This window comes from Gigantopelta aegis, chromosome 4 (genome assembly GCF_016097555.1).
Source record: "Gigantopelta aegis isolate Gae_Host chromosome 4, Gae_host_genome, whole genome shotgun sequence".
In the NCBI taxonomy this organism is placed as follows: Eukaryota; Metazoa; Mollusca; class Gastropoda; order Neomphalida; family Peltospiridae; genus Gigantopelta; species Gigantopelta aegis.
Window position 1 is genome coordinate 84,698,239 of NC_054702.1, and position 116,052 is coordinate 84,814,290.

General features: G+C 36.0%; 4 protein-coding genes across 15 annotated transcripts in view; 1 reads left to right on the forward strand and 3 right to left on the reverse strand.

The window, feature by feature from the left end:
- Window positions 1-466: 466 nt before the first annotated feature.
- Window positions 467-19,474, reverse strand: LOC121372326. Its single transcript, XM_041498622.1, has 5 exons — window positions 19,345-19,474; window positions 7,338-7,513; window positions 2,656-2,793; window positions 1,676-1,748; window positions 467-964 (listed from the first exon to the last, which is right to left on the reverse strand). The coding sequence occupies exons 1-5, from the start codon at window positions 19,444-19,446 to the stop codon at window positions 731-733; spliced, it is 723 nt and encodes a 240-aa protein (XP_041354556.1). The 5' UTR covers window positions 19,447-19,474; the 3' UTR covers window positions 467-730.
- Window positions 19,475-22,965: 3,491 nt separating this feature from the next.
- On the forward strand, window positions 22,966-57,492 carry LOC121371269. Of its 2 annotated transcripts, XM_041497028.1 has the most exons (8): window positions 22,966-23,097; window positions 23,895-24,064; window positions 25,995-26,135; window positions 27,086-27,158; window positions 52,876-53,087; window positions 53,890-54,045; window positions 55,500-55,578; window positions 55,780-57,492. In XM_041497028.1, the coding sequence occupies exons 1-8, from the start codon at window positions 22,996-22,998 to the stop codon at window positions 55,903-55,905; spliced, it is 1,059 nt and encodes a 352-aa protein (XP_041352962.1). In that variant the 5' UTR covers window positions 22,966-22,995; the 3' UTR covers window positions 55,906-57,492. The 2 variants fall into 2 exon arrangements, with proteins under 2 accessions (XP_041352962.1, XP_041352963.1); XM_041497029.1 differs by lacking the exons at window positions 22,966-23,097; window positions 23,895-24,064; window positions 25,995-26,135; window positions 27,086-27,158 and adding an exon at window positions 30,574-31,598.
- LOC121370036 (cartilage acidic protein 1-like) lies at window positions 56,712-73,446 on the reverse strand. Its single transcript, XM_041495133.1, has 12 exons — window positions 73,349-73,446; window positions 72,538-72,738; window positions 67,560-67,663; window positions 66,990-67,128; window positions 64,828-64,952; window positions 63,933-64,049; window positions 62,995-63,150; window positions 61,810-61,943; window positions 60,251-60,491; window positions 58,877-59,326; window positions 57,634-57,671; window positions 56,712-56,756 (listed from the first exon to the last, which is right to left on the reverse strand). Exons 1-12 carry the CDS (start codon window positions 73,444-73,446, stop codon window positions 56,712-56,714), a joined length of 1,848 nt encoding a protein of 615 aa, XP_041351067.1.
- An 8,999-nt stretch (window positions 73,447-82,445) lies between these two features.
- Window positions 82,446-116,052, reverse strand: part of LOC121371270 (pleckstrin homology domain-containing family D member 1-like) — a 75,612-nt gene continuing 42,005 nt past the window's right edge. Inside the window, exons 3-17 of one of the 11 annotated variants that reach the window (XM_041497035.1) lie at window positions 113,673-113,762; window positions 110,723-110,799; window positions 109,998-110,089; window positions 107,496-107,548; window positions 105,036-105,130; window positions 102,096-102,189; window positions 101,046-101,206; window positions 100,478-100,568; window positions 98,238-98,279; window positions 97,798-97,948; window positions 94,454-94,591; window positions 92,823-92,921; window positions 90,058-90,067; window positions 86,078-86,095; window positions 82,543-82,629 (exon numbers count right to left, since the gene is read on the reverse strand). In XM_041497035.1, the coding sequence (XP_041352969.1) occupies window positions 92,836-92,921; window positions 94,454-94,591; window positions 97,798-97,948; window positions 98,238-98,279; window positions 100,478-100,568; window positions 101,046-101,206; window positions 102,096-102,189; window positions 105,036-105,130; window positions 107,496-107,548; window positions 109,998-110,089; window positions 110,723-110,799; window positions 113,673-113,762 (1,170 nt within the window). In that variant the 3' untranslated portion in view covers window positions 82,543-82,629; window positions 86,078-86,095; window positions 90,058-90,067; window positions 92,823-92,835. Of the gene's footprint in view, window positions 82,630-86,077; window positions 86,096-87,361; window positions 87,393-90,057; window positions 90,068-92,822; window positions 92,922-94,453; window positions 94,592-97,797; window positions 97,949-98,237; window positions 98,280-100,477; window positions 100,569-101,045; window positions 101,207-102,095; window positions 102,190-105,035; window positions 105,131-107,495; window positions 107,549-109,997; window positions 110,090-110,722; window positions 110,800-113,672; window positions 113,763-116,052 lie in introns of all 11 variants that reach the window. The other 10 variants (XM_041497038.1, XM_041497040.1, XM_041497036.1 and 7 more) reach the window with 10 other exon arrangements.

Below are 116,052 nucleotides of genomic sequence, written 5' to 3' on the forward strand. Positions count from 1 at the left end.
CGTATGGATGTATGGATGTATATTTACCTCAGATATATGCATGTGTATTTAAAGTTAGGGGCCATCCATAATTTTCAACATTTTTCACGAGCGTACAAACCGTACGCGGGGGCGGGGGGGGGGGGGGTGTTAAGGGGGCCAGCGTACACTTTTTTTGAAAATTAAAAATGTCGATCAACATTTTTCATTTGGGGATGTACACTTTTAGGGGAGGGAGGGGGGTGGTCAAAAGTGTACGGTTTGTACAATCGTGAAAATGTTGAAAATTATGGACGGCCCCTTAAAATATATTATCTTAAGCCCCCTTGCTACTTTAGAGGAGAGGTGCCAGCAACACAGAAGGACACTCTCTCTCTCTCTCTCTCTCTCTCTCTCTCTCTCTCTCTCTCTCTCTCTCTCTCTCTCTCTCTCTCTCTATATATATATATATATATATATATATATATATATATATATATATATATTACACACATACATACACACACACACACACACACACACACACACACACACACACACACACACACACACACACACACATACACACACACATATGTATACATATACATAAACATAATTACTCTAGTAGTGATTTATATTTGGTCTCAAATCTCAAATACAAGTGTTCCTTTATTTCTTTCCCTCGGTATAGTATAAAGAGCAGCAATGTTAAGAAGAGTTCTGCAAACCACCTCAAAACGAGGACCCGAGGACGAATCGCCCCCGTTCACTAAACCCGTCCTTGAATCGGTACTTGCATTGGTACTTGCATTGGTACTTGCATCGGTACTTGCATCGGCATTTGCATCGGTACTTGCATCGGCATTTGCATCGGTACTTGCATCGGCATTTGCAACGGTACGTGAAGCGGCCCCTTTGGTTCAGGTGTCTTTGCACAAAGCACTACGATTGCGCCAAGCAAAAGCTGAGCCATCCACAGTATTAGAGAAGCCCATGAAGCTAGCTAGAGACAAAGAAACAGTATGTTAAAACATCATTGAAGAATACGACAGCCCCAAGCCCATTTCACCCGCTAGTGTCTGAAGGCAACAGTGGTCAAATCTAAGTGTATTTTCTTCTGGATTTCTCTTAAAAGAAGCCATGACCTTATGCCAAAAAATAGATTACTTGTACTGATCCCCACAACAGAAATTAAATATTATGTAGACAGACGCAAACGCCAAGTAAACTAAAAGCAGTTACTGTCTACCTCAAATGATGGTTCTCTTTTTCTCCATCAACTGCTGTCAGTTATGTTATATAAACAATAGGGTGAAAACACACCACCACAACACAAACAAAACTAAACCTAAAGTATTATTGAGCTCATCCCCCCCCCCCCCCCCCCCCTCACCCGCCATAGAATATTACTACTGAGTTTGTGAGATTTTGCATACATCTTCACGTGACTATTGTCATTCGCATTCACGTTAATTTTATATGCAAGTGTTTTCAATGTTCACTTAAATGTTTGTCAATGTCATGTCAACGAGTGCGCCAAAAACAAGTGAAAACAGTTTTTATTTGCTTTAGAATCTCCACCATCACTTCATAAATATGATTTCTGACTGGCTTAAATTACTTATTGAATTTTACATTACTGTGCATCACGATAAGAAAGTTAAAATAGAAATATGGATTTGTGTTATTTGACGAATTAAGCACAATTACAAACCATGGCTATGTTGACATGATGGAAGAACTCATAATTTTCTCCAAAACGGTCCTTAACAGTAGCAGTTTCACATCTGAAATAATGAATTGGATAATTAGCAATTGTTTATGGAGTACCTCTGTTATCGTTTTTTATAGACAAAATCTTATAAAGTGTGAGTGTGTGTGTGTGAGAGAGAGAGAGAGAGAGAGAGAGAGAGAGAGAGAGAGAGAGAGAGAGAGAGAGAGAGAGAGAGAGAGAGAGAGAGAGAGAGAGAGAGAGAGAGAGAGAGAGAGAGAGAGAGAGAGAGAGAGAGAGAGAGAGAGAGAGAGAGAGAGAGATTTTCTTCACTTTGATGGTTGTTAGCTAAGGAATTGTAGGTTTCATTTACTAATGTATCATCCAACGGTTAGAGCCAACGCTATAATATTTGTTTCAACACCACACGCTCCGACGCACCACCACACACCCCCATAACAGAAATGTTTGGATCATTTTTATATGAAAGATATGGACTTAAGCAATGAACAAAACACACACACACACACACACACACACACACACACACACACACACACACACACACACACACACACAGAGAGAGAGAGAGAACGAAAACTAGCTCAATCGGTTAAGTGCTCACTTGAGGTGCTTGTGTCACAGGATCGAGTCACTTCGGTGGATCCATTCAACTGACTGTTTTTTCCTCTCGTTCCAACCAGTGCACCACAACTGGTGAAAGGCCGTGGTATGTGCTTTCCTGTCTGTGGGAAAGTGCATATAAAAGATCCCTTACTGCATTAGGACAATGTAGCGGGTTTCCGCTGATGACTACGAGTCAGAATTACCAACTGTTTGACATCCAATAGCAGATGATTAATTAATCAATGTGCTCTAGTGGTGTCGTTAAACAAAACAAACTTTTAACAATTGTAAATACTTGCATATCAAAATTTAACACATTCCCTATACCGTACTGTTGTTTAAATACAATCACTTACTTCTTCGGATCCCCTCCCAGTCTTCCACATGTCTCGAGAAACCCATGCGACATGAGACCAGCACATCCTGTTAAGAATGTAAAGGAGAGTCCGTCCATCAGGACATTGAGACGGAAACAGGAGCCAGACGCATTTTTCCTATAAACAAGATAGATACAAAAAGAAAGGGAAATAATGTTTGTTAGACACGATCACATCTCAGCATATCCCAAACTATGTCTGTTTGGCAGTGCACTTTATTCATTTCGCTGTTTTAAAATATATATATTGAATTTGTCAAATGTTTCAACTTCGAGAAAAATATACAAAATATATAGTAAATACGTCATTTGAAACCATATAAGTCTTTGAGATAACTGTGTTTTTTTATGTCAAAGTTCGAGATAAACATACACACGCTTATATGTTCGGGACCCACTTCTTGTTTCGAGATAGCGTGAGAGTTCATTGTGTATGTAAACAGGAGTCAAGACCTTATACACACACACACACGTACACACACGTATGCACACACGCACGCACGCACACAACTCTACTACATTATATATATATATATATATATATATATATATATATATATATATATATATATATATATATATATATATATATATATAAAGATGGGGTAATCGTAATCAGTAATCGTAATCGATTGTAATCTACAATTATCTATGAAACAATTTCAGGTAATTTGTATAAAATAATTGACTTAACTGAAATTTTCAAGTACTAAATTTGTACTAGTAGCAGTAGCAGTAGTAGTAGTAGCAGCAGCAGCAGCAGCAGCAGCAGCAGTAATAGTAATAGTAGTGGTTATTGTTGGTGGTGGTGGTAGTAGTAGTAGTAGTAGTAGTAGCAGTAGTAGTAATAATAGTGGTTATTTTTGTTGGTGGTGGTAGTAGTAGCAGCAGCAGTAGTAGTAGTAATAGTAGTAGTAACTGGTAACAATTGTGCAAGTGGTATACTGCCCACATTCATAACAGTTAAACTGAGGCGGTGTCCTGGCATGAGGGTGGTTGATTTTTTGCACACCCTAAACTAGTATACACACGAGCCTTTCGATGTTGTTGTATTTTTCACAGAATATATTCTAACAGCAGAGGAAAGCGATCGCGCAAGGGGCTTTCTTCTTTCCTGAGAGGGAAATAAAACTACGTAAGGTAATATTGCATCTGGCGACAGACCACAATTGTTAAAATTTACGCTATATGTTTCTATAGAACATAGTGGTTATATCACTTTTATTAATATCAGTAGGTCCATGGACGTTTTTTAATGCACCTTTGTTTGTCTAGAAACACCCTGTCATGAAAGGGACAACCATTGTTCTTTTCCCCAGGATATTGATTTAAATAAACACATCCACTAAATCTGGACGGAGTACACCCATTTTGCACCAGAAGTACTACATTCGAATAGGCTGGACAGGCATGTGTGCAGGAATCTTTTAGCAGGGTCTAGAGTGTGGCGAGCTACATTTATGGGGGAGGGGCAGACGAGTCATGCTCCCCCAAATAATTTTTAAAACAACAACAACCCCGAAACCCTCCGCTTGCACACGTGCCTGCTGGATTTATCAGAAAGAAGTCTTCAGTATTAACAAGTTACACATGTTTTGCAAACTACCTGCTCTCCCCTATCAACATAAGTCTAATAATTGCCACTATAAAGCTGTTTGTCACGGAATAATCATAAACAGCAGATTGCTTGTGCGGATATATTTCCGGATTTTGGCCAACCAAATTTGAAGATGACTGTGGGCATCTGTTGTTGATTTTGTTTTGAAAGGATAAATTTTGTTTTATTCAAAAACACTGAAGCATATTGGTGCCAAGCATTTGTATTTTTTACCAAGCGAACGCGATTGCAAACATGAACCTTTTTTCACACAGATTTGCATCACCTTTCGTTGCAAGAATGAAGTGAAAAGTACTTTGAATGTGCTCTAGTGGTGTCGTTAAACAAAACAAACAAACTTTAACTGAGCAGGAATACCTACTCAAGAGTGATAGGAGTACCTACTCATGAGGAGTAGGAATATCTACTCATGGGGCCTATAACAAATGTTTGTTGGACGAAGGAGTACCTACTATTATGTTGCAGTAGTACCTACTCAGAGCAGATGTTTATAGTTTATTACCTTTAAGCCTTCCGGCTCATAGGCATACATTTTATATACAAATCAATAACATTTGACAAGTGGTGCATAATTGGAGGGTGGAAAATTAAATATGTTGAAAACGTAAACATAATGCATTTTAAAGATATTTACCAATATTACATAATTCTTTTCTGTTTTGAACAGACAATACTTGCACAAGTTTAAACATAGATGGTTTACGCCAGTAGTATTTCTTAATATGAAGAATACGACCGCATTCTTCACACACGTGTGTAAAAATTGAGGTCCAACAAAGCATCCTTACAAGTATTTGTACGTGCAAGTTGTTACGCGAACACACTTGTTGGATGTACCCACAGAAATGATCCGAGTACTAAACTTTTATACTCTAAACAATTTAACATTTGAAAGAATTCATGCATTCCGCATACAGTTCATAGTGATTAGTTTTATTGTATAAGATTATCCAACTATAAGATTTGCATTAACGCGTGCTTATATGGATACAGTTGACCCGTCATCTGAGGAAGAGGATGATTTTAATGTATTTGAAGTGCATGCCCAACCAGTCTGTGATATATCAGTAACCGACATTTCTAACAATGTCGATAGAGACACTGCTGAAATTGGATATTTTACCCAAGATGTTCAAGACGACGATCTTGATCCACTTGTGGTAAATTTGGAAACTTCAGATGGTGACGACCAGACGTCAAAGCAATCAGAGGAATTGTCTGGCACAGGAGTTGAACAAGCAGAGGATGATGAGGATGGGTTGAGGTAACAGGAGTCAGGAAGTTCCACAACTTCTAATGACGATAACGGTATTAGGGAAGTACCAGTATCACGACCCAGACGTTCTTCTCTGCAGACACAGAGACCTACCTGGATGATTTCGGGAGAATATGTGATGAATTGAGCAGTAGCTGATCAGGATCAGTTTCATAGGTCTAAGGTAATTCAGCATTTAGCTTTCCAGAGTGTTTTTGAACATAATACTGTTTTTCAGGTAATTTTGTCTGTTATAGATGGTAGTCATATGTAACAAACGAGGACGTCGTTTTCTGTGGAGGGAGGAGTATGTGGCGAGCTTGTATTTGTTGTATATTGAGGTTATGGCAGGTTTAGGTTTTAATATAGTTAATTTAATATAGTTTGATAAAGTCTAGGTTTTAATGTATTTATAGGAATTGATTTTAGGTAAGTCTAACTTGCATAAAGCACAGACCGTGCATGAGCAAAGTTCACTGGCACATGAACTCTTTCTTTTGTCTGAGCATGAGCTTTTCCCTTTTCTTTCTGCCTTAAGTCAGTTGCTATGTTCAGTTGACGTGCTGACGTCAGATGTGCTGGTTATGTTTTTGCTTTTAACTTTATTATTTTTATCAGTAGACATTGAAACCCGAGTTTTCATCTGGTTAATGTTAAACTCAGATCCCATATATTTGGTGAGTTACTTGCAGTTATATATATATATATTTATTTATTTATTTATTACACACCAGTGTAAGATATTGCTCATGTCATACCAATCACTCGATATCTAACCAGTGTAATATTGATGTGACGTGAGCGTGACGTAGCTCACTTGCTGACCCAATTCATAGACAAATAACGTGTAGTAGGTCTCGACATCTGCTGACTTCTGCGTTGCGGATTGTTTGCAATTGGTTTGTAATAAATAAAATACTAAACTAGCTTGCCTGTCATACTATTTTTATGAAACTCGTGAACAGTGTTGGTATCTGACTCGCTTTCGCTTGTCTGATACCAAAACTGTTCACTAATTTCATAAAAATGGTATGACAGGCAAGCTCGTTTAGTATTCTCTATATATTAATTTCATTACACTTAGACAATACTAAATGTAAATGTAAGATATAACAATCACTTAGGTAAAACTATTATATGTATGTAAGTGCGGGGTGGTGTGTGTGTGTGTGTGGGGGGGGGGGGGGTGGTGTTTAAAGTATTCACATAAGTTGTATTTATTACGTACACTATGTGCAGTTCAGATATTGTCACATGTGTAAGTGTACATTATGATACATTGTCATAATAAATGACTGGATATTAATAATATGGATGATGTTAAACACGACGTAATGGTTATGAACAATATGTATGCACATGTGTAATATCTCGTGTTGGTCGGATATATGTTTATGTATTTTATTTTCATTATTTCAGGGTTTTTAATTATTATTTCGGACATGACCCGAACCTGGAATAAATATGAGTTTTAAACCCTGAATAGCTTTTGTGTTTTTTTGAACTCTCAAAACCTATGCTGCTACGTGTGTGTGTGTGTGTGTGTGTGTGTGTGTGTGTGTGTGTGTGTGTGTGTGTGTTTTATTTATTTTATTGTTGGGCTCTTTTGTGGGTTTTTTTTTGGGGGGGGGGGGTTGGTTGTTGGGTGGGGTTTTTTGGTTGTTTTTTTGTTTTTTTTTGTTGTTGTTTTTTTTGGGGGGGGGGTTTGGGGGGGGGGGCGTTGTTGATGATGTTGTTGATGTTGTTTTTAATTTCCCAGACATACTAATACTCAAAATAATTTACTCACGTAATATTTCGGTTTCCACAAAGCGAAACACATCCGCTGATCATAAACACCACACTGATAATCATGCCAAAGAAGATAGAACTTGCCACTACGAAGTAACAGTACATTTGTTCGCCATAGTGGATGGTTTTCCCTGGCTTGGAGCAAAACAGCATACATTCACCACCGGTCATATACTGTATAAATAAATAAATAAATAAATAGGGCACCATATGGCCATTCCAATTATTAGTATATTTCGTAACGCTCGAGGAGGTGGGTGGGTTTAGATCCAAACGTTATGTAACGTTACGGGGGGGGGGGGGGGGGGGGGGTGACTGGGTGCACTGAGCAGTGTTACGTAACACACTTTGTTTTTGAATTACTAAAATATTTTGTGGTGGTTTTTTTTTTATACATATATAAATGCTCTGTCACGGCGACAATGTTTAACGTAGATAGTTATAGCTAGACGTATACACACACTAAGGGTTATAAATCAAGTTGAAATGCGTATCTGCGCTTTCCCAAATCGCAAGACAGTATTACACCCATCACATGACTTCTTTATGAATGGGAAGAAGGGCTGTCTACATGCGTTACGTAATGTTTTTGGGGGTGTCTGGTTAAGCAGATCACTTACCCTAATATCAAAGGTAAGTATTTTCTCTGGCATAAAATACATTCGAGTTATTACAAACATCGGAACAATCAGAAATAAATGTACATTGGATTTGCTAAGATTGATAACTTATACATAATGTTATAAGTGATGTGTAATTTGACGGTAAAAAAACACTCCCCAGAAACCCCGCCCCCCCCCCCCGAAAAATACCCCACCCCACCCCACCCCCCCACATACACCCCCCAAAAAGAAAGACAACAACCCCTCCCCCCCCCCCCCCCCAAAAAAAACAACCCCAAAAAACTAACTGTAATACTCCAACTCACGCATTTACATTGTAATCGGCTATTTGGGTATTAAACTTAAGGTATTATGAATAATTTTGATTATGAAACAACAAGTACCTTCTACGTTCTGGTACTTTGTTTTCCCCACGTACTCATATAAAACGTTACGAGACACCGACTCAATGATTTAGATCTAAACACTCAACAATAGACCAAATAGTCAGACTTCAAAATAGTATCAACGACGCCTTTCGCAAATCTAATAAAGTATTAGCAATATTCATAGACATCGAAAAAGCATTTGATATGGTATGGCGACAAGGCCTACTCAATAAACTACAAACAAATGGAATTAAAGGCAATATGTTTAACTTCATCAATAATTTTATTCATAATAGATCAATTTCAGTCAGAGTAAACGGTCACTACTCAGATAAAACCGAAATAATTAATGGAATACCACAAGGCTCGGTCCTATCACCAACCTTATTTAACATATTTATTAATGACATAACTAAAGCACTTAATGCTAAAGGTAAAATTAAATCAACCACTCCATTAAACACAGCACTGTTTGCCGATGACTGCGCCATCTGGCGCACAGGCAGAGTAACCAAGAATCTATTTAATTTAATGCAAGACGTTATGAACAAATTAAATAAGTGGGCCCTGGACTGGGGCATTAAATTATCTGAAACTAAAACAGTTTGTATGCTATTTAATAAAGTCAACTCGCCAGATAACCTTCAAATAACCTCAAACAATAAGCCAATCCCAAGAGTTAGCAAATTCAAATTCCTAGGAGTCACCTTCGACTCAAAACTAACCTTTAGTGATCATATTAATGATATCGTCAGACAAGTTAAAAATACTCTAAACTTACTAAGAGCAATCTCAGGCACCAGCTGGGGAGCGCAAACAGAGGCAATGCTTATGGTTTACAAAGCATGTATACTCTCCAGGATAGACTATGGAGCCCAAGCCTACAGTTGCACCTCCCCAAAGCTACTGCAAAAACTAGATATCATCCAAAACCAAGCTCTTAGAACAATAGCTAAAGTCCCAGCTAATACTAGTGGCCAAAGCCTAGAAGGTGAATTTAACATTATGCCACTTAAATACCGCCGTAATCTTCAACATCTCAACTACCATCTTAAAATCCATTCGCTTAAATTAGATCACCCAGTTCAGGAACTTACCCCCCATAATAGCAAAACCAGGGCTAGAATTTAAAACTAATAAAAAAAACTTAATGACTCATTTGCCACTAGGGCTAGTAAACTTGAAATAGAGGTAGGAATTGATAACACACCTGTGGCTCTATACCAACTCAACCAGCCAATTGAATGCCACACTCCATACCTAATCAAAAAAGCTACTGATCAAACCCCCTTTCCACCATTTAAGAAAGTCCTGTTTGAAGCTGCAGCTAATGAAAACTACCCTGAGCATATCTATATCTATACGGATGGCTAAAAAAATCCAGATAACGGTAGGGTTGGCTTCGCAATAGTTGAAGAAAAAATATCCAAACACTCTAAACTAGTTAAATATGCCAGGCTGTCAGATAATCTATCAGTCTATACAGCAGAACTGACAGCCATCTATGAAGCGCTAATCTGGATTAAAAATAAACAATACCCTAAAAGCGTTATCTCTTCAGATAGTCTTAGCTCCATCCAATCACTTCAAACTAATAAATCTACCAGGCCAGATATCCTCGCAGCTATCCATAATAAACTTCAAGAAATAAACCAGCTTAATCTAACAATAGTATTCGAATGGGTCCCAGCCCATGTAGGTATAATTGGCAATGAAATAGCTGACTATGGAGCCAAAACTGCACTTTCAATCACTAGTACAATTACAGCACTACCTTTAGGAATATCAGAACTAATGTCAAAAGCAAGAAAACACTACATTAATCAATGGCAGGCAAACTGGGACCTATCAACCAATACATGGCACTATAACATCAAGCCACTGGTCAACTCTATCCGACCTAAACACCCCCAACACTTATGTGGATAAACTAATCACTAAACTACGCATAGGTAAATCTTCACAGCTCAACAGCTGCTCTTTCACCAAACTAAATCCTGACTGCGAATGTGGCACCCGGGAGGATATGAAACACTACCTCCTGGATTGCACGCTACACAACAGCCAGAGAAAACTAATGATAGAATCAATAACCGAAGCCAACCAAAATAAAACAATTACTCCTAATTTTTTACTTAACCCTGATAAATTCCTCAAACTCAAAATCTTCAAAGCAGTATACCAATTCGTCCTGTCCACCAAACCAAAATTATAAAAGCCACGTGCCACTCACCGTGCCAGCGTTCGATCGGCGCGAACCACCAACTCGACCGATCGCAGGCAGGATGGGAAGCCGTAGAGCACCCACTGGGCTCCTGGCAAGTCATTTAGTCAAAAGCTAAAAAATTAGAAAAAGATCGCAACCACCCGCCTGTACGTCTCCTGGAGGGAAGAGCGACCTTCTACACTCAACCGACACGCACTCCAATCTGGGAGACCAACGGATGGAAGGTGGCGATCTATAACTAAAATAAGTAATTAGTATACTACTTAACTCGTGACACCTGTGACTCCCTGGAAGGAACATCCACCCTACGCACTCGAACAGACTAGGTATTCCAACCCGGGGAGAGAACGGTGATACGACAAAAGTACAACCATATGCCTAAACTAGTTAGCTGAAATAAATGCAGCTATAAATTAACAATTGCTCAAAACCTCCCGCCTGTACATCTCTTGGATGGAAGAGCGACCTTAAGCACTCGACCAACAAGCACTCCAACCAGAGAGATCAACGACGGGACGGTAGCGAGTGATTAATAACTACTAGATATGACAATACTTAAATCGTGACACCTGTGACCCCTTGGCGGAACATCCACCCTTCGCACTCGACCAGACTATGTATTCCAATCCGAGGGGAGAACGGTGAAACGACACAAGTAAAAGCATATACTTAAACTAGATAGCTGGCATAAAATAAAATTATTAATCAACAATTATTCAAAACCACCCGCCTGTACAACTCCGGGAGGGAAGAGCGACCTTAAGCACACGACCGACAAGCACTCCAACCCCGGGGTTCAACGGCGGGACGGTAGCGAATAATTAATAACCATTGTTAACCTTACTGTAAATATTTATTCAGGTTCTGAAACTCGTGTGTATACCACTCCCAAATGTTTTTGTGGCCCTTAAAACAAATAAGATAGGATACCACTAATTACGACTTTCTCTTGCAGCATTCTCACTGGTCCAATCCAGCCAATCGCGAACAAGGAACCTCACATGTAAATAAACTGCACAATTGTGTTTTGCACTCGCACCATGTCTTTATTACTGATGCATGAAACCATGATTGACTAAGGTAAGTCAACTAGGGCAACTGAGGAAATAGCAAGCAGGAAAAACAAGATTGACTTAAAAGACTAACCAAGTAAGCCTACTAAATTATTCTACATTACTAACAGTTACCAACATATAGATACCGTTCATTTCGTCTCAATCATTTCATTTCTTTATAAAATAATTATTCAGGGGGCGGGAATTAAAAAATTCTTAATTACTTAGCTGTCAACTATACAACTGCTACTAGATACTTTAACCCTATTTTTCTTTCTTTTTCTTTCTTTCTTTCATTGGTAATAAAGTTAAGTATGTCAAGCATTAGGCTTTTTAAACCAATACCTACACTATAAGGGTTCCACCCTTCAAATTAGATAGCCAGATTAGTCTAACTCCCCCTCCGTCATTGTGTTCAATACTATACAAAGACGGAGGGGGATGGGTGGTCATGATGACCGTTGAATTCACTAGAGTAGGGACGTAAGACAATAAGTACAACCTTAACACCAGACTAGGATTTACATACAGACTACACGCTCACTGCAACAGTACACAGGATGCATTGACTAATGATAACAATGCATCCGCCCCCCATTTAATGGCCCAGCACGTGCTCTAATAAGGAACCGGACAAAAGAATACCGTTCCGAGTACACAATTGCAATGCACCCGGGGGAAGCTGAACAAAAGAATATCGGCCTCCCCCACCCAAACCCCCAATACTTGCTGCTGGTAATAACTTGGTACTTGGTGATGCCTCGACCAGAAGCGGTCCGGCCCTTTATAAGGGTCCGATGGGCAACCTAGGGAGACACCACAGCATCGTAAAGGTCTAAAATTAACGAGCTACTCTCGATTCACTAATATCAAAACCTACATTAGCTCGGCCATTTACCTTTCGACCGACCGTTCAAAATTGCGCCAAAATTTCCTCAACAAAATTGCGCACCACTTTCTCTTTGGCATTAACGGCTCCATTCAAATTCCATAGCACCACCCCCACCCCCACCCGCCTGCTACCGATTCAGTCGGGCTGCTGGTGCTCCCTTGCACCTGCCAATGCAGACGGTCCCTCCCCCCCCCCCCCCCCACCTTTCCTGTCATGGACGACAGGCGTGCGCTACAACAGCTTGCTCTGAATGTGCACGTAAAACCCTATGACATGACATGACTCAATGATTCGGCCTTCATTGGACGATTGACGTAGCTACATATTTAATTGTTAATTGTTAGGGCGGAATGTAGCACCAGTGGTAAAGCGCTCGCCTGATTCGCGATCGTTCTGAGATGGATCCTCGACGGTGGGTCCATTGTACTAATTCTCGATCCAGCTGGTGCACCACGACTGGTATGTAAAAGGCCGTTGTGTGTGCTATTCTGTCTGTAGGATGATGCATATAAAAGATCCCTTGCTACTAAAGTCGACGACAGTCACTTCGTACACAATAAATAAAACATATCCAACGGAAATATTTTGATATGATATATTTGACAAAATGTACTTTTTATTTATTTAATCTTTTAAAACTTAAAATTAATATTTTGTCCAGAATTATGAAAAATAAAAAATACCGACTTGTAAACAGCGTTATCGGCTTGTTATACAAATTTGACAGGGGTCAAGGTTAGTAGACCATTTTTATTTTAATGTGGCGAAGCATTGTAATAATATAGCTAATTTTTAATTTGAATGACGTCAATATTCCAATGGCGTTACTTTGCATCTCCTTACAATACAGTACTGTATAATGGTACAACATACCTAAATGAAAAAGGGACAGGTGTACTGACAGTCGTCTTGTCTAAGGCATTGCATCTACGGTACAATGGCAGAAACCAAAGACAGGAACCAGAAAAAGGTAGCCATTTTGTACAGCCAATTGTGATGCAGAGATTCCCAAAGAGTCCAGCTACAGATGCAAGAAACTCGCAGAGTCGGCCTATCAGACCCCAGCAATAAATTCTCACCTGGTCGCTGTTACAGTAAACTCTCGGCAGGCTTCTCCAAGCAGTTCGCCTCAGACTCGGTAACCCCAGCTTCCTCCTAGTGTACAATATCACAACCCCTTCCAACCACATGTTGACGTCTCCCGGCTTCAGACATTAAACATTTCTTTACCCTCTGCAAGCTGCTAACAACCATGGAGTGGATTTCAACAACAGCCCACACTGTATTATCCTGTTAGTGGTAGTGCATTCGGTTTATCTACTTTCCAGTATCCTTGGACCTACAGTCCACCGCTGCCTTCAGGTGGTATCCAGCCCCTTCGAGCAGCTTACTAAGGATCATGTTTTGTACTATGAATTCAGGTTCTCATCTTTACAAATGACCACAACTTATTCCAACATTTGTTACAGTATCCAAATTAACGTTGGATTCAGTATGTGCAACCTGCATGTACACTATATAAACAGTACATTCGTGTATTCTATGAGATAAGAGATTTATGTGTGTGCATTGTGTGAGTATTTAGAAACTAAAAAGAAATACCTCAAACTAAAACATTGGTGTTTTACAACATAAGCGATGCTTGCAAAAGCCATAATACTCATGCAGATACAATTGGATCAGCATGTATAGAAATATTAATGTGTTTAACAGTTATGTATGCTGAAAATGTCATAGTAACAGCCTACATAGGCTCTACGTTTCTTACCATATTGTTGCAGATGTGTTTATTTAAATTTTATTAATGGTTCTGTCGTGCTATCTTGGAACATACAAGGACTTGGTTCCAAGGTTATTGGCGGAGCAGCAACATTCAATGACTTTGAACGTAAAGTTAACCGTTATGATTTTGTGTGCTTAACTCAAACATGGACCACCAAAGAGGACACTAAGAACTAAGAATACCGGTAGGCTGTTGTCAGGCTATAACTCTACCCATGCCTCTAGGGGAGACAATCTAGATAAAGGTGGCGTTGCTGTGTTCTATAAGGACTACTTTGAACCTTTCATATCCCCTGTGAAATAATATACTGGTGATATTCTATGGTGTGTATTGAAAAAAAAGTGCAGGTAAGCTTGATCAAGATCTGTACTTCTGTACAGTGTACATTCCCCCAGAAAACTCTCCTGTCTTGGCAAATAGAAATATTGACTATTTTAAAATGCTAGAGGATGATGTTAATAATTTTTCACAGATAGGTTTAGTTCTCTTGTGTGGTGATTTTAATGCCCGTACAAGTGTCATGGAAGATACTCTTGAAACTCAGCATATGTCAAACAATTCCCCCTACCTAGTTTTAACTCTAATTTGAAGTTAACAAACGAAACAATTTAGATAGAAAAACAAACACCCTTGGTCGATGTTTAATTGATTTATGCATATAGTAAATGGTAGATTAATAGGGGATATCTTTGAAAACTGTACTTGTTATACCTACAGTGGGTGCAGTACCGTTGATTATTCACTGGTTTCAGTCTGTCTGCTAAATACCATACACTCCTTTTCTGTCCATCCACTTACTTACATGTCAGATCATTGTACTCTGATACTTAAAATTAACACCAGATGTATTAAAACCAATCATTTCCCATCTAAAACATTATCATATACTAAAAAGAAAGCATATGAATATGTCTGGGATGAAAATTCTGCATCAAGACCTTAAACTAAAAGCTTTGCAGTTTCTTATGAAATCTTATTCATATGAGGCATGTGGCGATTTCACAAATTTACTTTCAGAAGCTGCTCACCGCAGTCTACGTAAAGTGTGTATTGCGAAAAAGAAAAGAAAACGTAAATGGTTCGACCAGGACTGTACATTTCTTCGGAGAAACTTGAACATACTCAGTTCACAAATTAAATAAAAATACTCCTAAAGTAGATATAATTATCAGATTTAACACTATGAATAAACAATACAAGAACTTCTTAAATTTAAAGAAAAGACATTTAATTTTAAAAAATATATATATATATCAAACAAGCTAGAACAGCTTGGCAATGAAAATCCAAGAGAATATTGAAAACTGATTAAATCTCTGACCTCTGATGTTCAAGACTCCTCTGATAATATTGATATTAAAAGCTGGGAAGAACACTTTAGATAACTCAACTGCAAAGGTCCATCAACTGTCCACCAACAAGAATGAATTAATAGGTCTATTAATCAAAGACTTTGATTTCACTACTGTCTCTACCCTTAATAATGCAATCTCTATAAATAAAATCAGAAATGGAATTTAAAAGCTTAAAGTTAACAAATCAAATGGCACCGACCTTGTACTAAATGAAATGATAAAATGTTCATCATGGTACTTAATAGACCACTTTCATAAACTCTTTAACATTATCCCTGGGTCTGGATATTTCCCAGAATCATGGCAAGATTCATACCTCATACCAACATACAAAAAAGGGGACAAAAACCTGCCTGCCAACGATCGTGGAATTGCTTTGATTAGCTATCTAGGTAAAACATTTTTGTCGATAATAAATAACAGGATTTCCTGTTACTTAGAGACCAACTGCCTGTTAAATAATGCTCCACGTGGCTTCCGAGCCGATAACAGAACATCGTATAATATTTTCATTCTCAAAACCCTTATCAATAAATACAGATCAACTAAACGCAAACTCTTTGTCAGTTTCGTGGATTTTAACAGCTTTTAGTTCAATCTGGCGAAATGGTTTACTCTATAAATTAATTATGATACGTGTTACTGGTTGCTCATTGAAGATAATTCAAACCATGTATCGTAACATTCAATATATTGTATATATATTTTTTTTTTTTTAAACTACTGATGGATTGTCCTCTAAGATACCTTCGAATATAGGAGTCGAACAGGAGTGTGTTATGAGCCCATTGCTATTTAATATTTATGTTAATGATCTAGGTGACTATCTCGAGTAAGAAGAAATTCATTCATTTGAATTAGAGGATACAAAGATCCCACATTTACTCTTTGCGGATGACCTTCTGTTATTTTCTACAACTGAAGCTGGTCTTCAACAGAGTCTTAATAAGCTTGGAACCTATTGCAGCACTTGGGATCTCTCATTAAATCCAAATAAGACAAAAGTTATGGTTTTTGGTAACTCTGCACAAAAGTGTGTAAATTACAATTTTATCTATAACTCCACTCCACTACAAACTGTGTTATGTTACTGCTATCTTGGCATTACCTTATACTGGAACTTTCACAACGGCTATAAAAGATCTACAGCCAAAATCACTTCGAGCCTTGTTTAAAATACGCTGTAAACTAACTTCAGCAGAACAAGTGCCTACTGCCACTATGCTTAAAATGTCCAATGTCGTATGCAAACCAATATGTACATGTGCCTCTGAAATCTAGGGATCAGGCATAATTAACACACGCTAAAGATCTTTTTTTATAACTGGGAAAACCACAAATGTAATCATACTGTAATTAAAAAAATGCTGAATCTATTTTAGAGGTGCCTAGAAGATGCAGTAATATAGGATCCCTTAGTGAACTGGGTTTATTTCCATTATCATATGATGTAATATTATTAATGTTAAAGTATTACAGCAGACTCGGGTTAGCTACAAAGGACCGTCTTATTCACAAAGCCTTGATTGAGGAGATTAAGCTAAAGTCTTCAAATTGTATAAACCATATTTGCTCAAGTCTTGATATACCATTCGATAATGTGATTAACAAATGTTTATTCAGATAGATATAATTTCTGCAAAATTGAAACGCTAGTTCAATGATATGTTACATATAAATTCTTTACCCATTAAGTTAACCCAACAACAGGAAAAAGTAACAAATTAAGGACATATGTTATCTTCAAGCATGAGGTTAGTTGCTCAACCTACCTCAACATAAAAAAGACCACATGAAAGCTCTCATTACACTCAGGTTAAGTTGTCATCCACTGGAAATTGAAAGGGGGCGTTACCACAAAACAAAAAACAAAAAAAACCCGCCTGAGTAAAGATTTTGTCCTTTCTGCCCCAATAAAATTGAGGACGAATTCCACTTTTTGTTAAAATGTACAGCACATGCTACAAATAGGGAAAAACTGCTAACTGATGTTGTTAAAAAAATATATGAACTTAAAGTTTAACCTTTTGAATGAAAATTAACAACTAAAAAATAATATTGGGCCCACCAATAGATCCTTTAACGAGCAAATACAACTAAAAATAATATTGGGCCCACCAATAGATCCTTTAACGAGCAAATACAACTAAAAATAATATTGGGCCCACCAATAGATCCTTTAACGAGCAAATACAACTAAAAATAATATTGGGCCCACCAATAGATCCTTTAACGAGCAAATACAACTAAAAATAATATTGGGCCCACCAATCGATCCTTTAACGAGCAAATACGTTTATGAAAATCTGAAAACTCGATCTAGACTGTCTCAGTAAGTTAACTACATGCATGTAAATAATTTTATGGACCTAATAGTTGTTAACCATACATGTTAAACTATGCAATGTACATATATGTAATTGTTATTGTTTTGTACCTGCTCCTTGTGAGCGTTTTGCACAATAAAACTGAATTGACGTTTCCTTTTTAAGAATGTTGGAAAAATTCCAATTCAAAATTGCTACTGAAATTTGTTTTCTTTTTAATGCGTTTGAACAAAATCTTATGATTAAAAAATTGTACGTTTACGAAATATGGATTTCAAGTGAAATTACGGCAAGATATGTTATATTTATTGTGAACGAAGCCAAAACAAGGGTGCGATAAGTGACTATCGTCGACTTTAACTTAAGGCTTAAGTAATGGGAAAATGTAGCGGGTTTCCTCTCTAAAACTGTAGGCCCGTTCAAAATGCTTGACATTCAACAGCCGATGATTAATAAATCAAAGTGCTCTAGTGGTGTCGGTTTTTAAACGGGCAAATTGTAAACATTGATTTATTTGTGTCAGTTACAAATACTTCCGGTCAACAAATATTATCTAAATGTTTTACTTCTTTTGTTCATATGTATAATTTTTAAATTTGCATTGAAAAAAATTAATCTCAAGTGAAATTATTGTAAGTTTATTAATATTCACTCTATACGAAGGCAAAACGTTAAGGTCGACGAGTCACTTTTCGCACCCTTATTTTGGCTTCGTACACAATAGGCCTAAATATAGCATATCTTACCGTAATTTCATTTGAAACCAATATTTCGTAAAAGGTACAATTTTTTAATCACAAGATTTCTTCAAAAATATTCAGGTGCATTAGTAATCTTCAAACAAAACATTTTCAGTAGCAATTTTGTATTGGAATTTTTCCAGCATTTTTAAATCGGAAACGTCATGCACCCAGTTTATGGTTATTGTAAGGAGATGCAAAGTGACGTCATTGGAATACTGACGTCATTCAAATTAAAAAATTAGCTATATTATTACATTGCTTCGCCACATTAAAATAAAAACTGGTCTACTAACCTTGACCCCTGTCAAAATTCTATAACAAGCAGACAACGCTGTTTACAGGTCGGTGTGTTTTATTTTTCATAATTCTGCACAAAATATTAAGTTTAAGTTTTAAAAGATAAAAGAAATAAAAAGTACCTTGTGTCAAATATATCATATAAAAAAATTACTGTTAGATATGTTTTATTTATTGTGTACGAAGCCAAAACAAGGATCCAAAAAGTTACTGTCGTCGACCTTAGGCTTAGTGTCACAGTGACAATGTACTGTTGCGAACATAAGATGATTGCTGAATGTATTCCGTATTGCTCTCAGCTCACTTACGTTAAAAAGGAAACACGCAACACTTACCATACTGATTGACATCGGGACAAACATTGCAAAACTTAAAGCACAAGTACATAAATAAATCATTATGCGAAGTGACTGGATAATTGCCACTGCTATACACATGATGATTTAAGTTGGTTGGCGATTGTTACTAGTTAATCTTTATCTTTCTTCGGAGCACCGCAATAATTCATTATACGTGTGCGTTTAAAAAAAAAAAGTCAAACTATTTACATTTGAATTGATATATTAACCTATTACTGTACTTAAACATGCCGTTATTTTTATTAGCGTTATTTATTGCCGTCAAATAAAGAACGAACTGAAGTATGTTATACTAAAAACACTGACACATGTTCGGGGGGTAAATTCAAATAATTGGGTTTATTCAACATAAATAGAGCTATGGAACTTACATAATAGATTTATGGAAGATGGCTGTATATGTATGCCAATATTGTATAGATATGATTATATTCCTATTGCAACACAATAATATTATGCTTATAATTTAGGGCCAGATTCAGGGTTGTGTATAATAGGGTCTTAACAGCCTTTTAAAAACAACATATGTATCGGAATTGTTGTTGTTGTTGTTGTTGGTGGTGGTGGTGGTGGTGGTGGTGGTGGTGTGTGTCTGTGTGTCTGTGTGTGTGTGTGTGTGTGTGTGTGTGTTTTTTTTATTGTTTTTTAGGGGTTTGTTTTGTTTCCGAATATTTCTTACAGTATGCTATCAGCATAAGGCGCTACATGTATATACTGATACACAATGAAAACGCAAAACAGATAGTTTTCAATATTTTGTTGTGATTAAATTAATGAAAAATATATTTATTGGACTTAAAATAACAATTTGTGAGAGGAAGCCATTGATTGATACTTTTGTCTGGGTTTTAATCCTGGTTTTCTTCTCGTTACACATACAATAGCAGAAACACACAAAATGGTGTGAAATGCATTCACTACATGCGCAATCATGCTGCATGCAATGCACGTGAAATGCCAGTATGTGGACACATAAAAGTCACGTAACGGTGTTATATTCCTCGTCACATTAAGAATGCCACGACTCGGAGAAGAACAAAGGGAGCGAGCGTTGGGCATGGTTCAAGGGGGGACTTCGCAAAGTCAAGTTGCTAGGACCTTCAGAGTCCATCCGTCAGCTATTGGACGACTTGTTGAACGTCATCAACAGACCGGGAGTGTCCGTGATCGACCTTGACCTGGTCAACGTCCCGTTACTACCCCACGCCAAGATCGGCAGATTCGACGACACCACCTCCATGACCGGTTCAGAACTGTGACGATGACAGCAAGCAACACGATAGGACGACATGGAAGGCCTATCCATCCGATGACGGTCATCCGTCGACACAGAACGGCTGGACTCAGATGCAGACGCCCGTACAATGGTAACATCATGACAACGCGACATCGTCCTGCGAGACTACAGTTTGCTCTCCAGAATGGTAATCATTATCAGCCTTTTACCGGAGCATTGTTTTCTCAGATGAGTCCCGTTTCTCTGTCTCCTTTGCCGATGGAAGAGCACGTGTGTACAGGAGACTCCATGAACGGTATGCTGACGGATGTGCGAGGGAACGTGATCGTGATCACTTGTGCAACACTGATGTTGGTGATGAGTTTCACTATATTTTTAAATGTACGTCTTTATCTACTGATCGAAATGTGTATATACCTAGTTACTATACCAATAGAGCAAGTGCAATTACTAAAAAATCACTTTTGTGTAAACTATGTAAATATTTGCAAATTGTCATTGAGAGGGTCAGTCTTCCAGGTTAATATTACTTAAATAGTATGTCCATTACCACTACAGAAAACACTTTGTAACTTAATTTGTTTATATTTTCTCCATACTGCACTCGGTGCAGTTTATGAGAATAAAATTCTTGTCTTGTCTTGGCGGCGGTTGTCTGATGGTATGGAGGGCAATCAATTGTGATTTCAGGAGTGATCTCATCATTGTCCACGATGCCCTTACAGCCCAGCGTTATGTTGACGTTATTCTAAGACCAGTTCTCCAGCCACTTTTGCGCCGTCACCGAAGACCAGGAGGCCCCCTTCTGTTTCAACAAGACAGTGCCCGTCCACATATTGCAAGAATTACCCAGGCATTCCTGCAACAAGCCGGTATCACCGTTATAAACTGACCCGCCGTTTCACCGGATTTGAACCCAATTGAACACATGTGGGATGAGTTAGGACGTCGTGTACGTCACCGCCAGCCACCATCGCGTAACGTCGCTGAGCTTGCTCAGGCGTTGCAGGAGGAGTGGAGGAACATTCCTGTTTGCTTATTTGAGATGTTTGTGCCAATCCTTTCCCCGTCGTCTTCACGCATGCTCACGGGCCAATGGTGGACACACCAGATACTGACCTTGATATGGGAGGGGGGGGGGGGGGGGGGGGGGTGAACTTTTCGATTACGAATGCAACTCGATTACTGATGATAACTTGCCATGTTTCCATGTGGATGTATCTCATGAATACCAGTCATTAATGTCATATTACATTATCCATCAATTCATTAATAGTTTGTCGTTATTTGCGTTTTTATTGTGTTGTTTTTGCGTTTTCATTGTGTTTCAGTATATATAGATATAGATATATCAGATTACATATATTGCCACCCTCGCCCGCCGCCCCAGGGCCTCACCCCTCCCCCCCCCCAAAAAAAAAAAAAAAACAAAACAAACAACAAAAGACGAGAAAGTTTATTAATATATTTTACAATTACAGTGATCAATAAGTATTTTACAATTTGATGCAGATCGATACTGGGTATTTACAGGCCCATAGGAAAGATATTTGAAGTGAGAGTGCACAGTCTCCACTGGTGGGGACACAAGTTTACCTGATTTTTATCTTTATTTATACAGAGTATGATTTAGTGTGGTGTTCCGAAGAAAGATTGCGAAAAATCAACTAAAACCATCATAGTAGTGTGTAACCCGAGCACTCTGTCTTTCGAGAGCTGGACGGACATTTCGAGCAATTATAACTGCTAAAATGGTCAGTCTTCCAATGAAATAAATATATAAAGACGCTCCGCCCTTCAAATACCCAGGATTCGCCAGTGATCCTTATCTAAATATTAATTCATAGTATAAGTAAAAATTACAGATCTCCATATAAAAAATAAATAAATACATAAATAAATATCTATTAAAAAACACCCCCAGAAAAGCAATGAATCGATCGATCAATCAAATGACCATACAGGTACCAGACACTGGCGTAGCCAGGAGTAATATAGGGGGGAGCCACCCACTATTGGGTGGGGGGGGGGGGCATTCCATAATATGTATGTGTGTGTGTGTGTATTTGTATCTGTTTGATTTTTATAAAATTTAATAGTTTAAAAAAAGTTTGATTGGGGGCATTGCCCCCGTGCTGACCCCCCTCCCCTCCCCTCCCCTCCCCACTCTCTACGCCACTAGTACTAGAAACTTTATATATTTCTTTACTAAAATCACTGGTTTTCCTTGAATCACTGTTTGCACTTTGACCAGCTCATTAAAGCGTAATTGTGTACTGGTTACTAGTTGTGTATAGTACGCCCTGGTTCCTGCTCTTAACCTAAATTCGCGCCGACATGTAGCATCATCATCGGTTTACTGTGTGCACGTCCATCCGCTTGTCGCTAGCATGCCTCTCCCGGAGAGACTCGTCTGGTTTATTCGCATAATTTTATACATAGCCATTTTTGTAACAAGCTTCATCATATTCATTCCTTTAGCTATAAGCATGGTAAGTAAACATTAGTTATGGCATCAGTGTTTTTGTGTCTGTTTAAGTTAATGATTTGAAATACTAACTAATGGTTTTGCTTTAGTTGGAGTCAGATCATTTAAGAGCCAAATTGTGCCTCTGATGTTAATCATTGTGTATGTTCATACACGTTGTTTTCATTAAAGGTGTGTTTAGAGGCGTGGCACAGAGTTAAATCATTAAAACGGTTTTGAATTAGGCCTAATGGACCTCTCAGCGCACCGGTTATATAACTGCCTTAATGTTACCAGGTATATTTTTTTAATGCATTGTGACTCCGTTATTCAAATCTCCTTATTATGTGATGTTTGATGTAGATTGGTTATTTTCAGTTGCTGGTTAACTTCAAAGGTATATAAGCATTGTAGTAGTAAATGTTGGTTGATAAAACGTTGAAAGAAAAGAAGATCATTTAATGTCAAGCAAGAGAGAGAGAGAGAGAGAGAGAGAGAGAGAGAGAGAGAGAGAGAGAGAGAGAGAGAGAGAGAGAGAGAGAGAGAGAGAGAGAGAGAGAGAGAGAGAGAGAGACACACACACACACACACACACCACATAGCGTTCTACCAACTGAACTAATAGGGACATTCCCGATTGCTACTGAGGGAGAGAAACACTTTACAAATTCACATTTTAAAGATTTACCCATTTATGTGTTCGAGATCAATTTAATAAACAATGTTCTAAGATGTAGGCTAACTGAACTGCTATTTTGGTAAGGGAGGCTGAGACGTAATTAATGTCAATTTAGTTTAATTTTTTTTTAAATTAAATTTTAGAACCAACACTCGGGCAGCTGCGTGCTTTACGCAAGAAAAGGCAGCACATACGGAAGAAAGTCAACTTGCAACTATTGCATTGCAAACGCCGTGCTGTTCAGCCTCATTTATCCAGTCGTCTTCATAGTAACAGGCGGACTACGGGCAGTCTTTAAGAAACACAACCCCCTGTAAGTTCTTTAACTTGCCCTTTTAGAATGTAAACTGAACAAGTCAGTATGCTGTTACATAAACAAGTCCCACACACAAAGACAATGCGAAAGGCGCTGATACTAATTTCTAAGCAGTGTAAAATATGTTTGTGTTATTACAGTGCTTTTTCTTCTTCTGTTTTTTTTTTGGCGTTAACATACACATTATAATTAATTCAGTGGCGTTAACCCCCCACCCTACACATTATAATTAATTCAGTGGCGTAGCGATGGAAGAGAACGGGGGTCATGCCCCCCACCCCCCAAATCAAACTGTAATTAAAACTGTATTAAATGTTATAGAATCATGCATACATATATGCATGCATACATACATACATACATACATACGTGGATGTCTCAATAGCTCAGAGCGCATCGTGGTTAGTCTTGCAATTTGCGGGCGATTCGGTGCCACAGGTTCGAGTCCCAGCAACGGCATGGGACAATTTGTGAGGCCAGAATGGATTTAATTATCCCCTGCGCCAGTGCGTTAATATCTATGTATGTAATAGTCAACCTCGACATACATACAATATATAGATATTCATACATCAATACATACTAGCCAGTGCCAGGTCTGTCCACTGTTTCATGCACGTAAGCGGGATCGACCGCGTAGACTGTAGGCCCCATGCATATGGTTGAGTTAAAGAACTTCCTTTAAAATGGAAGCTTCGATAGCTCAGAGCGTATCGTGGTTAGTCTTGCAATTTGCGCGCGAATCGGTGCCACAGGTTCGAGTCCCAGCAACGGCATGGGACAATTTGTGAGGCCAGAAAGGATTTAATTATCCCCTGCGCCAGTGCGTTAATATCTATGTATATAATAGTCAACCTCGACATACATACAATATATAGATATTCATACATCAATACATACATACATGGTGTGGGTTTGTTCTCCCCAATATAAAATCCTGTCTACGCCAGTGAATTAATTACAATGTTTTGATTAAATCAACAATTTTGGCAAATCTATTGTGTTTTTGGCTCAAAATGCATCTTATTCAAAACAGAAAAGATGTTACCTAGATTCGGAGGCTTTAAATAATTATCGTATTTATTAACCTGAAATATTAATGTTAATATCAAACTATTAGACCGAACATACGTTTTGACCACAGACATCCTAGTAAAGAACGTTCAGGTCTGTTTATCAACACGCCAAAACATATTCCAGTTTGCACATACATCACGCAGTTGCCCCGTACACGTGCGTGGGGTGTCATTCTCGATTTTGACAATTTCCAGGAAGGTCCATTAATCACTGTAGAACATTATTTCTGTCAATCTTTTTCATTCTGTTGGTCATACAGTTGTTATTGTTTTGTTTTTAGTAATTTTTATTGTTTGAATTTGCGATTTACTGATAAAAAAACGTCAACTTTAAAATTTCATTTCTGACCCCAATCGTCCTTCAAGATCTTTGGTGGTCATAAAACCTACTGTAATACTGAACTACCGGTTGTAATGTTTGCCCAATTAATTCACTTTTATCATATAACCATTCCCCACAGCTAATATACCTTACAATTTTGGCAGTTGTTAATTCTTATTAGAGTTCCCTTACATTTTTTGAAGAGTATACACATTAACTAATAAATAGTGGTGTGAACTGAACAAGTAACGTAACTCTTGAATGTTCGTGTGTCATTAATTTTAGCACGAATTATCTTTTCTTTTTATTCAGTTTGGGCCGAATTTACGAAGTCCACATTTCTACACGCGGATATTTAAGTATTGTAAATACATGTACTTACACACGTGTAAGTGAAAAACATGGCTACTTTTAACTTCGATATAGTCCAAAACCGGTAGGTCACAGAGTCTTATGCCCCTTTATACTTATATACTTGCTAGTAGCTAAGGAGCCTGGCGTACTTCATTTTTAATATTCCTCGTTCTAGAAGCAATTTGAAGAGCAATATCTTCCTTGTGAACGTTGGCGTTGACGGCGTCCTCTGTCTGCTGGCTCTCGTCAGCAGCTGTGTTATCAGCGTGGGTCTCAACATCATCTGTCACAGCATCACGGATGTGCTGGGCTCGACGTACGTATCTTTTACTTATTAATAAGTAATGTCTCCCCCCCCCCCACCTCCACCCCCCCCCCCCCCTCTCTCTCTCTCTCTCTCTCTCTCTCTCTCTCTCTCTCTCTCTCTCTGTCGCTCTTTCTCTCTCGCTCTCTCTGTCTCTCGCTCTCTCTGTGTCACTCTGTGTGTGTCTCTCCATCTCTCTCTCTTTCTCTCTCTCTCTCTCTCTCTCTCTCTCGCTCTCTCTCTCTCTCTCTGTCTCTCGCTCTCTGTGTCTCTCTCCGTCTCTCTCTGTGTCTCTTTCTCTCTCGCTCTCTCTCTCTCTCTCTCTCTCTCTCTCTCTCTCTCTCTCTCTCTCTCTGTCTTCTGCCACAGCATCACGGATGTGCTGGGCTCATTGTACGTATCTTTTTCTTATTGATTAATAAGTAATCTGTGTGTGTGTATGTGTGTATGTATGTGTGTGTATGTGTGTGTGTATGTGTGTGTCTGTGTGTGTGTGTGTCTGTGTGTGTATGTCTGTGTGTATGTGTGTGTATATATGTGTATGTGTGTATGTGTGTGTGTCTGTGTGTGTATATGCGCGCGCGCGTGCGTGCGTGTATATGCGCGCGTGCGTGCGTGTATATGCGCGCGTGCGTGTGTGTATGTATGTGCGTGCGTGCGTGCGCGTGCGTGCGTGCGTGCGTGTGTGTGTGTGTGTGTGTGTGTGAAGATGTGTGAGAGGTAAGGATTGATGGGATAATGATATGTGTGTGGGTAGATATATACATGTAGATGATTGGGTAATGGATGGATGAACAGATAGGTGGACGAGTAGGTGATAGATGGATGGATATATGGATGGATGAGTGGATGGATAGATCTATCCAGTGTAAAGTTTGTCGCAAATGTATATATCCAAGGTGTACTCTTTCAAATTAAATGTTCCACACAGCAGAGATGATAAAGCTGACGGTTAATTACAGGTGCGACCAGGTGGCAATTGTGACACCTGCAAAAGAAAGAATATTTTTCTATGACGTCCTGTTGACAGCAGAGGTAAGAATCTCTCTGTTACTCTGATTTTGTTTTAAATTATTATAACATAGGCGCTATGCAATATGCATTGGTTACAAAACTTGGGTAGTGTCTATTATTCTGTGAAGGCTTGATTATTTTTTGTTATTATTGTGTATCAAAATAATGGCTCGGTGCCTTATTTGAACGTATGAAGGGTGTTGTTTATGAGACAGTATTGCTTACATCTCTTAGAATTTTTAAGGAGAAAATGTATATCGTAGCATTTTTTTCCTACAAGCATATGCCATAACAGTTCATTTCTTCATAATGTTTATTGTTGTAGTTGTTAATATTATATTTTATTATTAGATTACGTATAGCTTTAAACATGGTTTTCCATTTGCATTGGTCATTTCTGTTTTTCTTCACGTGTGTCAGTGTTTCTGCCAGAAAGAAATTTTTGGGTATGGCTCTATGGAATTGAATGCAACCGCAGCCGACAGGGGTATGGGAACCTTCCCCCAGAAAGAAAATGGTTTAGATTTAGGGTTAGGGTTAAGAAAATTATACAGTAATAATAAGAGTCATTAATTTTATCAAAAGGTTTACTTTAAAAGAAATCTGTAAAACATTTGGGTATGAGGTCATACCCGTTTTACCCTCTGGCAGCAACCGTGTGTGTCTATATATTTACTTTTTCTCTCTCTCTCTCTTCAGATTGCGGCATGGTTATGTTTTCTGTTTTGGCTGGTTCAGTTTGCTGTTGGTGTGTTGACTATTTATCAAACAAGACCCAACATTATCAAGGATATTGACATTCGGTCGTATTTCTCGAGTTGTGCCTGCGGTGTGTGACCATGCGGTATGTGATATGGTGTCTAACACCAGAAAGACTTACACGTAACCATGTACCTGTGACTGTTCATATCTACATGCACCTCAATGGTCTCGATACGCAGTAACCATGTACCTGTGACTGTTCATATCTACATGTACCTTACCGGTCTCGATACGCGGAAACAATCTACCTCAATGGTCTCGATACGCAGTAACCATGTACCTGTGACTGTTCATATCTACATGTACCTTACCGGTCTCGATACGCGGAAACAATCTAGCATTGAAACCATGCTAAAATTGTGTTTTGTTTAAAGAGATAAACAGCACGTTGGGTAATTAATCATCGGCTGTTGGATGTAAAACATTTGATAATTTGTACATGTCTTCAAAGGAAAGAAAGAAAGAAAGAAATGTTTTATTTAACGCTGTACTCAACACATTTTATTTACGGTTATATGGCGTCAGACATATGGTTAAGGACCACACCGATTTTGAGAGGAAACCCGCTGTCGCCACTACATGGGCTACTCTGGCTACTCTTTCCGATTAGCAGCAAGGGATCTTGTACAGGCAGAATAGCACAAACCATGACCTTTGTTGAACCAGTTATGGATCACTGGTCGGTGCAAGTTTACACATACCCATTGAGCCTTGCGGAGCACTCACTCAGGGTTTGGAGTCAGTATCTGGATTAAAAATTCCATGCCTCGACTGGGATCCGAACCCAGTACCTATTAGCCTGTAGACCGATGGCCTAACCACGACACCACCGAGGTCGGTGTGTCTTCAGAGGAAACGCGCTAGTATTATATGTACTTTCCCACAGATAACACAGCACATACCACAGCCCTTTAAGGGGCAATCGTTTAACAAAAAACTAAAGTAAATAAAATATTTTTAAAATAACAACAGAAAAGCAAAGGTCCGCCGAGGGATTTGATCCAAGCGTGTGAAGAATTGGGCCAGCGTTCTACTTACTTAAGCTAAATCAAGCCTCCATCATGCCAAAGAAAGATAGAAAGAAATCTTTTATTGAGCATCACATTTTATTATATGGTTTTCGACATGTGGTTTAGAATAAATAAACAGAGAAAAAACCCGCTGTCGCCACTCCATGGGCTATTACTTTTTTATTAGCAGTAACGTATATTGTATATGCACTAGACAGAATAGTATACACATGGTCTTTGTTATACCAGTTGGGACAGTGGCTGGAACGAGAAATAGCCCAATGAATCGACCCTAGACCGACTGTGCATCAAGCGACCGATTTACCAGTGAGCTACGTCCCACCAGACTCACCAAGCATATAATACACTTTTGAACAGCCTTGACTAGCTATATAATTAACATCAAATTGCCATGGTAACACACTGCTGAATAATTATATTTAGAGGTGTTCCAATGATCGATTGTACTAGTAGTCACAAATTGATCGGTTTGGCTCTAATGATGTAATGATGGTTATGAAATCTGTAACTGAGTGTGGTGGCAAAAGTTACTGGTCAGAAGTTTAGTTTCGACATCCAATATTTGTGAACTATTATTATGTTCGTTTTGTGGCAATTTTTTCTTCCAAATATTACATAACAAAAATACACTAAATAAAAGTGAATTTCATGTAATCTATTGAAAATGAAGGGACAGGACGAAGCCCAGTAGTAAAGTGCTCGCTTGATGCGCGGTCGGTTTGGGATCGATCCCCGTCGGTTGGCCCATTGGGCTATTTCTCGTTCCAGCCAGTGCGCCACGACTGGGATATCAAAGACCGTGGCATGTGCTATCCTGTCTGTGGGATGGTGCATATAAAAGATCCCTTGCTGCATTAGCAAAAATATAGCGGGTTTTCTCTGATGACTACTTATCAGAATTACCAAATGTTTGACATCCAATAGCCGATGATTAATTAATCAATGTGCTCCAGTGGTGTCATTAAACAAAACAAACTTCCACTTATATTGAAAATAATGACCAGTGTTTGTATAAATAAAGTGTAACTTAATATTACCAATCAGAGCTGCAGCTGCTTTTTACTCCATAAATAATCCGCCTCAAACTTTGACTCAAAAGTTCCTACTTTGACATTGTACAACCTTTAAATCCGAATAACCGGAATTGCATTTAACTGATTCGAGTGTATGGAAAAACATAGGAAATCCTTTAAATTTAAATAGCCATAATTTGAACATTTTGGATGTTGAACAACATACTAAATCTGTTGGAAATAAAACAAACACTGCATTTATTAAAGGCAGACTTGGCGAAATTCTGTCTCGCTGAATACTAGTAGTTTAAAGTCCTTCCGATGTTCTTATATATATACTATTATATTCTAGCCGTGTTATTTCATAACCGTTGTTTAAAGGTTTAATCGAATCAATTTTCTGTTTCGTTTAGCTGTAGGCCTGGACGTAGCCCAGTGGGGAAAACTATCGCTTGATGCGCGGTTGGTCTAGGATCGATCCCCGTCGGTGGGCCTATTGGGCTATTTCTCGTTCCAGCCAGTGCGCCACGACTGGTATATCAAAGGCCGTGGCATGTGCTATCATGTCTGTGTGATGGTGCATATAAAAGATCCCTTGCTACTAATGAAAAAATGTAGGGGGTTTCATCTCTATGGCTGTGTCAAAATGACCGTATGTTTGACATCTAATAGCCGTTGATTAATAAATCAATGTGTTGTAGTGGTGTCGTTAAACAAAACAAACAAACAAAGCCTATGTCTTTTCCATAAATTATACACGCAGGCACGGCGGAAGAAAGTAGACATTGTCTGACTGAGTTTCTAGGGGGTTCGGAAGATTTACTACCAATATTTTTTATTCAGAATTATTGGGGGGGGGGGCTAGATCACCATAGCCACCCCACCCCCCCTGCTCCGCCGTGCCTGACACGTACTAGTATTTTACCAAGATATATTGTATGCAAGTAACCTATGACCATAATTATAAACATAGGGTGTAGCGATACAAATTTAATTCATATATTCATACAAAGTCTTAAAAAGTTGGGCTTTTTTAAAGTACTGGCGCCATATAACCGTAAATAGAATGTGTTGAGTGCGTCGTTAAATAATACATTTCCTTCCTTCCTTTTTAAAGTATTTTAAATAGCTGATCAGTTAATACATTGCTATTTAAATTGCCACAGCATTAAACTTTCGCAGTACAGCATACTCCTTACACATACACACACACACATGTAAAATGGGACACTTCATTCTTTTTTAACTTTATCACTGTGGTTTCATCAAGATTTAACAGGACACTTTGTTATAAAAGAAAAAGAAAGAAAAGCCTCTTACGAGTGGAAAGACGCTTCAGCTTCTTAAAGGTATGTTTAACAGCACTCGTGTCTGGTGTTGACACACTTTGCCTGCACAAGGACCGGGACACGCTGAATATTCGATTAACAGACGGCCAACTCGGTCCGCCGCTGTCCCTTTCATTCAGTCAGACGTCACCTTACGTCTGCGCAGGTAGCAGACGACACGGTCGCGAGTGAGTGGGGCTGGTGAATCTGGCAGAAATGTCGAACATTCTGCAGTATGTTAAACAGTTTTACCTGCAAAGAGTGGTTCTATATGGATTAATAGCACTTTCGAGTTTCTTCGTTATCGGACCCTTAGGGGAAGTATTGGTAAGTACTTGCTGTTGGACTAAATTCCCATGGTATGCGGCTTGAATGCAAACTGGTTTATCTATTAGATGATGATGTTCTGTTGCCGTAGCAACTCAATGGGGACTTTGTTGGCTTAGGGTGGATCCATTTTATCTACATTATCTACATACTAACACACACACACACACACACACACACACACACACACCCCGCTGAAGCAAATGGTCCGCTTTCAGAACTAAAACATACGGGTTTATACATATGGAGTTTCTGGTGGTGCAAAAACAAAATAGAAAAGGTCCACTTGGTTCATATTCGAACACACACACACACACACACACACACACACACACACACACACAGGTCCAGCTCATGCTACACCCCTGTCTTATGCAATCTGGAACATTTTAAAAACAAAATTTGCCATTTTATAAGTCGACCTTTTTTTTTTGGGGGGGGGGGGGGGGGGGGGGGTCACAGCGGCCGTGAACTCATTAAGTCACAATGTTCTTTTGTTTGACACAGAAAAGGAAAACATATAATGAATAAAAAGTTTTCAAAATGTATATTGATACCTCCCATAGTGAAACCGGTCTCGCATATTCTTTGGTTTCCATATGTTTTAAATAATAAAAAGTACCTATACACATACGATACTTTTGATATCAAACCACCAGCTCATATATCTTGCATAAAATAAACACAACACAGCGACGTCGGTTTTTTTTTTTATCAACAATTTATCGTCGTATTAGAAAACTTCTCAGCGTGATGTATTTTTTTTAAATGATTTATTTTGTATTAAAACAACAATAAAAAAGAGAAGTTTTTAAAACCTGCCTACAGTAGATAAAATTATAAACATTTTTTTTAAAAGCAAGAAGAATGAGAATTGTTTTTCTTTTTCCAGCTCAAATTCAAAAGCCTACTTTACGAAGTTTATACGTTGCGCCTTGTTGTCGGGGGGGGGGGGGGGGGGGGGGGGGGCTAATCAATCCTATTAGCGAAGTAACGGGATGTAGTTCAGTGAGTATTATTTCCCATTCCAAATGTAATACAAGTTAACAAGTTCATCAAAAAACACGTTTTATAATAAACGTAAGCACTGTCTAATAGATTTTAACGTTAGGTTAGAATTGGAAACTATTATTTAAAAAAAAAATTCAACTCCACAATGCATTCACTTATTCATTTCATGTAGGCCTACTCTTTAAAGTATTTGACTGTTTTCAAATGTTGAAAAATTTCGAGATTCCATCTGGGTTACTGTTTTGTTAATCGCTTTAATGGATTATGCTGCTGTATTAAGCGCCGTGAATAGCTTTACTTTAATCTGCTACGACATACGACACGACACATGGTTATAAAGACGAATTCCACACGCTAGGTATCTTTATGTTGTTGCTGTTGTTGTTCTCAACTTTATCTATACAAGAGGGATTTGCATCTTCGATTTTAATATTATTGTACATCATCACCTGACAACGTGCATAAAATGACACTTGTATTAAATTCAATTGTATCCCCAATCATCAAATCACAGCAGAGTATCTGTATTGAGAAATTAAACATCTTTAAAAGCTAATTTTTTCTGTTCCCGTAGATAGCTGCTTACAATTTGACTATTAGCAATACAAATACGTAGCAGTACACAGCATTAGTAAATTACAGTATTGTAAAAATCACAGTTTCCATCTGAAGTTATATATAAACTGATTGTCATCAGGTAAAACATTGATTTAGCATTCATTCCATAATTCTACTTGCAAAAATCTGTTTTATAATCTTGAATACAGATTATGTCTTTGGGGCAGTGTGCCACATGTTAAAAATCCATTCATTACTTCAGTTCGTTTGTATATATCTAGATCTGTGAAGTCATCTTGTCCTCGAGGCCATGTGCTACCTGTAAAAACCGAACTGTAATATAGAAAACGCCGAGCGCTCTCGGAAACACTTGATTCATTATCACCCACGCTTCATATACATGTATGTAATTCGAGTTGCAACTGTCAGATGACTACATGACTGCTTTGACAGATTGACTGTCGCATAGACTTTAAAAAAATATATATATATCCCGTTTACAAATCAGAATGGATTTTTTGACTAAGATTTTGCATACCAGTTTATGCATTTAAACACACACACACACAGTGTGTATATATATATATATACTCTATATATGCGATCCCAGCAGGTGATATATGAGCATTACGCTAAAGTGTTCACCGTGTAACGATATCTAACACTAGCATTGTACGTATTTATTCTGTAATGGCTTTTACCATATAAGTGCTTTTACACAGCTAGACGTCTACAGCTGCACAGTACAGCTACTAGTTATTACGGGTTATAAACGTGCTGAATACTGTATTGTGACCTTATCGTGTCATCGTTCGCAGTTTGTCGATCCCATACATGTAAACAAGTCAAGTGTTGGCCAATACATCATCCATGCATAGGTGTGAGTTGGCGTGTTTTGCATGAGAATAATTACATCATAAACTACATTCACAGATCGGGTTAAACCGTTCCATGGTGCTACATAATAAAAGTAAAAATGATACAGATGTGAACTCGTGGTATAGATAGCTCGGATAAGCGTCATCTGTAAATTGAATGATTCATTCTAGTCAAGCTTATGTTTGTGGAGTGTTCTGATCTGGGGTTTTGTCCACTGCGGGAAGAAAGATGGCGGTGTGTTCTGATTTATCCATTTGATAGGCATCGATCTTCACGATTCGGTCATGATGATTTGGATTTCCTTCTTGTTTTTTGACCAAATTTCCGTTATCCTTAGATGTCTTTAAATAACCATCATTCAGTCAGTCAGTCAATCAGTATGTCAGTCTGTCTGTCAGTAAGTCAGTCGGTCCACTTAATTCATCCATTCATACATCATTGTATACACCAGCTCCTTCCTTCCATTCATTCGTTCATTTGCGAATATGTACAATTTATTATTACTGTTTTGTTTCTTTCTTTCTTTGCTTAATAGTTTTTTTTAATGTTGTGTTTGTGTGTGCGTGGGTAGGTGGGTGTGTGGGGTGATTGAGAGTTTTTTCTTCGTAATTTTTTTTATGGAGCTTTGTTTAATGTTGATTATTTAACTACGACAACAACAAACGTGTTTGTCTGATCAGACGCTGATCAGCACATTAAGACTGTTTAATCGTGTTTATTTGCAATGCACTGTACAGAGATAACAGTGATTAATGCACGCCTATATTTATATTGGCAAAGAACTCTTTATATTAGGTTCACAGGGTATGTTACATAAATCTGTCTGAATTTACAAGGAGAACAAACACGAGGGTCACATCCAGTCTGCATGTACAAAAAAGTACAAGTGCAGGGCCGCATCTAGACTAATGGGGCTGGGGGAGGGAGGGTAGCAGAGCAAAAAGAGTCTTCTCCAACAAGACGATACTGACACTTGAACAAAAAGGGGATTTGTTTTTCGGGGTTGGGGTTTGGCAGTTGTTGCTCCTAGGGGCGGGATCTAGTTCAGTCGTAGAATCGAACTACCACAGTGGACCCATTTCCTTCCCAACCAGTGTCCCATGATTGTCATAAAAATCCGTGGTATGAGCTGTCCTGTCTATGTAAAACTGCATATAAAAGATCCCTTGCTGCTAATGGAAAATAATGTAGCGGGTTATCAAATGTTTGACATCCAATAGTCGATTATTCATAAACCAATGTACTCTAGTGGTGTCGATAAACAAACAAACTTTAACTTTGTTTCCCCATGCCTCGCTAGGTTCGGCCCTTGGTTTTTAATCTATTTTAAAGCGCCAACTGCTGGTTGCACACTGGACTTATTGTCGCAAGGGAAAGTATACATTTATCCTAAAAAAAATCAATGTGCTCTAGTGGCGTCGTTAAATAAAACAAACTTTACTCTTTTTTTTACATTTATCCTATAATAGCTTATCCAGTGTATTCAAAGTATGTGACATTTTTCAGGTCACATAATTTCAGAATTTGATAACTTTACAAATTAGATGTAAATTAATCGAGGTCACAGAACTACATATATTGACATTTAAGCAAACGTACGACGGTGATACTCCAGAATTAACGTATGCATGCATTCATAGTCATCAAACAAAAACGTTTCAGCAACAACTTTACACTGAAAGCTGTCTGTAGTTCAAAAAAGAAAAAAAAACACCCGTTCAGCACTAGTTTATTTTTATGCAAGGTTTTCCAAAATGACTTCATTCAAGTTTGAAGTTATTTTAATTAAAAAAGACACCAGGTCATATATTCTTACGTCATTTGAATATCTAGTAATGGCGGACTGGAATTAAAGTTACATGTACAGTTTACAAAAACACGTTGTTCTAAGCTTGAGTGTATATGATAAAGAGATTATTACCCTCGTGTGTTTCGGTATCGTCAATATCATATATTAGAAATAAAAAATTTGATTCCAAATATATGACGATACCGAAAAACACCCTCCCCCCCCCCCCTCTCTCTCTCTCTCTCTCTCTCTCTCTCTCTCTCTCTCTCTCTCTCTCTCTCTCTCTCTCTCTCTCTCTCTCTCTCTCTATATATATATATATAGACACACACACACATTGTGAATTTTCCATAAACTGACGACGGTTAAATGAGTCAGACTTATAGATAACGGGATTGGTGGTTAAGCCATCGGTATATGCTGTCTTGTCTGTGAGGTGGTGCATATAAAAGATCCCTCGCTACGAATCGAAAAATACCGGCCTCGGTGGTGTCGTGGTTAAGCCATCGGACATAAGGCTGGTAAGTACAGGGTTCGCAGCCCGGTATAGGCTCCCACCTAGAACGAGTTTTAACGACTCAGTGGGTAGGTGTAAGACCACTACACTCTCTTCTTTCTCACTAACCACTAACCCACTGTACTGAACAGACAGCCCAGATAGCTGAGGTGTGTGCCCAGGACAGCGTGCTTGAATCTTAATTGGATATAAGCGCGAAAATAAGTTGAAATAATAACAATACACCTAATAATAAAAGATCTCTCGCTACTAATGAAACATGTAGTGGGTTTTCTCTCTAAAACTAGTGGCGTAGTTAAAGAAACTTTTATCTTTAACTGTTCACTGACTTAACCCTCTAGGACCCAAGCCCTGTCATACTGGGTGAAAAAAAAAAACTTTTTTGACCTGTTACATATATAAGATCATATTATACAAAACCAAACAAATATTCAAGATTTGACTTTTATTACGTCATTTCCGGTCATGGGTCATCGGTGACCCTCTGGGTTAGAAGTTCATTTCCATTCTTGGTTACAATAGTATTGGTGTCCATTGAAATAAAGTCAAATTGTTTACAGTTGAAGTTTATTTTGTGTGATAAGATCTGTAGCAATCATTCCTCTCAGTGAAATGCTTCTTTCGGTTGTGACGGTCCATTGCAAATATCCTAACTGAGAAAAAAGGAATAACATTAATGAAGAAGAAGAGTTTGTTTTGTTTAACGACACCACAAAAGCACATTGATTAATTAATCATCGACTATTGGATGTCAAACATATGGCAATTCTGTCTCGTAGTCACCACAGGAAATCCGCTACAGACAGGATGTCACATACCACGGCCTTTGATATACCAGTCGTGGCGCACTGGCTGGAACGAGAAATAGGCCAACTGACGGGAATCGATCCCAAACCGGTCGCGCATGAATTCAGTCATTTAAATGCTACCAAAGGATAGGTAGAGATATTGAATCACTGTAAAACAGTGATGATACCAGGTGTTCGCGAAAGCTGAGCATATCCTGCCCCACCGGCGGTACCCGTCATGAGCACAGAATTTGACCCCCTTACACTATTTTGTAACATTTACTTGTTATTGATGTTCAAAATTATAAAATTTGAATAAATATGAATGGAATACCAAACAAATCTACATTTAAGACATTGCCATGTATTGTCGGTATATGGTGGGAAAATTGTACCTATTAGCCCAAAGGGTCACTCATGACTCCACCACATATCGAAACCCTAAATATCCTGAAATCTCATTGCATCCAGACAAAATACGTTTTTACATATTCTCTGAAGTGTACTGGTTTACTATATTTATACGAAATGTAATATACTAACGTTATTGTGAAGCACAGATAACTTTTCAACCAATGTTTTTTCTATCTTCTAAAAATCGTGGGCAGCACCATTTCTCACTGACCAATAATATTCAACTGATTCTCTGTAGACGTTGCGCTAATGAGTCGCCGGCGACCCTCTGGGATTGCAGGGAAGGTTTTTGTTTTGTTTTTGTAAAATGTTGTAATTATTAATTAATGGTTAATTAATCTGGGTCGCCAGTGACCCTGTGGGTCCTAGAGGGTTAATTAAATATATATATATAGTCTGTGTCAAAAGGGAACCGTTGAATTGGCTTATAACTGCAGAATGAATAACGTTAAAACTTATATTTAAAAAAACCCGCCTTATTATTAATGCATACCAAAACGGACAAAACGGCAGCTATGTTTAAAACAAAGTAAATATTGCCTTGTTAATAAGATCATTAAGTCTCACATCCTCGACTTAGTTTTGTCCTTGCCATTTATTTAATAGGAATGTAAAACGTCGAGCTTTGTTGTTATTGTCTGTTTGTTTTTGTTTGTGTGCTATCCAGTCTGTGGGATGGTGCATATAAAAGATCCCTTGCTGCAAATGAAAAAAATGTAGCAGGTTTCCTCTCTGAGACTTTGTCAAAATGACCAAATGTTTGACATCCAATAACCGATAATTAATAAATTAATGTGCTTTAGTGGTGTCGTTAAACAAAGCAAACTTTAACTTTTTAACTTTGTTTTGTTTTATTTTGTTTTGTCTTCTTTTTTGTCTTTTTGTCTTTTTTTTTTTTTTACCGGCCTCGGTGGCGACGTGGTAGGCCATCGGTCTACAGGCTGGTAGGTACTGGGTTCAGATCCCAGTCGAGGCATGGGATTTTTAATCCAGATACCGACTTCAAACCCTGAGCGAGTGCTCCGCAAGGCTCATTGAGTAGGTGTAAACCACTTGCACCGACCAGTGATCCATAACTGGTTCAACAAAGGCCATGGTTTGTGCTATCCTGCCTGTGGGAAGCGCAAATAAAAGATCCCTTGCTGCTAATCGGAAGAGTAGCCCATGTAGTGGCGACAGCGGGTTTCCTCTCAAAATCTGTGGTCCTTAACCATATGTCTGACGCGATATAACCGTAAATAAAATGTGTTGAGTGCGTCGTTAAATAAAACATTTCTTTCTTCTTTTTTTTCTCTTTTTTTCTTTTTTTTGTTGTTGTCTGGTTTTTGTTTTATTGTAATGAAGTTTAAAATGTTATCGTTGTGTATGTTTTATAATCCCGCTACAGCCCACGACCACATTCCCGCGTCCTGTCGCGGCTTCAGTTCGTGTGTGGCTGTGCTAGGTCATGCGGAACTGGAGAGCATCTACTTTATATGCTTTTTATAGCATGATATCAACCTGCTCATCAACGGAGACGCCTCGGGCTGTCCTCTTTATGAACGGGAAGCCGCGGCCAGGACACTGCCCGTGTTGCCAAAAGGGTTACGGAGGGAATTTTCAATATCATTGTCCAAGTCCTTGCGTAAACCCACAACAAGGCGATACTTCAAAGATATTGTCCATCTCCATGGTAACAATCGACATGTTTTTGGCAGATCATCCAACAGAAGTCTTTGTAGTCATCGTGTGCTGTGGTTTATAAGTTTATTTAAAGGTGCTATCTCATTTGAATAATGGGGGTATCCCGCCAAAATAATTTGTTCACCTTTGCTTTGATATATATATAAATATTATACCTTCAGCCATTTGCCAGTCTTTAGAAGATGACCGATATAACTAGTTCAGTTGAGATGAACATTATCGAAACGTCATACTCTAGGCGGATGTAAACGACAGGTTTGCTGTTTTGTGCTACTCACCCGTCTCTGATAATCATGTCTAGCTGGCGACAGTCAACTTGCCAGTGCCAACACAGGGACCTATAGTTATACTGAACGCAGGGTGTGTGTGTATGGGGAGGGGAGATACAGTATATTGAAAAGAGGTCCAATATTCGAAAAAGGGCATATTTGAGTTTGTCGAAGGAAAATGAACGGAGCCCCCCTCCCCAACCCCCACCCCCCCCCCCCAAAAGAAGAAGAGAGCGATACATGTGCTGTGTGTGTGTGTGGGGGGGGGGGGGGGGGATGCTCATCCGAAATATTTTGAAATGAAGATATCAATGCTCAGAGAGGTGTTTTCATTATAATTTATTTGTGTTTTGCTACTGTTCTGTTAAAATATTTTATGTGAATACATTTATCAAATTAAAAGGGTACTTCAAACCGGAGAGGAACACGGCTCTGTGTGTAAACACGCTGTGTAAGCACATTTACAATTGCGACATTCCAGAGTTATTTACCGGTATGCAAAGATTATGATTGTTGTCGATTAATCTGTAGTTATTTATTACAAATATATGAAAAAGTAGCTAAATATGGCAGTGTAACTTTGAGATGGCATCTTTACAACTTTTGCTAATAAAATAAATTAATAGATTAATAAAAATTAATACAGTATAGTTGTTTCTCCCGGTTTCAGTTGGGTGGTGGTGGTGGTGGTATTGTTTGCCGTTAAGGTTCGCTGTTGTAGGTGTTGTGTATATATATTTTAAAAACAAATGATATGGCGCGAGGAGCCAACATTCTTCAAGAGAAGAAGTCTTTCTTTGGAATATAGCTCAGTGGTAAAGCGCTCTCCTGAGGTGCGGTGAGCTGTAGGATCGATTTCTGTCTGGTATCGTTTTGTTATTTCCGTTCAGACCAATGTCACGCGACTGTATAAATAGGTCGTGTATAAAAGATCCTTACTGGCCTCGGCGGTGTCGTGGTTACCCCATCGGACATAAGGCTGGTAGGTACACGGTTCGCAGCTCGGTACCGGCTCCCACCCAGAACGAGTTTTAACGACTCAATGGTTAGGTGTAAAATCACTACACCCTATTCTCTCTCATTAACCACTAACCACTAACAATGATCCCTCTGCCCTGGACAGACAGCCCAGATAGCTGAGATGTGTGCCCGGGACAGCGTGCTTGAACCTTATAAGCACGAAAATACGTTGAAATGAAATGAAATATCCTTATTGATTCTATTCGGTGATGCCTGTTTTGTCTTATCTTATGATCTTGTAATTTAAAGGGACAGACCCTAGTTTTTAAACACTAAGGCATATTTTTCACTTGGATCCTAGTTTTTAAACACTAAGGCATATTTTTCACTTGGATCCTAGTTTTTAAACACTAAGGCATATTTTTCACTTGAATCCTAGTTTTTAAACACTAAGGCATATTTTTCACTTGGATCCTAGTTTCAACCCGTAAAAATGGACACTAAGTTTGTTTAATTTACAAACCTGTAACAAACGTGGATACAACAGAGTGAAACAAGAGTCTGTGACGTTGAAATACCCTTAAAAATAGACTACAACGCGACTCCAAAACTGTTACTTCTCAGAAGCACGTGCAGTTTTTAAAATATGAAAAATGCAGTTTGATGTGTTAAAAACACATCGGTTGTACCGAAATTGATAATCTAAGCAATACAATATAAGTAATCCTTGATTTCAGTGATCATAAACGGATCTCACAGTGTTCTGCAGTTAAGAGTAAGATGGACTGTCCATAAGGCATAAGACTGTGTCATAATACATACATATACTTTTGTCATAATACATACATATACTTGTGTCATAATACATATACGTGTTAGCCTGTACCACTTTTGATCCATTTACCTTGTATAAATATCTCCAGGATGGTGCAGTTCTCGAGGACACGGGAAGAAAACTTGATTTTTGTTGTTTTTTGTTTTTGGCGACGTAAGTCACAACTGTTTGTCGAAAGTAAACTCTTCTAATCCCCAGTAATCTTTTCCCCCCGTAAATCTGTGGAATCATTGTGCATCTAGGAGCAAACGTCAACCACAACAACAAACATGTAGGCAAGAGACAGCTCGCTTTATCGGCAACTGTGTGTAAGCAAGACGTTTTCGGCGAGGAAAACTTGGGTTATTTGTCTAGGACCCATTATTTGTATTCCGTTTTTTTAATGTCCACGCCTCTTACTCGGGACACCTGTAGCCCCAAACTTACCCTATATAATTATCTTCACATATAATCGAGGTAAGGCTCGAGGATACTCGAAATAATGGACGCTCTGCTCTGCCCCTTAATCACATTACAAGTTACCTTCATTTCAACTTATTTTCGTGCTTACATCTAATTAAGGTTCAAGCAGCCGATACCGGGCTTCGAACCTTGTACCTACCAGCCTGTAGTTCGATGGCTTAACCACTGCGCCACCGAGGTCGGTTTCAGGTTACCGAGTGACCTGTTATCAGTTTTCAGAACATGTACTTTCAACTAACCTTACTGTAGCGAGTCAAGTTTGTGTGAAATTAATACCATTTAATTTTTAACAATATAACTGAGATATTACAGTACACATTACACATTAAAGTGAACGATGGACATGAATCTTGGACTGGAATAATAATCCTATTTCCATTAAAATTTCAATCTGCATGTAAGAAGATATAATTGTTTATAATATAATATAACATAAACATATTGTACAGCATTAGCATATATATTGCAAAGTAATACGTGATTCTGGCGGATATGTTTTAAATACTGATCATGTAAAATTCAAAGATCAAAGAAATTGAAAATGTTATTGACCAACATTCTATCATATCCCAACCCCCTTTATCAGCATTCTGATCTCCCTTTATGGGCAACAGTCAACAAAGCTGGGACCGTGACAGAAGATTCCAAAATAACAATAACATACATGTAATTGCTGCTCTAACTTCGCTGTAATTGCAGCGAGTAAACGCGAACAAGACAGACAAAAATGCTACATATTCTGTATTAAAGTCACGCCGCTTCTTTGGGACATATTTCCCTGCCGACATCAGACAACAATGAGCCATTGATGCCATATACGTCATCGACGTTGCAAAACTAAAACGGGATTATTATGAGGCCAATAGAAACACAGGTAATTGAAATTCCACAGCATCACATGTATGTGGAATCTTAAACAATTGGCGGTGTTGTATTTGTAATAATGCTTATGAGAAGTTCAAATAATACATGCTTAAAATGCTATAAAATGCATGTGAAGTGGCAGCCTTTAATTCTGAATCATACAAACGTGTCTAACGTATGCAAGCCTTCTGTGTAATGTCCTTTAAATGTGTGGATTCTGCTCTCCTTCGGTAAAGGGTTATCACATGTAGCGAATATTTCAGTCTGATTGTTCCTCTCTAATTCAAAGTTAATTGTTTAAAATGGAGATCCGGTTTTCAGGCGCTGTTTACAGACAGTGTTGTGAGTCAAACAGAACGTCAGTTCGTAATGAGGCCAGTGTCCGAAACACCAACGTGGACATGTACACTACTCCGCAACAGTATACGTGAGCTACACAGAGGTCAGTGAAGTCCAACGTGGACATACACTACTTCACAACAGTATACATAAGCTACACAGACCTGTGAAGACCAACGTGGACATACACCACTTCACAACAGTATACATGAGCTACACAGTGAAGACCAACGTGGACATACACTACTTCACAACAGTATACGTGAGCTACACAGACCCGTGAAGACTAACGTGGACATACACTACTTCACAACAGTATACATGAGCTACACAGACCCGTGAAGACTAGCGTGGGCATACACTACTTCACAACAGTATACATAAGCTACACAGTCGTCATGGAAGTCCGACGTGGACATAACTACCCCGCAACAACATGCATGAGCTACACAGTGAAGTCCAACGTGGACATACACTACTTCACAACAGTATATAATAGCTACACAGACCCGTAAAGACCAACGTGGATATACACTACTTCACAACAGTATACATGAGCCACACAGACCCGTGAAGACTAGCGTGGACATACACTACTTCACAAGATTATACATGAGTTATACAGACCCGTAAAGACCAACGTGGACATACACTACTTCACAACAGTATACATGAGCTACACAGACCACAGTGAAGTTCAACGTAGACATACACTACCCCGCAACTGTATAAATGGGCTATACAGACCCGTGAAGACCAACGTGGACATACACTACTTCAAAACAGTATACATGAGCTACACAGACCCGTGAAGACCAACGTGGACATACACTACTTCACAACAGTATACATGAGCTACACAGACCACAATGAAGTCCAACGTAGACATACACTACCACGCAACATTATACATGACCCTGGCGTAGGAAGCGGGAGAGGGGGGCAATGACATGTGCCCCCACTTTGTAGCAGCAACGATGGTTTTTATATAGTTATACATGTATATATATATATATATATATATATATATATATATATATATATATATATATATATATATATATATATGTGTGTGTGTGTGTGTGTGTGTGTGTGTGTGAGCCCCCCCCCCCCACCCACACACACACACACACACACACACTTTTTGGCACCTTCCTATGCCTGTGCTTGACCTACACAGAAAACAATGAATTCCAACATGGACATACTAGTACACTACCTCGCAACAGTATATATGTGCTAGTACACTACCTCGCAACAGTATATATGAGCTAGTACACTACCTCGCAACAGTATATATGAGCTAGTACACTACCTCGCAACAATATATATGAGCTAGTACACTACCTCGCAACAGTATATATGAGCTAGTACACTACCTCGCAACAATATATATGAGCTAGTACACTACCTCGCAACAGTATATATATGAGCTACACGACGCTTCAAGTGAAGTGATCATTCATTCAGTCAGTCTCACAGTGTCTTGATCACTTAGAATGATCATGTTTGATATTCTACTCACACTGATTATCAACTTTACTGGATGCCACTAAACACGTGACGTTGTCTCTCTAGTTAAAGGTAGCTGTTATGGACGTCCATTTCCTCAGTGTGGTACGGAATGTCCAAGAGAACATGAAATCGATGTCAGCCTTGACTAAACGTCAGTGGCCGTTATTCTGGTACATTACCTAATATTTACTCAAACTTGTCAAACATGGCTTGGCTGCATCGCGATTATTTGCTTATAATTGCCAGCAATGTTTTAAGCGGCCGCTGCAAAAAAAAACCCCCCCAAAACCCAACAACAAACAAACGAAAAGAAAGAAAGAAAAAAAATCAACAACAAGAAACATAAAGATTAGAAACACAAACACAATATCAAAATACTCCCAAAGGACCAACATTTTGGAAAGCACGGAAAAATAAAAAAATAATTAGACTCTAATCATTTTAAAAATCCATTTGCAACAAAATAAAATAAAAAAGAACGCAATGCACACGCAATGCACACACACACACACACACACTCTCTCTCTCTCTCTCTCTCTCTCTCTCTCTCTCTCTCTCTCATACACACACACACACCCGCACACACGCACACGTGCACATATACTAAAACGAGGAACAAGCACAGACGTAAATTTGGAGATTGGCAATTAATTAACTAATGTTATACCTTTTATATTAAACAAAAATAATGAGTTAACATATTAAAACCTGGGGCAGACCGGAGACCCACTTTAATGTGACAGTGTTTACCAATAAACAGACGCGGGAATTACCTGCTGCCCTTGTGTTAAGTAGGACGCCACATTGATTCACCGATGTGAGCTGCTTCTGGATTTGAAAGAACATCAACAGATTTGTCGATATTTAACTCAAACATTTCTCTGTTGTTCTAAAGAGGGTGTTATTTCAGAATAACAACACTCTGGCAGGCCTAAACGTTCCAGTTTACCCTCGAAATAGCACCGAATTCCAAGGTCACACCCAGCATGTCGTCGTGGCCGGTAGAACAGGCGTCGGTGTGAGAAATACGAAATTGTTATGTTCTTTATGACAGTTTCAAAACCCCTAAAACAATTTCAAATATCCCCAGATCAGTCGTTAAACTATTTGCAGTTAAAAAGAAAAATTACTGGTGTGTTTGTATGTGTGTGTTACATACGTGTAAGGCATAAACAGGCTTAGTGGCTCATTATGTTTAAATCGATTGTAGTATAATAGTGTTCTCTGCTGGTATAAGAAGTCAGTTAAATTTTAAACTAAATAATTAAATGTAAAAAAAGAAATAATTCAGATGAAATATTTTATTGCTGTAATAAGCCAAAACATATTATTACTTGTTTTTACATAAATTCTAATAGTTTGTTCTATATTGGCACTCAACATGTACATTTTATTAACAAATTATTAATTATTCATTACCATCCTTATTTATAATTTCATCGTTTACATTCTTCTCGTACATGATATATTTTCGTACGAAATTTTTTATGAAGGTTCGAAAAAGGCATGATTTAAATTCTAAATCGGCCACTGATAACAAATTACATTTCATTTCTCCAGTAGGGCATTGGCCTATTTCTCGTTCCAGCTAGTGCACCGGGACTGGTATAGCAAAGGTGGTGGTGAGTGCTATCCTCTCTGTGGGGAAAAATGTAGCGGATTTCCTCTCTAAAACTGTATGTCAGACTTACCAAATGTTTGACATCGAATAGCCGATGATTAATAAATCAATGTGCTCTAGTGGTGTGGATAAACAGACTTTGTTCTCCAGTAGGCCTGTATGTTGTCAGCGTCACGGGATTTACGATCTAGAGTAGAATGGGGGGGGGGGGGGGGTCATTGGTTATGATAATCCTGTGCCATGGAATTAATTCATCGCACACAGGCCTTTACGGGGGGGGGGGGGGGGGCACGTTCTAGTGGGACACGATCTTTAGTGGAGGGGCACAAGCCAGATTTTTTATCTTTATTTATTGGGTGGGTGGGGGTGTCCATAATTTACTTTTAATGTGGTGCATAATGCAAAACGCTGTATCTAACTGGAATGCAAGGGAGCAGTTGCTTCCCCAGATAAATAGGAAAAGTTTTTTGTTTTGTATAGATGATTATACACTAGCAAACCCTGCAATTAAGAAAATGTCTACTTAAAATAAACATGCCGTGGAAAAAGAATCGAAAACAGTCCACAGCCAAAAAAAAAAAAAAAAAGGGGCGTAGAGAATTAAAAACTCCACGGCAATCTCTGAGGCATTGCCGATTGCTGTGGACAATTGTAGGGGTTGCATTTGGAAATTAATATCATATGTAAACTTGTTTTTACTATTCCATACAAGGAATTATGTACAATTTAGACAAAAAGTTTTGTTTAACGACATCACTAGAGCAAATTGATTTATTAATCATCGGATATTGGATGTGAAACATTTGGTAATTGTGACTTACAGTCTTAGAGGGGAAACCCGCTACATTTTTCAGTTAGTGGCAAGAATTTTTTTTTAATATGCACCATCCCACAGACAGGATAACACATACCACGGCCTTTGATATACCAATCGTGGTGCACTGGCTGGAACGAGAATTAACATGCAGTGTGCATTCTATATGTCACGGTCTTTGGTCACGTAGTGCGCCGTGGTGATCTAAGTGTTAAAAGTTGGTCCTGCTGTGTTTATTATCGGTCAGATTCCCTCTGCCTCACTCTAACTCTAATTTAACGTGGTAAACATAGCTAAACAACACATCATCGACAATATTTGAAACAAATTAGCGTACGGGTTCATTTAAATCGCGAACGTTTGTGCTAATCTGTAAAAGTGTTTTCGGAACGTGTCCACCGAACAATGTATCCTGTTTACCCGTGACCGCCAACCGCTGAACACACAAACTGCCCCAAGAACTCAAGTGTACACTTTCCGTGTGATTGTTGTGAAAAAGGTTTAAGCTTGATTGTTAAATAATATAAGATACAGTAATTTGTCAATGATGTAATATATAACATGTTCGTATTTATGTTCAAAGGGGCAGCATTAAGTTAGCTTAGTCGGTAGAGCGCTCACCGGCCTCGGTGGCGCAGTGGTTAGCCATCGGATTACAGGCTGGTAGGTATAGGGTTCGCGAGTTCTTAAGGGCTCTGTGGGTAGGTGTAAGGCCACTACACCCTCTTCTCTCTCACTAACCACTAACCAACTAACAACTAACCCACTGTCCTGGACAGACAGCCCAGATAGCTGATGTGTGTGCCCAGGACAGCGTGCTTGAACCTTAATTGGGTATAAGCACGAAAATAAGTTGAAATGAAATGAAAGGTAGAGCGCTCGCCTGAAGTGCTCTTGTCGTACGATCGAACTTCCTCGACGGACCCATTGGGGTTTTCCAGTCCCGCCTACTGCTCCACAACTGGTATATCAAAGGCCGTGGTATGTGCTGTCCTTTGTGTGAGAAAGTGCATATAAAAGATCCCTTGCTGCTAATGGAAAACGTAGTGGTTGTCCTCTGAAGACTGTCAGAATTGATCAAATGTTTGACATCCAGTAGCCAGTGGTTAATAAATCAATATGCTCTAGTGGTTCAAGTACGCTGTCTTGGGCATGTAATTCAGCCTAGGAAAGATGTTAATGAAAACTCGCCGACACCAATTGGCTAATACATTTTTTATTGCATATTATTTTTTTAGCTGCAAGGGATATTTTATAGGCATTTTTCTTGTACTCATTGGTGTATCCTAGGTTATGGTAGAGCACGGTGACATAACACGGTGACTCATGTTGTATTTGCTGATGAACTTTATCATTAAAAAGCCTTGCCTAACAACGGATAAAAGTAGTATTGGGACTGTCCGGAAATAATGAGAGGAGAAAAAAAGAAACGCACTGAAATTATGTTTTAATATTTTTATAAAGTCACTCCCCACCCCATCCCTTTTTGTGAAAGAAAAATCTCGTCTTTTATTTTGTTCTTGCGAACACATCTAGAACAGTTGATTGTGATTATCCATATTAAATATTTTGAGTAAAGTGATTGTGAGTCGGACATCCATGGTGTTTTAGATCACAGCTAATGGCCGTTTATTAACTTTGATGCATTAAACGATTAGTATACAATAGCTGGTATTCCTTATTTTGTGTATTTTCTTTTAAATAACACTTTATTAGCAAAAATATAATGACATAATTATGACATTTTTAAAAATGTGATCGTGACTCGGACATATTCGCTTTTAAATCGGATAGAGTGTATGAAAATAGCTTTATGTATTGACATCAGAAATGACTTGCATTCAAAACATTCAGATATTTGTTTAAAACTGAAATAATTAAATTTCGTGCCTTTTTGATGAAGTAATATATTAGGAATTTATTTTAATTAATATGTAAAGAAAATTAATAGTGAATAGGAATTAAATGTAGTATTAATAGCAAAACACTTTGGATTTAAATAGCTGAATAGGCCCAGTTCCACGAAGCTATCTTAGAGCAAGGCCAGGTCAGGTCATAGGTTTTAACGTGCACATTCAGAACAAGCTGTTGTAGCAAACGCCTATCATGAGCGCAGGACTGCGTTCAACCAGACGGAGCAGAAAAACGTCCGCTAGACCGGTTTAGGCGCCTCACGTTAAACCAAATGGCCACGTCGGGAACCATTCAAATAGATCGCGAACGTTAGCGAAACGTTTGCTGTCTGAACTAAGGGTAGGTGTCGACTTTCGCCGGCTCCTCAGTCCAGGATAGGAAAGGGTTTGGGGGTGGATTGGACAGGGCGTCGCCCTCACTGACATGTGCAAGGGAGCACATTTAGCCCGACCAGGGCCATATTCCCGAAGATATCAGTCGTTAGATCACAGCGACGTCGTAAAATGGCGCGAACGACAATATACCGACAGGGTGGCCGACAGTTAGCCAAAAGTGTTGTTTTACTATAATTATGGTGTCTTTTGAAGTATGTCGTAAATAAAGGAAAACACCGTGTCGTTATTTTGTTTACTACGTATGCAATAATCATTTGTGTAGTGTAGTTAATTTGAATTTGATATTTTATGTAGCCAGTTAGCAGGGTTGACCAAACACACGAAAATGGTGCAAAACGATAACCAAAATTTAATTCCCAGGAACTGAAAGCGTTGCGGATGCTATTAGTGTTTATCAGGACACTGTGTTATTAAATCAGTGAACAATCAGTAGCTAGATGGAGCTGTCTCACTTCAACTGAACGTCTCTAAAGATTACCCAATCAAATATTGTTTTTGTACTAGTAAACTAATAAATTATTTGTTTGTAGTTGGGGGGTTTTATGGTTGGTGGTACTTTCTGTTAAAGTCCCTTTGTAAGTTTTCCAAAGCAAAATGCAAGTTCCTAAATATGGAATTGGCTAACAAATATGTGGAATGTAATTGTAATATTTCACACTCGTTACATTCAGTGAAAATTGTTGGCCCATCGATCAAATATTGTTAAAGTAGAAGAAGATCAAAATTGTAAGTTAAAGAATGCGTCGCCAAAAACTAAGTGAAATTGTATCTACCGTTGTTTACGGCACAGAGAATGAACTAAAGGTCAAAATACGAGAGAAAAGGGGGAAAATCATGTTGGAATAAATAAGAAAATCAATTACCTCGTGGAAAAAAAACACCGTTTAATGGCAGTCTACGAGCAAGACGGAGGACACATTGACCACCTTTTTAAGTAAACAAAAGTAGATACAGTTTCTGTTAGCTTTTGGCATCGCATATTATTACTTACAATTTTGAATCTGTTGCTGTTTTAACAATACTTTACATATGGGCTTACTATTTTCACCGAATGTCGCAAATATCCATGCAGTAATGGATGTGATATATCAAAGTTTCAGTCCCTATACTTTTTTTTTAGACAATTCCATATTCAGTATGGTTATCGTTTGGGCAGACACGTATTTGGGTATTTGGCGCCCCTAGACAACTAATAATTTTGCGCACACTCCTCGTGGGCGTCCGCAGATGGGGAGATATAATATTAAAATATATAGACATGGTTAGGCATATACTTGTATGGCGAAAGTAAGTGAACATTTGGGGAGGGGGCTGACTGATAGAGGACGCTAAGAACTCGATTTTCCACGGGATTCAGTAACATGCTTCGCCGCATGCCATGCTTGATTACGACAGACGTGCATTAGACGACACTGTTAACAGAAGGGTTGGACCCGTTGTTAATATTACTACTCAAAAGAATTTAAGGGTCAGACGATATTTTCGACATTATTTTCCGAATGTCAGTTATATTAGCTAGACCATAATGTCACGCATGGTATTGTTCCATTTTGACGAAAGTGGGTCTAAGCAACCCATAAATGAATTAAAATCCACTGTCATTGACACTGTCGACTAGTTCTAATGGCGAAAACATGCTTACATTTACCAGTAAATTAGGGTGAAAGCGAAAGGTCTGCTAAGTGCTCATAACTTGCTTTTTCACAAAGCGCTTCATTTGCACGCATTGCATGTGTATTCCATGTTCCCAATGCTGAATTTCCGTATAATTGGAGCTTGCGTTCGTGTACGGTGCACACTCCAAATTCGACAATGGTACGACGTCAACTGACTATCGAAGATCGAGGAAGGGCTATTGCTTGGCTTCAGGATGGCAATACGCAAAGAAATGTTGCTCTGAGACTTGGTGTCAGTCAGAGTGTCGTTGGCCGACTGTGGCAACGGTACCAAGCAACGAATTCTGTTCGAAATCGTCCACGTTCGGGAAGACCCCGAAGCACTACAAATAGAGAGGACCGCTACATCACCAATGTGGCTCTACGTCAACGCACAACCACTGCACGCCGATTACGTGACAATCTGCGGACTGCGACTGGAACTCGAGTGTCTGATCAAACCATACGCAATCGTCTGAGAGCCAATAATCTACGCTGCCGTCGCCAGGCTGTTCGACCACCACTCCTACCACGTCACAGAACGGCCAGACGTCACTGGTGCACACTTCATCTGCGGTGGCAACGTGTTCAGTGGGGTCGAGTGATGTTCACTGATGAGTCCAGGTTTAGTCTCCAGTTCAACGACGGTCGGGTTCGTGTCTACAGACGTCCTGGGGAGCGCTTCGCTGACGTTAACGTTAGACAACGTCACCGGTTCGGTGGTGGCAGCGTCATGGTGTGGGGCGGCATCTCTATCCACCACAGGACCCCCCTCTATGTGGTGGATGGCAATATGAATGGAATCCGCTATCTGAATGAGATTATTCGGCCGTTGGTTCTCCCAGGCCTTCAGCAGATTGGCGGCGGGGCAGTTCTGCAGGATGACAATGCCAGACCCCACCGCGCCAGGGTGGTAACGGACTTTCTCAGACAACAAGGTATCGCCAGGATGGATTGGCCAGCATATTCGCCTGACTTGGCCCCAATAGAGCACGCCTGGGACGAATTAGGCAGGAGAGTTCGGGATAACCATGCCCCTCCGGTCAACCTTCATGATCTGGGTCAACTTCTTATGGCAGAGTGGCAGGCCATTCCCCAAGAGTTCGTCAGACGTCTGATCAACAGCATGAGGCAACGATGTGTCGAGTGTATTCGCGCCAGGGGTGGATTCACACACTATTAAACGAATGTTCTAATGTGTAAAATCCATGTTTGACAACCTTCAACTTTGACAGCATGTCATGTGACTTTCTTGTATACAGTGACGTTTATTTGTGTTTTTTTGTAAATATGGAACAATAAATTAAATTTTTGGTGTAGTTTACATCATCAATCTAATACACTCTGAAACTTATTTGGTTATACATTTTTGACCCTTAAATTCTTTTGAGTAGTATATATATATAACAATATCGACATTCATTCATCTTTGAGAACATGGAACATTTATCAACGACATGTTAACGATGTTGTTTCACGTAACGATGGCTTCGGAACAGCCCCAAGGTCGGTAGCGGGCGAGGGTTGGTTTTGGTGCTATTATATTTGCAAATGTCCCGTAGGATTAAGTCAAAATAGAAAAAGCTGCTTAATTTCGTGAAGGTAATTTTGACGCATAATTTGGAATGGTTCATGAAAATTGAAAATGGAGCTTATGGTTGATTTGACTTAGTTGATCGAGAGGTAACTCCTTGATAGGGCAAAGATCGCCTTAAGTTCATATCAGGTAGTCATGCACTCAAGGCTATCTTAAGCGTAGTGCTAATATCGCTTCGTGGAACAGGGCTCTGGAACTTATTGGCATTGTACACATGAACACCAGATTCATGGGGAGAAATTCGTTTGAGGATGTTTTTCTCTTTTTTTCTTTTCTTCATTCATTCCGTTTTCTTTGCTTCTGTTTATTTATTTATTTTATTTTATTTTATTTACTTATGCGAGTGCTATGTGAGGAAGTTGTTCTCAAGTGAACTTTGAGTCATGTTTTATTTCCAGGTTAATTTTGGTGACAAGTGTATTCTGTACGCTGACGTGGAGTTTATCAAGAACAGTTCATACACAGCGACATATTTCCTCGTCAAGTTTCCACCTGATTCATCGGTGTGTCACTACAACCTCGTCATAGCCATCGTGTTTTCCCTTGTCTACGCCGGGGTCGCCATCGCACTATACATTTACCTCTACTTCAAAGCAAGGGACAGTGAATCGTGAGTTCAAGTCAGGTTTAAAATACTAAGTATATAGAGCGTACGATTTATCTTATAGTTAACAGTTAACACTATGGTTTTTATAGTTCTGTTTTGCCATTTTATTAATTTATAAGTATTTAAAGTCTGTAAAAGAATATATAAACTTCACAGGGTTGCACCTAGCCGGGGATGGGGTGAGGTAGAGGCAAGGTACAAGGACCATCTCAACAAAAGACATAAAACAGTGTCATTTATATCCCGTTGGGTAACACCCTAAATTACAGTGCAATGATTCATACTCCCAAATGCTTGTGTTTATTCTAACTCTAATCCTGACACTTTTTCTGCACGTGTTCAGCGAACTATTTGACTGGTCCCCGATGTGGTCGTATGGTTTAACGCGAAGCGCATAAACCAGTATAGCAAACGTTTTTGTGATCGGTCTGGCTGAACTCTACCCTTGATACCAGTATTCGAACTGGACCCAGTTTTTCGGCTGCATTGAAACTAAAACAATAAATAAATAAAAAGCTCAGAACAACTTAGCACTTGCAAATTATGTACTGAGGACAGACTCGTGTGAAATACATTTTGCAGGGGGTGGGGTGGGGGTGGTTTAGATTAGCAAGCCAAGTTTAAGGGTGGTTGAGTCATATTCACCCAGAAAACACATTTTTAAAAATTGGTTTATTTGATGTCATATCCCATCCTCTGCACACGCGCCTCCAGGCCAGCAGGCCAGCATGAATCATAACTGGATATAAGTAGGAAAGTAGCCATATATTTCACACAGTTCAGATTGTGTTTGTGTTGTTTTCAGACTCGACATAGCTAACATCTACTTCGTGATCCACTGCGTGCTCGACGTGGCCGTCGCGGTTCTCGTGCTGGTGGCCGCCTGCACCATCAGCAGGGGCTTCTCGTACGTGTGTGACCAGTTCATGAACGGCGTCAACCACGGCATCAACATGCACAGGTACCATCGGCGTTATTGCTGCTTAATTCATTGACACCCCCACCACCACCACCACCACCACCACCACCTAACACACCTAAAGACCACCCCGCTATAAAGATCAATAATTTATAGACAGAAATATTTCCGTATTATATTATTGTAAAAATATTTCGGTATCCCGCTGTTACGAATTACGGCCAGTATTTAAAGTCCGATCCAATGGTCGTTTTCAGTACATTTTGACCCCACAAATGCGACCACAGCATTGAAGTGTCATGTCATACAAACAACAAACAACAAACAACAAATAAAGTGGTAAAATCTTATCTTGTTGTCCACGCCATGGTGTTAAAGTTAATTACATGACATATAATATGTGTTCAATGGCGGATCCAGAAAATCCATTTGGGGGTGGGTGGGCAGTGACATGAGGTGGAATGTCAAGGGAACTTTGGGGGAGTTTTGGAGGGGGATCGTAAACTAATTAAAATTAATATATAATAAAATTAGAACTATTGCAAAATTTAGGTCGGGGCCCCCTAGATCCGCTTCTGGTGTTTCTCAAACAAGTAATTAAATAGTCCTATGCTTATTTAGCTGGAAGGGGGCGGGACGTAGCCCAGTTGTCCAGGATCGATACCCGTCAGTGGGTCCATTGGACTATTTCTCGTTCCAGCCAGTGCTCCACAACTGGTTTAACAAAGGCCGTGGTATGTGCTATCCTGTCTGTGGGATTGTGCATATAAAAGATCCCTTGCTGCTAATCGAAAAGAGTAGCCCATGAAGTGGCGACAGCGGGTTTCCTCTCTCAATATCTGTGTGGTCCTTAACCATATGTCTGACGCCATATAACCGTAAATAAAATGTGTTGAGTGCGTCGTTAAATAAAACATTTCTTTCTTTCTATTTAGCTGGAAAGACATTATATCTAAGTTTTCGTCTTATAGTTAATATAAAAGCCATCAAATTAAAATTATTTTATAGTTTATGTTAATAAAAGTCATAAAATTAAAACTGTCTTATAATAGATGTTTAAAAAAGTCATGACATATCTTATGTTAATAAATGAGTCATAGTTTATAGTTTACGTTAATAAAAAAACAAAATCATTGTCACTATCAAAAGTGTACAAAAAGACAGAATTCAGTGCATATTTGTGACAGAGCTGTAGTAAGTTGCACTCATGAATATATCAATCAAAATCATGATATTCGCAAAATGTTAGTCTCTTGTACCATCTTAACAAAAATAGTTACTATCGTTTTTACGGCGATTGGTAAGAATGGTCTACTGCGGATTCCTGGGTTTCTGACTGAGGACGGGTATATATCATATCATGAATGTCCGCAGGAATTTGTCCTAGGTGGGGGCATGACATGTTCACAAATATTTACGTATAGGTCTGCAAGTAAATAAACACTATACTTGTTTGATTTAAAACCACTTGTGTTTTTATAATTTCTATTTTTCAGCTGTTCGGATGCTCAACGATTTGAAAACTGGTTTAATATTGATGCCAGCAATTTTCACCTGTGCCTTTCAATTGCAGTGGTAAGATTTTAATGTGAACAATCAATAACAAGTTAGCATTTTTATTTGATCTGTAGACATTTCAATGTTGTAATAACCAGAAGCATGAATAAAAATAAGTATTTTAGACTGTATACACCAATCCGAACTCATTATTTTCAAAATAAAATTATAGGAATTACAGTATATAAAATATTTATGATTTTCACAAATTATTTTCAGGTTGGAAGCTGGCTGTGTTTTTTATTTTGGTTGATGCAAGCAGTGTTTGGAGGCTGGAAACTGTGGAGACTGAATATGTTACCAACGATTCCTGAAAAACTGAAAATATGCTGCAGGGACACGTGATGCATTCCAACAGACGTGATGTGTATATAAAAGACAAACCATGTACAATATATATATATTAATATTTATTACACATAATTAGGGTGTTTCATACCCAGAGTGAAACAACTCAGTACAGCGTCCCAGAACCAGAGCTGCAGTTATTATTTATTTTTCCATTGGAATGGGGTGGGACGTAGAGAGGCTCGATGGAATAACAACTAACAGAGCAGTTTGTCTCTGGTTATTAAGTCCTTTTTAGTTCAGTTAGGTTACCTGAAGTCAGGTGGAGATGTTTACCATTACCCACTGTCTACACAATACAAATCACTAATTTAATTATGATTCCATTTTCAGTATCAAGAATACCTGGGAATTTCAGTTCTCCCATGACGTCAATGAGGATTAATTCTAAAATACCCATGCCCCACACCAGTCATTTTAATTGACCATCTGTCATGTTATTGACAGATACAATGTGGTTTCAGTGCTGGTACGAATGACCAGCCCCCCCCCCCCCCCCAATAATTTTGGCTTTGTTTTTCATCTCGACTGAATGTAAAAGTTGTAGCGAGACTTAACGGATCGAGATTAACGGCGAGAGTTAGGGCAAATAATCATGCCCCCGGACCCCCCAAATATCTCGTGCCTTCGACGCTCGTTCATTTGTCCACTCCCCACCCCAATAATGTCCACCATTCTACGGGCCTGGTTTGTAGAAGCTTTGATAAAACTAATGAATGGATCCTATGCAATATGGGTCTTCTAAGCTAGTCTTGGGAGCGGCAAGCCTTCTACGGGCGGTGCAGGATGGATGAAACATCATGTTACGGGATCTCCTTGGGGAATGGCCGTCCTCCTAAGGACAGCACCTGATAATGGATCATCGAATCAATCACGATATTGCGTAATATCCTTTCGACTCTGCCATGTGCAGAGATACTATTTTGATAATGGAATATGGTTTTGTCGTTCAGATTTAGTCCAAACCTGTCTTATATATTGATTCCCTCAAGTAATAACCCCGGGGAAGGTATTACTTCAGTTTGACTGCACCTGTGATCTTTAAATGAAATGACATATGACTGATTTGCTAGTCTCAGTATCGACTTTCCGTGTCTTGATGGAGATCCATTTCGGTAGGAGCAGTTATGTACATTGGCTACTTCACTTCTGTGTGTACTCAAATTAAACAACAATAAATGAGATTTTCATTTGGAACTGCCAGTTCTGTTTACGTATACATCTACTGAAATCCCACATTTAATGTAAAGGTAACTATAACAGTCTACTAAACATTCAAAATTGTGCCCTAAATAGAAAACAAAAGATGTATATTGTATGAATTATACTTCTCAGACATTTCACATGCTAATAGTTTTTGTTATGATAAACATAGATACATGATGATGTAATCTTATAGACTTGATAAATATAGACATGGTGGATTTCACTTAATGTTTAATTTGTCATGTATCTATAATCCTAGTCGTAAAAAAAAGTGCTTTAAATTAGTATATACGTGTATTTAGATATATTTATGTACTTAAAGTTGTGTCCAATATAGTTCTTTTATAATGTAATTGTTAATAAAAGAATTTTTTAGTATTGACTGGTGTTGGTTATTCTGCTGCAATATGTTTATATATCCATGTATTCAGTTAGATCCTGGTAGTTAATGTGTACGTTACTTCAGGGAATACTAACTACCTTATAGATCTGTCTTATTTTAATCCTTGCTCTAAATACCTTCAATTCTCTAGACTTGGAACGTGGGGACAGACACCCTTCAGAAGAAAACAAGAACATGCCAATACAACATACAAGTTATAATCATGATAAGAAAGCGTATGGAAATAAATGTTCACAGAATGTCGACTCTGAGATATTCCTCACGACCATTCATGGTTAATATAGGCATAGCTCTGTATATCCATTATTGTTTGCGTGGAGGTCAAACGAAAGTTCGTGAAGTTAACACCAAGGCAATTAGTTTCAGTGCAGATTTGGAAGCTGTCGAAAAAAATGAGAAGAACATTTGAAAAGGAAACGTTACAGAAAACAGTGTTTAATTATAGCGTTTTTCAGATTAACCGAACACAACATCAGTACAATAAATAAGCACACATTTACTTAAAACACCCAACAGTTGAATGTACAATGTTTTATAGGTGAAACTATTTTAAAATGTGCTTACTGAACATAATATTCAGAAGAATTAATGTCATTTCGGTTTATTATCTTTGCTAACATCTGTAAACCTGTGTAGGGCGTGGCTTAAGGGAATAGCGTGTGAAGCTGTTTTAACGTGTTTAATTAACATATTCAGACGAATTAGCATTTGGCCCGTTCATTATTTCTGATAGCATCTGAAAGACTGTTTAGGGCATGGTTTAAAGGGATATCGCGTGTGTTGTCTATCGTGGTGTAAATACGTACAGACGGAAAGACAGCAGGCTAACAGCCAGAATAAATACTTGTGTTACGATTGGGCCAACTGTCAATAACAATGCTGTTTGCCCCTACCTGGCAGAATGAACAAACTCGCTCGGACATGGCTATACAACACTTTTTCAGTATTTTATTTTTAAACATTCTATGTAGGTTTCTACAATCAGACATTAAAACACATTACCGAAGGATTTTATCTCTGTCATTCCACTCAGTTCATCAGTTATGGTAAAACACCATTGCACGATTACCATGGCATGGCACTGTTTGAATAATATCTATTGCTTTATACCAACATGATATTCATTTATACCATTTACTTGTCATCACTGGTATTATACACTATACTATTCAGTCTATAGAAAGGTACATGTATACTGGTATAAAAAAAATATGCCTTGCTGCTCACTGAAATTGTCTCTGTGCCAACACTGGATTCAGACTCCATGTGTAACATGTATCATGTTTAACACCTTAGAGCCACTAATCAAACAATTAGCCGAGTTGTTATATTAAAACAGACGTGTCGTTATGTTCTTACCTGGATTCGTACCACTCGTGGCATATGTCGTCGTCTGCAGTGAGGGAAGACTTGGTTTCTGTCTTAACAAACTGGTCACATGACCATAATATGCTACTTTTAAAGTCACGTTTATGTTGTACGAAGATAACGACTTTCGTATTAGATGTCCATCTGGCCACAGAAGGGTCATCTCAATGGGGTTTGACCGTCCCAAACCGAAATGAGCTACCGGCTCAATATTTGAACTAGGATCAATTATCCTAAGAAGAATTTGATTGGTTTTTAGAACCAGCTTTACACTGGCACCACGGGCAGGAGCGCCACCTCGGGTTAGAGGCATCACTCGCAACCAGTTATTTCCTTTTCCTTCAGTCACGTGATATATTGACAAGGACTGAGTATTGTCATCTTCGTTAGTTATGTATAATTCCAGTAAACCATCACCATCCAAGTCTGCAACTGATGCTCCTGAAACGAGCAACAGTAAACAGAAGTCAATCCAGTTAATATTAAGTCGGTGATCCAGAAAATCTTAGTTTTTTTCCCCCAACTCTTTCCGTGACAAGCTGCTTTTCTGGAGAGAATGTTTGTATTATTTACTTGTAAAGTCATTGAACATAACATATAAATATAAAATAGATACACAATTAAAACAAATATATATTAAATATGAAATTTAACATAACAGAGACAAAGCTAATTCATCCGTATATTTACTTTTGTTTGACACCTAATTACCGAAGTATATATTTCATGTTGGGGTGTCGATAAACATTCATAAATAATTTATTCAGGGCTTAATTTCACAAAACAAATTTGTAAGCCTAGTTTTGCACGTAAGCGTAAATCTACGACTAAACCACAATTCTTATTACTATTATACTACACCTAATATAGTTTAAAGTGCACATATTTTATTTTACTTTGTCCTTAAAATGCTGCATCTTCCATAATGATGTAATGTTCTGCATGAAATAGATGTCAAACACACGTAAACGTATGCCTGGTATAATTGTTAGTTGCAGACGTAAATAAACAATGTTTGGTGAAATTGGCCCCTAGTTCTGTGGATAATGGGTATATATATATTATAATACTTTTAAAACATAATAATAATATTAATAACGATGCAACCTGTCGTTTTTAAATAAGATTGGTTTCTATTTTTAGTCGATAGCATACATATATATATGTGTGTGTTTGTGTGTGTGCGCGCGCCGTTACACTTTCTAACTCTACATAATACTATAGTACTGTATACAGGTATCATCTTATTTTAAATAATTATTTGATCATTAAAACAATATCTGGATGGTCCAAGAACTAAACTGGTTGTTAATGTGAATTCCCCTCCCAACCTCCAGGCGCTCTGTCACTACTGATGGTTATTACCTGTTATATGTTGTCCTGAAGTCTTGGCATCGCCAATACTAACATTTGTCATCACAACACCATCGTCAGTCATCTGGACTTGATACAACGCGTTCTCTGACCTTACAGAAACACCAGTATCAAAGGGAGACCGGTAAAACGCGTTCACGAGAAGTATTTCTAATATCCCGTCGTTGTCAAAGTCGACTGCCAGCACGCTTCTTGCTGAAGAAATCTCTTCAAAATGCTTTGAAGCTTTATTCTGCAATGACAGCCCCATAACAATTTGATATAAAATAACTGAATGAATAAGTAGGACATTATTGAACGTCACATGTTAGATTCATACTGACACCTATAGTTTTCCTAAAGGCTGGTTCGCATAAAGCCTGTAACACACCACAGAGCAGATAGATATTATGTTCAACTTTCCCGATTTGTTATTGACCATCTACGACTGCGTTCCCATAAAATGTATCGTATACGAGCATATAGTAGCACATTAGCGGAATGTTTAAAATAAATTAGATTACTACTACAGTTCATTTTAAAGCATTAAAGCGGACTACAAAGCATATTTATAAAATTCATAATTCATTAAACTTTTTTTTTATTAACCCATTTGACTACAGTAAGCTGTAATGAAACTATTCCACTTATGCTCGAGGTTGACATATATGATATACACACACAATATAAATGTTTTATGCTATAGTTTGTAAAACAAAATATGAGAAATTGTCCACTATTTTGTTTTCATGTATGTACTTAACGTAACATACTAGGTCGCTTTTTATTGCAGGAACATAAATCACTTGGAAATGATAAGTTCTATATTTCACTTTTCTAAGTAGATAAACATATAATATCAGATTTAAGCTTATAAACTTAAGTAAGTAAACAAGTCATTCATTCTACAGGTCACTTTTTGAGTGGTTCCAAGCAGAGATTGGCAATGTCAACAATCACATATATATCACAAGTAGTATAAAGTATATACATGCAGCTAGTTTTAATATAATATTATATTACACGTTTGAGTTTAACTGTTTTCATCTATACACTACGGCAACCCGACTGGTGACTCTGTGTTTATTTGTTTTAATATTCGTATGTAAAAAAACAAAAAAAACATTAAAATTAAAAAAAAACCCCACAAAATACACAAATCCTCAAAAAACAAACCAGAACCCTAAACCAAACCAAAACCAAAAATCAAATAAGAAAAACCAACAAAAACAATCCTCAAAAAGCCCTCACCCCAAAAATAAATAAACTAATATAAACGCAGTCATACTTAAATGAACAGACAAATAGCTTGCAAAGTCAGTCTATAAAATTATTCCCCCACAAAATCCTTTGTTGCACATCCAGTGCTAAGATGCCATTAATAATTCATTCATTCATTCATTCATTCATTCATTCATTCATGCATTCTCTAATTAAAAAAGGAAACACAACTAAAATCAATGTTTAGATTTAAAATCCAATCCAGGAACTTCAACATTTTATAAATAAACAGAGAAATTAACCTAATTCTGTTTTGTATTAAATCATATCTAACGTGCCTCAAACTGTACACTGGTCCCATTCACATGTTGCAGATACAATCTGTGTCTGCTCATCATGTTCACGCTGATGATGTCCACCAAGCCGTCGTAGTTCATGTCGGCAAGAGTAGCAGCTCTTCCATTTTCCTGGTCGCCCATTATTCCTTCAAAACAAGTAGCCTGTATTTTGTACATTGCTATAATCACCATAGAAATTCGTAGGAAAGATAAACTATATATATATTATAATATAAACATCGCAGCACATTCTTTATTTTACATGATAACTACGACACACTCTTTAATGTGTGTGTCACACTGAACAACAGTTAACGTTTGTTTTGTATAACGATACCACTAGAGCACATTGATTAATTAATCATAGGCTATTGTATGTCAAACAATTGGTAATTCTGACTCGTAATCATCAGAGGAAACCGCTACAGTTTTCGTAATGCAGCAAGGGATCTTTTATATGCACTTTCCTACAGACAGGAAAGCACATACCAGTTGTGGTGCACTGGTTGGAACGAGAGAAAAAAAAAAATCAGTTGAATGGATCCACCGAGGTAGTTCGATCCTGCGACGCAAGTATCTCAAGCGAGCACCCAACCGACTGAGTTAAATCCCGCCTACCTGAAAAACAGACGGTAACGAAAAGAATCAGAGACAGAGGCAAAGATACAGCTTGTTTTGTTTAACGACACCACTAGAGCACATTGATTTATTAATCATCGGCTATTGGATGTCAAACATTTGGTAATTTTGATATAGTCTTAGAGAGGAAACCAGCTACATTTTCCCATTAATACTAAAGGATTTTTTATATGCACCAAACCACAGAGAGGAAAGCACATACCACGGCCTTTGATACACAGAGTCGTGGTACACTGGCTGGAACGTGAAATAACCCAATGGGCCCACAGACGGGGATCGATCCCAAACTGATCGCGCATAAAGCAAACGCTTTACCACTAAATGCATCCCGCCCCCAGACAGACAGAGGCAGAAAACAGAAAAAGACAGAGAAAGATATGGGGATATGGACGACAGGGAGGGGGTATTGAATCCAATTCAACAAAAAGCATTGTGTTGCACTTTTCAACAGAGAAAACATAATATGTATTAGTTGTAGGGGTATCACAATGTATTCACTACGATCTATTGCATCTCGGCCTAATTACAAATCTCAGTACGGAAGCACAGTTCGAATACCTGTGTCCAGTGCAATATCGTGGAATGCTCTCACGAGGTTGTTCTTCAAAAGCTGGTTTTTAGTATGATGACCAGCATCATCTCGAAAGCCAGCCATGAATATGTCAGACCTTCCTTCTTCCCCAATAATAGGTCCAATCGCTATGCTTCTTGAAGCTTAAAATATACGAATATATAAAAATGTAATGTTGTCAGTTCGATGTATATTTTTGAATATGAATACATATAAAAATAATATCACCAGTTCCATATATTTTTGTGCATATGAATACACATAACGATAATATCATCATTCTATGCATGTTTGTGAATATGAATACACATACAGATAATATTATCATTTCCATGTATCTTTGTACATATGAATATACGTGTATATAAAAATGGTGTTGTCGGTTCCATGTATCTTTGTACATATGAATATACGTGTATATAAAAATGGTGTTGTCAGTTCCATGTATCTTTGTGAATATGAATATACGTGTATATAAAAATGGTGTGGTCAGTTCCATGTATATTTAAGATAAATGAATTGATTCGAGTGTGATAATTCCCAAGCTGTTACATATAATCCTCAAGACTGGTCATATTTAAGTGTGGGCGGTAATGCACGATTAGTTTTAATGAAACTAACATTTGGTGAATTGTGAATACGACTTGTAAATTATAATGTATTTTTATCCTCAACCCATTCGGTTGCTTAGATGCAACACCATCAATGTATAATGGATCATTTGTGTCACTGTACCCGGCCTATGCAAATAAAGTTCAGTGCAATTCTAGCTCTCGTGGATGCCATCGTCACTCTGAAGCAAAAATATGCCCTTCATCACCTGAATAATATAATATGCATGTTTGTTTTGTGGATAAGATAATTTTTGTCTCACCTTTTTTAATCGTCTGGTTTGCTATCTAAGATGATGTGTTTGTTATCTCACCTAGCGTGTTCGCCAAATTGGCTTCCCGAGTGGCATCTTCCAGAACGATTCGACTTGAACTGTTATCGGCAACTTGTACTCTTTTCACTTGTATCAGCGCTAAACTTGCAGCTTTGTCTAATAAAAACAAACAGTTAACAGATTAATGAGGTTGTATAATAAACACTGTGTATGTATTCAGCCATGATGGTTAAAATGACAGATCCTAATTTTTAAACACTATGGCATATATTTCACGATTAGAGCCCTTTTTGATAACTGAAATCATACATTAAATTTTATAGTTTAGATTACTCAGTTCCGTCTGAGAAGTAACGGTTATGGAATCGAGTTCTAGTGTCTTTTTAAGGGTATTTCGCCGTTTCAACGTCATATCACAGTTTTACTTCGTTTAACTTTATTCAAATGTGTTACAAACTTAGTGTACATTTTCTCTAGTTGAAACTAGGGTCTGTGACTTTAATTCCAGAGCTGTACCCAGCCTAAAATTACTAAGGTAGGGTGTAGAAGAAAAAAAGGTAACAAGGACATTGTAATATAGGGTCTTGTCCAGCTAAACAAAGAGGATATTTTTAACACAAAAGAACACTCATTTATATTTTGTTAGGGTTTTGATTTTCTTCTATTAAGCAAATGCTTCCACGATTTTTGCTTCGCATTGTGTGATTAATTATCTGACTTTTAAAATATCATTAAATATATAATAATCAATTAAACCAATTAATGAAAAACCAGATCTGATGGGTCAATTGAATATAACTGATAGTAATACCATATGTTTTAATGAAACCTTGATCAAATATTTGTTTACATACATGCATTCTAATAATATAAATAAACATTCAGTTACTATTTAAAATACATTCAGTCGGTATTAATCCACCAACGATCTTACCACGAATGTCTGAAATCAAAACTCCATATCTGCCGTTTCCAGCCCTGTCCAGACAACCAACCGCGTGACCATCATATCGGACAGACAAGTTGCTGTTGATGTCATCATTAAACAAGTCATCGAACCTGCAGCAAGGTAGCAATGTTATGGTCGTTCAAATGTCCACACAGTATAAGCATACTCTGGAGTTGATGTAAGAAAGTACGTATACATATGTTATTGTAGTCAATGAGTCCAAGGACATGTCCTAAGTATTAAAATAATATATACTCAAAAGAATTTAAGTGTCAAAAATTTATAACCAAATAAGTTTCAGAGTGTATTAGATTGATGATGTAAACTAGACCAAAAATTTAATTTATTGTTCCATATTTAAAAAACACAACTAATAAACGTCACTGTATACAAGAAAGTCACATGACATGCTGTCAAAGTTGAAGGTTGTCAAACATGGATTTTACACATTAGAACATTCGTTTAATAGTGTGTGAATCCACTCCTGGCGCCAATACACTCGACACATAGTTGCCTCATGCTGTTGATCAGACGTCTGAAGAACTTTTGGGGAATGGCCTACCACTCTGCCATAAGAAGTTGACCCAGATCATGAAGGTTGGCCGGAGGGGCATGGTTATCCCGAACTCTCCTGCCTAATTCGTCCCAGGCGTGCTCTATTGGGGCCAAGTCAGGCGAATATGCTGGCCAATCCATCCTGGCGATACCTTGTTGTCTGAGAAAGTCTGGCATTGTCATCCTGCAGAACTGCCCCGCCGCCAATCTGCTGAAGGCCTGGGAGAACCAACGGCCGGATAATCTCATTCAGATAGCGGATTCCATTCAGATTGCCATCCACCACATAGAGGGGGGTCCTGTGGTGGATAGAGATGCCGCCCCACACCATGACGCTGCCACCACCGAACCGGTGACGTTGTCTAACGTTAACGTCAGCGAAGCGCTCCCCAGGACGTCTGTAGACACGAACCCGACCGTCGTTGAAATGGAGACTAAACCTGGACTCATCAGTGAACATCACTCGACCCCACTGAACACGTTGCCACAGCAGATGAAGCGTGCACCAGTGACGTCTGGCCGTTCTGTGACGTGGTAGGAGTGGTGATCGAACAGCCTGGCGACGGCAGCGTAGATTATTGGCTCTCAGACGATTGCGTATGGTTTGATCAGACACTCGAGTTCCAGTCGCAGTCCGCAGATTGTCACGTAATCGGCGTGCAGTGGTTGTGCGTTGACGTAGAGCCATATTGGTGATGTAGCGGTCCTCTCTATTTGTAGTGCTTCGGGGTCTTCCCGAACGTGGACGATTTCGAACAGAATTCGTTGCTTGGTACCGTTGCCACAGTCGGCCAACGACACTCTGACTGACACCAAGTCTCAGAGCAACATTTCTTTGCGTATTGCCATCCTGAAGCCAAGCAATAGCCCTTCCTCGATCTTCGACAGTCAGTTGAAGTCGTACCATTGTCGAATTTGGAGTGTGCACCGTACACGAACGCAACCTCCAATTATACGGAAATTCAGCATTGGGAACATGGAATACACGTGCAAAGCGTGCAAATGAAGCGCTTTGTGAAAAAGCAAGTTATGGGCACTTAGCTTTCGCCCTAATTTACGTGCAAATGTAAGCATGTTTTCGCCATTAGAACTAGTCGACAGTGTCAATGACAGTGGATTTTAATTCATGTATGGGTTGCTTAGACCCACTTTCGTCAAAATGGAACAATACCATGCGTGACATTATGGTCTAGCTAATATAACTGACATTCAGAAAATAATGTCGAAAATATCGTCTGACCCTTAAATTCTTTTGAGTAGTATATATATATATCTTGATGGTATTCTCCAAGGGTCAGTTTTAGGACAATATATTCTCCCTCTCTGTCTTGCCTGATGGATTGGTGCAGAAAGGCAACCAGCGATATATATATATATATATATATATATATATATATATATATATATATATATATATACACACACTGTACATGTATATATAATGATAGTAATATAACAAACAAAAACTTGATAAAGAAATGTAAAACCCCTACTCCCCCAAAGGCTTGTCATATTTAATTTATTAAATCCTAAATAATCATCTTCAAAAACATGTCAAATATTACCTATTGTTATTTTATTTTCAGACATACCTGTTAAACTGCTTTTGCCAATGTAACAACCGATCTTTATAGACCTTGTGGTTGAAGTTTCTTTTGTTGTTGGTTAGCAGATATATTTCCTCATTCCCGTCACCATCTATGTCACACGCACACACGCCAATAGTACTGCCTTCGAACAATAACAAACAAAAGGGTGTGTATAACAGGCCCGTAGCCAGGATTTTGAGGGGGAAGGGTTCGTTTAGACTTATGGTGAGGCACAAAGTGATACGAGGGCGCGAAGCGCCCGAGTTGCTTAAAGGGATCCGGGGGTATATTAAAAAAAAAATCAACGGTAGGGAAGAAGATAAAGAAGAGAAAACAAGAAAAGGAAGAAAACAATCAGTTCGTTATGCATAAATTTGATTTTAAATGTTTAGGGTACAGTTAGCATTAAAACAATAATAATAAATAAATAACATATTCTGATTAATAAAAATATTCATTAGTATTAAATTTTACTTAAATGTATACATTGAATTATTATTGAGATGTAATTAATATATTATTTCAAAACTTTGTCTCTTGAACATGTATTTTGTTTGTAATGTTATAACGTACCATGTTCATCTCTTATACTTGCCAGAGAAGGATTTGACAGAGTTACATCAGTATAGATATGTCGTCTGAAGTCATAATTAAGAACCATGTTTGAACCTCTGGAGCTGAAATTAATTGAAAATGTTTGATTAAATACATATATACATTTAAAGTGAATCTTTCTTCTCTTTTTTAATTTTAATTTTTATTATTTATTTGTACATTGCACTGTACTAGATACACAAAATAGATTAAAAGCAAACTTATGTAATTTCGATTCTTTCGTTCAAGCACGCTGTCCTGGGCACACACCTCAGCTATCTGGGTTGTCTGTCCAGAACAGTCGGTTAGTTGTTAGTGGTTTGTGGTTAGTGAGATAGAAGAGGGTGTAGTGGTCTTACACCTACCCATTGAGTCTTTAAAACTCGCTCTGGGTGGGAGCCAGTACCGGGATGCGAACACTGTACCTACCAGTCTTATGTTCAATGGCTTAACCACGACACCACCGAGGCCGGTAATTTCTATTTATCAGCTGGAATCTGAAGAAATGGAGATAACTGTGTACAGGTGGATGGAGTAACAAAGTCCATTTCAAGATTCATTTGAAACGCCCATTACAAAGTAGTTATATAGATTATTCATGTGTTAAATCTACCTTTCAAAATACACACTCTCCGTTAAAATGTTGTAGTACTATACACATAAAATAATATTTCAAACTAGCGGACAGATTGAAGGTTGTACATCACATGATCTGTCCTTCTCTATGCTCCTTCATAAGCGTGCGATGCAAGGGGCAGGGGGCAACTGCCCCCCACCCCCCACCCCCCACCCCCAATGCATGAGCAAATCCTCAAATTCGGGCAAAAACGACAGAGACATTCGGTTAAAATTGCCCTTTTATCATGGTAGTCCATGGGCCAGATACCGAAACCCTCTCCCCCCCCCCCCCCCCCCCCCCCCCCCACCCCGGGATTTTTGGAGACAAGTATTTTTAGATACCACATTATATATGAATTTAATATCTGCTTGTCTGCAGCAAAAATGTTTTGTGGATTAAAAAAATATCGCCATTTGAATGGGGTACCGTTGCACATTTTGTGTCCCAAAAACACTATATTGAAAAATTAAATATAGTGATAAAGTTGTCATCCATATACATTTTTAACAGATATAAGGCCAAAATTAATGATATTCATCCTATACTAGATGTTAATAGTAACAAACCAAATAACAATGCAATATGTGATATGAATAATGATATACTCATCGGCAAAAGTTAAGCAATGCCTGAAATGCATTATTTTCTATATTTACACATATTTTGGGCTGCTTGAACCTTTTACTATTAAAAATTGCACTGTATTTAATATATTGAGGCAGCATTATTCAAATATGGTTCAGTATATCTGCCTATACTATACTCAACAAAATTAATTAAGGTCCAATAGATATTTTAGCATTTTCCTTTATATATGAGGGAAAATACAACTTCTTCCGTTGAAAGTTGTCAGCATTTCGGCATGCTCTTAAACTTAATGACTTAAATAACAATTTTGAGGGAACACGATGACAAATATCATTCTGAACAAATGTGTAACAAATACTAGCCTAATGCTCATTTCAATATTTTTCATAAGTATGTGAAATACCTGGTGTTTTTTGCATGTATAACCAGTAAAAGTTTACTGAAACAATGTATAGAAGCCATATATATGACCAAAACATGCTAAAATAATATGACAGTAACAAAGAATTATATTATAATATAAGAAAGTTTACTAGCCCTGAATTAATTTTGTTGAGTATACATGTATGTGCATCAATATTATGAATATGTCCCTCTTTACTAAACACCAGTGTTAAAAATTTAAAGCATCAGTTTTGTGTACCTACCATAATTTCTTTTGCATTACATGTACAAGTCATCTATCTCACAGAAGTTCATCTTATACTAGTCTGTGTTTGTAATATTTTTAGATTTGCCTTTATATTTACATTGTGCTTAACTTATGCTCAGGTGTATATAATTAGTTTCTACATCAAATATTGTCTAGGAAAGTTTTTACTTCCTTTCATATTTCTTTGCATTTTCATGCAATTAAAATATGTCTGTCATGTTCACAATTTCTGGTATTCTCCTTCTCCAGACTGCTCTGGTTCATCCATCAGTATGCCCATCAGCGCTCCTAGTATGATATCACTATTTCATCTCTAGTGTTCCTTCTAAAATTTCTCAGCCATATGACAATTTGGTTGGGGAATAGCCTGGACTGCCTGGCATGACTGATACCAAATGACAACTTGGCAATTTGTTCTCTTTATGTGCATTCTCAGAGCATTCTCAGTGAATACATACATGTAGAGTGGAGAAGGCTGATTTATACTCTACTGTAGTTCAATATTATCATCCTTGGTTTGGCAACACACATTTCCAGATATTTCTCAAGTCATGATGTTTTTGTATGTTATTTGCACCTGCACTCCCATAGAGAAGGTATATGAAATGATCTGCTTCTTAAATATATGAATATTAATTTTTGCTGAACTTCCATGAGCTAACAACATTTCAAGGAAGTCTTGGTGTTGCTTGAGAATATTCAAAACCTCCAGTTTTCCATTCTGCATAAAAACACTGTTGGTATCATAGCCAGTAATGGCAAGCACAGTTGGAATTGCTAGTTGGTGTCTTCCCTGCATCCTTAATGATGTTGTGCACATCTATAAGATGCCTCTTGTTGCCAAGTTGAGTTTATAAAAAAAATTGTATCTTGGATGGTGAACTGACAGCAATGTACAGACATTGAAGTATAATCTTTGTTTCTGCATCTTCTTGTGTACTTTACAACACCCCCAGACATGGTTTGCGTTTGAAACATGTACTTTGTCTCACAAATAGAACCCTCTTCCCAAGAAGCTGAGGGCAGAGTTTTCTTTGTTTTCATTTAAAAGGTCTTCCAGTCTCTTAAGACCTTTGTAGGGATTCCTTAGATCAAGTGTGGCTTGGAAGAACCCCTTTCACATGAGAAATTTAGTGCCAAACCACGAATGCTGTTATTATGCTACTGTGGATTAGTTGCAAACCTTCCGTCCAATAGATATTCCCTGAAAATATTCTGTACCAATAGAGCAAATTGGAAGAGAGCACATTGCCATGGTCTCATATGGTATTAGTCATATCACAAAGTCCAGGGTATTCCTCAACCACACAGAAATGGCTGAGAAATGTCCAAAGAAATACTGAAGCTGTGATCTAATAATGCAAGAGCTGTTGACATATTGAGGAGGAACAAGAGCAAAGGCCCAGAGGAAAAATAAGAAATTACAGATATTGTGAACATAATAGACATTATATTTGAGTCAGATGATAAGACTGAAATAGGAAAGAAAGTCAAGTGCTAGATATGCCTGATGACTATAGCTGATGTCAATTATATAAACCTAAGCATAAATTAAGCACAATTTAAATACAAATATGTTTTTAAAAATAGTACAAGCTTCTGTGAGATAGATGAATTGTAAATGTTTTAACATACATGCCGAGGAAAAGTACTTATAATTGGCTGGTACTAAGAACAGAGGGACATCTTCATAAATTTGTGAACATAGTATATAAACTCCGTATACGTAACTATATTTGAATAATGAAGCCTCAATATGTTATAGAAAAAAGCCAGGTCAATTTGTTTTTTTAATAATAAAAGCTTCAGGCAATCCTAAGTATGTGTATACAAAGAAATTAATACATTTCTGGCATTGCTTACTAGTAACTTATTTTGAGAAGTATATAATTATTCATACCTCATATTATATTGTTTTTAATTGTTATTAACATCTACTTTATAGAATAAAAGGAAGGATGTAGAAATAGAAAATTGTAAACTTCACATATATCATATTTGGGTCACATAAAATGATTGAGAATTGGGAATGAAAGTTAGATTTTTATAGTGCTAGATATTTGCCTGATGACAATATTCTATGTAGATGTCAATTATATACACCAAAACATAAGTCAAGCATAATATAAATAGAACTGCAATTCTAAAATATTACAAAAAGCAACAAAAAAAACCTAGCTATTGTAAGATGAACTGTTGTGAGATAGATAAATTGTATATGTTATGCAGACTTGCCTAGAATGGTATGTAAATTCACTTTTTATGTTTGTAAGACTTGTGTGTAATATAAAAATATTCAAAATATCCATGTAAATGGTTTAGACAGCATGTACTGCACCATATTTAAGTAATACTGCCTTCAGATATTAAATACAATACAATAATAAAAGGATCAGAATGATTTAGGTACGGTATGTGTATATACACGTACATAGAGAATTACGTATATCGAAAACTGTGTAACTTTTGCTGGTATTACCCCCGATACTATATCCATATCATATATATTGCATTGCTTTGTGGTTTGTTGTTATGAACATGTAATTTAGCATGAATAACATTCATAATTCATATAGTGGGCCCACGGTCTATGGATTTCTATCATTCTACCCGCAAAATTAGTTGTAGTAATTCATGTAAAAATGCGTAGTGATTCGTTGTCAACCCTATATAGCTGTTCAGCAGTAATGCTAATATGAAAAAAATCTGTTATCCATATTCGGGCATTATCGTTTAATTCGGGCAAAAAACCAGCCTACCCTCTTACAAAAATGGGAGCCTGTACGCCTATATGTGCTTCTTTGTAAAAATTATTTTTCAAAATCTGTTATTTGAGTTGGTATGGGTTTAAAACTTAATAATATGTTTTTATATGAATTTTAACTTTATTCATTATAGAGTTATATGCCAATTAATTCACGCAAACGGATTATATAGTTCATACGATAGGACGACCAGAAACACATTTAATATACAGCCACTGGTTTTTAATTGAGAAAAATGTATTGAATATACAAGTTTAGTCATTAAAACGTCTCATTTAGTCGACAACATCGTAACATTGGCAACAAACTCAGAACAGTCCTTTGAACGGTTACCTAACTAGTATCATCTCCATATTGCCGTCACCGTCGACGTCGCACACCGCAACATCTTTAATTGGCTGACTGATGCTGATACCGAGCTTTTCTCGTGTCCTCGATGTGAACATCGCGAGACACAGCGACGTCATCGTCAAAAGTGTGTACACTCCGTAGATCACTTTGAAGTCTGGACTCTGGACACCACAGCACTTCATCCTGAAGCCAATTACAGAATCACTACTGTCAGACAGCACTAGTATTAATACCACATACCTGCAAAAGCAAAGGAAGATGACAACGATGAATGGGGGGGGGGGGGGGGGGGGAAGGGGCTATATTAATTGGGGTGAGCTGCATATTAATTGGATTTTCAAACAGGTGAGCAATGCATTAAATATATATCTTCTTTTATAACAACTTCAGAGTTGGAAGACCAGTGTCTCTTTATCCCCCTAGTACTGTGGAGAAAATCCTCAAATTCCGGCAAAAATGATAGAAATATTCGGGCAAAATGTGCTAACCTGAGACCTTTTTACCATGTATTTCCATCATTCTACCCACAAAAGTAGTTGTAATACAAACATGTACATGTAAACATGCGTAGTGATTCGTCTGCAACCCTATATACAATTGATTTAATATAAAATTTGATTTGGTTAATGTCTCGTGATACCTTTATTTTTAAAATGCTGACTGCAGTGATGTTCTTGGTTTTTTTTGACGAGTCCCGATATCATGATGGAATCGAAGGCGTCGTGGTGAACGTTGGCAAACTGCGTAAAGTGGACAGATGCGGGGGTAGTATAGCCATCTCACATAAACTGACCTGGTTTGAATGCACAGTTTGAAGATTCGGACAAAAAGCCAACGCCCAACATGCAACCCAGGCTCAGCCACCGGCTTTCCTCTACCTTCCTTGGCCATCGATATCACCGGATTGGGAACCAATTACGCCGAGTTGGACCGACGCCTCCGCCGACAACCATCTGGCATAAGTTACACCATGCTCGTCAATGGGCACCAGGCAGTTCTACCCCCTTTCCTTGACCTTGGTGGTGTGTCCTAACTAATGGACGAGTAAACAATCCTGCACTGGTTTGAATTTATGTTTGTGGTTTTGGTTTCTTTTGGTAATAATAAAAATTAGATGTCTCTATAAAAAAAAGTTCATATGAAATCTGTTAAAGAACAAAATTGCAAAAAGCAGCCTGCCCCCTCCCACCTCTACTACAGCTAATGTAATTTTTGATAATGACGTAAACTGACTAGCATTATTAGATTTCCTGTTTGAATTGTTTGTTTTGTTTGGTAATAATAACAAAATTGCAAATGCTAATGTAATTTTTGATATTCATTAATTTCAACTTATTTTCGTGCTTATATCCAATTAAAGTTCAAGCACGCTGTCCTGGGCACACACCTCAATTATCTGGGCTGTCTGTCTAGGATAGTGGGTTAGTGGTTAGTGAGAGAGAAGAGGGTGTAGTGGTCTTACACCCAACGAGTTGTTAAAATTTGCTTTGGGTGAAAGCCAGTACCGGGCTGCAAAACCTGTACCTACCAGCCTCATGTCCGATGGCTTAACCACGACACCACCGACGCCGGTAACTTTTCATAAAGAAACCCCTCTCCCACATTACGTAACGTATCCTGAGGGCGGCAGTTCTCCTTTTGTAGGTGGATTAGTAAAGATATGCATCGTCCCGGAGAGCGACAGTTCATCTATAGACCAATCGCATGACAGTAATTCGTGATAATAATCATGACTTTCGGCTATGCCTTGTACAGAAATAAGACTTTTTATCGCAGTAACTGTTTTGTTGTTTCCGCAAATGTTGCACTCAATACTGAAACATAAAAAGCATTAGCTGCTTGATGTAAAAGATATCTTACCGACGCATAATTTAGATCATCATAGAAAACCGATTCCATTGTTTAGACTACAGCAAAACAAATATCCTATTATAGTCATTAGGTAGTGTAACATACCTCCTACACCTTTTGTCGTTGATCAGAAGTACCACAATGGAGAGAGAAACGATAAAGGGTGTTACAAGTAGGTTGGTAATATTCCCGTTTGTTCATCATCTCAGAAGTGACTGTAACATGACAATGTTAACATCTAGCACATACGATGCCAATCTATATACGAATTGATTTTGCTCATGGTTATGGCGAAAACCTTCTCCAAGAAAGCTAGCAATACAATATTAATGAAGTGGCTAATTGGATACCTAACGCTAGATATCATTTATTCATTTATGACACTATGACAGCGCTATGAGAGGTCAAGACGAGACGATGTAATAAGGTGTGCGTGTATAGTTAAAAGTGCCTTCCTCTAAAACAAAAACAAAATATACAGTATACTTTTGACTGAAACTCAGGTTAGTGCTTTGAATATTAATTTCTGTAAATCTGCTGGGTCCTAGGTTGTCCAAATGTCTGTTGAAGCTCAGGACAGCGTTTTGTTGTGACGATTTTTTAAACCTAGCTTTAAGGAATGTATCCCAGCAAGTCGTCATGTGTTATGATTCATAACACTTCCGGCAAGCGAAAGTCGAACCCCCTCCCCCTCCAAAAGAATTTTCTTTATTTCAACGTTTTTGGGGGAGCTTGACCCGACCCCTCATCAATCTCCGACTCCGCAAGTCTAAGACGTCCCCTACACAATTTGCTGCACACATGCCTGTTCCTAATAAAGATTGGAAACGTTTGGATTGTGGAGTGTCAGATTATTTTGCACTTTTATACTCATAAATAAATAATTTCAATGACTGCATATGGGAAATAACCTATGTATTTCAAGTACGAATCTACATTGTATGGCGTCATGTAGTTAGTCGTGCATGGGTCATAGGCTCAAATATCATCGGTGGACCCATCTGATTTTTCACGCCCCAAGTCTGCTTTATCAGACAGTCCCGTCTGCGTCAATAGGCGCGATGATCAAAAATGTATACGCCTATCTAGGTCAGACTTGTGCTATGGTCATGCCTACCTATTAATTTTCAAGGTAGTTCTCTTGGAGGTCCACTTTTTATTGATGTTGCAAAGCCGTATTTCTCTTATAATAGATTTTTCCTGCATGTCGATTAATTACATCATAATCAGTAGCTTAAAGACATACTGTCACGGATTTAAGGACCATATGTCTCTAAAAAAAATGGATAATAAATAAAAATTACATTAATTGTTGGAAACCAAATCTAGCTATCACATCACCTTAATTGAACCATGATGGAGTGGAATCCAAGTAAACTCTCTTGGCAATTTTAGCTTTTGAATTATGGACCATTGCCATAATTCAATTTTTTTTTTTACAAAATATCATTAATAAATGGAGTATGGTGGTTATGAAGATGGTTGAATAAAGTACATTTAGGGACAAATCAAATTATTTTTGTTCAGGTAATACTTTGCTAGACCATTAAATAGGTCAGTGGTCTACGACAATATGCCTTTAATGCCTGCCAGCTAACTTCTTTTTCAGGTCAGAATGTTCGATTCTACATCAAAGCACCTCAAGCAAGTGCTCATCCACCAAACAAAATCCTACCACTAGTATTGTATAAGGCAGACTAAAATATTTAATATCATAATTGTTTATGTGCTGATCTGCACTGTCAAATTTTGGTAAAGGTAGCCTTCCAGCAATTACCCAGTTGAAATCATGAAAACAGTATTTTAATATCACCCGTTAGCCAGCAAGTCACAAAATTCAGTGGGGGTAAAAAACAAAGTCTGGTCCAGTAAGGATCTTTAGTATGAAACCCATCTTTCTTGTTGATTCATTAAACTATGTTAATGTATTTATTATGAAGCTTATTTGAACAATTAATTTAAAGTAAAACAACATTTTTGTATATATTTTAATCCAGAAACAAACACATCAGATGACAAAACAAGAACCATGTTCATATATGATCAAATGATTATACATATAAATGTATAATCATATATAATCTAAGACAAAATTAACAACATTATTCAGGGTCTATATAAAATCTATTTCCAGGTTCATTTGTTAACGTAAAACATTTATTTATATGTTCTATGGGTTTTTTCTCAAAGTGAACATATATAAAATACATTTTTATTTGCTTAACAATTATAATCAGTCAATGAAATAGTATAAATTGTGCACCCTCTACTGTTCACATTTTTCACATACATATTTTTAACTTTGTTATAGACTACAGCATTATATGGTCAACCAAGAATACTAAAGTTCACATTAATAAATGAGATCCTAAAAACCCACAAAACAACCATAACATTGTTATGCAAAGTCATTTTATACTTGATTATGAATTCAACTTCATGAAAATCTGAAATTATTATACATAGAGAGATTATTAAACATTCTAATTTGTAGTAAAGTATGAGACCAGATTGAAAACATCTAAGATAAAAGACAATGAAATTATGAATAATCAGTATATTATAGTATTAAACAACCTTCTGACAGGATGTCCGTTTCGATTCACTAAAAAATAACAGAAAAGTAAAAGAAAGACAATTTTCAAAGTTCATGAAGAAAATAAAAATGAATATTCAAATTTCTTGAATTTATATTTAAGTTTAGTTATGTCTGGGAACAAATTAAACATAAACCATAATATATCTTCAAAACCAATGTTATTCATAAACAGTTATTTTGATTCCTGCAAACAAAGCCAACATTTGTAATGCAAACCACACTCCAACACAATGTACAAACCCTGAGCTTTTATTTAATAACAAATATATTAAATAACTTTTCACAACTTTTCTGTTCATTTAAAAATAGAATTGTTTTTAATAAATTAAGTAAATAGGATATAGTACACCCATCTATGTAAAAATGAAAGGCTTATAATAACTGTTTCCTATTTACAGAGCTACAAGTATAGTACATGTAATGAAAAAGAGATGACATTCCAATAATTATTTTTCTTGTAGGCAGGAACGTAGAAATATATGAAAAATATATACATATATAGGTAATGTATCAAAATGATTAACAAACAATTATTATAAGGAACATGAAATATATACTTGACACCAAGAGAAAATATATTGGCGATTCCTATTAAATTATCAATTTTTCCCTCATTAATTTAACTACAGAAGCAAATTTTACAATCTTTTAAAAAATTTGCTAAAACTACATTTGTAAAAGCAATTTTAATAATTTTAACATCTGTAATAATACATATATTAACAAGAGGCCAATAGGCCTATAAAATGACACTGTTTAACTTTCAATTTTCTCAATAGTAGATAATTAATTAATTTGTAAAGACCATCTAATGTTAAATTTTTATTTAATTTTTTTTTAATTTAATAGAAATTCCAAAATATCTCCACTAGTTTGTGAAGACTGCCCCAAAGAATCATAGTACCATCTTTCAGAACTATTCAATCAAAACTCTAGGAGATCGACTTTTAAATTTTCAATGATAAATTTCTATTTAAAATTTCACAATTCAAAAATTTCCAAAATATCTCTCTATTCGTTTTTGAAGACTGTCACTGAGAGTAATTCTATTAAGTTTTAGAAATGTCCAATAAAAACTCTAGAAGATAAGACTTAAATTCTTTTAATATTTTGAAATTTAATAACAATTCCAAAATATCTATTAGTTTGAGAAAATTGCCCTTTGAATACCTATATTAAGTTTCAGAACTATCAAATCAAAAGACAAACTTTTGAATTTTCAATGTTAAGTTTTTAAGTATTTAAATTTAATAAACAAATTCCAAATTGCCAAAACATCTCTCTATTAGTTTGTGAAGACTGACTCAGAGAATCATAGTATCACGTTTCAGAACTACCCAATCAAAACTCTAGAAGATAGACTTTGAAATTTTCAATTTAAATTAAACAATTAAATAAAAAATGCAAATTTTCAAAATATCTCTCAATTAGTTTGTAGAGGGTTTCCCAGAGGATCATTGTACCAAGGTTCAGAATTATTCAATCAAAATTGTAGGAGATGAACATTTGACTGAAATCAGTTTTAAAACTGGTCAATATTTTGCAGTTTCATTAAAATGTGCACTGCTATTTTTAACAAGTTTGTTTTTGTTTTGTTTTCATTCTACTTATATATTTTGTACATGTGTTAGTGCACACATAAAATGTTTCAAACAAAAATTACCAGTTCAAGAAAAGAAACAATAGCTTCACTTGTTTGGAATAAATCCTAATGGACTAGTGTGTTATTTTATTAAGTTATACAAATGTATACAAAATTGAAGCACTTTATAAATTCTAATAATTGAGAATAGGTCTTCACAATATATTGCGGTTTGTATTACAATTCTCAAGTATTCATGGTTAATCATTTGAAATGTTTTTAAAAATATTTGTTTAAAAAAAAAAAAATGAAGTTTAACAACACATGTGGAGATAAGCCCTTACACTCACATCTTTATCAATAATGACTTAAGTATTAACCCACCAATGGAAAGACGGCCTAAACAATTAGGTGTGTGTGCCCAGGACAGCATAAATAAACAGATATGAAATCAAATAAAATGTGGTCAGCTTCATGTTCCTTTTTTTATTGTAAATAATGGAACATTTTCTGACATTTACTTATAATCTGAACAACCTAAAACTATATGTATTTAACAGTATTATATACAGGCTCTACATTTAATAGGCAAGTTAGGAATGCTAGGTTTGCATCCCTATTGATCTGTTAATGGATTTACTTTGATCACATATATTAAAAGGCACTAGAAAAAAAAAAGTAGTGTTATCCGAGTACCATTATTGGCACTAAATAAATTGCAGCAAAATTCTGAAAGACATTGTACTTTTCAGAATTAAAAAGTGCTTTACACATTCAACAATGATTTTCAATTATCAAAAGCAGCAATTGTACAACAAATGTGAAAAATATATAGCAGTATTGCTTCTTTAATAACTAAAAATACACTATAAATCATAAAATATTAGCAATTTTAATATTTAAAGAAATCTATTTAAGTGACATATTAGCAATTTTAATATTTAAAGAAATCTATTTAAGTGACATATTAGCAACATAACTTTAGCGAGGTCACCATCATTAGACATTAAAAAAACCCATTAAGCTGAACGAATAATTTTGATATATTTTGATGTTATGCAGCTTAAAGACAATTAAATTTAGTAGAAAACTTCAGTAATTTGCATGCTAACCAACTATTGTTGGTTGCTATACTTTTAATTTAATCAATAGCATGTATCCACTGTTGTATGTTTAGTAAATCACCAACAAAACAATCGCACAAAAACTTTTGGGATAATCTATTGTATGTCTCTTTAAATTTAGTGTTCTGTATGACCTCACTAAATTCAGTAATATTTTATGCTTGCTAACATTTCCTGATTTACACAGAATCTGATAATTGCAAAATCAATTACTACCTCTATAGTCTATACATAAATGTACAAAAAATGTAAGCCATTTTTATGCTGGACAGATGAAGAACAATGAAATAAGAATCAAGTAATTTATAAATAATTTTAATTATTGATTAACTCTATACAATGGTTAGTCCTTTTTGCCAACTGTAAGCATTAAAATCATTTTCTAAGAAGCTTTTTTTTTTTCTTGAACTACACCGCTAAACTGATTCTCAAATCATTTTAAATTTTATAAAATGGAAGCTCTTAGAAATATAATTTTACCAAATAAATGTCATTTAGTCCGATGACAAGACATTTCTTGCAAATAAAATTAAGTTTGAAACAAAATCAATAAAGTCAGCTGTGAATATACATGTACCGTGAAATGGTTTTTTTTCCATATGAATCCAATGTTATCAAAAAAGAGATAAAAAGTATCCTAGTATATGTATATAAATACATGTATCATTATTTGTATATACATGTTGTCAATTGGTGATGCTTGATTACCCTCTTAAGCCCTGTTCACACGTACATAACTAAATGGTGTAAAACTGATTTCATAATAGTATCAATTTTGTGTCATGGACAAGTAATTTACATCACACCGGAATACAGGTTTGCCACAATGAATGCCGGACTTCATTCACATGGGGTCAGAAATACCAATTCTTTTTTGAGTAACAAGTAGAAAATGAATTATCTGTCCACCCTCATCCTCGCATGGCTTGCAAATCTCTAAATGGCAGAGAATGGACAATCAAACTGTCATAAGGAACTAAATTGGAAGTTCTTTCTCATAACATTTATTAAATTAAAATTAATTTTACCCCTCCCACCCACCGAAATCAAATCCCCATGGCAAACTTTAAAAAAAAAATGATTTCATGCACTCTCATTATCAAATCTTTAGCATGCATTTGATTGGCTAAACAGGCTAATACCATGTTGATACATTCATCCACAATTTGACAAAACCCCACATATCACTCTTTTGAAAAGGCCAGTTTTTTTTCATTTAATATATTTATACCACAAATATCACCAAGTGCTGGATAAGAAAATTTAATGTTTGTCGAGCTATTACATACATTATAGAAATATACTTATTTATGTAATTCATTTTTAAAGGATTACCTTTGGAAGCAATAAAATGGAATGTGCTAACATATGTACACAATGCACTTTGTATTCTAGCATACACAGTAGGGCCATGCTCTTATAGTCTGGTGTGTATTCAAAAACCCTTTTCATTTTTCCATTCTGGTTGTTCATATTTACTAAGACATACAAGATCTTATGAGATAGCCAAGCAGCATGCAATATAATGAAAAGTACTTGGTCCAGTCAACTAAGGCAAACAATTCAACCCTAAAACTGCTGATGGACAATTGAGTGGTTGCAATTCTAAGGTCAGAGTTATGATAGTATTGGAAGAGCGAGATTCCAGTGTACATATATAATTCCAACATTTAAATCTCTACAGGTGTGTATTTTAAAACTGATTCCATTCAGCATGTAAACTTCAGCTTTTCGTTTTGTTTTGTTTAACGATATCACTAGACCACAATGACTTATCAAACATTTGGTAATTTTGACATAGTCTTAGAGAGGAAACCCACCACATATTTTCATCAGTAGCAAGGGATCTTTTATATGCACCATCCCACAGACAGGATAGCACATACCATGGCCTTTGATATACCAGTCGTGGTGCACTGGCTGGAATGAGAAGTAGCCCAATGGGCCCACCGACAGGGATCAATCCGAGACCGACCGCGCATCAAGTGAGCACTTTACCACTGGGCTACGTCCCATTCCAAGTTCAGCTTTTAGAACCAGTTTTGATTCTCTCTTGCCTACTAATATTTAAAACATAAAAATCTGCTTACTAGTGTTACAATCTGAAAAGCAGTCTTCTGATGAATACAGTAAAAAAGAAGATACCTCCATATAAACCTATTAACTAATTCTTACATTTCTAATGATAAAGAAAACAAAGATAACTATTAGTACATGTACATTGTGTAAAAAGAAAACCCAAGTATATAATGGTTAATGATTCTACAATTATTTGTAACAAATGTCAGTGAGCATACATTATGCCTGAAACTGCATCAGTTTTTTCCTATCGACACCATGTAAGAGTGAAGAGTGAAGAGATGCATCATATTGTAGCAGGATTAATAATTTTAAAATAATTATTAACTTTTTCAAAAATTGTTTTAAAATGCAGAACAATTTATTATACTTTCTAATTTTCACAGTCGATGATATTTAAACACTGAAATATTTTACAGTGTTGGACATGCATTAAATAATCCAAATATTGTACAGGTTAAAACTCATTAAATCTGCATCATAACATGCTTAGATGTCATTAAACAACACAAACTTTACTTTTATAACATGCATTAACCATAAAACAGTTCATTCAATGCGAATACATTTATAACGAGACAATTTAACAACAGTTTTATAGGTATGAAAGTTGAATAATGTATGAATGACAGTAAATAACAAAATTACTTATATGTGATCACTATAAATGTAATTTTATTTCTATCAAAACTGTTCAACAAATGTAAAGTTTTCTGCTTCCTCTGAAGAAAGTAGTTTGTCTCTGGTCTGTTTATCCACACAGGTAGTAGCCCGCCTTATAGGTGACAGAGGTTTCTTGCCAACATTACAACCTTGTGCCATGGACTTAGGGCGAACAGCTGAAAAACAAAAACATTTTTAAAATTATATTTAGCATATGAAATTAGTAATGCCAATAACAATCCATAGATTTACGTTCTGGATGCTATAACAAAACAATTAAGGAAAGAAAGAAGCTTTTAATCATAGTAATTATCAATCTGTAGATTAATATTTTGGATATTATACATGTAATATAAAAATTTGTAACAGAAAAACAGATACATGTAAGCTAGTTTCCATGACTTTACTACTGGGATTTGTAACATGAATGACAACCATTCTAATTACTATGTCTATTAAAAATACAATATTTACATATTTTCTTTCTTTTTGGTGAGATCTATGGGTCACATTGTATAATGCCATTATGTAAAATATAAAAGAGTATTGAATCTTCAAAATAATACAGTGGGTTTTTTTTTTCATTCTTTACCTTCTAACACTGCTAAAAAAAAAAAAATGTGAATATACTGCATATACCATGTTACTATATTACTATTAATGGCCTTCTTTACACACGTTTTACACTTTTTAATTTTGCACATTTCCTCAATTTGACAGACGCTAGTTTTTAAACATTAAGACATATTTTTTACTATTAGAGCCATTTATGATCTATGAAATCAAATATTACTTATATTTCATTGTTTAGGTTAACCATTTCCATAAATATTTATACAATGCAGTAAAATGGATTAATTAATTAAGATTTGATTATTTTCAAATTAGTATTGATACAGTGAACACATTATTACATGTACAATATTATGTACTTTTTTCTACATATTTGTGAGTTACAGCAAACATGCTTTGAGTATTATTTATATGTGTTTCTTGTTTACATCCGGCAAATGTTAAACATGCTTATACAAAAAAATAAAAAGTAAAAATTAAAACATAAAAAATATAAAACATTTGAATAAACTCATTTTAAGGTTAAAATAACATATTTTCATTATTATTAAACTATAAAAAGATGTTCTGTAAAAATACATGCATTTGTTTTTAAATTATAATGTTCATTTATTTTAATGTATGAGTAATTATAATTCTAGTTTAATATTATAGTTGACATGAAATTACAATATAATTATAATTTTTTTCACAATTATAAATATAATAATTTTAAAGTTAACTGATGACAATAGAGTAAAGTAAACATATACTTTGCACCACAAAATGTATTTTAACTATTCTAGTATTACTAATAGTAGCATACACATGCACACTGCAAAGAGTCCTTTATTACTTCATTTAGTATTATTAACAATAAATTTATGAATGTGTCAGTATGTTGTATTTTGAGACAAGCAGAAATTAGGGCAATTGATATTTTAATTTAAATATTTTATTTTAAAGTATTAGGAATTAAAATTATAGTTCATTCAAATAAAGCATTTGACTAATTCAGTGATTCCGGTGTAATATATGGTATGGAAGAGGACCACCAGGGACTTGCTAGAATCTTTTGTTTGGGGGGCACACGCAACTGAGTAGTTAATGGTCAAAAACTCCTTAAACAATTAAGAAGAGAATTTACTTTAAGTTTTTATAATGTTTTCCCCTTTGCCCTCCCCCCCCCCACCCCCCACTAGCTATGGCCCTGACCACTGGCAAAACCAAATGAGTACACACATTACAGGTTATGATACATGTATGTGTACAAGGAAGAAGCTGAGTTGACAGAGGGTAGAAATGCCATTTACATGTAGGACACAGACTTAAAGAGAAAAGAAATGAATCTTTAAAGTGACAGATCCTAGTTTTTAAACACTAAGACATATTTTTCACTATTAAAGCCGTTTTTGATACCTGAAATCATACATTATGTACGGTAGATTTTGGTTAGATTATTCATTTCTGTACATGGGAAGTGTTTTTGGTCATCCTGGTGTTTTTAATATCACAAATGCATTTTTTGTATTTTTAAAAACACATGTGCATCTTGGGAAATAAGTGTTACGGAGTCGAGTTCTTGTCTATTTTTAAGGGTAAATCACTGTCAGCATCACAGACTCTTGTTTCACTCTGTTTTAAATTTATTCAAGTGTGTTACAGGTTTGAATATCAATTAAAGTTTATGTCCATTTTCATGAGTTGAAACTAGGGTCTGCATCTTTAATTACACCTCAGCACAATTTAAACTATGGCTATTCGTGTTTAAATATGGCTAATATTGTTATGTGGTCTACAGAAGATAGTTAAAGAGGAAATCCACTGTCACTACAAAGGCTACTCCAGAGATATTTGAGAAGCATTTTCTATATGATTGGACATACTACAGTCTTTGAGATACTAGTTGTGGGTCACTAGTTTAAAGAAATACGTTGACAGGTTCACTGATGGTGATATTTCATACAACCTGAACACCTAACATCTCAGGAGAACAATCTATCACCAAGCCAGTGTTCAACCACTAGTTGTAGTTAAAACTAAATGCAGTGTAAATTCAAGTGTAAATCAAGTACCAGACGTGTTGCAAATGCATTGTATCAAAATTCAAATATAGAATATTCTGTTTCATCCATCAACTACAACAAGCTCTGCATGCAAAAATAACTATATTCTATACTTAAAAATAACAAAAAACACAATTCTGCTTGCTTAAAAGCATCAGATAAAAACAACTTGAAAGTTGAAAATCTCCATAAAAGGTATTATTGGAAAACTTCAGAAAGAACTATGAGTTGCTCACATAAATCAAATAAAATCAATTCACCCAGTCATCTCAGTAAGTCTCCATTATATCCAAAAACCTTATCAAAAGGTGTCAAAACCAAGCTTACCAAAATCTCAATGAACCTAATTCACAAAACCTCCAAAAATATATTCTAAAAATCAAGCTTATTTCTAAATTACATACCTGAACAAACATGCATTAAAATAATACAATATAACATGCACAATATTGGAGTAAACCAGAAAATATAAAAACCAACAACAGAAAAGAAATCAAATCAAAATCGAACAGAACAGGCATGTACTGGACTTTCTAAATGTTTTCTGTCAGTTTATTTACTAAAATTACATAATTATACATGCAGGGCTGCACAGACTGCACAAACAATAATTCCATTAATGTGTGGTTCATGCCAAACTGTGCCTGCATAACATTTCATGCAAAATTTTAAAATACTGAACAACATTTTGCTAATCTGTACTCATTCCAGTAAGTTTCTTTTGTTTTTACCAGTAATTTAAATGGAATTTTACATTAATAAATTATGTAGTGTTTTATATGTGTATATTATTTTGAAAATGGGTTACCAGGTATACAAAGAAAAAGGATTACACAAAAATAGTTTGCATAACCCATTTAATTAATTGTATTGTTTCATGCAAGTCAAATAGGAAAACAGTAATCTAATTTAAATATTTTGTTTATTATATCAGAAATATGGTCGGAATAGACTGTGCCAGTAATGCCTATTCTGTACATGTCCAGCATGCAGAGCTGTACTATACCTGTACGAGTTGAAAAGCCTGAGAAAAGTGAAACACCAGTCAATACTTTGGTTAATAATTAACTATATATGAACAAATATAATACATATACCATGTCATAAGTCAAAGCCCATAGAACTTTTTAATTTTCAATAGTAAATTAACATTACAAAATGATGGTCTATAAAATGTTATAACTTTTAATGACATTAAATCCTTAGATATCATTAAAAAACAAAACATTTTATTAATTTATGTCTTGTAGCAAAATCCGCTCTATTTCAAATTTAAAACATATTATAAAGTAATGTACATAGTAAAGATATACAGTCATCAGGTTACAATAACCAATAAAATAATTTTTACAAGTTACAAACTGAAACAAAGAAGTAGTTTTGTTTGACTATAAAGGAAGGTTCTAAACTCACTAATGACATGGCAAAGTATAGTAAGTTTTAAGACAGTGACAAAACTACAGCTGAGAAATCCTGTAACTAACTACATTTGTACATGTACCCCTGTAAATACTGTTTTCATAAAACTATCTGAAAACTGAAAATATTTATTACACACAAATAAATATAAATTTATTTGCAATCATGTGTAACATGTATATCGGTAATCATGTGTGACATATTAATAATAAAAAAACTATGTTACCCAGGTGTTGGCCATAGGTATAACTGCACGGATACTACTAGCATAACAATTAAGACTAAAATAAACAAAATACCAGTAATCTTTCCAAACCTGCCAGTATTTAAAGAAAAAAAACCCTTTCTGGAAAAATCTATATTACTGTATATATTGGCATAAAAAAAAGAAGGTAATAAGCATCTTCGCATTCATGCATCAATTAAAAAATCCTGCAACTGAACTAAAAAAAAAATGTATTTAAATATATTTTTTATTATATCAAATGGTGATATATACCTCATAATATAAAATAAGGTTCATGAAATGTAAGCTACATTTATACAATTATGTATTATACTACTTGTATTATATTTTTATAACACATTTCCCAAATTATTTTACATATTAAATATAAAAATAATAAATTTAACAAAAACAAAACATTTGTTACTGATTTAGCAAAACTTTGATTGCATGAAACTAAATAATACATAATATAATTATTTTAACAAAAATATATTCTTAAAGTTAATATTTAAAAATTCTGTTCTCAGTTGTAGTGTAGTCAGTATCAAATAACAATAAACAAAGGGAATGCCTTCATCAAGTGATATAAAAATGTGATGTATGATGGCACATGCAGTAATCTCAACAAAGTGGTATGCATACCTCTGGGGCTGTTGGTAGACAAGCTGAAATACTACCATTTATAGGAAAATGTCAAAAAATGCTAATCAGGGATCCAGCAGATGATAGAGGAAAACAAAATTAATCAATGAAAATATTACTGGTAAAAGATTTTAAATATATATATATATATAAATTAAACATTTGAGATATGTAACCAAATCCAAATATTTTTTTTTAGAAAAAAAAGTATTATGATTAAAGGTTAAGTTTAAAATAAAATTGTTAACTATGGGCTATACATTGTGAAGTAAAACGTGTTATAAATATCTTATCCATGTTAATACTCTATTGAGATTAACATAGTAATTATAAAATATTTCACTCTAATACCGACTATACAGTATATGCTGCATAGCCTGAAAAAGTACTGAGCACCAGCCTCAGTAGTGTAATGGTTAAGGCTGGTGGATATTCGGTTCACTTCCTGGTACCAGCTGCCACCCAGAGAGAGTTTTATCTGCTCAGCATTGGGTTGTGTGGGGTGTAAGAGCACCACACCAAGTTATCTCTCACTAACCACTAATTCACATTCCTGGACAAATGGCCTAGATAGCCACGGTGTGTGCCAAGGACAGCGTAATTGAACCTGAAGTGGATATCAGCACGAAAATATGTTAAACTGCAGTACCAAGTGCACTCCTTCTCCACTGACAGACAAACATTAATTAAAAATAGTACAAAGTTGATTTAATAATAAAATATTGAAATTAAATATCAGTCATAAAATACCAATAAGTTTACTAGTAAGTCAAATACATTTTAATTATAATTTATATACTGGTATAAACATTGGTACATAATTATATTACCAATTATTTTACTCACTACAGCAATAAATGTCTTCATTCATTCATATATTTACTTTTGTTTGATACCAACAGCTGATGAATTGTTGATGCTGGGGCGTCATAAAACATTCATTCTATATAACCTTACACAACATCAAACCAATAAACAGGCAGATATTTATTAGCTATAGGGTGTATACTACCAAATCAAATCCCACAGACGACAATAGTAACATACATGTATGTGGCTAAAACTCGTACCTGCAGCGTATCAATCGACAAAACGCCACAGATATAAATACTACCACCCCTCACACTTAAAGTGAATCCGAAAAAATTGGGGGTCAAGCTGCTCGTTTCTGAGATAACGGGTAGCGTCTATGACTACCCTAGTTTTGCACAAAATTTAAGTACTTTTTTTTTTACAGGTGCCCCATACATGCTGATTTTCATAATGAATCATCAAAACCATTGCCAGCCACCAATATTCCTTACTATATTTTATTTATAGCCTACTGTAGTTGGTGGTTTTAATAGCTGTGATATCTGGAATTATCATGCAGCTTTCACACATTTATTTTTGATTAATTACTGACAAAAAGCTATTTTTAAATGACAAAATTATCCGAACATCTATTTTCTTGCATTATTTTCTAATCCAGATGAATACAATATGTATATTGGATGTATTCCTACAATCTGTAAGCCAGCATTTTATTTAGCTAGTAACATTAGGTAATACAGCTTTAACAATAAAATAAATCCAAGGCAGTGAATCAGAAACAATTGGGGGTCAAGCTGCTCGTTTCTGAGATAACGGGTAACGTCTATGACTACCCTGGTTCCGCACAAAATTCGAGTACTTTTTCTTAAAGGTACCCCATACAAGGCTACTTGACACATTGGCACTAGATGAAATAAAATTGCATATATTTTTTTACCCAGATGAAACTATAATTTTTACAACCAACACACTCACATTTATAACCAATCACAGGACTTGTGGTTTTCACTTCTCTATCAAATGTTCAGTGCACCTCGAACTATGACCCAGCCGGAAGTTATTTAGTTTAATACTACCTATATACATTTTTGTATATGTGTACATTTGTATACTACCCTATGTTCACAGCATTAAAACATCAATTAATAATTAAATTAAAACAAAATATGAAGTTGGTATTCAATGTCTATATTTTATGTTTTGAATGAATGTTTTGGATGAATGTTTAACTATACATAGTGTCAAATGTATACATACTGAAGGAAGGAAATGTTTTATTTAACGACACACTCAAAACATTTTATTTATGGTTATATAGTGTCAGGTATATATTGAAGTAACTTTAACATTTACTATAATGACCATAAAGTAAATCAATATAAAGGTGCAAGTACAGAATGTATCAATTCCAAACAAAAGCAACAAAAATTATTTTTGAAAGCGGAACTAACATATATGTGATATTATTACAAGCACAGACTTCTGTGTGTTCCATGCAGATAATCAAAAAATAAATAAAGATGATGGAAAAACATTTTTAAAAATTAATGATCATAATAAAATTTTACATACAGTAGTTTTATAATGATAATCATTGAGACAATAATATTGATTGTTGCATGTAAGTGTAAGTAAAAAAAATATAAAAAGTTAATAAATATATTATTCATTACTTAACTGACATCTTTCACTCTTGAAATAACTATGCACTATGTAAAAAAAAAAAAAAATTGCTGGTTTAATTACATTTACACCCTCCCCAATCCCCCACACCTATCCAAAAACAACACAAAACAAAAACTATAATTAAAAAACATGAAGTACTGTACTTTAAACAACACCAATTACAATGTAAAATATGTTTATAATAAACACCAACTTACATATTTTCATCTGAAAACAGCAGGAATAAATATAAAAATGCATCATATTATACAACTGAAATAAGGTGATATCTTTGTTATACACCAATCTATTAAAGGTAGGTCACATATCCTTTTAGATTTTAGGGAATTTTCCTCCCCTCCACTCCCCCACCAATATTTCAAGGAGGAAAATGATTGGGGAATAACTACTAGGAAGAATTGCCGTGGGGTAAAATGGTGTGGTATTTAGTTGTTTTTCAATGGAGGTGTCACAAGACATTGTACAATTGTGCAATGTGGTACCATCGTTTTGGTACACACACAAATATTAAATACCTTTCCTTAATTTCACTTTAGGTCCATTTTTAGCAAATGGTATAATATTAAAAAAAATAGTCTATAGCTTTTTAAACACAACCATATAATCATTACAAACCAAAAAAAAATCAATAGCAATTTTACACAAAAAAATGTCCAGAGTTCTAAAAATGGAAGTATCTACTGGTACATGCAAATGAGTTTATTATTATTATTATTGTAGGAATGTGTAAAGTGACTTCATTGAAGTTAGGAACTCATGTGAATGATGCGATGCAGCTTTTTAGGTAATCTTCATCCTCTGTCAAAATATTTATCTGTTCCACATTGATCAGACAAGGACGCTTAGTATATTTTAATTTTTCATAACTGTAGAGAAATGCTAAAAAGATCAAAGCTAATAACCATACAAGCAGGTAAATATGACATGTACAAAATATTACAGTAACTGTGTGCGATACCAAAACATTGATGCCACAATGTCCTGCCGTCAACCTTAAAGTTGTAAGGGCATGTTTTTGCAACTGCCTTCCCATGCTACTTTCTGTCTCGTTGTTTTCACTGACTGTCTCAATATTTTTCGCATCACAATCTACAATTATCTATCATCACTAAAAACTGCATTCCTCAACTTTTCTTATTTATTCTGTCAATTGTTAAAAATTATACTAGCACTAGCAGTAATGACAGACAAATGTTAATAATGGCAAGTACATAAACCAGAGAATTGTGGGACATTATTTACTTTGCACCAACCCCTGAATATTGATGTGGAGCTTGTTTCTCTACGGTACTTTTTGTCGTGGATTAAATTCAAATGTTTTTTCACTGTAGACATTTTCCTAATTGCAGGAGTTGTTGGCCAACTGTATTTAACCAAGAGTTAGTAAAAACTAACCCTGGGTTAGTGAAAACTAATTCTGAGTTGGCTAACCCAGAGTTAAAAATGTGTTTCTGCAACTGTTTTTTAACCAGTGATAAGCTAACACTGTGTTATGGAATTTAGTGTTAATCAATTAGATAAGTTAACCCAGACTTCAAACAGCCAGGCCCAGATGCTGAGCAATAACATAAACTAACCTATTTGACTAAAGTCAGCCCAGATAATAAACTACAATTGTAGATTTTTTTTAAATATCATGAAAGAATGATAAAAACTCACATTTCAACAAGCATTTTGAGAGTACTGCTAAAGCAAAATATACACCAACAAATTTTCACATCTCCTAAATCAAGGGCCATAACTCATTAATAAATGGGAAAATTATTATGAAAGTCAAACTTGATATGTAACTTTAAATAATAAATCCATACACAAAAATGTCAGTTCAATATCTTGAGGCATTGTGAAAAAACCCACATCAGGAAAACTATATGTGGGACAGATGGACAAACACATACAGTCAGTCAGACAAATGGACTGATAGTGGACACACAACATTAAACTAATTAGAATGACTATGAGTATGTCAACGTTAAGACAAATTATCTGCTGTAGCCTGACACTCTTCAAATTACCAAGTTCTCTTAAGTCTTCATTCGAAATTTCCTCTCTTTATTGTCTGTTTTTTTCCCTCAATACACGTGTCTATAAGAAAGAATTCTTATATACCCTTAAAGACAGACTCACTACTAAAATTGAGGGTCGGGCTACAGCAAACAAAACTTTTATAAAGGCAGGTTCTATGCAGATTGTCCCTATGTGCTGAGTTAAAGAAATTAGCCTATTAATATCACAGACTATGATAATAACAAACAAAAAACCCAAGTTAAAAAAATAACATGAAATGAAATTGTTTTAATGCTATTAATATCTTTCTTTAAAAAAACAAACAATACCTACTTTTGGTGGGGGTTTTTATTTTTATTTATAGGTTACAAACCTACATTTCTTCTGTATGTATTATTTAATCCAACATAATAAAATTATACTATTATCTAATTCTGTATTATAATTTACATTCAGTCACCTACATTGTATATAACTATTATATTATACTATTACAGTCCTGTACAGTCAAGGATCTGTCACATTTGATATTAATTAACAAGCAGTTTTTGATATCCAAATCTTTTGAATCAGAAAAACAACAATAATTAAGCAGATAAAATAACTTCCAATATTAATAGATGAAACAAAGAAATTCAAAATAAACAAATAATAAAATATTTTTAAACATTAAAAGACTTATATATTATTATTGTTAATAATTTGACTTCAAGTGCAATAATACTTTAGCAGTGTGAAAAACTCCCAATAATTCAGTAGTATCACAATTATTTTCTAATAATTATTACCGGTATGCTTCCTTTATAAATACCAAGCAAACCCCCAAAGATCTAAAGAGGGTTTTTGTTGTTTATTGTTAACAGTATGATCTAAATGTTAAGAGCAAATTGGAAATAGTGGAATTTAGGAAGCACAAGAACACAGATAAATATTGTAACAGCAAACTGCAAATTACCCTGATTTAGCTCCTAGAACATACAAGTATTGAGAAGCATGGAATCCAGCTGATCACCAACATTGAGACCCCTTGATACATTGCCTGAGAGAGATAAATCTATAGCAAGAAAAAACCTTTCATCAGTCTTCCAAAACAACGTAACAAAACATGGCCAAACTACAGTCATAAATCAAAAAGTATTTAATAAATACAAAAGGGAACTTAAAAGTGTTGGAAATTAAGAATACAAATAATATAAAAGTAACAAAAGGAGATTAATTCTTATCTCTATTACAAACTACAGTCAAACCTGTCCTAGTGGCAACCTGTACTCAGCGGTCACCACCTTAAGTGGCCACTTTTTTCACTTCCAAACGATTTATAATGTAAATGCATCTGTAATAAGCGGTCACCTGTCTAACGCGGCCACCTAAATCGGATCCCAAATCGCTAAAATACCTGTATTAAGTGGCCACAGTAAAGTTTTACTATTATATAAAGAGATATTTTAACAACAGTGATAAGGTGCAGCAAATAACTGGTCTTCACACCTTCAGGAAGACTAGTACCCATTCAGTGCCAACATCTCTACTGTGTATCAATTAAGAAAGTATGACTCTGGAATGCATCCAATTGCCTCTGGGAGGCTACACTTGACAGTTGTAGATTCACCTACTATGACAATACACCACATGAAGTAGGAATTAAGTAATTAAATGGAAAAAGAAAACAAACGGTAATTTTAATACATTCCATTTGCATTATTTCTGTGAAGCACACATCCATTGACTAGCCAGAAACAACAACAAATGTTTTTAAAGACTATATATGTAGTAACCTGTACTCAACGGACACCTGTCTTAAGCGGCCACTTTTATCTACTCCCTTGTGTGACTGCTTAAGACAGGTTTGACTGTATTTGTTACCATCTGACATCAAATGCACTATATTTTTGGGGTGGGGGAACAATTCTTCAGTATAAACAAGCATTTTGAGAGTACTGCTAAAGCAATACATGTCCCCTACGGGACACAATAAATTTCCATATCTACTAAGTTCAAAGGCCCTAACTCTGTGAAAAATGTATAAAACACCATGAAAGTTAAAACTTGATCTGTAACAGTACATGATAAAGTTACATACAAAATTTCATCTCAATAGCTTCAGACATTGCAAAAATACAAAAAGTTCGGTTTACAAATTTTCTAAGTTCAAGGGCCATAACTTAGTCAAAAATGGGTACATGTCCATGAAAGTCAAACGTGATATGTAAAAGTACATGATAAACCTATATAGAAATATCTCAATGCATTGTGAAAAAAACATCGAGAAAACTGTAAGTGGGACAGATAGACAGACAGACAGACTTTTGTTTTACATAGAACCTCCTTTAATTAATAGGAATATATAATCTATGGCAATTAATTACAGGTTTAATGCTAACAATAAGTTAATGGGATCGGTTGTCTTGATGCAACATGCAAGTCTTGTCTACATTTTAAAAATATATTAACAACTAAATAGTTCATAAGCTGGACACTATAAAGCTTAACGATTTTATCTGACCTAATTCGGAATTTATAGCCAGCATAAATAGTACATCTAAGACGACAAAATATGTATTAAATATAGCATGTTTTAATACTCACTGCTTGATCTCTTTCGGTTGATGTATTTCATCGTCTTGGCCCTGCGTGCCAGTGTCTTCCGGGCATAGACAGCATTTCTCATAATAATGGGTTTCTCCGAAGCTTGTCTCGACTCTTCAGCCAAATTTTCAAAGAATTCTATTTAAATAAAAATAGAAATTTCAAGTTTTTTCCTGTATAATACAACATTTGTGTCCAAATCCATTTTCTACTTTTTGTTTTCATCTTGCCCAGTAATAATTGTATTAGATGACTACTCTTTAGCGGCAAACAGACTTTACACACGTTCCAATACAAAGAAGAATATGTACTATACTAGTCATAGTAACAGGAAAAAGACTATTTCACATTTTATAAAAAGCTCACCTTTTAGTTTCTTGACAAATCCTCTTTATCCTCAAAATTACATTACCATAATAAAAGCCAGCTCACCTCAACAATAAATCATACACAATAAATGCCAGCTCAATTTTTAGTTTTTTGTGGGGGTTTTTACATTAATCATCTCTAAATCAGATTATACATAATAAAAGCCAACAACATTATATAATAAACAATGAAAGCTTGCTCATCTGTAAGTGATGACATTAACCATAACCTCCTCTTTGACCTGTAAATCCATTATACATATAGAAATCCAGCTCACCTTGGAGTTTCTAGACATTAACAACCATCTCCTCTTTGACCTGCACATTACATTATACACTATGATACCTTTTAGTTTCTTGACATTAATGACCATCTCCTCTTTGACCATTATATACACTGAAAGGCAGCTCACCTTTGAGTTTCTTGACATTAACGTCCTTCTCTTTGACCTGCACATCACATTATACATAATTAAATCCAGCTCAACTCGAGTTTCTTGACATTAACAATCATCTCCTCTTTGACCTACACATCACATTAAGCACATTAGCAGCCAGCTCAACTCAAGTTTCTTGACATTAACGATCATCTCCTCTTTGACCTACACATCACATTAAACACATTAGCAGCCAGCTCAACTCAGTTTCTTGACATTAACAACCATCTCTTTGACCTACACATCATATTAAACACATTAGAAGCCAGCTCACCTTTGAGTTTCTTGACATTAACGTCCATCTCTTTGACCTGCACATCACATTATACATAATTAAATCCAGCTCAACTTGAGTTTCTTGACATTAACAATCATCTCCTCTTTGACCTACACATCACATTAAGCACATTAGCAGCCAGCTCAACTAAGTTCTTGACATTAACAACCATCTCCTCTTTGACCTACACATCATATTAAACACATTAGAAGCCAGCTCACCTTTGAGTTTCTTGACATTAACGTCCATCTCTTTGACCTGCACATCACATTATACATAATTAAATCCAGCTCAACTTGAGTTTCTTGACATTAACAATCATCTCCTCTTTGACCTACACATAACATTAAGCACATTAGCAGCCAGCTCAACTAAGTTCTTGACATTAATAACCATCTCCTCTTTGACCTACACATCACATTAAACACATTAGAAGCCAGCTCACCTTTAAGTTTCCTGACATTAAAGGTAGGGTCAACTCAAACAAGAGCCTTATGTGTTGGAAAGATACATACCCGGACCACCAACACATACTGACACTTTAGCAAATGAAAAATGCGTAATTTTAGAGTTAATAAAAAACCATGATTATTCCTGCTAACTGGGGGCAGCCATTTTGTTTAGTTTTTGTGACGTCCGGTGGGATAGCTTGGGGCGAAGTGACGTCAGCTCCTGACCAACTCCTGTATGCACAGTGTAAACAAAAGCAGTAATTTTCGACAAGGCGCTTCTCTTTGATCAACCTGACTTGTAAAACAGCATAAATGATGTAATATTATAATAAACTATTTAACTAAATATATTTCAAGTTGTATTAACGGAACAAAATGGGGTTATAGTATTTTTCTCTGTTAAATAATCCAACGGTAAAATGTACAAAATTAGGCCTATTGATATGCTAAGTTGGAGCAAAAATGACAACCCACGATACCCAAGTGATAATTTTCTTTTCTTTGGGAGTACGTAATTGGTCAGTTCTGTGGTTTTAGATGCAAAAGTCTACTTAATCAATAGTTTTACAGAACTATTTACAGTAATAAACCATGTCCATTACATTTTTAGGGGCGACAAGCAATATTCCACAATACCGGTATGTATTTTTGTGTCTAGACAGCGTCAATTAATTGGCTCGTCTGGTTGCCAATCAAATACACACCTGCCAATCAGGAATCACAGGTAGAAGAAACTAACAGCATAGACCAATTAACTAAGAAAACACTCCGTATATCATTTCAGTACGTAGGATAATGCATGGGCAAAACATTGTTAATTGTTTCGACTTGTTGTGTAGCCACTTTGACAATGGTATTTTATTTTGTATTGAAAACTAATATATATAGTGCTGGATATACTTATTGCCGGCTTACTGGGATGTGTATTATTACAGAACATTGCAATGTATGACTATTTATAATCCCGCAAAAACCAGGTAGATCGTGTTTCTCTAGTTCTAAGGCTCATGCGTTAAGTATTACATAACCACCAGCTCACCAGAGGGCGTACTCACTGAGATGGTACAAAATGGCTGCGCCCGTTATATATAATAGCCGTCACATTTAACCGTGTTATTAATTAACTATTCGATTATACGTGTTGATATTAAGCAATAATGTGCATTATATATCGTTGAATATGCATACCAGGCCAAATGCCTTAATTGTCCTCTCCTTTAACAACCATCTCCTCTTTGACCAGGAGTAGAATTTTACGCTCTTCCGCAAATAGTAAATTTTGAAACAGAATAGTAAAACAATTCTTCCAATATTCCGTCATGAAAGTGAAAATAAAGCACGGAATACCGAAAATCGCCCACGACTATTCCGCTTAGGCTTTTTCTTCAGCTACATTTTTCTGCAGAACATATCCTCGCCCTACTAAGACCTTTCTCATGCACTTACCGGTACAAAATAAACGTCTTTTTGATCGATACTAATGTTTGGAGTGAGTTCGTTTGTAATTCCAGCTAGTACGCAGTAATGCATAGACTGGTATATAAACAATTATTCGTTACGCAATGTTGTACAGGGCGACGTAGCACAGTAAAAAAAACTAGTGGTACATTAATAATTGAAGGGATAGTACATTTTTAGATGGAATAGTGTTTTTTGAAATTCACTATTCCTTTGGGATAGTGGTAAAAAAAAAAAAATCAACCCCTGATGACTATTATATACACTGAAAGGCAGCTCATTGAGTTCCTTGACATTAACGTCCATCTCTTTGACATGCACATCACACTATACACAATGAAATCTAGCTCACCTTTGAGTTTCTTGACATTAACAACCATCTCCTCTTTGACATGCACATCAAACTTGTTCTTCTCATCCTCCACCACGTTCTCTAAACGCAGTAGAGATCCTTCAGCCGCACGCAGCCTCATCTCAGCTGCTAGCCGAGCCTTTACTTCCTCCTACAACACATGGCAATAACTCTACACTTTAAAACAAAACTTAAGTGAATAAGCATTTCGAGTATAAATAATACATAAATCACACTGATGACTAAAATATCTGCCAAACAACTGAATAAATATTTCAGTTTCTTATACTTGAAAGTAATATATAATACAGCAGGTTTAAAACACAAGGTAGAATCTTCAAATACATAATTCCTGAATCAAATAATAATTTAAAAAATGCTTCTGAACTGATTCACTGTAAACTTATAGTTTAGTTGAAATTACTATTAACTGAATGTACCTTTAATTCTTGTTCTGTCATCTCCTTTTGAGCAGCAAGATCCTGTTAAGATACAAAGCAATAATTTGAGATTAAAAACAAACAAACAAAATTGGGAAAGCAAAACTACTGTTTTACCACTGTAAGCGAAAATATGTCATAACCAAATACTCACTTACTTTCTATTGACATAAAACAGATCTGTTAATCTAAACGATGCACACCATATGTTTGGATTTGCTTTGTTGGTTTGCATTTTATTCTTGATGGTGTTACTGGTTAAAAATAAAATGTGTCAAGTAATTCTTGTGACAATCCGTCAGTCGGCTTTTTCTCATCAGTATGTTACTCACAATAATTTCATGATTTACATACAAAAGCTAACATGACCATACTAATTTAAAATGTGCTGCCAAGAACCAAAATTTGTAATAATAGATTACTAATATATGTCGGCAAATTGGATATCATAATATGGTTATCCCATAAAAATACATGATCCATTCCACAAACCGAAAAACAGTTAAAAACAAACACGAAAATAATTATATAAAAAATAAACATTTAAAGCATTCTGAGTTTGCACTATTACAACTCGTTTCTGACCTTCAGAGCATATTAAATGACTAGAATTACATTTGAAATGCATTTTCTTGTTCAGAATATTAATGTTTATATTACTGTATAATACTTTATTTTCGCGTGGAATTTCGCACGAAAATAAACTTTTTATAAAGGCAGACCAAAAAAAAAAAAAAAATAGTCTCGTTCAACTATACCACATTAGTTTCCGGTGTACAAGGCTAGTAGTAACAAAGCGGTGCTCCCTCCTGTCACGGAACAAACCACAAAACACAAAAGCTGTTTAAAACTTTAAATCAAGAACACGGTTGTAAGTACATACATGATAATAAAACAATACTAACACTAAAAAGCTTTATGCTGTTTTCCTTCGCATGTGCTAGCGATCAGTTCATCGGACAGAGTCTACACGTGTTTAATCGACGGAAGTGAACATGCATTATCACAGTATATTAAAAATGTGGAAGTGAAAAAATCCAGACTGGGCTATGTTCAGATGTTTCACAATTTTATTTTTATTTTTGGCCTTGTTAGCCAATCACAAACCGTTTTGAACTAGTATTTTGACAGCAATAAATATTGTTTCAATCAAACTTAAGTTACCAAGTACTAGTAGCTTGTGCCTTCAAATTTCGTTTCGTTTGTTTTCGGTTTTTGTTTTTATAACAATTATAAGGATTAAGAAAAACTGTACGCGGTAAGCACCTTCTGACAGTTCTGTAAGCTTATTAACTTGTAAACAATAAAGTCTTGATTGGTTAAAGCAGAAAAACTATTGTTTTACGTGTATAGCACTCGTGTGTACATGTAGGATTAGTTTACAGATTAGCGTAACAACCGGCAAAACTAAGTTCCGTTTTTAAAACAAAATTATTGACATCTGTCATCTGTACTTCGTTTTTTTATTGATGGGGGTTGGGGGATTCGCCAAAATAAATGTTCGCGAATTGACCCATTTTCATTAAATCGCGAAAATTTGATCCCGCGAAAATAAAGTATTCTACAGTATACAAGGTGTGTGTCTGATTGTCTGAATATTTCTAGAAGCCGGAACTAGCTTGTACCTCCCAATAATTTTATACATTGAAAACAAAAATATATATTAGGAAGTAAAATGATGTTTTAAGTAAAATAAGGAAATATTTTGATTAATGATGCACTCAACACATTTTATTTATGATTATATGGCATCAGACATATGGTTATGGACCATACAGATATTGAAAGAGGAAACCAGCTGTCGCTACTTCATGGGCTACTCTTTTCGATTAGCAACAAGGGATCTTTTATATGTGCCATCCCACAGACATGATAGCACATACCATGGCCTTTGTTACACCAGTTGTGGAGCACTGGCTGGAACGAAAAATATGTTTTAACTAAAACAAACATTAGAGCGACCACAAACACACTAAATATACAGACACTAATATTCTAAGCAAAAAAATGAATTTAATATCTAATTTTAGTTGTTAAAAAGGTGTTCTTAGTCAAAAACAACTTAAAGGCAGAAAACTTAATACTGATTTGTTGTTTAATGTCTTTCAAAAATTGTCAACAAACATTCTTTTGTTATTTTGATGTTATGCTGAATGTTTTGTAAAGACTTTGAATGAATATTGTTACTAAAATATAATATATTTTAAGCAATAATTATATAAAGATTTATCAAATGAAACCTGAATAGTTGTCTTCAGTTCACTGGCTGTTTCAGCAAAGTTTATTTTTTCTTCTTCTAGCTGAACTGTTCGTTCTTCATTTTCCTTCAATCTACATTAAAATTAACTCAAATTGTTACAAATGTTATAAATTGATAAAAGCATAATAAATCATTTAAATCCATCACTGAGCGGCCACATACAAAACATATTCACTAAAAGACAACTGAATTGTCTCCCCTTATGTTGCAAATAAAACAACATTAATAAATATTTCAGTGAGAATTCAATCTCGGTTTTTAGTTGAAAGTTTGTGTGACTGTGAGTGTGTGTGCATGTAAAATTCAGTACAATTATGCAATTGTCAGTCGTATGTAATAAGACCAGTAAACATTAAATTTGGTTAACTGATCAAAAAGACGAGTGTACAAAACGGAACTTTCTGAAAATTTCCTCAGCATTCTATTTAAACATTTCTATAGTTATGAAAAGAATACACAGCTATTCACTTACACACATCCATTAACTGGCAAATCAGAATAAAATATATACATTGTTGTACAGCTGTATCAGACTGATGTGGTGTTACCTATTTTCAGCTTCTGATTTTGCTTCAAGGAGGGACTGTGTTTTGCTTTCAATTTCATGTAATTTGTCTGCCAGTGCTTGTTTCTCTTTAGATAATACTGAAGTTGTTTTCTCAGTGGCCTTCAGTTCTTGCATTATTGCTTTTCTGTCACTGGCAAGTGACTAAAGTAGAAAAAAAAAACAGTGTTAGTCTTCAATAATTTTAATAACCCAAATTATAAAAGTTTTAATTTAAATTAAATTCATATACTAATATAATCAATCACCCTTGTGAGGTATAGATAAGGCAATTCCAACCCAAGGGTTGGGAATTGCCATATCTATACCTCACAAAGGTGATTGATTCTTTTTCTTGCCCATTTAATTACTGTAACAAAACATTAATTTTGTAAGCTACAGTTTATTATAGAACAATTCAAAACATTTCACCTACAAACTCATTTAATCATATGTGGAAAATATAGTCCACATTATGCAACAACATAAAAATGTAACAACATAACAATAAATATAAACTTGAAACTATTAATTTTTTAAAATATTTTTAAAACAATGATACAACTTGAAACTTAGGGAATACCTAATTCATCAGAATTCTGGAAAATACAAGTTATGACATCAATTTTCGTAAACATGATATATGACGTCGGGCATATGTAAAAATCGTCTTGCTCCGGGGGGTGCTAGACAAGATTTATCTAGCACCATGCAAAAGCTGGCTTTATTCAGTCCAGTGGGCAAGAAATGTATATCCACTTTAGACATGACTGATTAAATAAACCACAACACTTGAGAGATCTAAACTCTATTCAACTAACTAATTTTAAGCATTTTGAAATGATATTAGTCCAATGTATTAATTATTAAGGTTTAGTTAAATATTGTTACACTTTCACACCCAACCCACCCACCCAACCAAAAATCTAAATGTATGGGAAGTTAAGAATTCTAAACATTTTCTCACTTAATATTGTTGTCTTAAAACTATATGACACACTTTACATTGTAACAGTTCTATTTTATGTGTAAATCATAATAATGGTCTACTAACTTCCAAAGCATTCTGCTGGTCATTCAGAGTGTCTGCTAAACGGATTCGGTCCTCATGGAGTTCAGCCATTATATCTGTGGTGTCTTCAAGCTCTCTATCAAAACAAACAGAATCAAAATTAGCAAGGTATATTTTTATATCTTAAATAATCTTATATCTTATATTAAGTACAGTAAATTACTCTTATAATGAACTGCAAGGGACCAGATACACTGGTTCGTTATAGCAGTAATTCGTTATACACATTTACGGAAGTTAGCCATTTTCATTCAGGAAGTTGGCCATTTTGGATTTTCCAATTTAAATACAATAATTGGTGGTGTTTGCAATTATAATATTTCATCTATTATCACCAATATCATTATAATTGTTTTGGATGCATTGCCATTAATGCTACTGACTGATAAGATCCAAACAAGATAAAAAAATTAATTGGTTTTCTGTATATACACTAATTTACACTGAAATTCGTCACAATTTTGACAAATTGGTTCGTTTTAACATTTAATTCGCTGTACATAGTTTGTTTTATGAAAAAAGGGACTTTACAATCAGTTCATTCTAACTGTCTATGTATTGCATTACAACATTAATGTACAGCACTTATGAAGACATTTGACAAACATATCAATATAAATGTATATATTATGGGTCTGATATGTAGGAAGGGGTAACTTATTTCATTCATTCATTCATAGCCGAAACCAGTAAATATTTTTGTGCTTATATCCAATTAAGGTTCAAGCATGCTGTCCTGGAAACACATCTCAGCTATCTGGACTGTCTGTCCACGACAGTGGATTAATGGTTAGTAAGAGAAGTCGGTAGAGTAGCCTTACAACCCATTAAGTTGTTAAACTTGCTCTGGGTGGGAGCCGGTACCAGGAGGTGAACCCAGTACCTACCAGCCTATGTCCGATGGCTTAACCACTATCCTATCGAGGCCAGTAGATTATCTTATACAGTACTTATTATGCAGAGTGCATGTTTAAAAATGTTACCTATTATGGTCATACATGTTATCAAATTTATATTAAGGTCTCACTACACAGATGTCATCTGCCATTGAAACCCATGTTAAACTGCCCAACTTCAAGCAAAGATTGCCCATAGAACGGGTTCTCGTTGGCACTAACAACATACACCATTGCGAACATACATTATATAAGCATTTAAGCATTTATTTTCACTCCAAAATTGAGAACATTTCTGTCTCAGTTTTTTGCTATATGACCGCATCTGGCTGTAGTACTGGTCCGAACAGGTGGTTCATTAACCGATTCACTCCGGCTGTCACTTGCGCTATATACCCATGTCCCAAAAGGTCGATGCACAATATTACAAAATAACATGGGCAAAATACAGCCAGAAGGCTTACCATTAAACATACATATTGTTTTAATTCTTCACCATTTCCTAGAAGTGAATATGTGAACCATACCATGTGTCACAATTAGGAACTATAGTGGACCGTGATGAATGAACTGTCACCCGGAAGTGATCTGTGTAGTGAGACCTTAAAGTCTAGTGACCAATTTTGTCAAACTTGGTTTGAAGTCAGTTTGATAATTTGGGTCATTTACACCATGAAAAGCTATACTAGAGCCGTGTAACTTATGAACTCTAACCAATACACCAAAAGATAGATGTACCATACCATCCAATAAAACTTCATATCACATTGTTACTCCTTGGTCATCCACACAATAGATGGCCATCAAACAAGTAGCCACTGTATGGTAATGTATGACCTTGTTGGTAGTTCTGATATGGGGAACATACAAAGAAGATAATTATCTAGTTAGTTCATTAAAAATATTAGTTTCCATCAATTGTTGCTATGGGCAACAATTGTTTCATAATGAAGTGTTGAAATCCTGGGTTTTTCTGTATATTTCAGCATGAAGATCCACATATTGTTAATGGCAGACACAAAATCTACTTTCATAGTAGAATACTATGTTATATATTCACAATACCATCAAAACTGTTTGTCATTATGACTGTACATTCGAAAAAAAATCATTATGCACAAAATCACAGAAATTAGGGTGAATTTGGATACTGACCATGTGACCTTGAATTTTGACCTTTTACAATGAGAAACTCATTGTTAGACACTCAGATTAATTTATTTATTACATGTAAGAACACTAGAATATACATTTTGACACACACACCCCTAAAAAAGAAAAAGAAAAGAAAAAGAAAAATAATAAAAATAAATAAAATTGACGTTTGCAATATTTACCCAAATAGGGCCCCATACACTTGACTGAAATCAACATCGATGTAATTACCTTTTATAAGGATGCTACACTAGTACATTTTCATTTTGGCTTGCTAAACTTATATATTTTGAGATAAACAGTAATTTCATGTTTTACATTATGGTCTCACTACACAGATGTCATCTGCCATTGAAACCCATGTTAAACTGCCCAACTTCAAGCGAAGATTGCCCATAGAACGGGTTCTCGTTGGCACTAACAACATTGCGAACATACATTATATAAGCATTTATTTTCACTCCAAAATTGAAAACATTTCCGTCTCAGTTTTTTGCTATATGACCGCATCTGGCTGTAGTACCGGTCCGAACAGGTGGTTCATTAACCGATTCACTCCGGCTGTCACTTGCGCTATATACCCATGTCCCAAAAGGTCGATGCACAATATTACAAAATAACATGGGCAAAATACAGCCAGAAGGCTTACCATTAAACATACATATTGTTTTAATTCTTCACCATTTCCTAGAAGTGAATATGTGAACCATAACAAGTGTCACAATTAGGAACTATAGTGGACCGTGATGAATGAACTGTCACCCGGAAGTGATCTGTGTAGTGAGACCTAAGATAGGATAATCAATGACAATTTCCTTACTGTAATAAACTGTATTTATTAAAAAGGTAAATCAAATTATACAGCTCTTACTCTTTTATTTTTTCGTATTCTTCTTTTAGTTCTTGAGTAAACTGCTCCATCTTTAGTTTCTCTTTCTCAAGTTCTTGGTTCAACCTTTCTAGCTCCTGAAACATAATATATAACATTTTAAAGGCAAACTCAGTGTATTCATTGTGCTTCAAAGTAAAAAGCTACATTAAGCACTAGTTTTTCTAATCAATGTAATTGTTCTGTATCATAGTTAGTGTAAATTTTAACCAACATGGAAGTTACAACAGTTGATGAATTCTGCTGGTTGTTGACTTATTTTGATGAGCCTGTTTATGACACATACATATACAGGTTCCAATACTATCAAAATATTTATAATAAGCTGTCAAATAAAGTAACAAAAGATGAAATTACTTCTTGGTACATATACATATATACCATTATCGGGCAGTAAACCATGTCAGCATCAAATACATTTTTATTTTTATCATAATTGGGTGTATGTGATATAATTATTTTGGGAACAGTCAGTAACAGAACAAGATGAGATAGGAGTTCCACATAACCTACTAGAATTGTTTTAGACAAACAATGAATAGGACAGCTATTACAAAAACATGTTTTAGGAACACCTCGTAATTGTGCACTGTGGGATAATTTCATGAACTGGTTTATCGAGTTAAAATATTGGAGGTTAAATTGACCAATACTTTTTGTTTATGTGCTGGGAAACAATGACAGGGATCACGCAAGGGCGCGACATGGGCGAAATAAACGCCCGTTCATACTAAACTTCGCCTAACTTTTCATCCATTGCGAAGTTCTAAGTCGCCTTCTTTTAAAAAAAATCAAAAAATATATATATATCAGTGATTTGGGGAGGGTTTTCAGTCAGAAATATTGGTACATTTTGCCTTCATTTTGTCCAAAGATCATGTGACCACATTTTGTAATCGGTCAGTGAACTCGTTTATTTCCGTCAAATTATATTTATTAATAATACATTGTGAAACAACACAATATTTTATTGCTCTTCTTCATTTGTTATGTACTGTTTTACAAATGCAAGGGAACTGAATAAATAAATCGCAAACAAAAATAACTTGTTAAAAATAATGTTGCCGACTTTTCAAGATTCATCGCTTTCAACCACAAAGGTTTAAAGATCATTAATATGCCTTCTTTGTTTCACTGCAAGACTCATAGGAATTTGTTAATGATAATAAACACAAATCTCCTTCTTATGGCATTCATTTATTTGATAAAGACCTTGTGTCTACAACCGAGTGGGGGAAGTGTACTATTCAAGACTGTTACACAGAGTATATTTGAAAATGGGTGTGGGGGTGGGGTGAATGTCTATGGATGAAAATACATGTATTTGTGAGCCCGAACCTGGGTTTGTTTTGTGGGGACATGCTTCCCCAAGAACATTTTGAATTTCAGGTCTTAAAATACATTTCAAGTCTTCTGAATAAAATAACACTGTAAAGTGGGTGGTGAGCCTTGACCTCTGCAGTCCCATTCTACAGCCCTTGCTATAAGCATCCTTTTTAACGCTGCTAACTCCATCAATACTGGAGGTACCCTTTTTAAATGTTGCAGCTGATCAGTAATGTAATGGAAAATGAAGCTAACCTATTTAATAATACTTAATTTTAGTTTGAGTTTTTGTTTAAAGAAAATAATTATTTTATTTTTACAGATTTATATTGTGACTTGTGTTACTTTTTAAAACAATGTTCTAATTTACTTCCTGCTGAACTATAGGTGACCTGTAGGCATAACTTTCTTAAGCCATTCAGCTATCACTAAAATTTAGGTTACACATGCACATGGTCTAACTATTGGATACACCACAGGTAAAATCAAAGGGACTGACACCAAAGCGTGTACAATTTGTTAAAGATTCTGTTTTATTACAAACTGAATAGCGATGCATACATGTACAGTCCTTCCCATCTTCCTACCAAAATGTTTTTTGTAAATATTTTCAGTTTGGTTTGACATAAAAAGAAAAGGCATTTTGTAAATAAAAACAAAAATACTATTTTTGTGTGCACTTTAGAAAACAACTGGCTGAAAAATAAATAACTTGACGTAGTAAATTCTCATTTCTCCATCACCAAAACTCACTTCTCTCTAAAGTTCCTCACTTCTCCCTAAAGTGTGTAGAGGAAGAAGTCATTTCTGACTGTTTTTTTAGCCTAGCTTTAACCCTGAATATGACCAATTATGTATATTATTGACTATTTCTGAATACCAACACAGTTCTCCGTAAGTATAATATAACAAGATTCATACATGTGCTATAGAAAAACATGCACTCACATTGCATTAACCCAACAGCCTGAAAAGCAAACTGGGTGCTATGATACCTCACTAGAGATTGTTTGTAGATGATTTTACACCATAGGTTCAGAAAGTGTGGGTAAAGGCTGTGTTATTTCACACAATAGAGAAACAAAGGCATTGCAAAAATGATTGCAAAATACCCACCTCAGTTTTCATCTTTTCTTCAGACAATGCAAACACTTCAGACTGAAGTCGATCTAGAAACAGAAATGAATAACACATCATTAAGTCTGTAATGGCACTGGAAAATGTTTACCCAGACTAAATTTCTATTTTTAGCTTCTTAGCATGACCTTGTGTCAAAAGATTGACATCCAATAGCCAATAATTAATAAATCAAATTGCTCTAGTGGTGTCATTAAATAAAATAAACTTTTTTGTGCCCCAAAAGCAGTATTTTAACATGAGGAGCTAGTGACAAAAATATGAATTTCAGAACTAGTTCTGGGTCAACAGAAAATTTCACCAAATTATCAAACACACTTCAAAAATTGCAGAAACCCATTTATTTTCTTAAAAAATATCTATTATTTCAAGAAATTATTTTGCCAAATTAAAATAACATTCGCCAATTGTTTTTTGAAATTCGCATTTGGTGAGTGCCAGAGCCCTGAATTTAATCTGATAGAATAAAATGTATATGAATAATATATATATATATATATATATATATATATATATATATATATATAGTCAAATCCACTTAATTGGATGTCGGATTATTGAATATTTCGGATATTTGAATATGTTTGTCCTGCACGGAACCATTTGCCATTATGACAATACAAAATCCAACGGTTAATTGGATGTGTTTTTTAAACGTGTTTTCGGATATTTGAATATAAAATTATCCTTGCCGAATGGCAATTGCACGTAAAACATAGGAAAGTTTGTGTTACTTGATGTGTTTTTTTTTAATTTATGATCGTACGTAATACCATACTATCGTACATGCAAAAATGAATACTTTTAATTTTATTTAATTTCATTGTTTAAAAAAAGGAAAAAGACTTACAACAAACTTGTTTTCTTGTTTCTTAAATTATTTCGGATGACTCGTTATTAATCAATACATTTCCTAATTACATCGTAATTAATCCATGAACTCTGAGATTCATCTCAAATGTGACCCAATGGCCGAGACAATGCAGGACAATCAAGGATCAAAGTCGGTCATTCCCACCTTGTTGGCGGCCATGTGCGTTTCGTAAGCAGGCATCCCTTAATCTCATGTCGGCCACTTTTGAAGCAGTGTATGTTTAATCCATAAATAAACACTTGTCAGATATTTTTCTCTATGAATTGTCGGTGACAGTAACAAACAAAAGCCGTTTGCTACTAGTGTTATTTTTAGCGGGATCTTTTGATCACGTGATTTTTCCTCTGCAGCTCACAATGTGAGGCCCCATTTGGGGTGACCGATTATGGTGATTTATTGTTTAAATTGTTAAATGCCGACAAAAGGTAAGTTGTAGGAGATTTTCTTAGCAAGTTGGATTAATCATCTTTTGGCTATAAATATTGACAAGAACTCTTTTTTTTTCACAATGTCAACATGGCAAATAAACGGAAAGGAAACGATTTATCTTTGGCTCAGAAATACGACGAGATATGTGCCCAGTATCTAGCCAATGCTAACCCAGAACGAAAAAGACAGAGAACAGGAAAAGCAGCCAATGTGGAGAAGGCCTTATCAGAATGGTTTTCCGTCGCCAGACAAAAAGACATTCCAATATCGGGCCCAATATTAGCGTTTGTGTTTGTGTTTTTCCTTCTGTTACATTGAATAACGGCCTTTCACTTATTTGACTTTGGCCAGTCTAGTTTACCTGTCAAATCAGTTACAAATGCACACAGATAATAGTCAGATAGACGTCCTGGTAAAATACAGAACATGGAAATGACTACTTATTCAAGATTATATTGGGTGGTTGGGGTGGGGTCTTGTTGCACTTGATTTACAAATGTACAAAGAAGTTAATAATGGCCATTTAATTATCAAGAAGTTAATAACGGCCTTTTAATTATTTGACTGTGGCCAGTCTAATTGAGCTTCCGGTGGTTTTATCTGGGTCATTAGATGTTTTAGTCACTTCTGCTTCTAGGCGTACAAACGGCATTAACTGTTGTCTCTTGTATTTATCAAGTTTATAGACAAACTTGATAATGGCAACAGAGTCACAATATGGAACTTGGAATCGGTATTTTATTAACACAAAATACTTACCGGTTTTTGACGAAAATTCCACATGTCATGAGGCCCAAATTGGGAGAATCGTAATTAGGGTTTGCATAAATCAACGAGGTCTTAATTGGGTATATCGTATGTCGAAACTGTACCTTCGGTTTATTGAATATGCCGCTTATTTGAATATATTTTTGTTGCACGAGGCACATCCAAATAAGCGGATTTGACTGTGTATATATATATATATACACACACACACACACACACACATACACATATATATACATATATTTATATATATATAGTTTAATATCAGTGAAATTCACTGTTGACTTAGTGACCTCCAAAGCCAATGTCATGAATGTTATTTTGTGTTATTTTTTACTGTCTCAGCAAAATAGAAAATAAATTAAGTGAATGAAATTTGAGAGATTTTTTAACACAGCCTAATCTCTCACCAAAGTAATCCTGTTTTTCCCTAGCCATCTGCAGACCCTGACTCTCCATCTGACGAATCATCTCATCAGCAAGAGTCATGTTCTTCCAGGTACTGTGAAATATAATTCGTATCACACAACTCAGTCAGTTCAAGTTCAGTCCTTTCACAATGCACAATAAGTTAACAGTGTTATTTTAAGTTGTAATGTCTAAAATCAATAGCAAAATAGTTGAAAAACCCACCAACTATACAACTACCGGGTATACAAAATTGACCTATCAAATTACTATAATATAACAAAATATAACAAACAAGATATAATATTTGGCGCCATACACAGTTATTAAATTTTTTATATGCTATAGAATGGGTGTGTTAATGCCAGCATACACATTTATATAAAAAAAATGTTTTAGAAACATATTCCTTACAAAATCAACATTTTAGATGTACACTTTTCAGACATGGAAGATGAATTACAAAAGAATGCATATGGTTTGTATGCCTCTAAAAATGTTCATCACACCCATTATATTTTGAACTAAATCAACAGTTTAATTCCTCTTTTCATTCATAATATTCTTAAATTATGAAGATCAATCTTTACAGATACAGAGTAACTATACATTGTAAAAGAATGTTCATATATAAAAACTAATACTTCTCATAATGTTTAGAATCAATTCAACAGTTAAGTTAACTATTCCATTCACTGTATAGTTTTTTATTTATTTTAAAACTTACACTCGTCTCGACTTTTCCATGATATCCATCCACTGACTTCTTTCATAGTCACTTTCAGCAGCAAGGACAAGTCGTCCCTAAAATTTCAATGAATTTACTGTTAATTCCAAACTCCACAGAGAGATAGAGATAGAGATAGAGATAGAGAGAGAGAGGAGATAAGTGATAAGTAGTATCATCTGACATTCTGAGCCTTCGTTAATCTGTATTTAACAAGACTTTTACAACTTAAATACTCATTAACAGGTGGAGGTTGATTTATGACAAAAGGTCATCTTCCTGGGGGTTTTCTTATTACAATATTTGTTTTTAATAATCTTTAAAATAATAGACAACGTACTTACTATTAAAATGTTGTTATTTATTTTAAGAATGGTCTTAGGACAGTTGACATAATTGTAATGCAATACTGCACAGATTATAGTGAAAAATTATTCCTGTTTGGCTTAAATAAAATAGAAGACCTACAGATATCCTCAAATACATGTATTAATATTTATTATATAACATTTAGTCTATTCATCGCACAAAGTACTTCTCAATTAATGAATTCAGTATAATCAAACAGTTTGACATGTGCATGCTATAAAAAAAGTTAAAATGGCTGAATCTAGTTGGGTTTTTTTTACAATGTACATGCAATTACCTTTTTCGTTTCTTAAAATATTAATTTTAATATACCACAAACACAAGGATGACCAGAAAAATATTGGATTTGTCAAAATGTAAACAACAAGTTAGAAGATGAAAGTTAATGTTAAAAAGACTGTAACAGCTCAAAATATTTTACAGTAGGTAATAACTAGGGTCAGCGGCTTTAAGAAATGCCCTTTGCAGACAAGTGATTGTGATACATGGCATAAACACATGGTCAGAAGAAACATTCCTTCAAATGCACTAAATCTGTGAAATACATTTATTTCACCCAGCTGTTAATCTGAGGCAGGATCTAAAACATGCGAACAGGTGATATCTTTAAGAATGGTCAAATCTCAGTGCAAACACACAAAGAAGGACCAAAAAAAAGGAAAGATATTTTAACTTCCCCTTTGTACCATGTTTCCCCCATCTAATGTACAGATAACTGTTATTTTAATCTGCACAGATGTGGCACTGTATTTTCTGTTGGCAGTTGGTTTATAGACCGATATCACACAGTGAATTGGGAGTGGTTTGAATGAATGTGCACAGTGTCTCTCCTGCATCTGATTGTGGCTGACAGTGTATACTGATAAATCCTCTTCACTTCTTTGTTTACCTTGAGATTACTCTCGCTACTGTTCAGCCTTAATGTTCATGCAGGTGGAATTAATTTCACTCCATTGTGGTATGCAACAAACAGTAACACCCTTAACAAGGCACATTTTACAGCAGAATTCTGTTACAAAATCTTTATTATTCTGATAATAAAGGTGGATATTATTTTTTTAAAGAAATCAACCAATAAAAAATTTGATTAATTATGAAACTAAAGTACTGATTAAAAAAAAATGTAATCTTTGATATTTGACTTCATTCATTTATTCTGGTATATGAAAGTCTGTGGTATGTGCTATCTTGTCTGTGGGATGATGCACTAAAAAAGATCCCTTGCTACTAATCGAAAAATTGTAGTGAGTTTGCTCTCTAAGACTATATGTAAAAATTACCAAATGTTTGACATCCAATAGCCGATGATTAATTTTAAAATGTGCTCTAGTGGTGTTATTAAACAAAACAAACTTTTAACTTTCATTCATTCATTCATTCTTTGATCAATCAATCAATCATCAATCAGTCACACATTTGAACTCAAAACAATGTAGTATTACAACAGTTCCATAATTAGCACATCTAACTCCTGCCCTGTCTATGAAAATACACATAAAAGACTCCTAAAGCGCGTTACTAAGACTAATCAAAAAGAATATAGCCTACGTGACCATAGTGAATTTCTTTTCTCTGTACTAATGAATATCACAATTAACCCATGTCATTTCATTTAAACTTATGTTCGTGTTTATATCCAATTAAGGTTCAAGCACACTTTCCTGGGAACACACCTCAGCTATTTGAGCTGTCTGTTCAGGACAGTGGGTTAGTTGTTAGTGGTTAGTGAGAGACAAGAGGGTGTAGTGGTCTTACACCTACCCACTGAGTCATTAAAACTCGGGCTGCGAACCCTGTACCTACCAGCCGTATGTCCGATAGCTGAACCACAACACCATCGAGGCCAGAACACCCATGTTAAAGATCCAGTACAGAGTATTACCAGTGATTAAACAATGTGCTGTGGTGTTGCTCAATAATATTTATTGGCTTTTAAAAATAATATAAAGCAGAGTTCGACAAATCCACTAGCCCGACGCTAGTGCTTTTTAACACAGGGCTATATCTAAGTGACAAATGCAAAACCAGTAGCCCGGTGGGCTAGTGGCTGAAAAAATAAAACAAAAACAAATCCCACAACAACAACAAAAAAACACTGCTACCTCACAATGTTTTGCCTACACTGACGTACATTTGATAAATGTTATTCTGACATTGGTCATCGCATAATATCAACAAATCAATAAGTATATATTAATATTCAACTTGAACTAGATTTCTACAAAATGCAGTAACAAGAATTTACTACATAGTCAATTACAACAATACACACCCAGAAATTACATTGAAAAAAAAGAATATATTGAACCCCAAAACCCTCCCCCTGCACACAAGCCTGCAGTGTGAACATTAGTCATATTTGATAATACTCGTCCAAAATAATATTAAAATTTTGCATGATTCATTTTGGCTCATTAATTTTAGTTTAAATTTCACGCTAACGGGTAGGCCTATACCCAGTCAATTTTCAAGCACACACTTCAGCTATCTGAATGGGCTGTAGGACATTAGTTATTGGAACTAAAATATCATTGCAAAATGGTCAAAATTTCAAGGGTTTCAAGTAGCTTATAATACTTACATTGACCTCATGGTTATTGATCTGCATGCAAAACGGGTGTCCCGGTTCTTGAATAGCCTCGAAGGTACATTCACCAAGAGGAAATATACCCTGAAATAGAAGTATGTTCACAGATTTTGAATTTGACACGTTTGGATTTATAGTCCCCCCCCCCCCCCCCCCCCCCCCCAACACATATTTTTTATTGATGTCATGGAAGACAGATGTGTACAGAGATATGTCTATGTTTGGAAACCCCTGCACGTGCTGTAACCTCACCGTGGTGCATGGGTGTAACATTCTCTTTGAGAATGGCCAATACAGCACAAATTGAAATTTAAAGTAAAAGTCAGTATCTATCTGTGATATTTGTATTTTTGCACAGTTCTTTACACTGTTTTTATTTAAATCTTGAATTTTTATATTGATGTTGATCATCACCTTGTTTGTTTGCATTACCATAGTTTGACACCCAATAGCCGATGTATTTTTCGTGCTGGGGTGTCGTTATTCATTCATTCATTCATTCTATGTTTGGAAAGTGCATATACATGTACGTCTATATTGTTAGAAGTAGACTATATGATGCAGTACTTTTAGTGGTTTTCTTGCCTTTCTTTTTATCGATGCTGAAATCGTCATATTAGACTCAAAATAGATGCAGTTTCAAAATGTGCGGGTGAAATGTGTTTAACAAATATTCTTTCCTTTCAAATGATTAGCAGCTATGACTGATAAAAGTTTTTAAAACAATATGTTTCATGTAAGACTAACTGCAGTTACTATCACAAGCTTGTAATCTAACAAGACACTGAAGAATTTCCCGATGGACTGAGAAACAGACAGACAAATGGATGATGGTGTGGACAAATATTCATGGCTCGAATCTAACGGCGGCCATGTGGGAAATTGCTGCAATCCTAATGCTTTAGTCATATGCTCCAATGACGTTAAAATTAAACAGACTCGTGGCCCTTACTTTGCATGTTACTAACTGGTCACACTTCTTTATTTTGAGTGTGTGCTGTTGTGTCATATTAAAACACTTGTTGAAGTTGCCTTGTTGCGATGTCTTCTGGCCATAATGCCCTAAAATAAATCTCCATTGGTACAGGCCAAATGACCTTGTACTCTTATTTGCTAATTTAATTTAGAGGCCTGGTACAATACTGTATATAAAAACTATTTGAATCAAGACATTTCATTCTTCATTGTTGTTATGCAGTTAGTGTATTTTATTAGCAGCATAAAACACATACACACACACCTAACATTTTGCAGTAAAAGAAGTTTATCCTGGAGGGCGTGGTTTTACCTGAACTGTTGATGAACAGGTTATTCGCATTCCTGTCACATCAAATAGTTACATGTATTACAGCCGTCTTCTGATAATCATGTTTAATTCAGCCATTTAATCATACATTACATGTACATCACTTACTGGTGCAGTAGCTCACTATAAATCAGACATTACATGTACATCACTTACTGGTGCAGTAGCCCACTATAAATCAGACATTACATGTACATCACTTACTGGTGCAGTAGCCCACTATAAATCAGACATTACATGTACATCACTTACTGGTGCAGTAGCCCACTATAAATCAGACATTACATGTACATCACTTACTGGTGCAGTAGCCCACTATAAATCAGACATTACATGTACATCACTTACTGGTGCAGTAGCCCACTATAAATCAGACATTACATGTACATCACTTACTGGTGCAGTAGCCCACTATAAATCAGACATTACATGTACATCACTTACTGGTGCAGTAGCCCACTATAAATGGTACATTAACATCACTTACTGTGCAGCTAGCCCACTATAAATCTGTCACTTACTGGTGCAGTAGCCCACTATAAATCACATTACATGTACATCACTTGGTGCAGTAGCCCACTATAAATCAGACATTACATGTACATCACTTACTGGTGCAGTAGCCCACTATAAATCAGACATTACATGTACATCACTTACTGGTGCAGTAGCCCACTATAAATCAGACATTACATGTACATCACTTACTGGTGCAGTAGCCCACTATAAATCAGACATTACATGTACATCACTTACTGGTGCAGTAGCCCACTATAAATCAGACATTACATGTACATCACTTACTGGTGCAGTAGCCCACTATAAATCAGACATTACATGTACATCACTTACTGGTGCAGTAGCCCACTATAAATCAGACATTACATGTACATCACTTACTGGTGCAGTAGCCCACTATAAATCAGACATTACATGTACATCACTTACTGGTGCAGTAGCCCACTATAAATCAGACATTACATGTACATCACTTACTGGTGCAGTAGCCCACTATAAATCAGACATTACATGTACATCACTTACTGGTGCAGTAGCCCACTATAAATC

Bases quoted from the DNA above. Each gene is read 5' to 3' on its own strand.
- LOC121372326 (XM_041498622.1), bottom strand. From the start codon at position 19,446: ATGTGTATAGCAGTGGCAATTATCCAGTCACTTCGCATAATGATTTAT. The intron at 7,514-19,344 runs GTAAGTGTTGCG...TTATTTATACAG, and splicing joins TCCCGATGTCAATCAGTATG to TATATGACCGGTGGTGAATG. The intron at 2,794-7,337 runs GTGAGTAAATTA...TCTTGTTTATAG, and splicing joins TGTGGAAACCGAAATATTAC to GAAAAATGCGTCTGGCTCCT.
- LOC121371269 (XM_041497028.1), top strand. From the start codon at position 22,996: ATGCCTCTCCCGGAGAGACTCGTCTGGTTTATTCGCATAATTTTATAC. The intron at 26,136-27,085 runs GTACGTATCTTT...GGTTAATTACAG, and splicing joins ACGGATGTGCTGGGCTCGAC to GTGCGACCAGGTGGCAATTG. The intron at 54,046-55,499 runs GTACCATCGGCG...TCTATTTTTCAG, and splicing joins CACGGCATCAACATGCACAG to CTGTTCGGATGCTCAACGAT.
- LOC121370036 (XM_041495133.1), bottom strand. From the start codon at position 73,446: ATGGCCAAGGAAGGTAGAGGAAAGCCGGTGGCTGAGCCTGGGTTGCAT. The intron at 67,664-72,537 runs GTAACCGTTCAA...AATTAATTTCAG, and splicing joins ATGGAGATGATACTAGTTAG to CTCCAGAGGTTCAAACATGG. The intron at 59,327-60,250 runs GTAATAACCATC...TGCTCGTTTCAG, and splicing joins TTCAGGACAACATATAACAG to GAGCATCAGTTGCAGACTTG.